The sequence below is a fragment of the Schistocerca americana genome, chromosome 3 (genome assembly GCF_021461395.2).
Source record: "Schistocerca americana isolate TAMUIC-IGC-003095 chromosome 3, iqSchAmer2.1, whole genome shotgun sequence".
NCBI lineage: Eukaryota > Metazoa > Arthropoda > Insecta > Orthoptera > Acrididae > Schistocerca > Schistocerca americana.
Window position 1 is genome coordinate 365,627,045 of NC_060121.1, and position 144,179 is coordinate 365,771,223.

The following is a 144,179-nucleotide window of genomic DNA, read 5'->3' on the forward strand; positions in this document are numbered from 1 at the left end:
TTCGATTCCCGGCGGGGTCGGGGATTTTCTCTGCCTCGTGATGACTGGGTGTTGTGTGATGTCCTTAGGTTAGTTAGGTTTAAGTATTTCTAAGTTCTAGGGGACTGATGACCATAGATGTAAAGTCCCATAGTGCTCAGAGCCATTTGAACCATTTTTGAACAGAACCTTTGACGTGGCATTGAGAACGAATGCGTTACAAATACTGGATACATATCTAGCGGTGGCTTGAGGAAGCTGCAGATACCAGCTTCATACCGTGTTCCCTAGCTGAATCACTTTCTAAATTTTATTATGAGCTTACACCATCGGCAACTGTTGGTCTGATACCTGTAATAGATACTCCGCCGATCACTGACTATATTCAGTGTTGCGGTATTTGTCTTGAAAAACCACTTCATTCAGAGATAATGCCACACATCGATTTATAAGGCTTTTGTAGGCTAGTGAGCACCTGTAGAACCAAGACCGCTTGTGACAGTAACATAGTCGTTGTGATCGCGTTTTTTAACATTTGGCGGCTTCTAAGACAGTTTTGTTTCTCTTTCTAAGACACTGAGATATCGCTCGCAAGAAAAACGTATGTGACATGTCTACCCATCGTTGATTTCACTCAGTATTGTTTCGTATGGCCGGCAATCAGTTATTGGCGATGTATTATACTTGGTAGTAGGGAATGCGTGATAGGTTCACCTTGAGCATCAGGCTTATGAAGTATGTGTGTGTGTGTGTGTGTGTGTGTGTGTGTGTGTGTGTGTGTGTGTGTTCTGACATGTGCAAAGAAAGTGACTATGTCCAGTTATAAGGAAGGTATGGATTTGACGTGGAATACTGCGATAGCCGCAAAGGGAATGAACGATTTCTTTTTAACTTGGAAAAGTATGTCAAGTCATAAGAATGGTAGAGATATTTCTATTTCCAGAGCCACTGCCATGAGCAAGGGGTATTTCAGATACTTTGCTCATTGTAGAATGTCGTCCAGTTGAGACCGCGATCGTAATATTTAATTGTATGTACAGTGATAAAATATATGTGGCCGATTTCCTAGTACGATTCCGTCTGGTGTGCAAGTTTCCAACACGTTGCACCTCCCTAAAGTTTCGGATTTGTAGATAAATAATTTCCGGTCTATATTTTCGGAATTATACTGTGCAAGCGACTAGTAGCGTACTTCTATGTGCTTGATACCGAGAAGTATCGCGTAAATGGTATAATATTCCGGCAAACCATGTGAAAATACATATGTTCTTGTAATCCCAGAGTCTGGAGATGGGTGTAGAAAGCAAGCAAGCAGGTCGAGACCAGAAACAGTAACGCCTTTGTGCGTAGGGGAACTGACTCAACCTTTGTACAACAGTTCGGAAAGTGACCTCAGTCCGCTGAGTGTGCTGTGGTCGCGCATTGGGCCAGTGTGTGTGCAGGGGCAGATGACTTGTGACCGTTGGCCGCGGTGGAAGACCTACCGACCTTGCGGGAAATATCTAGTGCTGCAAATGACTATATACAATCCATGTGCTTATCCTATCTGTATTTGCGGTACATGTATGAGTGTCTGGTGATTACTAGCTAGATGCAGGATGCAGAAGTGGCGATTTTGTAGGGCACAGGGCCGGCCGCGGTGGTCTCGCGGTTCTAGGCGCGCAGTCCGGAACCGTGCGACTGCTACGGTCGCAGGTTCGAATCCTGCCTCGGGCATGGCTGTGTGTGATGTCCTTAGGTTAGTTAGGTTTAAGTAGTTCTAAGTTCTAGGGGACTGATGACCACAGCAGTTGAGTCCCATAGTGCTCAGAGCCATTTGAACCATTTGTAGGGCACAGTATACGAATTGCATGTTTACTATATCGATACGATATGTGGTGATATATAGCCGGGTTGGAGGTCGGTTTGACGTTGAAACATTCAAGATTCCATCGTCAGAGGCAGAGCAGTGTAACTGAGGAAGTGTCTTCCCGTATTTGACGATCTGGAGACCACTGGTGATTACTAGCTAGATGCAGGATGCAGAAGTGGCGATTTTGTAGGGCACAGTATACGAATTGCATGTTTACTATATCGATACGATATGTGGTGATATATAGCCGGGTTGGAGGTCGGTTTGACGTTGAAACATTCAAGAATCCATCGTCAGAGGCAGAGCAGTGTAACTGAGGAAGTGTCTTCCCGTATTTGACGATCTGGAGACCACTGGTGATTACTAGCTAGATGCAGGATGCAGAAGTGGCGATTTTGTAGGGCACAGTATACGAATTGCATGTTTACTATATCGATACGATATGTGGTGATATATAGCCGGGTTGGAGGTCGGTTTGACGTTGAAACATTCAAGATTCCATCGTCAGAGGCAGAGCAGTGTAACTGAGGAAGTGTCTTCCCATATTTGACGATCTGGAGACCACTTATATAGGGTTTAAGTGTCAGTGCAATATGGAGATCTGTGCAAAGTAGTTCTGCTGCAAGTCTAGTCTGCAGGAAATAAAAAGTGGACAGTGCTTCCACACCGGCAGCATCAGTAATTTGGCGGGTTAATTCGGTAAGAGCCAATTAGAATGCTCCATTCATTAACTAGATATCACTTGTTTTGGGACATAGGAGTCTCTACAGACTGGTTCAAACAAGATGGGGACAAGGTATGTACGGTAAGTTCTGAGAGTAAGGTCGTGTCTTCTTTGTTTAAGTGTTCAAAGAAAAATTGAAGCAGACCATCCATCTTTGTGGCATGCTATCCCTCATCCGCCTTTGTGGCATTAGGACATCTTCATACCAGTAGCTGTAGGACACCGAAAATGCCAGCCATTTTTCTCTTCTGTAAGACAATGCTTCGAATTCTGTTTTTGTAACTGTTCTGATTTCTCCCATATGTGCTTAGACAGTGCTCTCTTTCCAAATACAAGAATGCTTTTATGATTAACAGTGTTATTGCAAGCATGCACAGGCATGATGAAGGTTTTTAGCAGTGAGAACGTTTACCGTTTCTGAGACATAAGTTGAAAGCAGGGCATCACGATTTCCAGGAAGGGAACACATGCCTCGTTTGGGCCATCAGGAATAATGCAGTCGGTGTTATTCTGGGCTATTTTCGTAAACAGGTCCTGTTAGGACAAGAGTTTCCATGCAGACAAGCTGAGACATCACGAAAGCTCCTACAATAACAAAAACGACCGTTAACTATTTCTGCGACACTTTACGATTTCCGGGAAAGGTTGATATGTAATGGATGGGCTGTCCCATTGAGATCGCTAGGAAGAATGCAACCTTTGTTATACTGGGAAGCATTGCAAAAGATTTCTATACACATATAGTGAGAGACTTGGCTGTTATTTACATAGGCATGAGACATCGATATATCACTGACATTTTAGCTGCGCCTGTAAGCGTGAGTCGCTATGTCAACATCTCGCTGGGTGTGCAGGTATGAAAGCTATGCATCATCGTGCCAGCAATGGTGCCTAGGTAAACACGTGTTTCGACAGGAATTTCTCAGGTGACAAGTATGAAAGGGAAGCTGCTGCTTCATGCTTGAGGAACCCAAATGGAGATCTGTACGTGACTCAGCAGCTGATGGTCGTCATTATTTTGCAGGGATTGCCGGTGCACCCCAACTCCTGGCAGCGTGTGCGTGTGCGTGTGCGTGTGCCGTTCTGTACAATCCAGTGGGCAGGGGACGGTGGGTGGTGTGCGCTTCGCGATCGAAAGATTTTTAACTGTGTAATCACATGGGATAGGTGTTTCATGATGGTATTCCTTGCGAGATCAGAGTAAAAAGAAGGGTGATCTTACAAGACCTGCATTTTTCCAAACAGCAGAGAATGATGAGCAAGAGAAATTCAGTCCCCGCAAACTGAATTGTTTATAAATAAACAATAATCCCTTGGATCTCGCTTCTTGAGATCCTTCTTGTCCAGCGCAGAGCCGCTAATTTCCAGGTAGAGGAGGGGAGGGGAGTGGGGAAGGGGTAAAAGGGGGGATGCAGGAGGGTAGATCGATTTCCTGAAAAATTCTTTAAATAAATAAATAAATTACATTCCATACACTGCCATAAATAATTAAACAATATTCCATACATTGTCTAAATCGTTGAAACAATATTCCATACACTGCAAACGAATTCCCTCCAAATGACTGATCAACTGAGTCTTTTTCCTGTCAATTTCTGGGAGGGGAGCGATTTACCAGAGGGGAGGAGTTAATTAATCAATTTAATTTAGTAGTCAATCAAACTGATAAGAGTGAGAGGTGCTATTCCAATAACTTAGATCTGAAAGCGTACCTGTAGCAGCGATGGGGAGGGGGTGGTGTGGTGGTTTCCTCAGGGTGGGGGGAGGGGGTGGCAGAACAATAGGTTAAGGACCTGTCAATCAAAAGGAAAGACCCTTTTAGCAGAACAATAGGTTAAGTACCTGTCAATCAAAGGAGAACAATAGGTTAATGATCTGTCAATCAAAGGAGGACAATCGGTTTGCCCCTGAGCATGTACCTGTCCCTGACATAGGCAACCCGCTCTGTGGGGCGATGCCCTGTTGTCCCACTACTCACACTCACTCTTTTTGCTTACAGAACATGCTCCCTACCACACCTATTGCTACAGAATACATCAGAGTGAAAACCCAAGTTTCCCTGTGGTAGCAAAAGATATTAAATTCAACAAAATAACAAAACTATAGAGATACAACATAATCTACCACAATGCTCACCATGGATTCTTTACACTGATAAGCCAAAACAGTATGACCACTGCCCACACACTGGATGCTGCCTGGTGGTATTGCGGGCATGTGATGCGGTAATAAAAATATGTAAGTGGAGAAGACACAGATGGGGGATCACACTACTGAAGATAAGGGCTGAAAATGGGGAAATACACTGAGATAAGCGACCCTGACATAGGCAAATTATTGTTATGCAGAGTCTGTAAAAACGAGTACGAATCTGGTTCATGTGCTAATGTGAACATCAATGGAAAGAGGTAGAAGGACAGTGAAACTACCACTAGCTGCTAAATGGACGTCCACAACTCTTTTTAGAACATGGGGTTTGGAGGCTCGTCTGCTTGATAAAGCAAGAAAGCTAGTGATCTGTGGCATCTCTGCCCAAAGAGCACAATGCTGGTGCATGCACAAGTGTTTTGGAGCACACCGTTCATAGTACATTGTTGAATATGGAGCTCCTCAGCAGACCACCCCTATGTGTTCACATGATGATGCAACAACATCGTCAGTTACTACTGCAGTGGGCACGGGACTGTCGGGATTCGACTGTCGATCAGTGGAAGCATGTTGGTTCTTCGGGTGAGTCACATTTTTGCTACACTAGGTCGATGATCGTCTCCACAAACGCCATCATTGAAGTGAACGGCGGCTCGAAACGTGAAGAGTGCCATGGACACAGACTGGTGGGAGCAATAATATGCTATGGGAGACTATGGGAGACATTGTCCTGCACTTGCGTGGGATCTATGGTAGTGATCGAAGACAAGCTGGTAACTCCGAACGACCTGCATCCCTTCATGCTTGATGCCTTCTTTCGCAGTATAATTGTCAATGTCTCGGAGCCAGAACCGTGATACAGTAGTTTGAGGAGCTTATAGTGAACTTATGTTGATGTCTGGGCGATCAAATTCACCTGATGTAAATTCTATGGGACCCATCTGGGTCGCTATCGAGTGCCATCGCTGCATACACAAAGCAATGACCTGTTATTTACGCGAATTACATGACCTGTGCGTAAACATCTAATGCCACATACCTCCACAAACCTGCCAACAAACTGTCAGATCACTAATATGCAGAATCAATGATGTATTTCGTTCCAAAGACGGACAAACGAGCTATTAAGCAAGTGGTCATAATGTTTTGGCTCATCAGTGTATTGTCTCATACGAAAACATCCTCAAATTATAGCTGTACTATAAGTGAAAGCAAAGTTGACACTCGGCGCATTGCCTAATGGGGGCGACCGTAACTCCCATCAGACGGAGTGTCAACTCTGTTTGTGCGAATATGTCAGTCTATCTACCTATTTGCGCAACCTCAGCGCGTGAGGTACCTTGTCTGCGGTCTGAATACGAGTTTCTGTATCCTTACTACCCTTTTGTCTCCTATGCTCCTCGAAGGTACTGGCACGTTTGCTTGTGGTAAGGTGTCAGCAGCGCATTTGAAAGGTCTAAAGTGCCCCATGTGGACAATGGTTGTCCACATTTGCAACTACAACTCAGCAAAGGCCTCCATATGATAGTTTGAAGGGGGGCGGGATGGGGACTAGGCCTGTATTTTCAACACTTTGGAAGACAAGTGGCGACTTGCAAGCAGTCACAAAAAGGTTCCAATTCCAACTCTGTTAAAAACATGTGTAAAACCGATTTCTTGAAAGAAAAACACCTGACTGCACTGTATCTTTTCCTTTCCCTGTGAACTATGGGCTGGGACGGCGGTGGAAGGGGGCGGCTTCCCCTTGCACCCAGTAATGGATGCCCTTGCAACTCAGTGTTTAGTGGTGATGTCCACGGCTGTTCCAAGGGCACAGGCATTGAAAATGACAGAATAAAAACAAGAAAGACAGACAGTTTAAGAATTAACCAGGAGGGGTGCTTGAGTTCTTCTAACCCTCGTGTTCCTACCTTCTTGGTCCACTACTGTAAATGCGCGCTGTTGTAACAACATAATTTCTACAGTGTAATTTTGTTCACATAGCGTAATAAAGAAATAACTATTGCCGAACTGACGCTTATTGCTGACACTGTATATGTGGCAACACTGTGCTTGGTACACATAGCTACAACCTATACAGCTCGACAATGTTGGACAATGAAGTTCTCCCTCCTACTTTGCTGCAGTTTAGTAGGGTCTGAAACGCCAGTGCTGAAACAAACATGATATTTGACCGAATTGATCTCATTATTATCGATTTCTGTCAACTGATGACAGGAGCTTGACACGATGGTGGAGGAAGTAAAAATTTGGGGGTTATGTAATTTACTTGCGTCTACAGCCAGTACTTCTGCTCATTCCATTTTGGTTGATACGATCTGCTGTGTAAATGAAAAGGAATTCAAGAATAAGATTTCTGTGGCTGATTAGTGCTATCACAGGAGTGCTTTGTTGTAGTGCGTATAGACAGCTAAAGCAAACTTTACAAGCCTGATTCTTTAAAGAAACGATCTCCCATGTATCAAACAGCACAAACATCTAATGGCGTCAAAAATGAGTTAATATGTTAAATATTTGACTTTAAGCAAGTAAGCGGGAAGTTTGTAAAGTGTTGGAAATCGTGTCTAAAGTTTGTTAGAAGTGGTTAAGTGCTTTCACTGTCAAACACTGAATGAGTATTGTAGGAGTATTTGTCCATTGTAAGCAAAAGCTAGTTTTTATGCATGTAAATGTTTATGAGCTCATACTTCCTTTACTATGTGTCGTACAATGATATAATTTTGGAGGTACATTCAGTAGTATGTACAAATGTCGTCAGAATTTGTTGCGAATACAGTTAGTAGTAAAAAGGTAATAAATTAAAACATCATGCCTGTTGCTGAAGTTTCACGGGATGAGTAATGAAAAATGTAGTATGTGATAAACTATTTTACTTTCATCATTTTGTATGGGGGGAAACATTTGGTAAGGTTTGGAATTATGTGTAAAGTTTGTTGGAAGTCGCTAAATGCTCTCATTCTCAAATACTGGATGAATATAGTCTCAGTGATTCGCTTGCTGTGAGTTAATGCTGCCTCAAGATACACTCCTGGAAATTGAAATAAGAACACCGTGAATTCATTGTCCCAGGAAGGGGAAACTTTATTGACACATTCCTGGGGTCAGATACATCACATGATCACACTGACAGAACCACAGGCACATAGACACAGGCAACAGAGCATGCACAATGTCGGCACTAGTACAGTGTATATCCACCTTTCGCAGCAATGCAGGCTGCTATTCTCCCATGGAGACGATCGTAGAGATGCTGGATGTAGTCCTGTGGAACGGCTTGCCATGCCATTTCCACCTGGCGCCTCAGTTGGACCAGCGTTCGTGCTGGACGTGCAGACCGCGTGAGACGACGCTTCATCCAGTCCCAAACATGCTCAATGAGGGACAGATCCGGAGATCTTGCTGGCCAGGGTAGTTGACTTACACCTTCTAGAGCACGTTGGGTGGCACGGGATACATGCGGACGTGCATTGTCCTGTTGGAACAGCAAGTTCCCTTGCCGGTCTAGGAATGGTAGAACGATGGGTTCGATGACGGTCTGGATGTACCGTGCACTATTCAGTGTCCCCTCGACGATCACCAGTGGTGTACGGCCAGTGTAGGAGATCGCTCCCCACACCATGATGCCGGGTGTTAGCCCTGTGTGCCTCGGTCGTATGCAGTCCTGATTGTGGCGCTCACCTGCACGACACCAAACACGCATACGACCATCATTGGCACCAAGGCAGAAGCGACTCTCATCGCTGAAGACGACACGTCTCCATTCGTCCCTCCATTCACGCCTGTCGCGACACCACTGGAGGCGGGCTGCACGATGTTGGGGCGTGAGCGGTAGACAGCCTAACGGTGTGCGGGACCGTAGCCCAGCTTCATGGAGACGGTTGCGAATGGTCCTCGCCGATACCCCAGGAGCAACAGTGTCCCTAATTTGCTGGGAAGTGGCGGTGCGGTCCCCTACAGCACTGCGTAGGATCCTACGGTCTTGGCATGCATCCGTGCGTCGCTGCGGTCCGGTCCCAGGTCGACGGGCACGTGCACCTTCCGCCGACCACTGGCGACAACATCGATGTACTGTGGAGACCTCACGCCCCACGTGTTGAGCAATTCGGCGGTACGTCCACCCGGCCTCCCGCATGCCCACTATACGCCCTCGCTCAAAGTCCGTCAACTGCACATACGGTTCACGTCCACGCTGTCGCGGCGTGCTACCAGTGTTAAAGCCTGCGATGGAGCAAACTGGCTGACACTGACGGCGGCGGTGCACAAATGCTGCGCAGCTAGCGCCTTTCGTTGCTTGTACAGCCCTCTCGCAGTGTCCGGAGCAAGTATGGTGGGTCTGACACACCGGTGTCAATGTGTTCTTTTTCCATTTCCAGGAGTGTATACATACAGTTTCTGACAGTAATGCTTGTCTTACTGTGTTAAATCTTCAGTATAAGATTGTACCTCTGAATGTGTGGATTATGAAAGAATTTTAATGTTTTAAATTTGGTTAATAATTTGGTGAAATGCCGCAAATAAATTTTTGTTGCCCCTAGAAACCATTAGATGGGTATCCCACAACTGAGATCATGCACCACACATTGGGTTAGCCATTTGGTAATAAGGATACTCTTTCCCTTAAGAGTAAGATGAGCCCCTTATAAACAAATGCAAGCACAACCATTGATCATTGACTGTACTACTAAAGCATCTGTTGTTATTTTACTGTGAATGAAACTTAGTTACACGCTAAAGCATCGAAATTCTTTAGTTTCCTTACTTATAACCACGATAAGGACTCAGTCCGTGTAGTTCTTGTATCAAATGTCACTGGACAGTCGTATCATTCGACCTAACAGTCATTCTCATTTGGATGTTTCATTTGTATGTGAGTGTCTGAGAGTAGAAAAATTGCAACAAGGTGATGGATGAGGGAGTGGGGGGTATGACAGGCAGCTTTGGCAGTTTTGCCAGGAGTGCAGGATCACCTCAGTATGGCTTGACGACTTCATTTCCAAAACTTGGTACAGTCCTTGACCTTGTGTAACAAATGTCTTCCTTTTACCCTTCTGTGCGTATGGGCTAGTTAACACCCACTGGCTAACTCTATACTATGGCAGCTTACCAGTACACCACCCCACATTCCACTGCTACTGAAGTGCCTCAATGTTTGCTTTCTGCGCTCTCTTCCATACAACTTTTACGTTTTTGCAAAATTCCATATGCATTCTCAATTTTTGCATACCTCAGGTTTGATAACCTCAAGAGGTCATTGCATCTTCCTCTCAGACACTACCTTTTAGCCGAACGGTGTGGCCATGCGGTTATAGGTGCTTTAGTCTGGAACCGCGTGACCGCTGTGGTCACGGGTTCGAATCCTGTCTCAGGTATGGATGTGTATTATGTCCTTAGGTTAGTTAGGTTTAAGTAGTTCTAAGTTCTAGGGGACTGATGACAACAGATGTTAAGTCCCATAGTGCTCAGAGCCATTTGAACTATCTTTTATGGCAAGCGACCACCACTGTCACATAGCATTGATCATCTGCAGCCACAACATAGCTTAGGTAAACATCAAAGTCATTATGGTGACTACTGATGTAACAGCTCAACGTCTCACTGAGAGTTTGATGAATGTATTCAGTCCTTAAATTAGTCTTCGGGTGCAGTGGACTAGTTCATTGGACATTTAACAGGTGACACTGTTGTTTCATTAGTTCTGACATGAAGTTGGTGCCCAATCGATAGTAATTGTCATGACAGGTATATCAAAATTAAACAACCAGTTACTCACTGTCATAGGAGCAACTGCACTCAGTTGCTGTTTTGGACAGTAGTCATCATGACATTAAGTAAAAAATGATCAATAACAGTCAAAATATAGCGGTTATGCATTTGCTTTTGGCTAAATGGCCCCAAGGTGTCCATCCCAGTCATCTCAAATGGATTGGATGCCTCTGGTAATCTCTGAAGCAGTACTTGCTGACAGTGAGCCGTGCTATGGCTTGCGTTAGTGCTGTTTGTGGGTTTCCGCCCTCTGTTGGAGGCCAGACCGTATCCTTTAGTTGGCATAGTTGTAGTTGTTTATCTTCTTCTTGTCTTGACTGGCGCCACTCATTCCGCAAGTGTTGCCTGTCTGCTAGTGGCAGCAGTGGCGGTTATCGATATGTAGTTACTGTTGCCCTATCTTTGGGGCGACGTCGTTGTTTTTCCGTGTCGTGTGAGAGTATCAGTTAGGTTGGGGAATCAGAAGGAGCCAGGCCTGCGCAGTGCATGAACACGGCAGGACTGATGGCAGTGTGCCGGAAGGAAGGGCTGTGGTCACAAGGGTTTATGACCTCGCCGTAAACCAGATCCTGCACGCTTTAAGATGAGTGCATTTCAATTCAAGTAGAGAAACCTCCACCAATTTGACATCTCACGATTCTCCAGTGACTTGGGTTCGTCTTGTTGCTGCTAGTAGTGTCGCCGAGGCGAAGAACAGTTACTGAAGTGCTTGGGGAAAGTGAATATGATTAGCTTTCCTCGATTTCTTCCTACTATTTACTGTGTTCAGCTTGTTATAATTTATAATTTGTTAAGTTCAACCAGCGGCATTTTTCCTGCCTGGTGGCCACTAATGCCCCAGTTACCTGCCCTGGGGGTTAGTGTATGTAATGGTAGTGTATGTTTCCTTACTGTCTGGTAAGGCATGTAGTTTTGACAGCTTTCTTGATTGTAGGCCGTTTGTGATTCTTCTACCCTGGTGATATTGATTCCTTTCTCATTCCAGGCGTTCTAAGCACAGTATTCTGGGGGCGTAGTGCAGTCCGCCGGTTCCAGCTTTGGCGTGTTGTTCCATTCTTGCATTTGGTTTATTGAACGTCAGGTAGCTTCAGCAAGATTATCATCAGTCATTCGTTAGACTGCAACTAGTCTGAGTTACCATCTTGTGAAGTGAATACAACTCATGTCTGCCTATCTCATCGCTGGCGAAAGTGTTTGTTGCTGGATCTTCTCAGAGGTTGATTCCTGGAGCACCACCTGTGACTGGTCCTTGTGTTTTATTATTGTATTATTTATTACCGTACCTTGTAATGCCGACATTAAAGGTTATGTATGCCTAGTTAATAGTTCCGGTCGCCTTCTGGAATAAATCTAGCAGTGTAAGGGTTGTGTTACAAGGTTACCATTATCTTATTTCACTTGTTTGGTGGTCAGTTGCTTGTTTATTTTAATTAACCTTTGCCTGTGTTTGCTGTTTTACAGCAGGTTTCTAAATTTTTTATATAATTGCCATTCCTGGCGTGTAAGGCCTTCAGCCATGATTGTGGTCATTTGCTTTGAAAAAAATAAATTGATATTTGCATTTTAGCAGTGAGCCTTAAAACCTTATTTATTGCCATTCTTGGCATCTGATACCTTCTGCTGCGTTTGTGGCCACTTATTTTTTACTATTTCAATACATGTAAGTTGTAATTGAAGCGAGTTATTAAACATTCTTAATTTATTGCCATTCTTGAGGTGTAAGGCCTTCAGCTGTGATCACAGTGGCTTGTTTTTTTTTAAACATTATCTATATCTATATTTTATGGTGATTTGCTAAATTGTAATGCACTGAAAACACTGTTTATTTACACAGTTGTTTATTCCTTCATCAATAACATGTGGTATTTTTTAATTTATTGTCGTGTCTGGAATTACTGTTTTAAAAATAAATGTGTGTAACTGTAAAAGGCAACCAATCGTAACTGATTATGGCCCCATCCACAATAATAACCGAATCCTGCCTTCCCTTGACTGTTAGGTTTCAACGGGTAGCAGAGCGTGGTTACAATTGTAATATCGTCATTTCAGTTACTGCTGGTTTGATTTGTTAAACTCTGTTAGTGTTGTATGAGTTCCGCCTTTGGTATTGTGTTCTGTTTTAGGTGATCAACACTGTAACGGCGGTCAGGCAGTGCCCTGGGATCAGCCTATTGAGGAAGGACCACCTCATTTATGAGCTGGCGATAAGACACAAGCCTATTGTCAGTAGTGTTCTGGACTTAAGCAGACTGCTTATATGCTACCGTTCTTCAGCCAGTTGATGTCACACCAGATGTTGTGGGTGAGACAAAGGCAGCCATTGAGTTTTTGCCTAAAGCTGTTAGGAGTCTTGAGGACAACATCAGCTTTTTAGAGGGTGCTCAACCTAGTGGCAGTCAGTTAAACAGGTTGCGGGCACAGTATATACATTTAACCAAATGGATATCTGATTTCAAGCCATTAAATTTAGAGGATCATGATAAGGAATCAACCGCTGAATTGGGTTCCTTGGTTAATAAATTGCAGTTTAAGGTTATATGTTTAGAGCTTGATGGGAAGAGGACAGGGAGCAGAATTTGTTACCTTCCAAGCAGTGCACTAGCGAGCCCAGGAATAATGCCCCTATGTCCTCCGAGGGGTTAGTCGGGGTGTTTGCTAAATTGCCTAATCTCTTGGTCCACCTGTTTCGAGACATCACAGAATTAGCTATAGGCTGACTTGAGCAAACTGAATAGGTGTCATGGTTGTTGGTTTGCTTTGAGCAACACGCTGATGCGTTTGGTGTTTAGCATCAGGTAATTTTGTCTCTATTCTATCCTTTAACTAGAGGCGAATTGAGGACTCTGGTATCCAGGGCTATGACAGAAGGGTTTTCATTGCAGCAGTTGAGGGAGCTTGTGATCAGCGAAAGATTGACCACGGGAGTTCATAAACAGCTCGAGTGTCGCTATATTTGGCAGATGCAGCAAGATAGGGAGGACTTGCATCAATTCGTGGAAAGGGTTAAGATGGCCTGTTTAGCCTTGTTAGTCGACTTGCCAGAACGGGAATTAGTTTCAATTGTCCTGAGGAGAATGCTAGTGGCAGATAAGTCACATTTTGTTTTTCGTGGTCATCCCTCCACTTGGGAAGAACTTCGTGCCACCATTGTAGCGATATCCACGTTGCCGCTCTCGGGCGATAGACACCGTCAAGTTAAGGTTCAGCCTGTAGGTGTCAACTGAGGGGAACTCCGGATTACCAACATCAGCTGAGTCTGCTAAAGGGGAATCGCGGCGTTGTTCAAGTGCTGTTGAACTGGGCATTTAGTTCATACTTGCATTCAGCCGTGGACAGCCGGAATCAATAAATGATGCCCAGCTGGGCAGTGAACCCGGGGTTGAACCCTTAAAACCAGGTGTGCCCGTGTCACTGCTCCATCATCACCCCCATTGCCTCATATTTGTTCTCGAGTAGGTGGCGAACCTATTTGTGCCCTTTTGGATTCTGGTAGCTGCTTTTCATTGTTGAGTTTGGAATGGTTTCCTGAATTTGGTCATCTTGCGCGAGTAGGTGGCGAACCTATTTGTGCCCTTTTGGATTCTGGTAGCTGCTTTTCATTGTTGAGTTTGGAATGGTTTCCTGAATTTGGTCATCTTGCGCGACTTAGGCTGGTCCCTTCTTCAGTGCAGAGATGTTGGGTTGGCAACGGGTAGGTGTTGCCTCTGCATGGTTGGGTCCGGGGGAGTATCTCGGTTGGGGATTTCTTGTGGCCTTTGTCTTTGGCCTTGGTTAAGCAGCTGCCGGTCGATTTGATTTTGGGATGTGATTTTATCGGTAAAACTCGCCTTGTCTTGGATTATTCGGGGTACACCTTTTTCTTTAAGTTCGCTTCTGTTCATAAATTTGGGTTCTGTGAGTGTACTAAACGTAAGGTGCATCGAGATGTGGGAATGCTGGCTGTTGATGCTAAGGTTAGTGAGTTTGATCTCTTCCATCTTTCTTCCCAGCAGGCCTCTGAACTAGGGGGTTTGCTGGAGAGGTTTTCAGAGCTTCTCTGTTATAGACTGGGGGTTACTAATGTTCTTGACTACCATATTCTTCTGTCTGACCATATTCCCGTCAGGCAGTCCCCCATATCGTATCTCACCGCCTAAGATGAAGATACTAAGGGGAAAGAGGTCCAAAATGCTTGGGCAGAGAGTTATTAGGCCTTCTACATCCACTTATGCCTCCCCTATATTCCTTGTCCCTAAGGATCAGGGGCAGGACTTTTGGCCTGTTGTTGACTACCGTCGCCTAAATAAGAAGGTTGTCCAAGAATAGGTTCCTTTACCTGATCTTCATAACTCTTTTACTTGGTTTGCCGGGGCTAGTTGGTTTACGGTGCTCGACCTGAATCAAGCCTATTATCAGATTCCCTTATCCGAGGAATGTAAACACGTTACAGCATTTTGTACTGACTGGAATCTGTTTGAGTTTAATAGGGTCTCCTTTGGTTTGGCTACTGGCGCAGCCGTCCTTACTCATTGCTGGATAATATACTTGGAGTGTTTACATCTACCTGGACGATTTGGTAATTTATAGTCGTTTGTTTAAAGAGCATTTGGAACATATCCAGCAAGTTTTTGCTAGGTTGCAGGGGACCTGTTTGACTGTTAAACCCAGTAAGGTGACATTAGCCAGGCAGCAGTTATCCTTCTTAGGTCATTTAGTATCGGGTGAGAGTATTCGCACTGGAGCGGACTAAGGCCTTGAGAGCCCTTCTGCTGCCCACTGATAAGCGAAGGATTGCCAAGTTCATAGGGATGGCGAATTATTTTAGGCGTTTTGTCCCTAATTTTGCTCAGTTGGTGGCTCCTTTAAATGAACTGCGCTGTAAAGGAGTGCATTTTGAATGTAGTCCTGCTAAAGAGGCCGCGTTTGAGCACATTAAGGCGGCTATAGCCAGTCCTCTGTTTCTCGGAGTGCCTGATTTTAATAAGAAATTTATTCTCCAAACCGACGCAACTAATGCGGGAATTTCGGCAGTCCTCCTCCAGGAGTTCGAGGGTCAAAGGCAGCCATTAGTATACACGTCTCGTCGGTTAATCAGGGCCGAGTTTAAATATTCTGTTTACAAATGTGATGCATTGGCCGTCTTGCTCGTGCTGGAAAAGTGGCGGTTTTATCTCGAACATAGAGTATTTCAGCTAGAGACCGAAAATCAAGCCATAAGCTGGGTGCTAGCCAGGCCGCGTAAAGCTGGCCATATCGCAAAGTGGGCGGTACGCATTTCGGTGTTTCTGTTCGAGTTTAAGCACATTAGAGGCACTGAGAAGGCGCTCACGGATGTCCTCAGCTGTATGTTTACTGAACAACCATCTAGTGAGGGCGCCCAAGAAGTTTCGGAAGACAATCTTAGTTGTGTCGTGTTAGGTGATATTCCTCATTTGTTTAGTGACATTGCCGACCATCAGGATCAGGACCCCACTTGGGGACCCGTTAAGAAACGGTTTTCGACGGGGGAGCGTTTGAATGAATACATTATCAGGAAAGGCATTTTGTGTAAAATGGTGGGACGTACCGAGGAGATTAAGCTCTGTCTACCAGTCACCCTAGTGCGACTCGTTTTCCATTATTTTCACAACTCGTTGATTGACGGGCATTTAGGAACCTATAAGACCTTGCAGAAGATTAAGGAGCATCTGACTTGGCCGTCTATTGACTGAGACGTTAGAGAAATGATTTCTCGGTGTCAGTTGAGTCGTGTGGCCAAACCGAATAACGCTCTTCAACAGGGGTTCCTTAGTTCTGAGCGTGAATCTTGCCCCATGGACAAACTCTGTATTGATTATGTGGGCCCCTTACCCCGCACCAAAAGAAGCCATCGGCATGTATTAGTTATTATTGACGCGTTTTCGAGGTTTACCTGTCTTCTTCCGAGTCGTAATGTGACTGCCGCCACCACTATTGCGCATTTAACTAACGTATTTAGTGTTTTTGGACCTCCTAAGCAAATGGCTAGTGATAATGCCTCGGCCTTTCTGTCGTCTCCCTTAAATGCCTTTTGTTTTCAAAGCAGTGTTAAGCATGTAGCTACCACTCCGTATTATCTGCAGGCGTCCTTTGCAGAAAGGGTCAATCGTAACCTTAAATCTGCACTGAGTATCTTTTATCAGAAGTCTCTCAGTAAGTGGGATTCTAGTCTGCCTTGGCTTAGATTTGACTTCAATACCGCCAGCCATGAGGCTTCGAAGGCCACTCCGGTTTCCTTGATGTTTGCTTATCCTGTTAATTCCCCCCTTTCGAACTTGTGGGGGATCCAGGATCTAATCCCTGCGGAGATAACCCCTCAGGTAGTAAAGAAAACTGGAACTGTGCGAGGCGCAGTATTCTCAGGGCTCACAATAGACAAGCTGGTTGTTATAACCCTGATTGGCGAGCCTTCAGGGGTAAGCAGGGGGATCAGGTGTATGTCCGTAATTTTCCCAGCAGGGAGGTGCATGTTGGCAACCTTGGTAAGTTTGAATGTATTGTATTGTATATTAACCGGGGACCTATAAACGATGGAGAGGCTCCGTCCCCGCCCAGCCGCAGTGGTCCAGAACCCCACGACGACTATCGCAGTCCACTTCACCCCTCCGCCGCCCCACACCGAACGCAGGGTTATTGTGCAGTTTGGCCCCCGGTGGACCCCCAGGGAACGTCTCACACCAGACGAGTGTAACCCCTATGTTTGCGTGGTACAGTAATGGTGGTGTATGCATACGTGAAGAGCTTGTTTGTGCAGCAATCGCCGACATAGTGTAACTGAGGCGGAATAAGGGGAACCAGCCCGGCATTTGCCGAGGCAGATGGAAAACCGTCTAAAAACCATCCACAGACTGGCCGGTTCACCAGACCTCGACACAAATCCGCTGGGCGGATTCGTGCCGGGGACCAGGCGCTCCTTCCCTCCCGGAAAACTGTGCATTAGACTGCACGGCCAACCGGGCGGGCTTTGGTTAGTTTAGTCCCCATTTTCTGGGTCCGTGCACGATTATCCGGATTTTAGGCCCAGTTAATCTTGTGGTTAAGACAACCGTACCGGTAAGCAACACTGGGTCCACCTTAATCAAATTAAGTTTGGTTAGGCCGCTAGTTTGGCCTCCTATCACCCCCCCCCTCCCCCCCGGGGTTTCTCCTTGAGAGGGGGAGGTTAATAAGCCGAGCTGCGTCTTGCGTTGGTGCTGTTTGTAGGTTTACGCCCTCTCTTGGAGATCAAACGGTATCGTTTAGTTGGCATGGTTGCGGTTGTTTGTCTTCTTCTCGTCTTGACTGGCGCCACTCGTTTCGTAAGCGTTTCCTGTCCGCTAGTGGCAGTAGCGGCGGTTATCGATGTATAGTAAATGTTGCCCTATCTTTGGTATCTTTGGGGCGACGCCATTGTTTTTCCGTGTCGTGTGAGTGTGGCAGTTTGGTTGGGAACTCAGGAGGAGCCAGGTCTACGCAGTGCGAGAACACGCCAGGTATTTTTTAATTTATTGTTGTGTCTGTAATTACTGTTTTAAAAGTAAATCTGTGTAACTGTAAAAGGCAATTAATAGTAACTCAATACCGCCCCGCCCACAATCGTAACGAATCCTGCCTTACCTTGACTATCAGATCTCAGACAGCGTAAGGCGGCATGTTGTGCACATTGCGCACAATTTCTCACATACTGGTCAACATGCTGTTTCCACATGCTCCACCTTCACCATTCGGCTATTATATGAGCCATTGTTCTGCTTCCTTCGTGTCCCAGTAACACATGGTCATGTGTTTCTTTTTACACTTTGTCCTGTAGTGCAGCAGGCACTAAAGTATGCAGCCCAAGTTTAATTGTCATACATAACAATCCAACATGAACAGTAAACTATGGCTGTGTTTTGAATAACGTGCAGATTGCATCAGTGGTTTGCGCCTTCTGCCATTCTACAAGCCTATGACCAAGCACTCATACAACAGCAGTCTTCCTGCTTAGTCCATCACCATTATAATGCTTCCTACCCCGTTTGTAAATTACCTCAACGTCGAATTTACTTAATTTTAACACCCTCTGAATCAACCTGCTTGTCTAATCCTTCAGCCCTAATAACCATTTCAGTGTTGTGTGGTCAGTTGCTGTTGTCAGGTGGCCTACAACCATATTTATGAGAAACACGAATTATGTAGTAAAACTATAACTTTGTAGCAAAGCATATATATAGAAGAATGTAAATTTTTATTTATTCTCGAATTGAAAATTGTAGCTGTTACATAAATCAATGAATTAATTTTTACAGATGAAAATACATGTCAGGAGTTGTAATTTGTGCGTTTGTATTACAGGTGCCCAAAATCGTCAGCACCAAGGCATTTGGAGTGGCTTGCATGAGGATTTCTCTATGGGAAACTTTGAGTTCAGAGAGCATTGAAGCATACCTTATGGTTTGGCCTCGCCCTCCTTCCAAATTGACGCCAAGTGATATAAATAAAGAAATGAGAAAGGCTTATTCTTGTGGACTGTAATCCGCTTGTCTGTTTGAACCAATGAAGCAATGGCAAGAATGATAAAAAAAACCTTCACATCGACATCATCTGCGACCTCTTCAGAACCATATGAGCACAAACATATCCATAGCAGCCATAGCCAGGAAAATAATCAACAGGCTTACAGTGGTTGACAGCCAACAGATTGACCCTTAATCTTAGGAAAACTCGTTTTATCCCATTTCAAACAAATAAAAATGACTCACTGTTACTAGAAGTAAATATCAGTGGATATACACTGGATGAGCCTCCATGTGTGAAACTAATGGGCATCAGTATAGTTAACAAACTGAGGTGACATCAACACATGGAAAAGTAAACATAAAAGCTTGGTTCTGCATGTTTTGCACTCAGTGGACAGGGTTGCAAGCTTACTTTGCTTACTTCCATCCATCTGGGGATTTTAGTAGAGGTGAGAAATGTATATGTTACACAGAAGCTTGCAATAAGAATATTGTGTAAAGTTGATAACCGAACATCGTGCAGAGGCCACTCACCGACCTGGGGATTTTCACACTTACATTCCAATACATATAATCCCTAACGGTGTTTATGGTTAATAACAAGACTGAATTTAGGATGAATTCACAGAAGAAGAAATAATAGTTTATGTACCTCTCTCTAGCATTCGCTTCTACATAGGACGAACACCCACAACAAAGAACATGTAGATGTCCTCCAACAAAAAAATTTAAACAAATCAAGTTTCACTGATCGTCAACCCTCCGTTCATGTTATTAGTGTCAATCCATCTCTACTACGCATTGCTGACATGGGTTTACAGATGGATCTCCTCGAACATTCACAAACTAAAATCACCTCAAAAAATCCTTAATGAGCAAACTGATTCAACAGAGAACTGGCACCAAACACGAAAAAGACAATAATAAGATATATTCATCCTTATGCATGAATCATTATTCTCTTATTCATGAAACAACAATTGCATTCTGTTTACTGATAACCGTTTTGGTCTTTATTATTTATGTTACCAGGTCTATCACATAAAGTGGTAACTCACTCATTTTTTAATTGGTAACAAATACTGTAGTCCACATCTTCATCATTTCTGTAACTTTTTAATCCATATTACATGTATATTGCCAATGTGAGATCATACTTGCAGCTGACAATATTCATATGCATCTGTTATCTATACCTGTAAATATTTATTGTGTAATACGAGTACAATCTATCTCAGTCCAAGGATCATGAAACGTGCAAGTGTGAGTTCTGTCATACTCACATTCTTTGTAGTTACGTTCAGCATGTACTTACTGCAAATTAGTGTAAAACCAGGGGCAGATAAATACTGTATATGTGGGTGTATAACTGGAAAATGGTGGGGGCGTCTCAGAGTTACGTCATCGCTGGCCATCGGGGCCTGGAATCTCAAAGAGTGATGTAGAATTGTCTTTAGTGATGGTTCCCACTTCGGACTGAGTCTCGATGACAAGCGGAAATGTGCCTGGAGACTCCCCAGACAACGGTGGATACCAAACTGACTGTCAGCCGCCATACAGCCCAACAGCTAGGAGTGAGATGGTCAGGACTGCCATTTTACTTCATAGCAGGACCCCTTTGGTTGTCATCCGCGGCACACTTATACCACAGCAGTACATCGACGATGTTCTACGCCCATTTTGTTGCCCTTCATGGCAAGCCATCCTGGGCTTACCTTTCAGCAATATAAAGCGGAAATGAAAAGTGCTATTGATGCGCGGTTTCCACAGAATGGATTATTATCACACACCAAAGTGCAACAAAAGCGCATACACTAGTTAGTTGATTCTGACCAGTAACGAGAGAATTGACCATCACATGTTGAACAACACAAGTGTATATGCTAGTTTGTGGGTTCTGACCAGTAACGAAACAATTGACCATCACAGATTGTGTTCAAGATAACCACTGGCAGCGGTAATATGTGCTTCCAGTCTAGTGTGGAACAACTGCTGCACAAGTGCTAGTATTCCAGAAGAGATGTCCGGGAAGGTTGCAGTAATACACCATTGCATATCAAGTCCCTGTAGACAGCGTTTTCAGCCTTCCCTGCAGAAGAAAAGTCTACGGGCGTCAAATCCAGAGAACAGGTCAGTCAGGTTACAGGTCCTCTGCCTCCAATGCGACGATTTGGAATCAATGCGTGAAGACATGCTGTAGTACTTCGTGGACTAGGAGCCGTATAGCCATCTTGTTGGTACCACAGGTCCCTTATAGTCTGCACAGGAATGTCTTTTAGCATCCGTGGAAGATGGTCTGTTAGGAGGGTGCAATACTTGTGCGCATTCACTGTTCCGTCTATGAAAAACGGACCTATGAGCTGATGGTTCAGTGTCTGACACCGCAATTTGCAGTTCATGGACGCTGACCTTCCACCTGATAAAGCCAACAGGGATTGTCAGCAGATCAATAGTGCATGTTTTGGGTGTTTACCTGGTCGTGATTAGTAAATTTGGCTTCATCACCAAACAAGATACATGATGCATCTCGAGTATCCTGTCTTAATGTCCATGTACAGAAGTCAAAAAGAGTCTCACAATGAGAGATTTGATAGGAACAATACCGACATCGATGGAGAATTCACTTAATTTTAACACCCTCTGAATCAACCTGCTTGACTGATCCTTCAGCCCTAATAGCCATTTCAATGTTGTGTGGTCAGTTGCTGTTGTCAAGAGGCCGACAACCATATTTTTGAGAAATACGAATTATGCGGTAAAACTATAGTATATGTATTGGAATGTAAGTGTAAAAATCCCCAGGTGGCTGAGAGGCGTCTGCACGATGTTCAATTATCAAACTTTACACAATATTCTTATTGTATGCTTTTGTATAGCATATACATTTCTCACCCCTGCTAAAATCCACAGATGGATGGAAGTAAGCAAAGTATGCTTGCAACCCTGTCCACAGGTCAGCATAGTGCGGGGAATTACCTGACTCATGCCAGTTCCTCGTGCGATTGCCGGGGCGATAATGTGCAGATCAAGTGCAACAGCAGCAGGAACATTAATATTCCCCTCTTCTATGATCACTTGTTACCTTCTATTACGTTGTCTATGTGTTACACTACCAGTTTCGCGTAACTGGTTGAAGAGGATGACAAATAACTGCCTATTGGGATCTCTTGTCACATACACCGTAGAAGAATGGACTGCATTCTTCCTATACTCTCCATACAGCATGAGAATGTCTTCTTTTTCTGCACTGGTAAATCTCATCGTCCACTCAGACCTGCTGCTTGGACTGTGACACACTTACTGACTAGCAAGTCGCAATGCGCTCAAGAAACACACAAACACACTGTAAGCATACACAGGGTGGTCCATTGATAGTGACCGGGTCAAATATCTGACGAAATAAGCGTCAAACGAAAAAACTACAAAGAACAAACCCGTCTAGCTTGAAGGGAGAAACCATATGGTGCTATGGTTGGCCCGCTAGACGGCGCTGCCATAGGTCAAACGAATATCAACTGCGTTTTTTAAATAGGAACCCCAATTTTTTATTACATATTCGTACAGTACGTAAAGAAATATGAATGTTTTAGTTGGACCACTTTTTTCACTTTGTGATAGATGGCGCTGTAATAGTCACAAACATATGGCTCACAATTTTAGACAAACAGTTGCTAACAGGTAGGTTTTTTAAATGAAAATACAGAACGTAGGTACGTTTGAACATTTTATTTCGTTTGTTCCAATGTGATACATGTACCTTTGTGAACTTATCATTTCTGACAACACATGATGTTACAGTGCGATTACCTGTAAATACCACATTAATGCAATAAAAGCTCAAAATGATGTCCGTCAACCTCAATGCATTTGGCAATACGTGTAACGACATTCCTCTCAACAGCGAGTAGTTCGCCTTCCGTAATGTTCCACATGCATTGACAATGCGCTGACGCATGTTATCAGGCGTTGTCGGTGGATGACGATAGCAAATATCCTTCAACTTCCCTCACAGAAAGAAATCCGGGGACGTCAGATCCGGTGAACGTGAGGGCCAATCCACCTGTCATGAAATATGCTATTCAATACCGCTTCAACCGCACGAGAGCTATGTGCCGGACATCCATCATGTTGGAAGTACATCGCCATTCCGTCATGCAGTGAAACATTTTGTAGTAACATAGGTAGAACATTACGTAGGAAATCAGCATACCTGTTACCGCTGTTGGTGAATGACGCTTCGTCGCTAAATAGAACGCGTGCAAAAAATCTGTCATCGTCCCGTAATTTCTCTTGTGCCCAGTGGAAGAAGTGTACACGACGTTCAAAGTCGTCGCCATGCAATTCCTGGCGCATAGAAATATGGTACGGGTGGAATCGATGTTGATGTAGCATTCGCAACACCGACGTTTTTGAGATTCCCGATTCTCGCGCAATTTGTCCGCTGCTGATGTGCGGATTAGCCGCGACAGCAGTTAAAACACCTACTTGGGCATTATCATTTGTTTCGGGTCGTGGTTGACGTTTCACATGTGGCTGAACACTTCCTGTTCCCTTAAATAACGTAACTATCCGGCGAAGGGTCCGGACACTTGGGTGATGTCGTCCAGGATACCGAGCAGCATACATAGCACATGCCCGTTGGGCATTTTGATCACAATAGCCATACATCAACACGATATCGACCTTTTCCGCAATTGGTAAACGGTCCATTTTAACAAGGGTAATGTGTCACGAAGCAAATACCGTCCGCACTGGCAGAATGTTACGTGATACCACGTACTTATACGTTTGTGACTATTACAGCGCCATCTATCACAAAGCGGAGAAAGTCGTCCAGCTAAAACATTCATATTTCTTTGCGTACTACACGAATATGTAATAAAAATGGGGGTTCATATTTTTAAAAAACGCAGTTGATATCCGTTTGATCTATGGCAACTCCATCTAGCGGGCCAGCCATAGCGCCATCTGGTTTCCCCCTTCAAGCTAGACGAGTTTCGTTCTTTGTAGTTTTTTCGTTTGACTCTTATTTCGTGAGATATTTGGCCCGGTCACTATCAATGGACCACCCTGTATAACAATATTGTACCTAGCAGCTACTCAGGTTGAGTGGCACAAAAAGTTATCAGTGTGGAAACTTTTCAAGAAACCCCCCACTACTCGCACTGGAGTACCATTGACATTCTAATTTTTTTACGTTATTTTTAATATTGTAATATGAACAGGCATTATTCCATTTAAAAGCCCGAGGATGGCGATGCAGGGCACCACGTTTTTGCACCATTACAGAGGGAGGGTGTATGCATCTTTGAGCCAAATTTCAAACTTGAACGTCGGAGTAGGTGTGAAGTACGGGGTTTCGAAAAATTGATTCTTTAAATCTTTTATGCAGTATATTTACCACGTATTTGTACACACAGTTCATCTGTATCTCTAGCGAATTTCGTCCAACAGTTTCGTTTTCATGCAGCTCAATGCTGATAACGTCGTATCTCTTGACTGTAAGTCATTCAACGATACAAGTTTGCAGTTACATTCAATGGCATATCTAGCGAAAAGTTAGTAGTAAAGAAGTAATAAATAAAAAAGTAACGAATGATTTGGCAGCTTTACTGCATGCACAGCAAAAATGTAGTAAGTGATAAACTTTTTCCTTTCATCATTTTGTGCTTTTCGCAGAAGGAAAATGTTTCATAAAGATTTGAAATTGTATGTAAGGTTGTGCAAATACTGAGCTACACTACTTTTTCAACCTCACCCATATCTCTTTGAGAGGTTCAGAGGTGGCACACCGACTCTCACTTTAACAACATTGTTCAGAGGTGGCATACCGACTCTCACTTTAACAACATTGTCAGTCGGATTAACATTCATATTTTAGGACACAATCTTCGTGTTCTATGTGTGGTTTATGACTTCTTACATGGGGAAATGTTGGGGAGAATGTTCTTATAACTGCATATGTAACATGTAGCGAACTTGTACCCGAGGGGCCGTATGGAGGCAATGGAGAACAGGGAGAGAGATGAATTTGAGACCATAAACGCTGAATACAGCGACCTGGCCGTGTGAGTGATTCTGGGAAGCAGCGCTCAGTGGATATTACCTGCAGAGAGGCTTTTGGTCGAAGCTCTCTCCTCTTTCCACTTGGGCTTGGACAGAAGGGTGCCATTTCGCAAAACATTTTACCTGGACCAGGCGAGAGTCCATCACAAAGGTGGGGAGGTGGAGAAAAGTGGGTTGAGAAAGTCATTTAAGAGAGACTTCTGTAAACTGAGCATTTGTGCAAACGGTGGGAAGGTCATAAAACTCCGTGCATTCTCATGTTAGAAACTGGAACGATATGGACAGAGTTGCTGGAGTACGTGTTTAGTGGAGGCAGGACTGTAACCCCCCCCCTCCCTGAAGCCAGGAAGTGGCCAGGTTATTTTGGTGAGCGGCAAAAACATAAATTTCATGGGCATGACTGTCTGGAAGTTTAACAGCCTTCTTTCAGAAATTGGAAATAGTCGATCGGGAAAGATTAGATCACTCCATAAATGAGTGAATGTGGTCCATCTAGGTAGATGTTTTTTGACAAAACATGGCCATTCTTGCTGTGAGAACGACGCCTCCCTAGTCTAAAATCTCTTTTTTTCAGACAAGGGAGATCTGGAGTTGCTGACTGGCTCCTCTCAGGTTACGCAAAGTAGAGCCTTGCTGCCCAGCGTAGGATCCCAGTGCTGTATGTGGGTTGGCTATAAGGCCAACAGAACAGTCAAGACGGGAGATTTAATGAGTAGAAAAAAATGGTTCAAATGGTTCTAAGCACTATGGGACTTAACATCTGAGTTCATCAGTCATCTAGACTTAGAAATACTTAAACCTAACTAATCTAAGGACATCACACACATCCATGCCCGAGGCAGGATTCGAACCTGAGACCGTAACAGCAGCGTGGTTCCGGACTGAAGCGCCTAGAACCGTTCGGTCACAACGGCCGGCTAGAGGATAGTTTGATTGGTTTGTGCAATGTGGGGACGGTTTCGTATTTACTAATTCTACTCCTGCACCAAGGCTTGATGGAAAGTAGTTGTGATTCTTTGGCTTCTTCGTCTTCTGGTCCTCTCCTGGTGTAAAACTTAAGGTCTCTCCCTAGTGGGTGAGACTCATGCTCTTATCTTGTGGTGGACTAAGAGCCAGTGGCAGTTTCCAACTGTGCCGATGGTGGAAATGCGTATCTTCTCGGACATATCGTCTGTGACGAGGGTGCACTTGCTCGTCCTGAGTCGGCTGACTGATGTTTGACAGTTCCAGCTTGCGCCGTCGTGCCTGTGAGTCCAATTTGTTGGCCAGGCCAGCGAATGTGTGCACCTCACACTGAAATCTGCCGGGATTTCAGGGCTCTGATAGGGAAGTTTCCTGCTTTCTGATAATCAGACACCAGGCCGCATAGTTTTTCATGATTGCGTCAGAACATACAGCTGCCACAACGCATCACTCCTCGCCCACAGCACGGCGTTTACTGCTACCATCTGAATCAAGGTGCTGCACCGACATAGGGTTGTTAATAATATTCACGCTTTCCCGTTCTCAGGATAACCATAGTTTGTGATACTTGGTTGTAGTTGATTCCATTTGAATAGAGTTGGGCCTCACAGTGGATTCATGTAAACACAATTAGATTGTGTTGTGAAAGGGATTAACTCTGGAGACAATTAACGTACCTTCCACAGCAAGGTATGCTTTGCCTATCAGACACTGTTCTTCAACTGATTTGTGTTTGCCACTTTTGTGTAAGAGTTATCAGCTGGTTGTCCAGAAAGTTGTCGTTACTAAAGATTAAATAAAACTTGTCATTATTTTGTAAACTTAAATACGCCACTGTTCTCATTCATGCTCCTTCTACTATCACTGTTTTCATATTTTTGTGGTACATGAATACATCAGCAACTTAAGGTTCAATCTTACCAAAATAATTAATTTGACTATTAGTTTGAGTTCTGAAAGTGATTGCAGGCATAGAGCAACAAAAGTGCCATGAGTAAATTCTCTAATTCATATATAAAAATTAAGGGTGTAGCACACGATTCCAAGGTTATTGCCAAGATAATATTTCTCTTTATGTAAACATAATAACATTTGGCTTCACTCGGACAAATATATCTACACGACTGGCCATTAAAATTGCTACACCACGAAGATGACGTGCTACAGACGCGAAATTTAACCGACAGGAAGAAGATGCTGTGATATGCAAATGATTAGCTTTTCAGAACATTCACAGAAGGCTGGCGCCGGTGGCGACACCTACAACGTGCTGACATGAAGAAAGTTTCCAACCGATTTCTCATACACAAACAGCAGTTGACCGGCGTTGCCTGGTGAAACGTTGTTGTGATGCCTCGTGTAAGGAGGAGAAATGCGTAACATCACGTTCCCGACTTTGGTAAAGGTAGGATTGTAGCTTATCGCGATTGCGGTTTAGCGTACCGCGACATTGCTGCTCGCGTTGGTCGAGATCCAATGACTGTTGGCAGAATATGGAATCGGTGGGTTCAGGAGGGTAATACGGAACGCCGTGCTGGATCCCAACGGCCTCGTATCACTAGGAGTCGAGATGACAGGCATATTATCCGCATGGCTGTAACGGATCGTGCAGCCACGTCTCGATCCCTGAGTCAACAGACAGCAACCATCTGCACAAACAGTTCGACGATGTTTGCAGCAGCATGGACTATCAGCTCGGAGACCGTGGCTGCAGTTACCCTTGATGCTGCATCACAGACAGGAGCGCCTGCAATAGTGTACTCAACGACGAACCTGAGTGCACGAATGGCAAAACGTCATTTTTTTCGGATGAATCCAGGTTCTGTTTACAGCATCATCTTGGTCGCATCTGTGTTTGGCGACATCGGGGTGAACGCACATTGGAAGCGTGTATTCGTCATCGCCATACTGGCATATAACCCGGCGTGATGGTATGGGGTGCCATTGGTTACACGTCTCTGTCACCTCTTGTTCGCATTGACGGCACTTTGAACAGTGGACGTTACGTTTCAGATATGTTACGACCCGTGGCTCTACCATTCATTCGATCCCTGCCAAACCTTACATTTCAGCAGGATAATGCACGACCGCAGGTTGCAGGTCCTGTACGGGCCTTTCTGGATACGGAAAATGTTCGACTGCAGCCCCGGCCAGCACATTCTCCAGATCTCTCACCAATTGAAAACGTCTGGTCAATGGTGGCCGAGCAACTGGCTCGTCACAATACGCCAGTCACTACTCTTGATGAACTGTGTTATTCGTGTTGAAGCTGCATGGGCAGCTGTACCTGTACATGCCATCCAAGCTCTGTTTGAATCAATGCCCAGGCGTATCAAGGCCGTTATTACGGCCAGAGGTGGTTGTTCTGCGTACTGATTTCTCATAATCTATGCACCCAAAGGGCATGAAAATGTAATCACATGTCAGTTCTAGTATAATATATTTCTCCAATGAATACCCGTTTATCATCTGCATTTCTTCTTGGTGTAGCAATTTTAATGGTCAGTAGTGTATGATTAAAGCAAGTAACGGCTTGCAATTAGCGTCCCTTGTCCAGAATATCGAATCATGGCACTTTTGTGAGGCAGTTCGTGCATTATCATGCGGAACAGGAGCGTGTTTTTATCTTTTTCAAAGTGACACTATGATGCACTGAGAACATTTAGACCCCAGTTTGGCGTTATGCATTGTATCTCAGCGATTTGTAGTATGTTGCACAAATGTCAAATGCGAAATGCTTCCGATAACGAGCGTTCAATTGACTCAGGAAATGAAGGTGAAAACGATGCCGAGATGTCTCATCTGACGTTTTCCTAGTGTCTTCAACCTCTGCTTTTACACCCTTAACTTCATTGCTGACCTGATTTACGTTTTCGACAAGCTCATCAGCCCTCCTTTGAATTTCCTTTATTTTTTTCATGACATCGTCCCGTCTCTTTTCCTGCTTCTCTTGTCGTTTCTAAATTCCGTTAATTTCATTAATGAGGATCTCCTGTCTTTAGTCTTCTCCCCGCCGTCCCTTTTCTTCCCCTTCCTTCCTCTGTTTTTCCTCCTGCTGTCGCCTCTTCTCTGCCTCTTTCATAAACTGAATGGTCGATTCTTATTGTGTAATTCCAGTAACGTACCCTTTTTAATTTCCGTGACTGTACCTCTATCCGTTTATACGAAAGATACCAATCGATTTACCCCTACATTTTAAGTGACTTCAATTCCCAGTTGAAGTTTCGTTTGGGATAATAATAAACAAGGCTCAAGATCAGATAGATGAGACGGGGAGACAGACAGAGAGGAGGGAGGGACAAAATGGACATAAAGAGAGGGGCAAAGAAATGGAGAGGGTGGGAAGGAGGAGATGGACAGGGAGAGGGGGAGAAGGTGATTTACAGTGATTGGGGGAAGAGGGGGGAGGACGAGATTACGACGTATATCCAATATGCACACATATTGAACAATTTCGAAGCATTCCTGGGTTCGCTTGTATTATACAGGGTGGGACAAATAAAAGTGGACCGGAGAACAGAGTTCCAGGGTAAAAAGCAACATAGCAACGGAAAGGAAATACGGTACTAGCCTGACTATAGAAGATGTTGAAAGTTATCACCATTCATCTCGAGGCACTTTTGGTCCCTGCTCAGCAAGATCCTGAAGGCGAATCGAAGCTGGACTGCTGGAAGTGCTGCAGTCTCATCCGAAATGTTCTGCTGCAGTTCTTGAAGACAATGAGGGTTGTTGCAATACACCTTAGGCGTGAGTGCTCCCGACATAAAGTAATCGCGCACTGACAGATTAGGTGACCTGGATGGCCAGCTAGGACCACGGCTAGACCTGACGTCTGCTAACAACTCTGTCAGGCGTGAAATTGTGCTCTAAGGTTCGGCTGGCTGTATGGGCAGTTGCTCCATCCTGTTGGAAGTAATTACACTCCTGGAAATTGAAATAAGAACACCGTGAATTCATTGTCCCAGGAAGGGGAAACTTTATTGACACATTCCTGGGGTCAGATACATCACATGATCACACTGACAGAACCACAGGCACATAGACACAGGCAACAGAGCATGCACAATGTCGGCACTAGTACAGTGTATATCCACCTTTCGCAGCAATGCAGGCTGCTATTCTCCCATGGAGACGATCGTAGAGATGCTGGATGTAGTCCTGTGGAACGGCTTGCCATGCCATTTCCACCTGGCGCCTCAGTTGGACCAGCGTTCGTGCTGGACGTGCAGACCGCGTGAGACGACGCTTCATCCAGTCCCAAACATGCTCAATGGGGGACAGATCCGGAGATCTTGCTGGCCAGGGTAGTTGACTTACACCTTCTAGAGCACGTTGGGTGGCACGGGATACATGCGGACGTGCATTGTCCTGTTGGAACAGCAAGTTCCCTTGCCGGTCTAGGAATGGTAGAACGATGGGTTCGATGACGGTTTGGATGTACCGTGCACTATTCAGTGTCCCCTCGACGATCACCAGTGGTGTACGGCCAGTGTAGGAGATCGCTCCCCACACCATGATGCCGGGTGTTGGCCCTGTGTGCCTCGGTCGTATGCAGTCCTGATTGTGGCGCTCACCTGCACGGCGCCAAACACGCATACGACCATCATTGGTACCAAGGCAGAAGCGACTCTCATCGCTGAAGACGACACGTCTCCATTCGTCCCTCCATTCACGCCTGTCACGACACCACTGGAGGCGGGCTGCACGATGTTGGGGCGTGAGCGGAAGACGGCCTAACGGTGTGCGGGACCGTAGCCCAGCTTCATGGAGACGGTTGCGAATGGTCCTCGCCGATACCCCAGGAGCAACAGTGTCCCTAATTTGCTGGGAAGTGGCGGTGCGGTCCCCTACGGCACTGCGTAGGATCCTACGGTCTTGGCGTGCATCCGTGCGTCGCTGCGGTCCGGTCCCAGGTCGACGGGCACGTGCACCTTCCGCCGACCACTGGCGACAACATCGATGTACTGTGGAGACCTCACGCCCCACGTGTTGAGCAATTCGGCGGTACGTCCACCCGGCCTCCCGCATGCCCACTATACGCCCTCGCTCAAAGTCCGTCAACTGCACATACGGTTCACGTCCACGCTGTCGCGGCATGCTACCAGTGTTAAAGACTGCGATGGAGCTCCGTATGCGACGGCAAACTGGCTGACACTGACGGCGGCGGTGCACAAATGCTGCGCAGCTAGCGCCATTCGACGGCCAACACCGCGGTTCCTGGTGTGTCCGCTGTGCCGTGCGTGCGATCGTTGCTTATACAGCCCTCTCGCAGTGTCCGGAGCAAGTATGGTGGGTCTGACACACCGGTGTCAATGTGTTCTTTTTTCCATTTCCAGGAGTGTATTTTCAGCCATAATGGCTATGTTTGTGCACCGTGACTGCGTGGGATAATTATTTATTTCAAGTTTTTGCTACCAGTCACTTTTTATTTTATGCTTAATCTAACATAATACAACGCGTTTCGAACATGTTCTGTTCGTCTTCAGGCGTACTGTAGGGATTTTTCTCATCTGTTAATGCTGCCGCAAATAGTTCCAAAATGTTGGCAATAAGGTGCTCCACTTGTCCGGGATACTTTTATTTGCCCATCTTGTATAAAGACAGTAACCAAAGTATACGAGGAGAAGCAGCGGCTTTTTTCAAAGTATTCGTTTTTCTCCGGCCATACATGTATGAAGTAATCTAGAAGTAATTATGATAATTATCAGTCTGAGCATATTAACGCCAGTCATAATAGTTAATATATTTTATAGAAGTAGACAACAGTGATGCTTCTGCCTGTTAAAGCATAACCTTTCTCGTTCCATATCTCTGAGGCCTCTGCTGCTTGTGGAGCACGATGTACATGTCAATGAATGAATGCAATGAATAAATGATAGTAAGATTGGTAGAGCATTGCTGAGATTGAAAACATCGACTTGCCCAAAGTTAAATGCATCACTTAACAATGGTAGATGAACAGCCATTGAAAATGTAAGCCTGTTTATGTGTCTATTGGCAGTGCGATAGACTGCATTAATAACTCTGACAGCGCTGTACGCACTCTGTAAGAAACTCTGTGGCTGGTCGTACTAGCAGTTGGAAGTTAACAATCAGCGGTGATGGCAATTTGAGGTGAACAGCAAGCAGTGATGGAAATTGGGAGAGAGTTGTCAGCAGTGATGGAGGTTAGAGGTTAATAATTAGCAGTGTTGGAGGTTTTCAGTATTAGCTCGAGCGGACGGTCTGAATGTATATCCGTGATTGAGATTTATTACTGATGATTATATAATTTTTGAACCGGTCGTCACATTCTTAATGAAAATACATTGTTTGCTCTGCAACAAAATCTTTCCTTTGCGAACCACATGCCTATTACAAGTTAGAGCCTTCAGTAGTTAGAATCTTTTATTTAGCTGGCTGTATTGGCGCTTGCTGTATTGCAGTAGTTCGTGTAATGAAGAGTTTTGTGAGGTAAATGACTTATGAAATGTGTAGGTTATTGTCAGTATTACTACTAATTCGGGGCCATTCTTTAGTATTAATTGTTTGAAGTTAGGTTAACAATTTTAAAGCAGTCAGAACGCGTTATCCTTGAATATTGTAAGTAATTAATGAAGAGGAAAAGTTTGAGTTGTATATTTATCAGGGCGAATTCCGTAGGTCAGTGTTAAAATAATAAGAATAAGTAAAGAGAAAGCAGGCTCAGTACGTTCAGTTTCACTCAGCAGTTTAAGAATATTGAGTAAGCATTCAGCAGTTTAAGCAAATTTTTTTAAGAAGTTTCAGAAAAAAAATTGCACTGTTCAACCAGAACATTATGACCACCTACCTAATAGCCGGTGCGTCCATCTATGACACGGGTAACAGCGGCGACGCGTCATGTGTATGTGTGAAATCTTCTGGGACTTAACTGCTAAGGTCATCAATCCCTAAGCTTACACACTACTTAACCTAAATTATCCCAAGGATAAACACACACACCCATGCCCGAGGGAGGACTCGAACCTCCGCCGGGATCAGCTGCACAATCCATGACTGCAGCGCCTAAGACCGCTCGGCTAATCCCGCGCGGCTGGCGACGCGTCATGGCATGGAAGCAATGAGGCCTTGGTAGGTCACTGGAGGGAGTTGGCACCACATCTGCACACACAAGTCACCTAAATCCCGTAAATTCCGGGGAAGGGGGCGATGAGCTCTGAAGCCAGGTTCAATTGCATCCCAGTTGTTCCATCGGGTTAAGATCTGGCGACTTCGGGGGGGGGGGGGGGGGGGGGGGGCAGCACATCAACTGGAACTCGCGACTATGGTCGTCGAACCATTTCATCATACTCCTGCCCTTGAGACATGGCGCATTATATTGCTTCGTTCCACAGTATAGGTGTCAGGAGTCGTTCCGCTGGAAAACGATGGATTCGCGCCCCCCCTCCCCCCCCCCCCCCACCCTCCCATCGGCATGGTGAAGAAGGCATCGGGATTCATCTGACCGTGCAACGCTCTGCGCTGCGTTAATGTCCAGTGCCGACGGCCACGTGCCATTTCAGTCGTAGCTTCCGTTGTTGTGCTGTTAACGTTGACAAATGCATGGGTCGTCAGTTGCGGAGGCCCATATTTAGGAGTGTTCAGTGCACCATGTGTTCGGACACACCCGTGTTCTGCCCGCGTTAAAGTCTGATGTTAGTTTCGCAGCAATTCACCGCCTGTCCTGTTTTACCAGTCTGCCCAGCCTAAGAGGTCCGACATTTGTAATGAGGAGTGGCCGCCCGACTCCACGACGTTTGGACGTGGTCTCACCTTGGGTTCCGCCACTTGTTGAAGACACTCATCGTAGCACTGTTCGAACACCCGACAAGAAATGCAGTTTCCCTAATGTTCATGCCGAGCGTCAGGGCCATCACAATCTTCCCTGAGTCAAACTCAGATTGTGCGCCTTCTCTAATCGACACACGGACAGCACGCTCACTGATAATAAAAAAAAGTGATTCAAATGGCTCTGAGCACTATGGGACTTAACATCTGAGGTCATCAGTCCCCTAGAACTTAGAACTACTTAAACCTAACTAACCTAAGGACATCACACACATCCATGCTCGAAACAGGATTCGAACCTGCGACCGTAGCGGTCGCGCGGTTTCGGACTGAAGCGCCTAGAACCGCTTGGCCACCACGGCCGGCCACTGATAACACATTCACCACGCATGTGTCTGACTAGCAATCATTCCTCGCCAGGTGACTCTGCTATCGCCTGAAAGGGTTTATATCGATAGCTGGTCGGTGGTTATAATGTTATGGCTGATCAGTGTATATCTGTCGCTGGCAGCAAGTCGAGACTCAAATGGTTCAAATGGCTCTGAGCACTATGGGACTTAACAGCTGTGGTCATCAGTCCCCTAGAACTTAGAACTACTTAAACCTAACTAACCTAAGGACATCACACACATCCATGCCCGAGGCAGGATTCGAACCTGCGACCGTAGCAGTCGCGCGGTTCCGGACTGCGCGCCTAGAACCGCGAGACCACCGCGGCCGGCGCAAGTCGAGACTCGTCTACATGAGGTAATGGACGTCTTGTCACCAGGAAAGGGTGTCATCAGGAGTGCCCGATGGAAATATGATACGACTGTTCTTATTTACGACATACATAAATGGTCTGGGAGACAGGGTGAGCAGCAAACTGTGGTTGTTCGCTGATGATACTGTGGTGGAGGATACATGACGACACAGAAAAAAATTGTAGCTAGTGTGATGAATGACAGCTGACTCTAAATGCCGAAAAATGTAAGTTAATGGAGATAAATAGGAGAAACAATCCCGAAGTATTCGAATGCAGCATTAGTAGTGTGCTGCTCGAAACAGCCACGTCGATTAAATAGCACATAAGATCGGGAGCATGGAGGTGAACAGTAGACTTTGATTTACTGAGAGACTTTAAGGGAAGTGTAGCTCAACTATAAAGGACACCAATGTAGAACATTAGTACGACACATTCCATAGTAGTGTTAGATTGTTTGGAATCCAAACCAGCACCAGGTCAGATTAAAGGAAAGCAGCTCAGGGGCGTGTTGCTAGATTTGTTGCCGCTAGGTTATATCAACGTGCAAGTATTACGGAGATGCTTCGCGAACTTAAGTGGGAATCTCTGTAGGGAGGACGTCGTTCTTTCCACGAAACACTATTGTGAATATTTAGAGAACCGGCATTTGGAACTGACTGCAGAACGATTCTACTGTCGCTAATATATCGCTAGTGTACATTTCGCGTAACGATCACGAAGATAAGAGAAATTATGGCTCGCATTGAGGCATATAGAAAATCGTTTTTCCTTTGCTTTATTTCCGAGTCGAACAGGAAAGGAAATGGCTAATAGTGGTACAAGGTACCCTCCGCCACGTACCATACGGTGGCTTGTGGTATATGTACATACAGGGGATAGAATTATGGAAACACCGCGACAAGTTCATGATGAGCATAAATGCAGATGCTAGCCAAACCTGAAGGTTGTGCTGTTGTATGACGAGTGTCCAGGAAGTACGTTGCGAAATGGAAACCAGAGTGAAAATCCGAGGAAGCTTTTCAGAGAGGAGTTGGACAGTGTCTCTAGTATGCCCGTCGATCGCGTCACGTTGCACTTTGCAGTTCTGAGTGCACAGTGAACACGTAAAGATACCTAAAAAATACTGTCTCCCGCTAAGTAAGGATGCCTGCCAAAAGATTTCACTTGATGTCATGCAACCCCACAGAACGTAACTGTCGTGTATTTCCTTCTTCATCACAATTCTCGTCCGCACACTGCAGGGACAGTGAAGACTCTCCTGCAACGTTGTCGATGGAACGTGTTTGATCATCCAACATACAGCCCGGAAGTGGCGCCCGCTTTCTTCGTCGCTCACACGAACCGGTGGCTATGGCGATAACATTTCGACACAGAAAGGAACTGCACACCAGCGCAGAGATTTGGCGGAATGCACTGGCGTCTGACGACGGTATTGGAAAGTTGGTGCAACGCTACGACGAATGTGTAATTCGGAGCGGCGACTATGTAGAGAAGTAGCTGGAAGTTGTAGCTCAGTGTTACAAATAAAACATTATGGGCCGCGCGGGGTTAGTCGAGCGGTCTTAGGCGCTGCAGTCATGGACTGTGCGGCTGCTCCCGGCGGAGGTTCGAGTCCTCCCTCGGGCATGGGGGGTGTGTGTTTGTTCTTAGGATAATTTAGGTTAAGTAGTGTGTAAGCTTAGGAACTGATGACCTTAGCAGGTAAGTCCCATAAGATTTCACACACGTTTGAACATTTTTGAAAACATTTCTGATTTTCACTGTGGTGTCCATTTCTTGACCAGTTGGAACTTGCTTTCTGGACAACCTTCGTATTTGAGCGCGAACGGCAACTACGCAGTGTCCTCAACACCTTACCATGTGTAAGACGTCTGCGTAGTTGTGCATTATGTCGGAGCTAAGTGAATTCGAATACGGTCAGATTTTTGGTGCTCATATGGTGGGTACTTCCGTAACGAAGTTAGCCGAAGTGTTTGGTGCATCAGGAGGTACCCTATCGAATATTTGCCCAGCATACACAAGTGGAAAAACATCATCCGCTAAGTCACAACACGGTCGGAAGTGTGTGTCCAGTGATGGTGACCGTCGGTTATTGAAGAGTAGTGTGACAAAAGATAAGAGAACGACAGCTGAAAAAGTCACTGCAGAGCTGAATGTCGCACTAGCCTACTCTGCCAGCCCAAAAGAATCTCGAACGGAGCTCCATTAGCAGGGGATTACAGGGCGAGCTAGAATTCCAAAACCACTCATTAGTGGTGCAAATGCCCGTAACCGGTAAACGTCGTCCCAAAGCCATGAAATCTGGTGTGTGGAACAATGAAAGGAAGTCGAATGATACTTGATTCACACTCTTGCCAACTTCTGGCCGAGTGTATGTATCAAGAGTGAAATATGGCGAGGGCTTGGTGATTATTTTGGCAGCCATATCGTGCTATTCCATGAGCCCCATGGTTACTCTGCCAGGTTACGTTATTACCATGGATTATGTGACCATTTCGGCTGATCAGATCCATCCCGTGACACCATGTTTGTTCCCCAACGGTGATGCTGTGTTCCAAGACGGCAGGACCCTTGTTCACACAATTTGCATCGTCCACGACTGGCTTCATAGCTCGAGGATGAATTGTCATGTCTCCCCTGGCCACCATAGTCACTAGATTTCAATTGCATTGAGCTTTTGTGGTCTGCTTTGTATCTGACCTCGCCACTATTTTGCATGAAGAATGGTGTAAGATTGCCTTGAAAACAGTGCAGACTTGTATTTATTCAATATGAGGCGCTTGGATATTGTTTGGAATGCCAATGTGTTTCCTACACCGTAATACGCATGGTAATGTGTTTTTTTGGTGTTTCCGTATTTTTGTCAACTCTTTGTAGACGTAGATGTAGAAACGTTGCATTTTGTACCCTGGAGGCGCCATGTCACGGATTGTGCGGCCCCTCCCACCGGCGTGTCGAGTCCCCACTCGGGCATGGGTGTTTGTGTTGTTCTTGGCATAATTTAGTTTAAATAGTGTGTAAGTCTAGGGACCGATGACTTCAGCAGTTTGGTCCCTTAGGAATTCACACACATTTAAACATTTCAACATTGTACCTTCAAGGAAAACGCAGGCTGTTTGATGTCTAAACGATTGCAGAGTCCAGTTATTTTCAGTCAAATAGTAGACGAGATTTTTTTGTTTTGCCAATACGCCCCAGGCAAAATAATGAAGGCCAAGTTCATGTTTGAGTATCTGTTTATGTGTATCTAAGAGAAAAGTCGAAGACTTGCCTGTTGTGTTTCTGAAAGGGAATAGTGTACAGAACTCCCAGACAGACCTTCAAATGAGAGTAAGATTTGAGCAATCCTATGCTGGTGTAGGTATCTAGTGCTACAGTTCGGTGGCACCGATACTGGCTGATTCTACCGAAGACCGACATTGGCCGAAGTCAGCTGACCCTTTCAAATAACTACGTGCGCGGTCACAATTCAGGCGATGCCATCACCCGAACGTACAGAGAGACTCTGGACGGCGGTCGTTAATATTCATATCAGCATGTTTTCTTCGATCGAAACGGTCGACGTTCTGACACTTGAAATAAGGACTGTGAAAAACTGTCGAGTCTATTAAAGAAGAAGTCTGTGGCATCTTGAGGATGAAAAATATTATAATCGTCATATAGCTCGGAATCTGTGGACTGAAATCACAGCTTAGTTGGAATTCTTTATCAAAAATTTTAGACGTCAGTTATAACCTCGAAAAACAATTGGTTCACGTCGGAAGGGTGGGGTGTCTTACACTTAAAGTTACTGTATTGGATCTTTTTCAGTTGCGATAGGTGGACATTAGCTGTCAAGAAATTACTGACTGTTTACTGGCGTTTTTATAACGGTACGGTAGTGATTCTGTTACAGGAAGTTATTTGCAGATGTGGTGCATGTGTTTCTACTTTTCATTGATTTGGATGTTGAGAGCAACATATTGTAAGATTTATGTTTGTCTTTCACGTGTGTGCTGAATGACAGCAATTCAAGGTTAGTCGACATGTTTCTGTGCTGAATTTATTTGATGTTGTGCAGAATATTTGTAATCTTGCTTTTCAATGTCACCATGAATCATCTCGTGTGTGTAATAAAACGTTTCTCTCTTCAGCTCATACGTTCATAATATTTGTCTGGTTATTCCTATAACTGGGGAGATTGTGTACGGCAGTCGCCACGTTCTGTTCGAGACAGATATCGCTCATTAACATGCATTCGGCGTCTTTTCATACTTAAAAGACGTAATCTACATCTACATGAGTACTTCGCAAGCCACAGTACTGTGCGTGACGGGGTATCCTGTACGACTAACAGTCGTTTCGTTTCCTCTTCCACTGGCAGATAGAGCGAGAGAAAAACGACTGTCTTTATACCTGCAGATGAGCCCTGATTTATCTTACCTTGGTTGTCCTTACGCGAACTGTGCTAGCAGAATCATTCTGTAACCAGCTTCAAAATCGGTTCTCTAGATTTTCGCTATAGCGTTCGTCGAAAGGAACACCGGCTTTCATACACGATTTCCCACTGAATTCCCGAAGCACCTATGGAATTCTTGTGTGTTGTTCGAACCTGCCGGTAACAAATCTAGCAGCCCGTCATTGAAGTGCTTTGATGTCTTCCTTTAATATGACCTAGTGCGAATCCCAAACACTCGAGTAGTATTCACGTCCTATATGCGGCCACCTTTACAGGTGAACCACAGTTCCACAAAATTCATCCCAATAAACCAAAGTCGACCATTCGCCTTCCTTACTACAATCCTCACATGCTCGTTCCATTTCGTATCGCTTTGCAGCGTTACGCCCAGATGTTTAAGCGACATATCTGAGTCAAGCAGGACGCTACTAATGCTGTATCCCAACATTACGGAACTGTTTCTCCTATTCATTAGCATTAATTTGCCATTTTCTACATTTAGAATCGGCTGCCATTCATGAAACCAACTAGAAATTTTTTTAAGTCGTCATGTATCTTCTCACAGTCACTCAACGATGACATCTTCCCATACATGACAGCACCACCAGAAAACAGCCGGGGGATTGCTGCCCACCCTGTCCACCAGATCATTTATGTGTACAGAAAACAACAACAGCGGTGGTGTCACACTTCCCTGGGGAACTGCAATGCAGCACACTTCTTCAAGCACAGAAGCGTCATGGCTCCCATGCTTCCCATGGAGATTGAGATATTAGGGTGATGCATAGGTTCATAGAAACACAACAGATACACATATCAGACTTTTTTTGAGTCATCAGTCTCCTGACTGGTTTGATGCGCCCCCCCCCCCCCCCCCCATGAACCCATCTCCTGTGCAAACCTCTTCATCTCAGAGTAGCACATGCAACCTACGTCCTCAATTATTTTCTGGATTTATTCCAATTTCTGTCTTCCTCTACAGTTCTTACCCTCTGCATTTCTCTCTAGTACCCGGCGGGGTCAGGGATTTTCTCTGCCTCGTGATGACTGGGTGTTGTGTGCTGTCCTTAGGTTAGTTAGGTTTAAGTAGTTCTAAGTTCTAGGGGACTGATGACCATAGATGTTAAATCCCATAGTGCTCAGAGCCATTTGAACCATTTTTTTCTCTCTAGTACCACGGAAGTTATTCCTTTGTTATCTTAACAGATGTCCTATTATCCTGACCCTTCTTTCTTGTCAGTTGTTTCCACGTATTCCTTTCCTCTCCGACTTTGCGCAAAATATCCTCATTCCGTATCTTATCAGTACACCTAATTTTAAACATTCGTCTGTAGCACCATATCTTAAATGCTTGGATCTTCTACTGTTCCGGTTTTCCTACCGTCTATGTTTCACTACCATACAATGCTGTTCTCCAAACGTACATTATTCCTCAAATTAAGGCCTATGTCTGATACTAGTTTCCTTGGTCAGGAATTCCCAATTTGCCAGTGCTTTTGGTGACCTACTTGCTCCATCCATCATGGATTATTTTGCTACCTAGACAGCACAATTCCTTAACCTCATCTACTTCGTGACCATCACTCCTAATGTTGAGTTTCTCGCTGTTCTCACTTCTGCTACTTCTCATTACTTTCGTCTTTATTCGATTTACTTTCAGTCCATATACTGTACTCACTAGACTTTTCATTCCACTCAGCAGGTCATTTAATTCTTCTTCACTTTCATCGAGGACTGCAGTGTCATCACCAAATCGTATCATTATATTGTTTAACCTTGAATTTAAATCCACTCCTGAACATTTATTTTATTTCCATCACTGTCTCTTCGATATATAGATTGAACAGCGATGAAAGTCTACATCCCTGTCTTACACCCTTTTTAATCCAAGCACTTCGTTCTTGATCTTCCACCCTTCTTATTCCCTCTTGACACTTGTACATGTTGTGTATTATCCGTATCTTCCTATAGCTTGCCCTATTTTCCTCACAATTTCGAACATTTTGCGCCATTTGACGTTGTCAACAAATCCTATGAAAGTGTCTTGATTTTGTTTTAGTGTTGCTTCCATTATCAACCGCAACGTCAGAGTTGCCTCTCTGGTGCCTTTACCTATCGTAAAGCCGAACTGATCGTCATCTGAAAGATCCTCAGTTTTCTTTTCCATTCTTCTGTATACTATTCTTGTCAGCAATTTGGATGCGTGACCTGTTAAGCTGACTGTGCAATAATTCTCTCAGTTGTCACCTCTTGCAGTCTTCGAAATTGTGTGGATGATACAAAATTGTTAAGCTTTCGTGGACACTTGTTGAGAAACTGTCTATTGGCTTCTGTCTCGGGTTCTGCGGCCGACGTTCATCTAATGATTTTTCTGACGTTTCGCCAGCACGAGTGGCTGGCATTGTCAAAGCTTCACCCTCCATTGCCGGTGGTGAACTGGAGCCGAGCTTTTTTTAAAGAAGAGATGGGGCCCCTCCACGCCCGCACCAACGTGGTGACCAAACCAAAAGTTCTACTGTCACCTCTGTAAACATGTTAGTTGTCTAGTAAGTGGATCACAGGATGCTGGGCTGTGATGTTGTCCGTGCGTCTGGGTAAGGCTACGCATTAACACGGTCCATCAGGTGATACATGGACGAAACGCGAGTGAGGGTAGCGATTTGAAGAGCAGAGGGAAAAAAGTGCCATGGCTCGTGCCGTGGGAAAAAAACCTCTGCGACAGTGGGATGGGTAGTAAGAGCAGTAGTGGCTTACTAGCTGCGATAGCTCATGCAAGGTTGGATTTGTTAGTATAGGTATCATGCATCATTACCATGACAAGCGATGGCGATGTGTCCCAGTTGCTGCAGCTGCTACATTCCTGGAACAATCAAGATCGTTATACAGTAGTGGGAGATCGGCCATAGATCATCTCACTGTGTGGGGAATGTGTGGAGCTTGTTTGCATGCAGTGTACGGTACGGCTTCCCTGCGTGGTGCCAGTTATTCGGCAGTGTATTTCAGCTGGATATCCAGTAATGGCGTCTGATTAACAGGTGCTCGCCTTTGCCGTTATGTTTGTGTATGCTTGGCCATAGATGTTATGTCCTTACAAATATGTCTTTTCGTCTTTTATGTTTCCATCTATGGTTGTGGTCGTAGTTCCCTAGATTCAGACTAAACAGGTTCTGCGAATGTCTGGAGTTTCTGTATAGTCTTGTGGTGAGTTTGTGGATTACCTCCGTGAGAGTCTCAAGTCGGTATTCCCGGTGAAGGTCCGCGATGCGTGTGTATCGTGGAGCATTGCTTATGATTTTGAGTACTTTGTTTTGTATGAACTGCAGACGGCGCAGGCGTGTAGGCGCAGCGTATCCCCAGACAGGAGCTGTGTACGTCATCAGGGGTCGGATAAGTGTCATGTACATGGACCTCGACACCCTTCTGTTCAGTGTGCTACGCCTGTTGAGCATAGGATAGAGCTGTTTGAGCCTCGCGCTAGCTCGGTTGGTCATGTGTTGTATGTGGTCCCCCCAGAGTAATTTCCGGTCCAGCCAGACACCGAGGTATTTGGCTTTCTCGCGGAAACGTATTGGACGTGCATGTAGAGTTATTGGTCTGCAGTAGCGGTGTTTGCGCAGTTGCTTCGGTCTTCTAGTGAACAGAACGGCTTCGCACTTGTCGACGTTTACTCTAACACGCCATTTCTCCAACCAAGGCTCGGCCACTCTGAGTGCAGTCTGTAGGCGTGACGTAATGTTTGATGGTTTCCAATCTTGCGCAAGGATGGCTGTGTCATCCCCGTAGATTGCCATCATTGTGTTGTGTGTGGTTGGGAGATCGTTTATGTAGAGGTTAAACAGTAGGGGCCCTAGGATGCTTCCCTGGGGGTACTCCCGCGTGTATACCGTGTCGTGTTGATTGTTTTTCCTGCACGTCAGTGTTGAAACTCTGTGAGGTATGAGTGTATTAGTCGCAGCAGCCCGTCGGGGAATCCCGCGTCTCTGAGTTTGCGGATGAGGCCGTTGTGCCATAGACGGTCGAAAGCCTTTTCGATGTCCAGGAACACTGCCCCTGTAGCTTTGTTTATGTTGAAGCCATGCGTTATATGTTCAACGATCCGTAGGAGTTGTTGTGTTGTGGAGTGGTGATTCCTGAAGCCGAATTGCTCCGGTCTCAGGATGTCATTTGTTATGCAGTGCCTAGTGATGCATTTGAGAATCACCTTCTCAACAATCTTACTGAGCGAGCTCAGAAGGCTGATGGGTCGGTAATTTTGTGGGAGGCTGTGGTCTTTCCCCGGCTTCCTGAACATCAGGACCTTGGCCGTCTTCCAAAAGGCGGGGAAGTGTTGGTGTTTTAGTGTGGCATTCGTTATGTGTGTTAGGTACTCAGTTGCTTTATCCGTGAACTCCTGGAGGACACGGTTTTGAATGCCATCATGACCAGGGGCTTTCCTAGCAGCGGAATGCATTATAGCCCAGGAGACTTCGGCTGTGCTAGCATGTCGAATGTCGTCGCGCGATGGTTGGGCTAGAATGCGTGTAACCTCTTGGTCAGTAGCAAGTGTGAACACTGGATCTGATGGTACCAGGTTCGGTTCAAAAAATGGTTCAAATGGCTCTGAGCACTATGGGACTCAACTGCTGAGGTCATTAGTCCCCTAGAACTTAGAACTAGTTAAACCTAACTAACCTAAGGACATCACAAACATCCATGCCCGAGGCTGGATTCGAACCTGCGACCGTAGCGGTCTTGTGGTTCCAGACTGCAGCGCCTTTAACCGCACGGCCACTTCGGCCGGCTCTCCAGGTTCGGTGTGAATGACGCTGCGAGTGTTCGAGCCATTAGTTCTGCTTTCTCTTCCGCTGAGTATGCAGGTCCGTCAGGCCCTTGAAGCGTTGGGGTGTATATTTTCTCCCTGGTGAAGTGTCGGGCTAGCTGCCACACGCCAGGTCGTGCGGTGTCCAGCCCTTCGAGTTTTTGATTCCACTGTTGTGTTCTATGTGTTTGTATTTTATCGTGTATGATGCCCTGTAGTCTGTTAATGTGCCATTTGAAGTACGGACGCCTGGTGCGCTGCCATTGTCTCCTGAGGCGATTCCTCATTGGAGATTAGGCCCAGGATTTCCCGGGGCAGGGCCGCACTGCGTTGTTGTGAGGCGCGATCAGGTATGGTGCCTGCCATTGCGTCCCGGACGGCGTTAGTGAGGGTTTCTACTGCCTCGTCAATTTGTCCTGTTTCGTTAATTTCTTGTATAGGTGGGATGTGGCTATCAAGCGTTTGCTTGAACAATGTCCAATTCGCACGCCCGTAGTCCAACATCTTGCGTTGTTCCGTGTGCTGCAGTGTTTCCTCAATGTATAGTATTATAGGTTGGTGGTTTGAGGGCAGATCGTTTTCAACGGCAACGTTGAGTGTCGCTGTAATGCCCTTGATGAGGGCCATGTCTATCACGTCTGGCCTGTGTCCCCTCTGATAGGGAATGTGCGTCGTTTCAGTCGGCGCTAGTATAATGTAGTTTCTGCCTAGCGAATGTTCGTACAGTTTTTTGCCGTTGGGATTTCGTATGCATGAATTCCATTCTGGGTGTTTTGCGTTCAGATCTCCAGCGACTATTACTCGCGGTGAAATGTTGAGTAGTGTGATGATATCGCGTGTTGACACGCTGTGTCCCAGGTTTTCGCCGTCCCTTGTGACCAGCACATCTAGAAATGGCAGTTTCTTGTCCTTTTCTACTTCCATGGTAAATGTTATGTTGGCATGGCATGCGTGTATCGAAAACCGACACACACGGACCGATACCTGCACAAACTGTCAAACCACCACCCGAGCCAGAAAAGAGGCATGATCAGTACGCTCGTAACGAGAGCAGGACGAATATGTGAGCTGCAACACCTCAAACGAGAAATGCAACACCTGGAAACTGTCCTGAGGAGCAATGGGTACTCCAAAAATTATATTAGAAGTGTAACAGAGCCAAACACTCGGCAAAGTAAGGAACCAGAAAGAGAAATGTCGGGTACGGCCTTTCTGCCATACATTCCCAGAGTGACGGACAGAATCGGCCGTATATTGCGCAAACATGGCGTAAAGACGATTTTCAGACCGACAAGGAAGATCAAAGAGTTCTTAGGTCGGCGAAGGAGAAAAGAGACCCACTTGCAATGACGGGAATATACCGTATACCATGCACATGCGGAAAAGTTTATGTCGGAATGACTGGACGATCCATCAACACCAGGATCAAAGAGCATAAGCGACATTGCAGGTTGGGGCAGGTGGAGAAATCGGCCGTGGCAGAGCACGCACTGAATGAGACCGACCACGTAATAAAATTCTCCGACACGGAAGTTCTGGCTGTAGAGAAGCACTATCACACGCGCTTGTTTAGAGAAGCTGTAGAAATACAAAAACACGCGAACAGTTTGAACAAGAAAGAGGAAAGCCTTAAGGTAAACGGATCCTGGCTTCCCGTACTGCAGCGAACGACCGTCGCAGGTAGCAAGAGGAGAACCGCACCGGAAATGACCGCGGAGAAGCCCTCGGACGTTGGCGCGCCAGGTACATATAGTCTGCGCCCGCGAGCTCGGCTCCAGTTCACCACCGGCAATGGACGGTGAAGCTTTGACAATGCCAGCCACTCATCCTGGCAAAACGTCAGAAAAATCATTAGATGAACGTCGGCCGAAGAACCCGAGACAGAAGCCAATAGGCTGTGTGGATGATATTTTTTCGGAAGTCAGATGGTATAGCCAGACTCACACATTCTACACACCAACGTAAATAATCGTTTTGTTTCCACTTCCCCCAAACATTTTAGAAATGCCGATGGAATGTTATCTATCCCTTCTGCCTTATTTAATCTAAGTCTTTCAAAGCTCTTTTTGAATTCTGGTTGTTATACTGGATCCCATGATCTTCTAAATCGGCTCATGTTTCTTCCTCTGTCACATCAGACAACTCTTCCCCCTCACAGAGGCCTTCAGTGTACTCCTTCCACCTATCAGCTCTCTCCTCTGCATTCAGCACTGGAATTCTCATTGCACCCTTAATGTTACCACCCTTCTTTTAATTTCACCGACGGTTGTTTTGACTTTCCTACATGCTGAGTCAGTCCTTCGGACAATTGTTTCTTTTTCGGTTTCTTCACATTTTTCATGCAGCCATTTCGTCTTAGCTTTCGTGCACTTCTTGTTTATTTAATTACTCAATGACTTGTATTTATTTATGCCTGAATTTCCTTAACATTTTTGTCTTCGTTCTTTCATCGATCACTTGAAGTATGTCTTCTGTTACCCATAGTTTCTTCGGAGTTACCTTCTTTGTACCTATGTTTTTCTTTCAAACTTCTGTGATTGTTCTTTTTAAAGATGTCCATTCCTCTTCAACTGTATTTTCGTTTTGATTCTTCGTGACTAATCTTAAACTTCAGCCTTCTCTTCATCACTGTCACATTTTGATCTGAGTCCATATCTGCTCCGAAATACGCCTTACAATTCGGAATCTCTGACTGACGATGATGTAATTTAACTGAAATCTTCCCGTATCACCGGCCTTTTTCAAGGGTACCACCTCCTCTTGTGATTCTTGAACGGAGTACTCGCTATTACTATCTAAAATGTATTACAGAACTCAATTAGTGTTTCACTTCTCTCATTCCTGGAACCAAACCCATATTCTCCCGTAACTCTATCTTCTACACCGTCCTGCTCAGACGCAATCCAGCCACCACGACTATTAGATTTTCATCTCTCTTTACGTACTACATTACCCGTTCAATATCCTGATATACTTCCTCTATCTTTTCGTCCCCAGTTTGCGACATCGGCAGGTATACCTAAACTATCGTTACCGTGTTGGTTTGCTGTCGATTCTGATGAGAACAAAGCTATACTGAACTGTTCACAGTACTACACTCTCTGTCCTATCTTCCTATCCGTAAAGAATCCTACTTCTGTTATACCATTTTCTGCTGCCGTTGATATTACCCTATACTCATCCTACCAGAAATCCTTGTCTTCTTCCCATTTCACTTCACCGACCCTCACTATATCTAAGCTGAGACTTAACATTTCCCTTTTCAGATTTTCTAGCTTTCCTACCACCTTCAAGCTTCTGACGTTCCACATCCCAACTCGTACAACGTTATCCTTTCGTTGGTTATTCAGTCTTTCTCTCGTGGTCAACCCCCCCCCCCCCCCCCTCTGACAGTCCCCTCCCGGAGATCAGAATGGGGACTGTTCTGGAATCTTCTGCCAATGGAGAGATAATCATGACACTTTTTCAACTACGGGCCACTTGTCCTGTGGGCGTTTTTAATGCAGTGGTTTCCATTGCTTTCTGCATCCTCATGCCGTTGATCATGCCGGAAGTCTTCGGCTGCCTATGCTGATTATTATTCAAAATTTAATCGGTGGTGGGGTTCGGACTCGGAGCAGAGGACGTATTACTAATCAAAGACGGTACTCCTTGAACACGGGTGCGAAATTCCGTTAGTCATCAATAATATATTCTTCTTCGCTATTTACAAGTGTCTGCCAAGACTGGGGTAACTTTTCGATTCCGCGGCTGTAGAAATAACGTGATTTTGAGGCGAAGAGCTCGTCGGGCCACTTTCGGAGGCAATTTCCATTCAGAAAGGAAGTTCCTTGAAGACTGTTCGGTAGAGAGCGGAAAAGATGAAAATCTGAGTACAGAAGATCAGGTGAATAAGGTGGGTGTGGAATGACTTCCCAAACCATTTGCTGTATAGTGTCTTCTGTCAGTGTAGCAGGATGCGAGCGGGCGTTATCATGCAGTAGTACCATTTCACGCAGTCTTCCTGGTGGTTGACCGTCCCCGTTAGCTGAGTGGGCAGCGCAGCGGCATCCCACGCCAAAGGTCTCGGGTTCGATTCCCGGCTGGGGCAGGAGATTTTCTCCGCTCAGGGACTGGGTGTTGAGTTGTCCTCATCATCATTTCATCCCCATCGCCGACGCGCAACTCGCCCAATGTGGCGTCGAATGCAATAAGTACTTGCCCTCGGCGGCCGAACTTCCCCGAATGGGACACTCCCGGCCCACAATGATCCGCCCCTGGTAGCTGCGTGGTCAGCGCAACAGAATGTCAATTCTAAGGACCCGGCTGGGTCGTAGGTTTTCTCCGCTCAGGGACTAGGTGTTGTGTTATCCTGATCATCATCATTTCGTCCCGATCGACGCGCAAGTCGCCGAAGTGGCGTGAAATCGAAAGACTTGCACCCGGCGAACGGTCTACTCGACGGGAAGCCCTAGTCACACGATATTTACATTTACCTGGTGGTTGTTCTTGGATTGCGTCTGCAAGGCGTCTCAGTTGTTGACAATACATGTCAGCAGTGATGGTTACACTTCGGGGAAGCAATTCATGGTAAAGCACATCGTCGCTGTTCCACCAGATGCGTAAGATTGTCATTTGTGGATGTGCACTGCTTTGTTTGGGCTCAGCCATTCCTTTCTTTCCCTTACCTAAGCGTAAGGACACCATTTATCGTTACCAGTAATGATACAGGACAGGAATGGTTGGTGTTGTTCACAAGCCAATTGGCAACGGGCAAGCAGAGCTGTACGTACGGCCATCCGCTGATTTTTGTGATGTTGACTTAGAGGATGCGATCCCATACACCCGGTTTTGAACCTTCCCCATTGAATGCAAATGTCGCACATGGTAGAATGATCACAGTTCATCGCATTTGCTATTTTCTAGTACTATGACAGGGATAATTGTGGATTAATGCGTTTAAACGATCTTCATCAAACACTGAAGTTCTTCGCGAACGTAGAGAGTCACTAGCGTCACGACGATCCTTTTTAAAACGAGAAAACCATTTTGTGGCCGTGCTCTGTCCAATGGAATTATCCTCATAAACGGCGAAAATATTTCTGGCTGCCTCCGCTACTGTATCCCTCTATTGAACTCAGAAGAATATGTCGCAAACGTTCCGATTTCTTAGCTTGGCACTCCATTTTCAAACGCCCGCAGCTCCACTCATCACCTCCAAATGACAAAATGACAATATGGAAACTCAGATAGCAACAGTGAACTACAAGTAAAAAAATGACATCCGGTAAACAAACCAGCAGCCACCGGAATACCAACATGTCTCGAAACCTGGCAGAAAATCCAAAGAGATTGCAGTCGTATGTGAACCATGTTAGCGGCAAGAAACAATCAATGCCTTCTCTGCGCGATAGCAATGGAAATACTATCGAAGACTGTGCTGCCAGAGTAGAGTTACTAAACACAGCCTTCCGAAGTGCCTTCACAAAAGACGAAGTAAATATTCCAGAATTCGATTCGAGAACAGCTGCCAACATGAGTAACGTAGATGTAAATATCCTCGGAGAAGTGAACCAACTTAAATCACTTAATGAAAGCAAGTCATCTGGTCCAGACTGTATCCCAATTAGGTTCCTTTTGGAGTATGTTGATGCATTAGCTTCATACTTAACAATCATATACAACCGTTCGCTCGACGAAAGATCCGTATCCAAAGACTGGAAAGTTGCACAGGTCACACCAATGCTCAAGAAAGGTAGTAGAAGTAATCCACTAAATTACAGGCCCATATCGTTAACGTCGATATGCAGCAGGATTTTGGAACATATCTTATGATCAAACATCATGAATTACCTTGAAGAAAACTGTGTATTGACACACAGTTAATATCGGTTTAGAAAAAATCGCTCCTGTGAAACACAACTAGCTCTTTATTCACATGAAGTGTTGTGTGCTATTGACAAGGGATTTCAGATCGATTCCGTATTTCGGGATTTCCGGAAGGCTTTTGACACTGTACCACACAAGCGGTTTGTAGTGAAATTGCGTGCTTATGGAATATCGCCTGAGTTATGTGACTGGATTTTTGATTTCCTGTCAGAGAGGTCATAGTTCGTAGTAATTGACGGAAAGTCATCGAGTAAAACAGAAGTGACTTCTGGCGTTCCCGAAGATAGTGTTATAGGCCTTTTGCTGTTCATTATCTATATAAACGATGTAGGAGAAAATCTGAGCAGCCGTCTTAGGTAGTTTGCAGATGACGCTGTCGTTTATCGACTAATGCAGTTATCAGAAGATCAAAACAAATTGCAAAACGATTTAGAAAAGATATCTGAATGGTGTGAAAATTGGCAGTTGACGCTAAATAAAGGAAAGTGTGACGTCATCCACATGAGTGCTAAAAGGAATTCGTTAAACTTCGGTTACACGATGAATCAGTCTAATCTAAAAGCCGTAAAGTGAACTAAATATCTAGGTACTACAATTACGAACAACTTAAATCGGAAGGAACACTTAGAAAATGTTGTGGGGAAGGCTAACCAAAGACTGCGTTTTATTGGCAGGACACTTAGAAACTGCAACGGATCTACTAAGGAGACTGCCTTCACTACGCTTTTAGAATACTGCTGCGCGGTGTGGGATCCTTACCAGATAGGACTGACGGAGTACATCGAAAAAGGTCAAAGAAGGGCAGCACGTTTTGTATTATCGCGAAATATGGGAGAGAGTGTCACAGAAATTATACCGGATTTGGGCTGGACATCATTAAAAGAAAGGCGTTTGTCGTTGCGACGGAATCTTCTCACGAAATCCCAATCACCAACTTTCTCCTCAGAATGTGAAAATATTTTGTTGACACCGACCTACATAGGGAGAAACGATCACCATGGTAAAATAAGGGAAATAAGAGCTCGTACGGAAAGATATACGTGTTCATTCTTTTCGCGCGCTATACGAGATTGGAATAATAGAGAATTGTGAAGGTGGTTCGATGAACCATCTGCCAGGCACTTAAACGTCATTTGCACAGTTTCCATGTAGATATAGATGCAAAAACGCAACGAACTTACGTAACAGCCTAATACATTCTAACCTCCTTGACAGAATATATTCTAACCTAACATAACGTAACCTCCTTGGCCTCACCAAAAGCTGCCGAAACAGAATCGGATGCGCTGTGATCAAGCTGTCGGTCGATGTTGTCAGCCTCGGCCGATGTTAGCGACCCCAGGGAAGTGCGCCCGGTGGCTCTTGTCGGTGCCACTGTGAAAGGAGCCTAACGGGGATGTTCCTGTAGGCTTTGGATTAGCCACAGACCGCCGCTGGGCCACCGCCGTGGTAAGAGAGAGAGAGAGAGAGAGAGAGAGAGAGAGAGAGAGGCTCAGGAAGCTGAGGTGGGGAGGTAGCGAGGTGTGGCGGCCGCCGCGGACTGACCTGTATTAAACAGGTTAATTTGGCCGGTGATGTCATGGAATTGGCAGCGGCCGATGTTATACGCCAGGTCGGGCAGAGCGGCACTGCACGTCCGGCGCCATCGCCTCTGTGGTCAGAGCAACCAGAGGCGCCCCACCTGTGCACTGTCCTCTCACACTACACCTAGCCCCCTCTTCCATTGTCTTTCAACCGACCAGCAAGGATTGTGCACGTTCTATGGTACGCATTTCTCTTGTTTACGCTGCCACTCGGTGTCAATAGATAGCGGCACATGTAACGCTTGAGGAGAACACGGCAAGGGTCAAAACTCAAATTCCCGGAAACTTCGTTCAGTGGCAGATGGACCAAAAGAAGCGAAAGCGTGTCTCAGCTTGTCCGTGGATATTCGACCGCTCCTGATGAAACGACATTAAAAGTTTTCGGGTTATTTATATGCTTATTTCATCATCACCATAAACTAAAGGTTATGCCATGTCGCTTTAGCCACGTCCCTCTCTCCACTGTCATCCTCTTCAATTCGTCCCACGATTTTATCCCCATATCTTCTTTAATGTCATTAAAATACGTTACTCTTGGCCTGCCTCTTGGTTTTTTCCCTGAAACTTTATTTACCGAGTAAATTTGTTAACCGAAGCGGAGGCACTGTGGCTAGCGTCGCTCCATCACACGTTTGCGCCCCGAGTTCGAAACCCCATTACTATTTTTATTTTTGTTTCCATATACCTACCCATGTCCACAGAAGAAATCTACACTAATGTTTTCCAGTGTATATTGAAATAATGTTGTCCTTATTCGTCTACCAGTTGCAAGTCTGGCGAATGAATTAAAAAAAATTCAATAAATGAATCGAAAATTATCTGAAACTGTTTTCGGTGAAATTCCTGGAGTGTATCTGAGGCATCAATGGATCACAAATTTAGCATTGGAGGGCAGCGTGGAGGGTAAAAATCGTAGAGGGAGACCAAGAGATGAATACACTAAGCAGATTCAGAAGGATGTAGGTTGCGGTAGGTACTGGGAGATGAAGAGGCTTGTACAGGATAGTGTAGCATGGGGAGCTGCATCAAACCAGTCTCAGGACTGAAGACCACAACAACAACAACATCTTAATTCATAATCAATTTTATGAGCCAGTTTTGGGAAAAGTGATCGGTTATCCGTGGATTGCAGCGGAATTATCGCCAACGTGTGAAATCTTCAGCACTGCTAACGACGTTTCTTTCCCTATTGAGATTCATACGAAGAAATATCGCTGTGGCAAACCTGCCTTCGCGCGATGCTCGTGGTGTTCGGCATTTCTGTTCAAAAAATGGCTCTGAGCACAATGGGACTTAACATCTGAGGTCATCAGTCCCCTAGAACTTAGAACTACTTAAACCTAATTAACCTAAGGACATTACACACATCCATGCCCGAGGCAGAATTCGAACCTGCGACCGTAGCGGTCACGCGGTTCCAGACTGAAGCGCCTAGAACCGCTCGGCCACACCGGCCGGTGGAATTTCTGTGTTTCAAATCTTTCTACGGTCGGTGTCATCCAAGCAAGTGCACCAAATCTTCCTGAAGTATAAACATAAGAATAAAATACAAGAATTAAGAAATGATATACGGATGAAATATAAAAATATGGGAATTTGGAAAGATTGTAACCAGTGAAATTACCACACACGCTTATAATATACTGAAGCGCCAAAGAAAGTGGTATAGAAATGAGTTGTCAGATCGGTTCCCGCTGCTACAATGGCAGTTTATCAAGATTTAAGTGAGTCTGAACGTGGTGTTATAGTGGGCGCACGAGCGATGGGACACAACATCTCCGAGGTAGCGAAGAAGTGGAGATTTTCCCGTATGACCATTTCGCGAGTATACCTTCAATATCACGCATCCGGTAAAACATCAAATCTCCGACATCGCTGCGCCGGAAAAAGATCCTGCAAGAACAGGACCAACGACGATAGAAGAGAATCGTTCAATGTGACAGATGTGCAACCTTTCCGCAAATTGCTGCAGTTTTCAGTGGTGGGCCATCAATAAATTTCAGCGTGCGAATCATTCAGCGAAACGTCATCGATATGGGCTTTCGGAGCCGAAGGCCCACTCGTGTACCCTTATTGACTGTACGACACAAAGCTTTACGCCTTGCCTGGTCCCATCAACGCTGACATTGGGCTGTTGATGACTGGAAATATGTTTCTTGGTCGGTCGAGTCTCGTTTCAAATTGTATCGAGTGGATGGACGTGTACGGGTATGGAGACAACCTCATGAATCCATGGACCCTGTATGTCACCGGGGGTCTGTTCAAGCTGATGGGGGCTCTGTAATGGCGTGGGGTATGTGCAGTTGAAGTGATATGGGACCACTGATACGTCTAGATACGACGATGACGGGTGACACGTACGTAAGCATCCTGTCTGATCACCTGGATCCGTTCGCGTCCATTGTGCATTGCGACGGACTAGGGCAATTCCAGCAGGAAAGTGCAACACTCCACATGTTTAGAATTGCTAGAAGTGGTTCCAGGAACACTCTACTGAGTTTAAACACTTCCGCTGCTCACCAAATACCCCAGACATGATCATCATTAAGCATGTCTGGGATGCCTGCCAACGTCCTGTTCGGAAGAGATATCCACCCCTTCGTTCTCTTACGGATTTATGGACAGCCCTGCAGGATTCGTGGTGTCAGTCCCCTCCAGCACTACTTCAGATATTAGTCGAGTTTATGCCACGTCGTGTTCTGGCACTCCTGCGTGCTCGCGGGGGCCCTACACCGTATTAGGTACGTACACAAGTTTTTTTAGCTCTTTAGTGTATGTGATAAATGTATGAAACTTATTGTGATAGCCAGTAGTAATTTTGCAGTTATATATAGCGTCCTTGTATGACCTGACTTGATAAGGAACATTAATGTAGTAACCTTCTATGGACATTGGTATATAAATGAAAAAAAATGAAAAAAAAATTCGGTTTCGAAAACCGAAAAGTGAGAGATTGTGGCGCTAGTCACTATGCCACCAGTTTATGTCGGCCTATTACGCGCTAAAAGCCATGCAAAATACACTGTAACCTTTGACGGTCGTTTTGTCGGAAACGGTCGAGTATCCATCGATAAGCCGAGACTGGCGTTTGCCTATTTTGGCTCCTCATTCACTGAGCCAAGTTTCTGGGAAATCGAGATATGTTATTTGCTGTGTACTCCTCGTGAGAAAAATCGGGACGAAAGGATCATGCCTTCGCTAGGTCAGTAGCTCATAATTATGACTATGTTAAACTGAGTAGTTTCGGCGACCTGCCGGGTATGGTTGTATGTACAGGGTGAAGCAGAACTCCACGACAAACTTTCAGATATTGTTCAGGGATACCTTGTGAGCATTCTGGCATTCTGACAGCTCGTTACAGGGTAACTGCGCTTTCTTGGATTTTGGTCCTTCTAGATTCGTATCTGCATTGCACTTAAAATAGTGCAGAACAGTGATAATGTCGACAGTATGCGCTGCATGCCTCGTTTCTATTCGCTCACAGTAACTGGTGTTGACAAAAGTAATGCCCTCTTTAGATCGTTGCCGTCAAGTTAGCATTCAGTACTGCTCGGTTCTGTCTAGGGTTTTGTTGCCGGCTGTGTTCGTGGAGAGTTAACATTGGAACACTGCAGTACTGTGAAGAAGATTACTGATGAATAGTTGGCCGCTATGCAACTCTACATCAACATCTACATCTATACTCCGCAATCCACCTGACGGTGGGTGGCGTAGGGTACCTTGAGTACCTCTTTAGACACTGGACTCGCATTCGGGAGGACGACGGTTCAATCCCGCGTCCGGCCATCCTGATTTAGGTTCTCCGTGATTTCCCTAAATCGATCCAGGCAAATGCTGGGATGGCTCCTTTCAAAGGGAACGGCCGACTTCCTTCCCCGTCCTTCCCTAATCCGATGAGACCGATGACCTCGCTGTCTGGTCTCCTTCCCCAAAACAACCAACCAACAATGAGTACCTCTATCGGTTCTCCCTTCTATTCCAGTCTCGTATTGTTCGTGGAAAGAAAGATTGTCGGTATGCCTCTGCGTGGGCTATAATCTCTCTGATTTTATCCTCATGGTCTCTTCGCGAGATATACGTGGAAAGGAGCAATATACTGCTTGACTCTTCGGTGAAGGTATGTTCTCGAAACTTAAACAAAAGCCCGTACCGAGCTACTGAGCGTCTCTCTTGCAGAGTCTTCCACTGGAGTCTATCTATCATCTCCGTAACGCTTTCGCGATTACTAAATGATCCTGTGACGAAGCGCGCTGCTCTCTGTTGGATCTTCTCTATCTCTTCTATCAACCCTATCTGGTACGGATCCCACACCGGTGAGCAGTACTCAAGCAATGGGCGAACAGGTGTACTGTGTACTTCCTTTGTTTTCGGACTGCATTTCCTTAGGATTCTTCTAATGAATCTCAGTCTGGCATCTGCCTTACCGACTATAATTTTATATGGTCATTCCATTTTAGATCACTCCTAATGCCTACTCCCAGATAATTTATGAAATTAACTGCTTCCAGTTGCTGACCTGCTATATTGTAGCTATATGATAAAGGATCTTTCCTTTTGTGTATTTTCGGCACATTACACTTGTCTACATTGAGATTCAGTAGCCATTCCCTGCACCATGCGTCAATTCGTTGCAGATCCTCTTGCATTTCAGTACAATTTTCCATTGTTGCAACCTCTCGAGATTCTACAGCATCATCCACAAAAAGCCTCAGTGAAGTTCCGATGTCATCCATAAGGTCATTTATGTATATTGTGAATAGCAACAGTCCTGTAACACTCCCCTGCGGCACACCTGAAATCAATCTTACTTCGGAAGACTTCTCTCCATTGAGAATGACATGCTGCGTTCTGTTATCTAGGAACTCTTCAATCCAATCACACAATTGGTCTGATAGGCCATATGCTCTTACCTTGTTCATTAAATGACTGTGGGGAACTCTATCAAACGCCTTGCGGAAGTCAAGAAACACGTTGTCTACCTGGGAACCCGTGTCTATGGCCCTCTGAGTCTCGTGGACGAATAGCGCAAGCTGGGTTTCACATGATTGTCTTTTTCGAAACCCATGCTGATTCCTACAGAGTAGATTTCTCATGTCCAGAAAAGTCATTATACTCGAACATAATACGTGTTCCAAAATTCTACAATTGATGGACGTTAGAGATATAGGTCTATAGTTCTGCACATCTGTTCTACGTCCCTTCTTGAAAACGGGGATGACACGTACCCTTTTCCAATCTTTTGGGGTGCTACGCTCTTCTAGAGACCTACGGTACACCGCTGCTAGAAGGGGGGCAAGTTCCTTCGCGTACTCTGTGTAAAATCGAACTGGTATCCCATCAGGTCCAGCGGCTTCTCGCGTGTGTGTTCACTGTATGCAATGGAAGAGCGGCACAAGAATGCAAAGTTGAGCTCTTCCCGCAGCGACGTGCTATCCACGTCAGCTGTACATAGTCGCCTACGAGATACTATATCCTGTGTTGTGTTCTGTTGCATATTTTGGTGATAATAAATTACAGAGTTTTTCAATGTTGTGGGTCGGTGGATGGGTAATGACAGGAACGGCATCCTGCGCCTCCCCCCCCCCCCTCCTTGCCCTCTCCCTCTGCCACTAACATAGCCTAATCCGAAAATTAACGGGATGTAGACCGGGGAAAAGAATAAAAAGATGAAGAAGATGATAATGATGATGAAGATTCAGAGCGTTCAACTTAATTCGCGATTTTCTTAGAAAAAGTGTGCAGACTAGAAAGGCTACAGCACTGCTCTTCAAACTACCCTCTGTTTTTTGATAGAGAGTGATTGATGGAGAGTTTTACAAGTTTTCCACCATTTTTTGTTCCGTTTGTGGGTGGGGTCTTGGAAGGGAGACTGTCCGAACATCTCGGTATAAAAATCTTTTAGGTCCACAGTCACAACTGTTATTCGAAAGTTACATGTACCGGGCGAATTACCTCAAGCTTGCACGCTGTTTCTTTTACGAACCGTTCAAAAAACCGTCCTGCTGGAATTTCCCAAGTCTATCGGAATGCACAATGGACATGAATGGATGCAGGTGTTCAGACAGGATGCTTACGCATGTATCACCTGTCAGAGTCGTATATAGACGTATCAGTGGTCCCATATCACTCCAACTGCACACGACCCACACCGTTACACAGCCTCACCAGCTTGAATAGTCCTTTGCTACTACGCAAAGAGGTGCGTTATTATGTTGCTTATTTACTACAAGTAGTTCCAGTATCAACCGATATGTTGAAGCAAGTGCGTATTGTTATTAAATAAAACGGTATACGTTTTTAACGGCACTCCAGAGCTGTTGAAGAGCTAGGTACAGTGATATAACGGTTATTAATGTTGGCATTGAAACTTTTCGCAAAGAAATCGGAAAACTGAAAGGCAAGGCTGCCATATTCGGCTATTGCAGTGTGACCAAAGGCAGCTGGAGCCCACATGTCAGGCACCGTCGTTTATGCAGCAAAAAGGTAGGACTGCGCTTCTGTGATTGGTCTTGTCTACGATACGAGGTCAACTGAAATTGTTATACACGGAACTAGGGAGGGTGATTTTACTAAATGGAGACAAACTGCAGAAACGATTCCACATAGGATAAGGAGCAAAAAGGATCATATGGACATATGTCCAGAAATTAGGGATGGGAAAAGCCGACCGGTGAAAACCGATATTGGTACTTATTTTAAGTCTGAATAACCGGTATTGTTCAGTATTTGTTTGTTCTGGGTTATAGTAGGTGTTTTTTTAAATTTTTTTTAATAAGAGCGTAATAAACGAAATATCAACTAGCCATAGCAACGGTGCTAAAGGTTTTAAATTTTGAATAACCATTCTTAAAAAAGCGAGTAATTTTTATTCTTAAAATTTCGATTGCTTTGAAATATTGCGTTGTTGTGAAATGGGATTGGCGATCAGTGCTATTTTACTAACAATGGCGTCAGAAACGAGCAACAAACACATGGCATAAGACATGGTACAGCACTGACGAAACTGTAGTGTACGGGTTAATACACTGAAGAACCAAAGAAACAGGCACACCTGCCTAATATCGTGTAGGACCCCCGCCAGGACGCAGAAGTGCCGCAACACGACGTGGCGTGGACTCTACTAATGTCTGAAGCAGTGGTGGAGGGAATTTCCACCATGAATCCTGAGGGGGCTCTCCATAAATTCGTAAGAGAACGAGGGAGTGGAGATCTCTTCTGCACAGTACGTTTCAATGCTTCCCAATTATGCTCAATTATGTGCATGTCTGGGGAGTTTGTTGGCCAGCGGAAGCGTTTAAAATCAGAAGAGTGTTCCTGTAGCAATTCTGAAAGAGTGGGGCGTTGCATTTCCTGCTGGAATTGCTCAAGTCCGTCGGAATGCACAATGGACATGAAGGGATCGAGGTGACCAGACAGGACGCTTACGTATGTGTCACCTCTCAGAGTCGTATCTAGACGCATCAGTGGTCCCATATCACTCCAATTGCACACGACCCTCACCATTACAGAGCCTCCACCAACTTTAACAGTCCCTTGCTGACATGCAGGTCCATGGTTTCATGAAGTTGTCTCCGTACCCGTACACGTCCATCCGCTCGACACAATTTGAAACGAGACTAGACCGACCATGCAAGATGTTTCCACTCATCAACAGTTCAGTGTTGACGGGACCAGGCGAGACGTAAAGCTTTGTGTCGTGCAGTCATCATGGGTACACGAGTTGGCCTTCTTCGCCGAAAGCCCAAATCGATGATGTTTCATTGAATGGTTCGTACGCTGACACTTGTTGATGGCCTAGCATTGAAAACTCCAGCAATTTGCGGAAGGGTTGCAGTTCTGTCACGTTGAACGATTCTCTTCATTCGTCGTTGGTCCTGTTCTTACAGGGTCTTTTTCCGGCCGCAGCGAGGTCGGAGATTTGATGCCTTACCGGTTTCCTGACATTCTTGGTACAGTCGTGAAATAGTCGTATGGGAAAAATCCCCACATCATTGCTACCTCGAAGACGCTGTGGCCCATAGCTAGTGCACCGACTGTAATATCACGTTCAAAATCAGTTATATCTCGATAACTTGCCATTGTAGAGGCAGTAATTGACCTAACAACTGCGACAGACACATATTGTGTTATATGAGCCTTGCCGACCACAGCACCATATTCTGCCAGTTTACATATCTCTGTATTTAAATACGCTTGCCTATACCAGATTATTTGGCGCTTCACTGCATAAGGCATACGCTGGTAACCTTGAAAGGGTACAGTACCGCCCGACATTGAAAATAGGTACAACATACTTCATTATTTTTGTCAGAACAACACATTTTTTTTGTAAAATAACTCAATTTCAATTAATACAGCGAAGCCGGATACCAGTGTGGGAAAGAATGACAATTTATTTATTTGATTGATCACATGTGCACTCCCACAAAATAAATCCCTACATCCAGTTTGGTGAGATCTGTGAAATGAATGAATGTATGGTCGTCTGCTAACCGCAGATAGTGAATGTGAATATATGATCATCTTTGAGACGATCCTTTGGCCACCTTTGGTGGAACCAAAGAGATGAAACTTACCGGAGCTTTCAGCGCCTGAAGTGTGGCTGACCAATACGGTAGCATGGCCTTCCCCCACCTCGACAGAGGTGCGAGATGACCTGAAGAACGGCCATGTTTCAGCACTCTGCCGCTGGATCTTGTGCTGTTAAGACCTGTCTTAGTTGTGCTCCGTAAAGACAAAAGAGTGGAGACATGGTACGCATGTGGAATATTTAAGAGTAGTTTGAAATAATAATTTCTCTATTTCAGGAACTTTTGTGGGGAGAATTAAACGTCAGGCAGATAATATTAATGGGATCGTAGTAATCTTCGGAAGTGACCAACGGTCACAATGAAACCACGTGTAGCAATAAGTTGAAATACTTCCGTGTGCTTAAGTTAAGCTGAATTACTAGTGTGTGTATTATAAGTTGAAATATTTAAGAAATAGCGTGTGCAGGACTTGAAATTAGAGGCGAGTACTTCCATGTGGTGAGTACTGTGTGAGTCTCAATCTGTGTATGAGACAAAGGATAAAGAGAAGTACTCATCCATGGTATCAGTTGAGGACTCGTGTGTGTGATGAATATGTTCTTAATATTACTTTGCGAGATATGTTTCCGTGTGACGCTTGATTCAAACTATAATACTCTGAGAGAGAAGCAAGGTGAGTCAGCCGTCTATCCAGCAACGCCACTTGGCTTGCATTGCACAGGAAGACGTGCATATATCTCCAGAGTTCATAGTAGGAAAGTAGAATTACGAAGTGGGGCAGTGTCGTGTGAAACTGGGATAAATATTAATTGAAGTGGGAAAGCTGAAAGTGATAGTGTTGTGACTATTTATTGTGTTGCATTTCATGTTGTAGTGTGGTGTATGTCATGTAATTTGGGTATGTGTGGTTTGCATGGGAGAGCAGCTAGGTAGTTGCAGAGGTAGTGGGTTATGCGTGTTCCTTTTGTACTGCTCGGTCTGGAGGAAAGTTTCGTGATGATGATTGTGAGAGTCGAAGTGTGAGAAATAATAAATGATCCGCCATCCTATCCAGAAAGTGCACTGTAGCGTTAAATAATAACGAGACCATAAGATAGAGATTCACCAATGTAAAGCCATGTCCACTGGGCGGAATTTCTCATGTGTCATTGTTGTAGGTTATAGAATTTGTGTGTGTAGGTTATTGAATTTATCGGAATAAATAAGATAGTGAAAAGAAAAAGATTGGTGGCCTTTTCCTTCGAATTGTATGTTGTAATGATATCCAGAATTTATAATGTGTGCGCCACTCATATTCAGTGCGATGGCCACGTGTTGATAAAAGCCGTTAAATAAGAAAAAGAAAGAAAATGTGGTATTGCCAGTGCGTAGTGAACAGTCAGAGTTCTGTAAATTACTGATAGTCAGAGATGCGTTTCCGTTGCATATTATTCATATAGGGGGATAATTGATAACTTAATTGTGAGAACGAAAGTTCATGTTACTCGATAAATAAGAATGAATCCACTCGCTTGGCAGACCACTCATCTTGCAGGCCTGACTGCTTAATGGCACAGTATGAGCAAGGCATGTGGGTGCCTCTCATAATTTTGACCCTGCTGGGATATTCTGCTGTCAGGATTATTGCTGTTAAGATTTTTTTTTGATGGAATATATTGTGATAGCGCTAAGAAGTAAAATTTTTTTGTTTGCAATTTCTTTCTGGATTGGTGAGGATCTTTTATTTTTTTTATGTAATTAATTGCTATATCGTCCAAGGCTGGAAGATTTTTGCATAATTTTTTTTTTGCGTAATGTCCGTAGTAACTAGGTCACAGTCGAAAAGTGTAGTCACCATGGAGAATAGTGATTCTGGCGTGAACGTATCAGTGCAGCAGGAAGTAGGTGTCGTCCTTGGGTTAATGAGCGAGAACGGCAAACACGCAGAAGGGGCTGAATTGTTTAGCGGACCGCGGCTAGGTGATCCTTTATGCCGCATAAAGGATCACCTAGCCGCGGTCCGCTAAACAATTCAGCCCCTTCTGCGTGTTTGCCGTTCTCGCTCATTAACCCCAGTAATGGCATCTGTTAGGCTGGTCTCTCAGAGATATAGTGATAGCAGGCAGAGGCTTAGACGATTCCGTGTCATTTCAGCACTTCTTACAGGGACTGGGTAATGAGAGCAACATTGTGAACGGCGACACGGCTCATAGGTCAGACAGAGTCGAGGATAGGACCGGCAGAAACTATCAGAATGACAGGAGAGCATGGAATCCTGGCATTTCATTCTTGTCATAATGGATTGAAGGATAGGAGAAACTAATCCAACATATCAGCCCTTAACATTTTGCTTTAAAACACATGCTGCTGGCACTGAAAATTGTCTATGTAGCAAACATACTCCACTGACATGTAGGAATGCAAATACCATACTTCTGATCAGAGAATAAAACACCAGTAATGGCATCTGTTAGGCTGGTCTCTCAGAGCAAAATTTGCAAATTTTTTTTCGAACACTAAAGTAAAAGGACTGTTTCCTCAAAACAAACCAGTTGCCAAAAAAAATGTTATGTAATAGTGCCAATGAGTCCAGTTTAATTAGTGTGATTTGGCTATGGCAGGTACTTAACACGTAATGTAAAAAGTCAACATTGTGATCGAAGTTTTTAAATTAGATGCCATCTGATCTATAGTATGCCATTGTCATAGTGACAGTTATAATGAGGTGCTGCGTATGGTTGTTCGGAATCTGGTGTTAGGGAAAGAGACCACTAGCACCAAAGTTTCTAACACTTGGGCTGCCCATTTCTCCCAGCTTGTATATTCTCTGCACACATTTAATTTTCATGTAAGCACAGATTCCTAACTAGCAAATTCTTTGCCGCATATAGTGGACCATTCAGAGTGAGGCGAATTGTCCAGGAAAATGTTATACTGATTGAGACGATCAAGGGAAAACAATCGCGTAGGCTTCATCATATTTCTAACATCAAATTATGGAAAAGTTAAGGATAGATCGAAAGTAGGCAATTTATGGTAAATAGTCAGTGTATTTATTTGTGGTGTGTAACGTTGTGCAGGGTCAAATCGAACATAAGAATTTTCAGGTGGGATGTCAGGAAGTATGACGGAATAGACAGGTCGAATGAGTCATGAACAGGAGTCGACAGAGTGGTGTATGTACGTATTTTTTGTCATATGAATAAGGATCAAGTAGAAACGACGTGATGATTAATGAGTGGATAAAGATGGTAGATAGTGAGAGAAGCGATGTGATAAATAGTAGTTGATAAAGGTGATATTTAAGGAGAGAAGCGACGTGAAGCAGTGTGATTAATAAAGAGAGATTCGACGTGACGAAACAGTGGTAAATAAAGGCGAGTAGAATTAATAATGTGGAGATGTCTTAGATGTATGTTACAGAGAGGCCTGTGTATGCTGCAATCGAGATTGATGCGAATGGCGAAGGAAGACCAGGAAATGATGGAGTAATGGACGGACGGAGAGCCGAAATACGAATGAAGAGATGAGGACAACTGCACAACGTGAAGGGACATAAAGGGAGTATGAGATCCAGAGGGTGAACGTTGTGGAATACTGACATAAGATGTAATATAAGTGTAAATCTAATTCTTACCATAACATTTGCAATTTGGCAAAAATAATATTTTTTGTTGTTGTTGAAGCCTGGTACCAGTATAACTAATCAAAACGGTACCAAGAATGTGTACAGTTATTTTGCAGGATGAATAATTTGTGTATTTTTTGTTCTTAGATGAAATGTCGCAATTCTAAAGTGATATTTAGCAGGATGAATAATCGGTAAAGTGAATGCAGAGGTAAGCCGATGGAGGGAGGTGCCAGAGTGAAAGGACGAATTCGGAGACTGTAATGCTATCTCCGAAACAGCTTCATGTGTTATGTGGTTGAGTATAAGGGAGCAAAGGTATGGTATGTTGTCGTGAGTGTGGTGGTGTTATGAGTATGAGGGAGCAAAGGTATGGTATGTTGTCGTGAGTGTGGTGGTGTTATGAGTATGAGGGAGCAAAGGTATGGTATGTTGTCGTGAGTGTGGTGGTGTTAAGGTTAGCTGACTTCTAGACCTATTCTGTTAGTGTATTAATGGATTGAATGAGAAGGAAAATGTGATGTCTGGTGAGTGAGAGTCGTAGAGTAGTGTGATCAATGCGCACACTCCTGTAAAGGGGATGCTACCGATCCATAACTAAAACATTATTGTGCTTTATTGTTTGATTTGGATGAATCTCGATGGCAGGTCAGGATCTGACATAATGTGGATGGCACATACATGTCCTAGAAATGTTGTTATATATTAAAAAAAGGTAAAATATATAAGCGGAATGGCTGAAAGAAGTCCAGAGGGATCTACAGCAGATCAACATAAAAAATCTCGAAGATCGCACCGAGTGCCGGCATAAAATCACAAGTGTGAAGTTTGGGGAAAGAACATCTCGTCAGCCTGGTAAAAAATGGACAGAGGAACGGAAGAAGGAGCATTCTGAGAGGATGAGGAGGTTTTGGGAAGCAAAGAAGAAAAACATCCGAAGATGAAATTATGAATTCAAGTTCAATCGCTCTCCTAAAGGGGAACAATCGTTATAATAATAATAATAAAGAGATACTAATTTCAGTCTGTCACAAGCACAAAGGTGCATTGTATGTTGTAGATTTAGAGTCACCAGTTTCTAAAATGTTTATTGTGTTAGGATGTTAAAGTTGTTTACTATTTAATAACATGTGGTAGGTAATTGTGAGCTGTGTAGATTATTTCTTATTTTTTTTGTTAGAACACTTTCAAGGGGCATTAATTTCACTCTGTCACAAGCACAAAGGTTCACTGTATATTGTAGTTTTAGAATCAACAGTTCCTAATATTTTCAGTGTGCTAGGATGTTAGAGTAGTCTACTATTTGATATTGTAAATATGAGCTGTATAGATTGTTTCTTATTCCTTTTGGTTTTTTTTTTTTACTCTTTCATGTTTTGTATGAGGGACGACAGGTACAATCGATAGCACAAGTGTGGGCTGTATGTAGAAAAGGCATAAATGTTGATGTTGTATGTGTAGAAAACTAGGGTGTATGATTTTATGTTTTTTAGAACAAAGATTCTTTTATTACCAATGTATCTAATAGATCATACATGTAATCAATGAGTATTTAAATACTGCAAGAATATCCTTCTTTCTGTAATGTTGCGAGATGCACGGAAGGGTCTGACTGATTGGGTGTCATAGCGCTGAGGTGCTACACAGAACACGCCCGTACCACATAAGCCAAGGAGACGTCGGCATGGGAGAGGTAACAGAGCTGGTGCGCTCCCCACTCCACTGCCAGTTGAGGTACACTCCATGCACCCGCTACAGCAGGTCAACGGCCTGGGCCGACACGCACGTACCACTGGCCATTCATAAGTTCCGCCACCCTTACGACTGGGGAAAGTATCCCGCGGAGGCAACAGCGGGTGGTTTCTTCTGCGCAATGGCTGACGCGGCAGCGCCACGGTAGAATGAACGACGCGGGGCAGAGTCCGGCGGGCATTTGTTACCAGCAACTATTAACTAGTACTGGACTGTGGAGCCGTGAAGCAAGATGACTGCTCGTATGTCTCCATAAGGTGGAAAGTGAAGGACTGGTGTTTCCACGTTGTGAGTGGTGGAAAAGATTTTGTCTTTAGCAGACAGGACGATCGTTTTGTTTTGTCTTGACCACTGAACGGTGGGATCCATAAACTTTTGGCAGTGATTTGTTAAGTGTGCTTTGTGAATTGCATGTGGGACGCTTGGTATACTTAAAGAGGACAGTTGTCGTTTGGTGACTAATTATTGTATGAACGCAAGAAACTAAAGTGGGACATTGACATTTGCATTTGTAGTAGGAGACATTTCTTTAATTGGTGCGGGAATAAGTGCTGTTTGTTGGAACTTACGACTTTTAATTACACCATGAACTGAAAGGACAGAACCGTGGGTAATAGTAGTTGTAGGGCCATTTTTGGACGACCAGATTCGTGTGGATGGTACTCTGAGAGTGACTATGACATTTGTGTTTAATGTGAGATACAGTTTACTGTTCAGTGCATGTTCAAAATGCCGATTTGAGTGACTTAAAGACTTTTGTACGGGTAACAATGGGAGAGCTTTGACACCGAGACAGTGTTTCTGGGGAACTTGTCAGCAACTTTTTTGACCCCAAGAAAATCACAGAATGGAATGATTCCGTGTGACTCGCAAGATAGGGAATAATGTATTTGTACTTGTAATTGTGTAAATTTTTTTTATGTTTCATTCCTGAAGGGACAGCAAGTGTAATTGTATTTCATAAACATTTGTGTTTAGAATAGTTAGTGTTTTTTTCGTTTGTTCTGGACTACCAGTTCACGTAGCATGTTTATTAGAAAATTTGGTACAATGATGCTTTAATTATTAGCCAGTGGCGTAATACTAACGTAGCGGCTCTTGTTGCATAGGTCAGTAAGGTTGTCACAGGGGACAAGAGTTTGCATTGCACAACAAATATCGGAATTAATTGATGCATTTTGATGTCGTGGACAGTAATGATCTTGTTGGTGTGTTGACTGAAGCCACTTATTTTCATTATCACAGTGGTGATATTTCACATTAAAGTGTAACGAAGGCTAGTCGAAATACGAGTTCTTATCGTCCAAATGTGTAACAACAGAGAAATGAGCAGTAGAGTAAGATACGAGAGCTACTGGTGGATTCAAGCACTTATTGCTAACTATTTACTGCGTGTATTGATCAAAGTTGATGGACTGACTAGCTCAGCAGCAGGTATTTGTACTGGTGGACAAGGATAAGGTTAAACTAACAGTCGAGTAGTGGTGGCAATTGCTTAAGGGATGATAGTTAATGAGGTATGACATGATGTCTTAGACTGACTATATTACATAACCAGTATGTAACTTGTGGTATATTTCGTTGTTTTTTTTCTCTGTTTAATTTCTCTGTAGGTTTGATGTACATTTTAGAGTAATGGTATGGAGCCTAATAATCTACATGTAACTAGTGTACACAATTTTTTCTTTTGTTGATTTTGTTTTGTATTTAGACATTGCCGTGTAAAAGATTATTACAACGCAATTTATGAATGTCGGATTACTTGTTCTTTGTTTGGACGGTGAGCTATTTAAAATTTCATGAGTACAATTAGTATTTTTTTATTTGTCATAGAATTAGTGAAGTTTGGATTACTCATAAAAATAACAAAGATCCCAGTAACTAAGAAAATTTTTATCTCAACATTATTTTTTATTTGTATGATGTAATGTTTTATTTGTCATGTGGATTGTTGTAAATTTATATGTGTACATTACTCCGGATTGTGGAGAGTACAATAATGCAACAACTGTGTCAATAATTGGGTAAAGAAACAGCATTTGGTCGTCTATTTGAGGTCACCAGGGGCTAAGGTCTCCTCCTGGTTATTTTGATGACTTGCTACGTTTGTTCTAATACAGCTTTCTTAAAAAAAAATGTTCGGAACTACCCTCGCATTGCAAGGATAGTACCGTGCCATTTTTTTCTGCATGGGTAGCCGGTGGTGAAAGAGTACAGTACCGCCCGACATTGAAAATAGCTACAACATACTTCATTATTTTTGTCAGAACAACACATTATTTTTGTAAAATAACTCAATTTCAATTAATACAGCGAAGCCGGATACCAGTGTGGGAAAGAATGACAATTTATTTATTTGATTGATCACATGTGCACTCCCACAAAATAAATCCCTACATCCAGTTTGGTGAGATCTGTGAAATGAATGAATGTATGGTCGTCTGCTAACTGCAGATAGTGAATGTGAATATATGATCATCTTTGAGACGATCCTTTGGCCACCTTTGGTGGAACCAAAGAGATGAAACTTACCGGAGCTTTCAGCGCCTGAAATATGGCTGACCAATACGGTAGCATGGTCATCCCCCACCTCGACAGAGGTTCGAGATGACCTCAAGAACGGCCATGTTTCAGCACTCTGCCGCTGGATCTTGTGCTGTTAAGACCTGTCTTAGTTGTGCTCCGTAAAGACAAAAGAGTGGAGACATGGTGTGCATGTGGAATATTTAAGAGTAGTTTGAAATAATAATTTCTCTATTTCAGGAACTTTTGTGGGGAGAATTAAACGTCAGGCAGATAATATTAATGGGATCGTAGTAATCTTCGGAAGTGACCAACGGTCACAATGAAACCACGTGTAGCAATAAGTTGAAATACTTCCGTGTGCTTAAGTTAAGCTGAATTACTAGTGTGTGTATTATAAGTTGAAGTATTTAAGAAATAGCGTGTGCAGGACTTGAAATTAGAGGCGAGTACTTCCATGTGGTGAGTACTGTGTGAGTCTCAATCTGTGTATGAGACATAGGATAAAGAGAAGTACTCGTCCATGATATCAGTTGAGGACTCGTGTGTGTGATGAATATGTTCTTAATATTACTTTGCGAGATATGTTTCCGTGTGACGCTTGATTCAAACTATAATACTCTGAGAGAGAAGCAAGGTGAGTCAGCCGTCTATCCAGCAACGCCACTTGGCTTGCATTGCACAGGAAGACGTGCATATATCTCCAGAGTTCATAGCAGGAAAGTAGAATTACGAAGTGGGGCAGTGTCGTGTGAAACTGGGATAAATATTAATTGAAGTGCGAAAGCTGAAAGTGATAGTGTTGTGACTATTTATTGTGTTGCATTTCATGTTGTAGTGTGGTGTATGTCATGTAATTTGGGTATGTGTGGTTTGCATGGGAGAGTAGCTAGGTAGTTGCAGAGGTAGTGGGTTATGCGTGTTCCTTTTGTACTGCTCGGTCTGGAGGAAAGTTTCGTGATGATGATTGTGAGAGTCGAAGTGTGAGAAATAATAAATGATCCGCCATCCTATCCAGAAAGTGCACTGTAGCGTTAAATAATAACGAGACCATAAGATAGAGATTCACCAATGTAAAGCCATGCCCACTGGGCGGAATTTCTCATGTGTTATTGTTGTAGGTTATAGAATTTGTGTGTGTAGGTTATTGAATTTATCGGAATAAATAAGATAGTGAAAAGAAAAAGATTGGTGGCCTTTTCCTTCGAATTGTATGTTGTAATGATATCCAGAATTTATAATGTGTGCGCCACTCATATTCAGTGCGATGGCCACGTGTTGATAAAAGCCGTTAAATAAGAAAAAGAAAGAAAATGTGGTATTGCCAGTGCGTAGTGAACAGTCAGAGTTCTGTAAATTACTGATAGTCAGAGATGCGTTTCCGTTGCGTATTATTCATATAGGGGGATAATTGATAACTTAATTGTGAGTACGAGAGTTCATGTTACTCGATAAATAAGAATGAATCCACTCGCTTGGCAGACCACTCATCTTGCAGGCCTGACTTCTTGATGCCACAGTATGAGCAAGGCATGTGGGTGCCTCTCAACCTGAGCACTTTTAATCACTAAGTTACATATTCGTAAAATTGTGACTGAACTGTATGAAAACGCCAACAAAATAAACACTACCAGAAGAAAATTTTTTAAAAGCACCAAAGAACAAAACATGCAACTAGACAATCATCTTTTTGCTGGTGATACTAGTATAGTAATTACACCCAACAAGCAATAATCAGTTGAGGAAATATCAAATAATGTCTTTCAGAAAATTATTAAGTCATGCTCTGCAAATGGACTCTCACTAAATTTTGAGACAACACAGTGCATACAATTCTGTACAGTAAATGAAATAACACAATGGATAAATATAGACCATGAACAAAAGTTCAGCTACTTATGCTAGTAGCGTTGTTGCAAATTTTGCTGATAAAAATATCAGTAAATTAGCCTACTATGCCTATTTTCATTCGCTGCTTTCATATGGCATTATATTTTGGGGCAATTCATCATTAAGAGAGAAAGTATTCATTGCGCAAAAGCGTATAATCAGAGTAATAGCTAGAGCCCACCCAAGATCACCTTGCAGGTATTTATTTAAGGAACTCGGGATATTCGCAGTACCTTCGCAATACATACATTCACTTATGAAATTTGTCATTAATAACCCATCCCAATTCAAAAATAGCTACAACACTAGAAGAAAGGATGATCTTCACTACACTGGTTTAAATCTCATTTTGGCAAAGAAAGGGGTGAATTATGCTGCCACCAAATTTTTTTGTCATTTGCCAAATAGTATTAAAAGTCTGATAGATAGCCAACCCATATTTAAAAGCAAATTAAAAGAATTTCTGCATGACAACTCCTTCTACTCAATAGATGATTTCTTAGATATGAAGTAGTAACTGTAAAAAAATTAATTAATGAATTAATTATTTTGTGTAAAGGAAACTTATGTTAAAGTGTCACGTTCCACATCATTACGAAATGTCGTATTCATGATCTATGGAACAAAGATTTATGTTTGTATGTACGTAGCATTGAAAATTACGTAAAAGTGTCAATAATAAAGAAACAGCAAAGATCAAAATAGTTCAAAGGCACCATAACATCAAAATTTATTTAAAAGTGCAATTAAAAAAACAGTAAATTAGTTTAAGGGCACAGATGAGCAAACCAGTGAACTTAACAACGGATCAAGCTCGAATAACAAGATGTAGATCATAACCTACCGTTTACTTACAGCATCAAAAGGCAAGCCAGTAACAGACGAAGAGCGCCAAGATCTCATCCAAGAAAACCTCGTTCAGAAGCTGGTATAAACGTGTTTACACTTGCCACAGGTCCCAACAAGCCTACCCACTGGATATAGGTACAATACAACAATTAGGTCTTAGAGCTGTAAAACAGAAAAAAACCACAATATTGCGACACATATCATAACATCTTAAAACAAGAACATAATAATTTAAGAGAAGGCAACTGTTTTGCACCTTTCCCACAATTTAAGAGCGAAGAAGAATTTATGTTCCAGTAATCAGTTAAATTACTCCTTTGGCTGAGTTTCACACACTGAAAGCAAGTGTCAGCGTGGCCAGTTCAACACATAGTAGCTTACGGCGAGATACCACCCAGGAGGTGCAATATTTACAGATAAATTTAAATCACAGGAATACATACAAGTTACCACTGGCACTCAGGTTAAAACTACATAAATCCATCGCCTTGTACCACAGCGGTACACAGATAATTTCTCGACGACTAATATAGCAACAGAAATTAAATGATAGGGCTGCTGAGCTCCCATGATGATTATCAAGATTGATTCACACGACTAGTACAACACCTGCCTCTGGCAACATAGAGCCCCAATAAAGATGTAATACGGTAGATGGGAGCTGACCAATAACTTCCATTGTATGATTATAATGATTGCCACAACTGTCTCAGAGCTGATACATCTTGTTGAAGTACCTTCATGGCAGAGTTGAAACCTGGATTCACTGCATCGAGATCCTCCAAACCAGCAATGAAAATACCACGAAGGAACTCATGACTTTATATGTAATTCTCTGTTGCTTAGCACACTGTTGGTGCTAATGACTTTTTATTTACTCTGTTTTTGATATTTGATAAGCCAATGTGGCGCCTTTGTTTTTTAAGTCAATTGGGCTCACGTTATGTTTGTGCGATTCATGCACAGCAAAATATTCAGAAGATCCAAATATGACAGTTAGAGTCTGTCGAAACTGGTCATTGCGGAAGTAAAATAAATTAATAATCTTAGCTGCCAAATATTTTCATTTATCTAAAAAATTGTAAACACTCTTCACTTTAAATCACCCGAAACAGAATTTAAAAGCCAGAGCAACACTGTGGCTCCTGAGGCCAATCCACAAGGGACTCAGTTGTACTCAAATAAATTCCATTCCATACAGAAAGTCGTCAAGGGACGTACTCTTCTGGTACTGGTATCTAAGATAAGCCTGGTTCTGATGAAACAATGAAAAATACTGTTCGCCTGAGAACTAGGTGAAGCAGTCGTGCAAATCTGGAAGAGAGCCTGACCTTAAGATCATTTTCTGATTCAGCTGACGGTAGTTGATCACTGGACAGTATCCATGACTAACTGTCTTGGGCAACAAAGTTATTGAAAGTGCATAATGCGACACATATGGATGGATTATGCTATCGGCCAGTTGCTGATCGATTAGCTTTCTAAGTTATTTCATTTTTGGGATTGATAATCGGTAAGGCGGATGATACAGTGGCATCCTATCTGTCAACTAACGTTATATCCAGTTTTGTTCATGCCACCCAGCCTATCCATCGAAACCTTGGAGAACTGTTCTCAAACGTGTAATAAGACCGCAGCCTGCTCTAGATTCAAACGAAACAAACGAAAATAAGAGTCCTTGCTGGTGCTTATGGTGACACAAAGGATATTTCTTCCCAGGACAAAATTAAAACATAATCTCCTGATCATTATAATTTAAAAGACATTCGGTATGTTTAAAAAAATCACACCCTTTCAAAACTTCGGCACTCAAACCCCGTATCATAGTGAACTCAATTAGCCATGAGCACTGCTGAATTTTTATATTTTTACTTAAAGTATCACCTTTCTGACAACGAAAATCAATCTCCTGTTGACACTCTGACAACTAACTTTAGATGTTTGCTCCAGTATTTCGGTGGTGTAGCCACGCTGAATTAAATTTAACAGTCACTTGTATTGTCAGTGTCATACTGAATTTCAGTTACATCAATCGTTTTTGTGTTCCTTTGTTTGCAGTTTCTGCTTAAGTTTGTGCTCATTTGACCATTCTATTAAGTTCTGCCAGCAGTTGTTTTTCTTAAGCTTCTGGAGTTAATTATATTGGCAGTGGTTGCTCAAAGTTTTTGTGTGACCAGTTGCTTTTCTTATGCTGCAAATGTAAATCTTGTTAGCAGTGTAGCTTAATACTGAAGGCAAGAACTTGTTTCTATTAAAACTGCCCAGTGTTGCTTTCATAAAATCGTAAGAGTAAGTTCTGTTGTGTTTTACTTTTTAATAAGTTCTGCCACCAGCTGCTGTTTGGTAAAGACTCATTTGTAAAATCTGGTGGTAGGTGCTATTTTTATCTGATTGTCTTAAACTTGTCTCAGAGTTCGTCTTGTGTGAAATTTTGTTTGTTTGTATAAATAAAGTGATTTGCTTAAATTTTAATAAACTTATTTTGTCCCAGTGCCTTACTCCTGCACACGAACTCCCTACCACTGTCAGTTGTAGCAGTACATGGTTTTAATCAAATGGCAGGGTTCTGATCCTGTCTAGTGGAAGGTTTAAAAATTTAAAGCTTTTTGTACAGTTCATTGTATTAGATATTTTGGTTACAGGTGTTCTAAGGAAAATAAGGTGGATCATGGATTGAGGCCAGTTCTGGAGATATTCCGTCTCGCTAAAGATCAACCGAAATCCGAGCTCTCCATCCATGGGGAAAACGCAGAAGGCAGTACGGTCAAGTTGGCACAGCAGATGCACGGTTTGCTAAGGCGTGGGCTTGTGTCGCGTCTAACACCATAGGCGAGGTATGTGGCACTTACTCTGTTTGAGGCAACCTCATGTATAGTATACAAGCCCATTTCCTGTAGTGTGGGGTAGTGCCTCCACATGCGTGTGCAAATACTTCAAGTTCAGTTACATCATCTTGTTAACTGTACTCGAGACTTCACCATCATTAACTCTGATCCTAAACAGAAATCAGTTATTGTGGCTGCAACTGCAAGGAAGTTTGTTGAACTGGCAAGTTAATGTGGTAGGGTTCTGATCTCACGGAAAGTGCAGTTCAAAAGTACTCTGCACAGGAGAGGAGGATAGGTTGTATGCTTGGAACCTGTTTCATAAACCGCCCAGTTCTCTCCTGTCTGTAATTCAAGGGATTTCTAGTATGGCTATGGACTAATAATCAAATGGTCCAATTGCAGGATTAGGCTGCGGTGTTTGCAACTTACAGATACCGTACTGTGATATTCCAGGTCATGTAAGTGCTGAAGCTATCAGGGAAGGAATGTTACTGAATAAGTTCTGCCAAAGACTACTAAACAGTAACTTGTCCAGGCATCTTCAATATGAGCATGTTAATCGTTCTATTGCATGTCCAGGGACATGGACAGAGTTTGGTCCAATAGATTGAGAAGGTTAGAATGGCTGATACTGATTTATCTCTTAATATGTCTGAGATTGTAAACAGTATTATAGAGCAGATGCATCTTGAGAATTGGCCGCAAATGCTATATGCGTGTAGACTGCAAAGCTGTTTTGATTTAGATGCATTAGTAGCAAATATCGTGAGCTTGTTATAGTGCTAGGAAGCCTGGTCCCATTGGTGACAATCTGTTTTAGTGGGCGGGAAAACTCTAGGTAAGCAAAGCCCACTGTGATATAGATCGACCAGGGGAGGGGCATGTTTTCGATGCGATAAGGAGGGACATTTGGTGAATGATTGTCTAATGTTGCGGGAGAAAGGAATTCAAAGCTGATACCAGAGATGTGCAGACTGCAGTGCAGATGGGGGGAGGGGAGGTTCACCGATTGAACAAAAGAACTCGGAAAAGTCTCCCAATCGGATCTCCCCTTTATGCGCACTACTATAGCCCATGAATCTATTTGCACCACATTAGATTCTGGGAGTGGTGTACTGAAAAACGCACCAAGTGAAAAACGCGCCCAGTGAGATTCGAGCCCAGAAAGGGTCGAGGACGGGTCCGCTAATCCCCTTGCCCGGCAGACAAAAGAGTTGAGGGACGCTACCTGGAGGTTTCCGAGCTGGAGTTTTCAGCCATCAGACAGACAGACAGACAGATAGACAGAGAGAAAATTAAGTTTCTACCACACACCACTTCAAACTGCAGTAAATACAAGAGATTACATGCTTTTGCTTCACTTGCAGTACCATTCAGCAGTCATTAGCAATATCATTTTCATTATAACAACTACACTTCTTGAATACTCAGAAATATCAGGTGACTCTATACTTGGCGATTAGTAATGTCACTTAATTTTAACTCTTAATTTATAAAAACTAGCGAGGAATTGGGGTGGTGACTCTTGAATGAGAAGTATAATTGTAAAGGGTTGACTCTGAAAAGGGTTCGCTTTTGTTTTGGTGTATTGTAAAACACATATACTGTATTTTAAATATTATCTTATTTCCACCACACTTAATCCAGGCTTTGGACTGGCAAAAGAGCAAAAGTCATTTAGGCGTGTTTAAAATCAGCTTATAAGCATCGTCAATATTTTTTAAAATTTTTATTATTTTTATATAAGTTGCTATCTACATTTGAACACTATTGTATCTATATACATCTTCTGATAAATTCAGGCACGTTTCTGTAGGTAGGATATGGCTTTCAAGCAATCCTTGATCTCACCATCCTCTTCATATTTTTTTACTATTTTTCCCAACCTTTCTTCACGTTTCATGTAGACGGTTTTTTTCCTTTCACCTTCCATACTCAGTTCTGCCTCATTAAGGCGCACGCTGAATTTTCTGCTTCGCTTTTCAAACACCTAATAACGTCATTAATTTTCGGATTTGGTTTAGCAAGCATGTTATCAATTTTGTGGTGACAACCTTCTACAGCGTTGGTTGTTCGGAGCTCCGTTTGTAGCAACTCCAAAGGCTGATAGGGGTTTCTTCATTTTCCAGCCAACTATCTACGAAGTAGTCAAAAAATTCAGCAAGTTTGGGGATATCCGGTGCATGTGAATGTATCTCCAGCCAACCATCACATATGTCTTCAGGCCATAGAAACGCCAGCGCAGCACACATGCGAACATGTTGTCTCACTTCGCCGTTTTCTTTGTGTTCACGAGTAAGTCCTCGCTCTTGAACTTTTCTCCAGAGACACTTTTTCATATGGAAATAACATTCATGCACTTCAGCTGTCGGAAATACAACTTTAATTGCTGAAATCGCAGCTGATTCGAAGTCTACGGTCACGTTTGCAGGTTTCCATTCTGGAATTTTTTCCATCAAATTTCGGAAAAGACGGACATACGTCTCTTTTCTTTTGTTTGGCATTAGTGGATATATGTTTGTCTCATTATTTGTACTCCCAAAGTCGGCGTGAATGGTGTATATTTGCGAAAACTGTTTACTGCAGCACTTGAACTTACCATCCATAAAAAAGTCTTGTTTACTCCTTAGAGCCTCTCTTCCTGCCCTTCCGCTAAAAACTATTGTCCTCTCTCCTAGTTTGTCGTCACTTAACAGAAAACTGCTGCCATCGTTCATAGCTAGTAAATCTGCCTCTAGGTCAATTTCTTCTATTGTCGGTAGATCTCTCTCATTTCCCTGTGATTTTGCCCGCTGGTAGTACAAAGCTTTCTTCGTTGTTTGCTGCTCTGGCATTTCAGTGACAAAATCATAGCCTCGATTATCCAGACAACCCAGCTCCAGTGAATTTATTTTTGAAATAGACGTCTCTTCGTCTCTTGCCCTCTTCTTTGCACGATTCAAAGCCTTCCTTACTTCCAACCGAGCGACATCCGGTGGTCCACATTGATGCTCGAATGAAAAAAGCACTGTCGAATCCTTCGTTTTCAGCATTCCTCGGCAGTGGTTTGCTCTCTGTCTTGAACAGCGCCACGTTACTGTTCTATCTTCTTTAGTTCTCTTCACTTTGTAAGAATAACCTTCGTAGTGGCAACATCGCTTACCGTGATTAGTGGTTGAAAATTCCATACCTGAACAACTGTGTGAAAAATACACGAATCGCGCGATGTGAACTCTTCGAGAGCCAGAGCGGCACTAAGGCTGTGTTTGTGATCAGACAGTCGGTGGCTGTGACTAGTACCGGGGGAGGGGGCAGGTCCCTGTGTCCGAGGAGCAGGTAGTTTAGGGTGATTAGGACGGCCCGGGCGCGGGTATGCCCGACACAAAGGGAGCAGGTATTGGGCGCGTATCTCACACAATTCTGGTTGGGCGCGAATCTCACTGGGCGCGATTTTCGTAGATTCTCTGGGAGTAGCCTCTCGCTGAGTGATGTACCCTGGTATTATAGGTTTGGTCGAATCCGTAAACTCCCCGTACTTCAGAAACCTCATATTAGGTGGAGCGATAACGGTGGCTTCATTCTCATTACTGGAAAGGTGATACTTTACCTAAAAATTTAGCAGTGATCGTGGCCGATTGAGTTCACTGTGGTAGCGCATTTGAGTATGCAACAGTCAGTTGACATTCAGTTGGTGTGTCAGTCACCTTATCGATTACCAATCCCAAAAATGAGACAACTTAGAAAGGTAATCGATCAGCATTGGCTAATGGAGTAATCCGCCCCTCTGTGACTCCTTATCCATCTCCAATGATTTTGCTTCCCAAGGTAGTTGGTGAGTGATATAATCCAGTGATCAAGTACCGTCAGATAAATCAGAAAGTGATCTTAGAGTAAGTCCCACATCCAGAGTTGCATTATTGCTTCACTTGGTTCTCAGGTGCACAGTATTTTTCAGTTTCCGATCTCAACCAGGCTTGTCATCAGGTACCACTAGCAAAAGAGTCCATGCCCTTGACCGCTTTCTGTGGATTGGCCCTGGGAGCCACAGTGTTTCCTGACATTTGGATTCTATTTTAGGTGATTTAAATTTGATGAGTGTATGCAATTATTTGGATGATGTTATTTATAGCAAATTATTTGAAGACTATCTGAACCGTGTGGGGAATGTATTGTGTCGTCTGTGCGATATCAAAGGTTAATCCAGTGAAGAAGGAAATCTCGTTCGTAGGTTATATAGCCTCTGCCAAAGGCGTAAGGACAGACCAAGGGCGCGCCAAAGCCATCCCTACGTTTCTGACGGCAAAGAATAAGAGATAAATAGCTAGATTCGTTGTCATGACCAACTTTATTCCAAAATTCGTCCAGAACTTTACCCAGCTGGCAGCTCCCCTCAACCAACCAAAGCGAAAGGGAAATATTTTTAAGTGGCGTGAATTTCAGCAGGCATCTTTTGAAGCTCTTAAGGCAACACTGACAATTTAAGTGAACGTTAAATTTAGTTCCGAGTGGCTAGAACTCCAAAAAACTGGAAGAAATACATTTAAAAGACCAATACGGTCCTGTTACATAATTCAATTCAAACCAAACGGCACACACTTTCAATTAGAAAACTTATATCACAATACACACTCAAAATGTAGTGGGATCAAAACTAGACACAGCCATTCATCTTCAACTTTTGTAGTCCTGTCTTCCTCAGTTGGGTGTAATATTACAGCATATTGATAATTTTTACTTTTTGGACCGTCTGACTACAACTGAATGAAACACAATTTTCGTGCCACACGCGTTTCGCCTTTATTCTGTGCAAGGCGTCTTCAGCGACCTGGAAAGTTTTCTCGTCCATGAAACCTCTAAGTACAATTCAAAATACTACTACATAGTAGCAAAAATCAACCACCAGAACACCTATAGGTACTTTGCACAAAATGTAAACTAAATAGTAAAAATATGTACATATTCCAAGACACTGAAGATGCCTTGCAGAGAATAAAGCCGAAACACGTATGGCACGAAAATTGTTTTTCATTCAGTTGTAGTCAGAGGGTCCAAAAAGTAAAAATTATCAAATTACCGTAACAGCTAATCATATTGTGGAACTGTACAAAGGTACCACGTGGAGTGGCCGGGCGCTTTAAGGCGCCATGTCACGGATTGCGCGACCGCTCCCGCCGGAGGTTCGAGTCCTCCCTCGGGCATGTGTGTGTGTTGTTCTTAGCGTAAGTTAGTTTAAGTAGTGTGTAAGTCTAGAGATCGATGACCTCAGCAGTTTGGTCCCTTAGGAAGTCACACACACACACACACACACACACACATACATACACACACACACACACACACACACACACACACACACACACACACCCATACATTTGTACAAAGATACAAAAAATTCTCTGTTTAGCTTTGAGCCTTTAGATGTCAACGTAAGCAGAATCACCGCACCCCCCTGTCAATAAAAAAAAAGCCTATATCCTATTACATCCAGAAAAATAGTGGGCTTTTGTAGCCTCAGTTTTTGTATGTTGTTGCTTACTGGGATACAGAGAAAAAGTCAAAATGAATAAAAATTTACTGACCACAAACAATGACCTTTAGTTTCTCCATACCTCGCAGGCTAGATTCTGAGTGAAAATTCCTTCCACCAACAGGACTGGGACCGCCTATGTACTGTAACTCCAAGTCCGGTGCCAATGCGTCATCGCAATCTAGTGCTCTTGGTTACGCTAAGTCGAACGTATGATACGATAGAATGGTCCGCGAATTCTTATTTTATCCTACTGCGAGAACACAAATAACCGTTAAATGACAAGTGCAGTATTCCTATTTCCAATTCCAATTGTTGGCTGCAGGGAAACCTGCCGACATGACCGCACTGGGCACACAAAGAGACCCGTGGCGGACCCTCCCTTCCTCCAGAAGAATGTGTGACTGGCTTGGGTTGACGTTGCGCAACCTGTTGATCAACGGCGGCTTGTTTCGTGCAATTTCCTGGCATGTAATTAGCCGCGACCTCACCTAAAGCTTTGTTTTTCCATCCGCCAGCGGATGCTTCGCGGGTGAGCTCACCGCGACGGGAGATGCCGGCGCGGCGCCGGAATCCGCTTTCATGTAAATGATATTTCTAAAACCCGTAGAGTTCTAGTAGCACTCTGGAACGAGCGGTTATGAAAGATGAAGGGAGGAAGCTTTGTATACACTACTGGCCATTAAAATTGCTACACCACGAAGATGACGTGCTACAGATGCGAAATTTAACCGACAGGAAGAAGATGCTGTGATATGCAAATGATTAGCCTTACAGAGCATTCACACACAAGGTTGGCGCCGGTGGCGACACCTAAAACCCGTTGACATTACGAAAGTTTCCAATCGATTTCTCATACACAAACAGCAGCTGAGCGGCGTCGCCTGGTGAAACGTTGTTGTGATGCCTCGTTTAAGGAGGAGAAATGCGCACCATCACGTTTACGACTTTGGTAAAGGTCGGATTGTAGCCTATCGCGATTGCAGTTTATCGTATAGCAACATAACTGGTCGCATTGGTCTAGATCCAATGACAGTTAGCAGAATATGGAATCGGTGGGTTCAGGAGGGTAATACGGAACGCCGTGCTGGATGCCAACGGCCTCGTATCACTAGCAATCGAGATGACAGGCATCTTATCCGCATGGCTGTAACGGGTCGTACAGCCAAGTCTCGATCCCTGAATCAACAAATGGTGACGTTAGCAAGACAACAACCATCTGCACGAACAGTTCGACGACGTTTGCGGCAGCATGGACTATCAGCTCGGAGACCATGGCTGCGGTTACGCTTGACGCTGCATTACAGACAGGAGCGCCTGCGATGGTGTACTCAACGACGAACCTGGGTGCACGAATGGCAAAATGTCATTTCTTCAGATGAATCCAGTTTCTGTTTACAGCATCATGATGGTCGCATCCGTGTTTGGCGACATCGCGGTGAACGCACATTGAAAGCGTGTACCCGTCATCACCATACTGGCGTATCACCCGGGGTGATGGTATGGGGTGCCACTGGTTACACGTCTCGGTCACCATTTGTTCGCACTGACGGCACTTTGAACAGTGGACGTTACATTTCAGATGTGTTGCGACCCGTGACTCTACACTTCATTCGATCCCTGCAAAACCCTACATTTCAGCAGGATAGTGCACGACCACATGTTGCAGGTCCTGTACGGGTCTTTCTGGATACAGAAAATGTTCGACTGCTGCCCTGGCCAGTACATTCTCCAGATCTCTCGCCAATTGAAAACGTCTGGTCAATGGTGGCCGAGCAACTGGCTCGTCATAATACGCCAGTCACTACTCTTGATGAGCTGTGGTATCGTGTTGAAGCTTCATGGGCAGCTGTACCTGTACACGCCATCCAAGCTCCGTTTGACTCTATGCCTAAGCATATTAAGACCGTTATTACGGCCAGAGGTGGTTGTTCTGGGTACTGATTTCTCAGGATCTATGCACCCAAATTGCGTGAAAATGTAATCACATGTCAGTTCTAGTATAATATATTTGTCCAATGAATACCCGTTTATCATCTGCTTTTCTTCTTGGTGTAGCAATTTTAATGGGCAGTAGTGTAATTACAGACCATTTTCCCGGACTCTTCAGTCGGGTTCATAAACGGACCTATGTGGCAAACAAGGCGAAATTTGACTACAATTAGCTTCAACGTTTTAGAATATCTTGAATAGTAACCGCTTGGTTGCTCTAGTAAATAATTTATTTAAGAACTGGTTCCGTAGTCTAGAAGCCACATTATCAGGTTAGATATGGTGAATCATGCCATTAAAGTTGAAACGTGGAAGGTACCGAACAGTCCTTGTCTATGAATAAATGACGCAATTAGCGGATTGTCAGGTTAGAGAAAAGTATGTATTTGCGGGTCCTCAAGCTTGCTATGAAACCGGATTGAATGGAAGTAGACCGAACAAAACCAGTGACCCATTGGATTTTGGGGTGGAATACATCCAGAGTATCATAAATAGCCCTACAGCAGACGTTCCCACGTGTATCTCCGTGCACTGCGTTCTGCTGTAGGCCTATTTATTGTACTCTGAATGTATTTTGCCCCCATATTTAATGGTTTACTGTTTTTTTGCGGCCTTCTGCTGTCCAATCCGGTTGCATGGCGCGCTTGAGGACCTGTTGGTCCATACTTCCCGCTTTCCTGACGATCCACTAATTGCATCATTTATTCATAGACAAGGACTGTTCAGCCCTGTCCGTGTTGCAACTTCAATGTCAGGATTAAGCTTATCTAACGCGATGATCTGGCTTCTAGACTACGAAACCGGTCGTTAAATAAATTATTTACAAGAGCAGTCAAGCGATTATTATTCGAGATGTCTTCTTATGCTGCGGTTGCCCCTCATAAAAGGTAGTGTGTTTTAAAATAGATTCTGAAAATCTGCTAGCCTTGTTCTTTGATGAGGCATACAAAATGTGGACGAAACCCTAAATCCGTGGATTTTGACCTTGCAATTTATAATCTGGCTTGCGATACACTCGCCAGATTACAGATCTCTGACAAGCCTTTCGTTATCTGTAACACAGGTGCTGCGTCTATACGAAGATGGTATCTGTTCTTTCGGACGTATCCGAAAGAACAGATACCATTTTCATATAGTTATGGCTAACCGGACATTGACCTTCTTCGTCTGTGCGGATGCACACGTATTGCCCGAACTCTTACGGGACTCGGAAAGATTGTCTGCCGCCAGTAAAGAGTATAATGGGCAGGAGCACTACGAATGTAATGTGTGGACATTAAGTTGGGAATGTGGGTCTCACGGGGAGCGTGCAACGGATAAGTCACTGCAGTCGCACTATCCTCTGTGCCCTCGGTGGCTCAGATGGATAGACCGTCTGCCATGTAAGCAGGAGATCCTGGATTCGAGAACCGGTCGGGGTACACATTTTCAACTGTCCCCGTTGATGTATATCAACGCCTGTCGACAGCATAAGGTCTTGATTTAATTACCATGTCAGGTGGTGCGTGCGTCAATACTTACAGAAAACCAATGTTAACTGTACTGTGTGCCGACTCTGCTCTAAAATTGCTCTGCTGGCGTTGGCAGGTATCAGCGTTAGATCGTAGCGGCACCTGCGTCTCCTAATACTCAAAGCTAGTGAAAGGAGAGTGTCCAAGCAGGGCAGATGTGCTAGATAATTTTATGTACCATACGAATATTAATTTATTTAATATCTTTAACTACATCTTCCAGAAACACAAGTTATTACAAGATTATGCGGTTTTTTCAGTTGTGGTACCCTAGCGGAGACCAGCACAATGAAACGTGTGCTGTCAAGTACCGGTGCAAACAACACCATGATTAGAAAAGAAAGAATTGCTCACATTTAGTTCATACCATTCCTATTTAGTCAGTTTCATCAGAAAAAGGGAATTGCACCAGAAAAGCAAGGTTGGCTAGAGAGCATTGCACCCACATACATATCCAATTCTGGACTGTTCCCGGCTGTCAAGAAATTGCGGAAAGCATGATCGTTAAGGGAAACAAGCCCAAAAACAATTTACAACCCTTTTGTAGTGATGTCCGTAGCTGCGACAGACGTCCAGCAGTTTGTTGTGCTCGTCCTATTTGTACATGAAGGGTTGGTGATATCTGAGACGATCCTGAGCTTCGTTCCATCCTCTGTGAGTCGCCGTGATCCTTTGTTGCGTTCATTATTTTCTTTGTTTCGTAATTTTGAACAGTTTGTAACGTAAAGTCTTCTAGCCTTGTAGGCCATCTTTTGCAGCCGAAGCAATGCGTCGTTTCCCATGACGATCATAATGTGATAAGAAGAAATATATGGAAAGAAAAAGGTGACTTCATCCTTCCCATGGGTCGACCTGGCAGAGGAATTATGCATTATCTTCCTTTTCAAATGTACCAGTTCTAACTGTCAGCCGTACATGAGGAATTCTCCCCCCCCCCCCCCCCCCCCCCACGCTTTAAAATAGTAGTGCTACGTCGATGTAATGAATATGATTGTTCGGTGTGGAATTAGGGCCTCAAACCGGGGATAATTCTTTTTATTAATTGTTTCGAAAATTTGTTTCGCGTTGAATAATGAGCCTCCAATCAGTAGTTCAATTCGCTAGGGGACAGAGCAGTTGGACGCAGGAGAAGTGAGCAGTGACGGAAATTTAACAATAAACCGGGCAGCATAAGATGTTTCCGATTAAAAAGAAGATTTGAATTATATTGGAAAGTTATTATTCACGTTGGTGCCTATAACGTATGTGACTGGCAATATACCACCAGACTTTCAGAGAAACATCATCCACACAGTTCCGAAGACTGCAACAGCTGACAAGTGTGGGAATTATCACAGATTCATGTATCCAAATTCTTAGCCCGCCCGGTTAGCCGTGCGGTCTAACGCACTGCTTACCGGGTGTCAAGGTCCGGTGTGCCGGCGAGTCTGTGGATGGTTTTTGAGGCGGTTTTCCATCTGCCTCAGTGAATGCAAGCTGGTTCCCCTTATTCCGCCTCAGTTACACTATCTCGGCGATTGCTGCGCAAACTCTTTCTCCACGAACGCATACACCATAATTACTCTACCACGCAAACATTGGGGTTACGCTCGTCTGGTGTGAGACGTTCCCAGGGGGTGTCCACTGGAGGCCGAACCGGACAATGACTCTGGGTTCGGTGTGGGGCGGCTGAGGGGTGAGTGGTCTGCTGTAGCCTGTTGTGGGGTTGTGAACCGCTGAGGGCTACGGCGGGGACGAAGCCCCTCCGTCGTTTCTAGGTCCCCAGTTCAATACAATAGAATCCAAATTGTTGACAAGAATAATATACAGAAGAAGAGAAAAGAAAATTGATGACGTCCAAGACGGCGATCACTTTGGCTTTAGGAAAGGCAAAGGCGCCAGACAGACAGTTCTGACAGTGCAGTTGATAGTGCGAGCAAGATTTGAAGAAAAATCAAGACACGTTCGTAGGATTTGTCGACCTATAAAAAGCGCTCGACAATGTAAAATGGTATAAGATGCTCGAAATCCTGAGAAAAATGGAGGTAAGCTGTAGGAAAAGACAGGTAATTTACGATATATACAAGAACCAAGAGGAAGCGATAATAGTGGAAGACCAGGAGCAGAGCGCACAGATTAAAAAGGGTATGAGACTCGGATGTAGTCTTTCTCTCCAGCTGTTCAGTCTATACGCCGAGGAAGCAACGACAGAAATAAAAGAAAGGTTCAAGAGTGGAATTAAAATTCAAGGCGAAAAGATATAAATGATAAGATTCGCTGACAACATTTGTATTCTCAGCGAAAGTGGAGAGCTGCAATATCTCTTGAATGGAATGAACAATCTAACAAGTGCAGAATATGGATTGAGAGTAAATCGAAGAGAGACGAAAGTAATGAGAAAAAGCACAAATGAAGACTGTGAGAAACTTAGCATTAGAATGGGTGTTCAGAAATTAAGATAAGTTAAGGAAATCTGCTGTCTAGGCAGAAAAATAACTCATGACAAACATAGCAAGGAGGACAAGAGAAGCAGATAAGCACTCGCTAAAAGAGACTCCTGGCCAAGAGAAGTCTACTAGTATCAAACATGGGTCTTATTGCCCACCCGGTTTGCTGCATGGTCTAACGCACTGCTTCCGGGTGGGAAAGTGTGCCGGTCCCCAGCACGAATCCACATGGTGGATTAATGTCGAGGTCCGGTGTGCCGGTCAGGCTGTGGATGGTATTTAAGGCGGTTTTCTGTCTACCTCAGTGAATACGGGTTGATTCCTCATTCTGCCTCAGTCACACTTGTCAGCGATTGCTGTGCAAACACTGTTTCCACGTACAGGTACACCGTAATGATTCTACCACTCAAACATTTGCGGTTACACTCGTCTGATATGAGATGTTTCCAGGGGCTCCTCTGGGGGATGAACTGCACAATAACCCTGGTTTGGGGTGGTGGTGGGGTGGGTGGACTGTTGTGGCTTGTTGTGAGGCTGTGAACCACTGAGGGCTGCTGCGGGACAAAGCCTTTTCATGGTTTCTAGGTCCCCAGTTTAATACATACAAACATGGGTCTTATTTTGAGGAAGAAATGTCTGAGAATTGTCGCCACCACTGCCAAATGTAGATGTTGGCTAGCGGTGGAGGAATGCTGGACATCGCTGGAAACTATCAGGATGCGCCATATTGAAACTCAGCCATGATCTTCAAGTGTTTTATTATTCCAAGCTACAGTGCTGCATTCCTCTTTGTCTATGTCATAGGGTCCCGCGAACCTGAGGATGCCACTTCGCAGTCTGCAAAACAGCTTGTAGTGGAAGGGCTCCCTCAGCAACCCGTGCCAGTCGTGTACAGCCTTGGAGTTTTGTGATGCGCCGGCAGTCAACTCAGTGGCCTTCGTCCCTGTTGCCTCAGTGCCGCTTGCTGAGAGCCAACAAGACTGCCCACGGTAGAGAACTATTGAGTGGCCCGCCACTGGCTGGCTACGGACCCCACATAGGCCTCAGATGTTCGAACCAGCAACCCACCGTGGACTGGAACGCTGGCGCCCTGTCTGTTGCTGCTTGTAGCCGGTGGTATGATATGCCCTTGCTGTCCAGGAGAGCTGCCACACTTCAATCCCCCTCGTTAGAAAACCGGCACCTATTTATATGCGGCAGTGCGCGTCTGTTTTGCTAATGCGCCGCTCTGAGTCATATACCCATAACACCTAGGTTCCGCCAGTGGGCCCCTTCTGCCTCTTACTTGCCCCATGCAAAACCGCTGCGTTTACTCTTTTCAGCGGTTCTACAGCCCTGTGGGCTGCATTTTACTTCGCAACCGCTGGTAAGCTTAACTTACTGTCAACAGGCCCGTACCTGGCTGTAACCTGTGTGCTCGGAAATATTGCACTGAATCTAGCTTTTTCCAATCTTAAATGGTGGTGCTGCTACAGAATGTACGTTTGGAGGACATTACTGTAAGGCAGTGAGACATGGGCTGTTGGAAAACCGGAAGTGAGGCAAACAGAAGCATTTGAGATGTGGTGCCACAGAAGAATATTGAAAATTAGGTGGACTGATAAGGTAAGGAGCGAGGAGGTTCTCTGCAGAATCAGTGAGGAAAGGAATATATGGGAAACACTGACAAAAAGAAGGGACAGTATGACAAGACATCTGTTGAAACATCATAGGTTAACTTCCATGGTACTAGAGAAAGCTGAAGAGGGAAAAACTGAAGAGGAAGACAGAGACTAGAATACATCCAGCAAAGTCGTACTCTGATATGAAAAGTTTGGCACAGGACAGGAATTCGTGGCAGACTCCATCAAAACCAGTCAGAAGACCGATGACCCCCCCCCCCCAAAAAAAAAGTGAAGCATTGTTGTGAGACCGATTTCAATCTCTTATGGCGCTAGGCCAGACTAATTACCGTTTATATTGAACTTGAGTTACATGAAAGATAGTTAGGGATTACACCGCTGTAACTGTATATTATGTGTTTTCAGAATGCGTTTGAAAGATTAGGGTTCCATACTTCCGTTATGTAGTACCTATATGATGAAGTTATGCTAATTTATTACAATACAATGCAACTTATTTTTCGCTTAAAGCTTGAGATGTGTTATAGGCAGAGAGTTTTTGTTTGCTTATGGTGTTTTACTTGTTAAAATTATTATTCACCTGCAATGGTGGAGTGTTTGCTGTTGTACGAATTATGTGTGTTTAGGTAGACAGATGCGAATTTAGGGCCTCAGTAAGACTTTAAGTACTTATCCGTAGTCCATATTCGGGGATTTTTGTGTTAGGCCCGATTTTGTGGACTGTTCACCCGAAACAGTGTAGCAGAACTGATATTTAGGATTGAAGTGAGCGCTTGGGATCTTGAGGTTGGACTATTCTCAGCAAAATCCAATCATTTAGGTCATTAAATACGGGAACCGCCACACAGCACATAAGACTTTCTTAAAAAGGTTCCAGGACGCATCTTCCTGCGAAACACGGCTGTATTGTGCATTGCTACATCTAGAGGCCAAATTGATGTTGTGCAAATGGTTGTGTACTGTCCCAGTCGACAACGCCCTCCAGAACAACAGTGCGCAGTTCTATTGCATTTTCCTCAAAGTACGAGACAGTACGAATTATAATTTCTAAATAACGTTTATAGCCTGGTCTTTTTTTGTTCGAGGGTTATTTTCAGTGTTCTACTCGTATATCTGATTGTGGATGAACGAGTAACGTCGCTCTGGGATTGCCAATCCAGTGGCCAACTATGCGTGCTGGCAATCTCTCTTACCATAAAGTGACGAAGTGCACACGGTCTGAGTTTGACATAACCGTTAGAGACCTGAGGACAGAGTGAACAGTGCATACAATCCTCAGAGTCCGGATCGCGATGACACACTCAGCGCGCTGTATTAAACTGCAATGACAATGCAAGTTTGTTTACTTTCACCTCCGTTACCCAGGAAGTTGTACGAAATGATTTTATATGGTCAGAAGAGTACAGAAGAAGATGTTTCAGATTTAAAAAATTATTGAAAAATTGTGCAAGTCAAAAGGTTTTGCAAAACCTTTTTCGAAGAGGTTGTAGGAAAGCTTGAGATAGCTATAGAAACTCTGCTAAAATCTGTAGGAAACGTAAGGGCGCTAAAGCAAAATAAAAGTTTCAAACACATGAGGTGATGCCTTAGCTGTAAACAACGTGAGACATATACAGCAGCGAGGATACATTCTTGTTTGTGAAGGGTGATATGTATTAATGAACGTATGACAGGTTTCTGATCTACTGCAGAAGTATTGGGTGCACTGATTCAAGTACGAACTTATTTAAGGTGCTTCTGATAACACAATGTGTAATCTCTGGAGTTACAACTTTTTAGGCCAGGAGACCTTTTATGCATTGTGGAGATTCCCACAGAGAGAACAGGAGTGATTTTGAAACGGTTCCCACGGTTGACCTAGATTGTGTCGAGAAAATGTTTTCATCATCATCGTGTACACTTTCGGGTTAGATCTCTTTGTTTGTTCCGAAACCAAGCAGTTTAAAGCTGATCACGCCGCCTCCTTCGTTGTCATCCTATCCTTCTCTTGCTCTTGGGTGTACAATCATGGGTTTTCTTGGAATCCGGTTATCATCCTCACGTAATAGATGGTCATGGCATTCCTTTCTATACTGTTGGTCTTTTCTACCTTTCCTACAAAGGAGCTCCTATCTTACCTCATTGTTCCTCCTATGCTTCCATTATTCGCCAAGTGGACAGCAACTCTATCCCTTCTCTAGCCTTTTTCAACCTTCCTTAAATTATTTGGATATTCCAACAGCAGTGGACTTGTGACGGTGACATTCATGGACTTTACGTTCAAGGAATTTTCTCGTATTACAGTAAACGAGGATTGGTGGAATCAAGTAGTGTGGATTCCTGGTTACTGACGAAACGAGAAGAACGAATGACGACTGAACAGACGAACTTCCAAGAGTTTCTCTTTATAGATAGTGTACCAATACGTAACTACGTCGATGTATTGTAGACTATCGACAAATTCTCACGAACGCAATACACTCGTTCCGAAGGGATGGTGCATTGGCCAAACATCCTTTTATTTGTTGACAGAAAAACTGAAGCAATTAACAGAATTTGATAATATTATCAAGGCAGCAGCTACGAAGAGCGAGACGCATGAATCTAAAGTGGAACAGCTGAATGACAGAATTCAGCAACGAGAGCTAGATTTCGCGGGGAATACTGAAGCAGCCAACGGAAGTCTCAATACCCGATTAGCAGAACTAGATGGGTTTATCAAGGGAATAACTGTGGAAGTCGAGTTGTATAAATCTCTGATGGGGGCCATGAGTGAACGACTTCATCGATGTGAAGCTGAGATATAGAAATGCCGAGTGACCCGTATTTAAATGGCTCTGAGCACTATGCGACTTAACTTATGAGGTCATCAGTCGCCTAGAACTTAGAACTAATTAAACCTAACTAACCTAAGGACATCACACACATCCATGCCCGAGGCAGGATTCGAACCTGCAACCGTAGCGGTCGCCCGGCTCCAGACTGTAGCGCCTAGAACCGCACGGCCAATCCGGCCGGCCGACCAGTATTTAGCAAAAGTGTTAGGCAAGCGATGCAGTGGCCACTGAAAATAGATTTCATCAGAGGTTTTACAGCACTGGATTCGTAAATAATATTTTTCAGTGTGGTCCATCTTCGTGGTTTAAAAATTTGAGCTGGCAGATGGCGACGATCACCATCTGCAGTTTGTTGACTGCAGCAGCTGAACATGACATTTGCTGTTTACCCAGTTCGAAATTCTCGCATTAGATCTGTATCATGATAGTCTATGCGTAGTATGCTAGAAGTAGGAGATGAAATGCACTAATCGACCGACGCTGATGTAGCTGCCACATTTTTCTGTCTTGCGACGCTCAAACGTTCATCGAGATTCCATTCAGAAGCTTTTGTTATCTGTTGAACATTGTAATCTCGACAGATAACTTTCCGAGTTTGGGAGAAGTACGAGGTGCATTCAAGTTCTAAGGCCTCCGGTTTTTTTTCTCCAGACTGCAAAGAGGTAGAAACATGCGCATTGTTTTAAAATGAGGCCGCGTTCATTGTCAATACGTCCCAGAGATGGCAGCACCGTATGGCAGATGGAATTTTATCGCCAGCAGCGAGAATGAGAACTGTTTTAAATACTTAAAATGGCGACATTTTCCTTACTTGAACAGCGTGCAATCATTCGTTTTCTGAATTTGTGAGGTGTGAAACCAATTGAAATTCATCGACAGTTGAAGGAGACATGTGGTGATGGAGTTATGGATGTGTCGAAAGTGCGTTCGTGGGTGCGACAGTTTAATGAAGGCAGAACATCGTGTGACAACAAACCGAAACAACCTCGGGCTTGCACAAGCCGGTCTGACGACATGATCGAGAAAGTGGAGAGAATTGTTTTGGGGGATCGCCGAATGACTGTTGAACAGATCGCCTCCAGAGTGGGTTCTGTGCACACAATCCTGCATGACGACCTGAAAATGCGAAAAGTGTCATCCAGGTGGGTGCCACGAATGCTGATGGACGACCACATGGCTGCCCGTGTGGCATGTTGCCAAGCAATGTTGACACGCAACGACAGCATGAATGGGACTTTCTTTTTGTCGGTTGTGACAATGGATGAGACGTGGATGCCATTTTTCAATCCAGAAACAAAGCGCCAGTCAGCTCAATGGAAGCACACAGATTCACTGCCACCAAAAAAATTTCGGGTAACCGCCAGTGCTGAAAAAATGATGGTGTCCATGTTCTGGGACAGCGAGGGCGTAATCCTTACCCATTGCGTTCCAAAGGGCACTACGGTAACAGGTGCATCCTACGAAAATGTTTTGAAGAACAAATTCTTTCCTGCACTGCAACAAAAACGTCCAGGAAGGGCTGCGCGTGTGCTGTTTCACCAAGACAACACACCCGTACATCGAGCTAACGTTACGCAACAGTTTCTTCGTGATAACAACTTTGAAGTGTTCCAACAATGAAAGACACTCTCCGTCGCCGCACATTCACCAGCTGTGCTGTTATTGCCTCAGCGATTTTCAGTGGTCAAAACAGACTCCTAAAGAAGCCTTCGCCGCTGCCATGGAATCATGGCGTCAGCGTTGTGAAAAATGTGTACGTCTGCAGGGCGATTACGTTGAGAAGTAACGCCAGTTTCATCGATTTCGGGTGAGTAGTTAATTAGAAAAAAAAATCGGAGGCCTTAGAACTTGAATGCACCTCGTACAATCGAGCCCACGCCGCACGTAAGATTTTCAACGATAATCAGGGGATCACTTCGCACTCCTTGGAAAAGCAAAGTACGTCGTATAATATGCATGGCAATGCATCTTTCCTTGACAATTCTGTTAGTGGAACATCATTAGGACCAGTCACGATCCAATCGCACAATTACGAAATACGGAGATTACATGTTGCGCAGAGAGGAGGCAAGTAGTAATTGCGGTTTGTCTGGATACTGAAGACCCGTAATGTATATTTGAAACAATCGAAGTCTACATTGCTTCTGCCTTTTCGCTTACGTAATTGTCGGTATACCAATTATCACTTCATATTAGCTATTACATATAATATTGTGGGGGAACGTCTGGAGTTTTCCTCTGGAACATCGCTGTTGGTTACGGTGAGGCTACCATATCTACGTTTGTGCATTAACTTATGAACTGTGTCGACGGAAGAATTTCTCGACTCATAGCAAGGGATATGGCCAGTCAATCGCTTAACAATGCTCTCTGATGCTGCTTTTCTGTTGATGCGTCTGCAGCTCTTGTCTAAGGTACTGCATCTGACATTGAGCAGTGGGTACTGGCCCGTTTGTCAGGAAAGGTCTGACTAGAACCAGAATTAATCGTATCATTTATCTCTTACTTATCACTCACTGCAGATAGATTCAGTACTGAACGGATCTGATGCGTTCGCCTCGCATAGGAGACCAGCATCATCTGACGTTGAACGATAACTGGGTGACGACTGACCCCATCTCACCACGAGGGCGTCCTACGAGTACGAGTATTTTTTTATTTATTTATTTTATTTATTGATTTATTTAACCTGGCAAGATTAGGGCCATCAGGCCCTCTCTTACATCTAACCAGGCATTCTACTTATTTTACATTAATATGTACAAAAAGTGAAATAAACAATTGCAAAGGCACACTTGGAAAAATACATACATATAGAGTTTATATTCGTAGATGATAAGTACTGTTATAATTAGACATTATGAAAGAGACAGATTGTAGATAGGAGTGCCAGCAGCAGGGGGTGTGAGGGAGACTAATGGTGAGGGGAGGAGAAGAATAGAGACATGGTGAAACATAGCTAAGGAAATATAAAGGAAAAGAAGATTGCGTGGCTAATAGAGATAGATGAAGAGGAAGAAGAGAAAGGAGCAAGATAGGAGACACTAGCTTTGCTGTTTGACAGAGGAGAGGATTGACCTTGTACATTAACTTTGTGGAAAACGTTATGAGGATGATAGTAGGAAATGCTTCAGCTTCTTCTTAAAGGCAGCAGGTGATTGAATTTTACGCAAGGTAAGAGGCAGTTTGTTCCAGAGGTGGACAGCGGTAACTGAGAAGGAGTTTTCAAAAGTTCTTGTTTTGTGAGTGGGCACAGTTAGGATACCAAACAAGAGTGACCTCGTATTTCGATTGTGATGGCATGAAAGGTGTTCAATCTCGCACCACATCGTCGCAAAAGATGCTCTTTTTTCTGCCATCAGTCTTCTAGTCTTCTCACTGATTTGATGGGTCCCATCAAGATTTCTCCTCCTGAGTGAATCTCTTCATCTCAAAGCAGCACTTAATGCAAACGTCATCGATTATCTTCCTGCGCAGTTTTTGACGTCTATGGCTCCCTCTAGTACCATGAGAACTATTCCTTGATATCTTATCACATATCCTACATGCTGTCCCTCTTAACCCTTTCAGTCCCTCTGGCTATGATTGTGTACATCGACTTTTACTGCGTCCTAGTTGCAACAGAAGTATTTTTTCCCCAATGGAAACCTGAGTTGCACATTTGTGAATGTTCAGCCTTTTCACCATGGTCAGTTGCTGCCAACTGTTGGGCATCACTACGAAAGTATTAGCAAGTCAACGTAGCAGTGCGCAACAGTGTGCTGCGATCGTGACCTCCAGAATACACGGATGTGATTGGTTCGCTATATTCCACAGTATAACTGAATATTTTTATAGCTGTTCTGCATGATAATTATTGAATGATCATTTTAGTATTTATTACAACAGAGAATATTTCGTAATTAGCTATTTTAATCCATAAAATGAAGCCAAGTGCACAAAGTATGTTTTAAAAGCCGATATATTCATATACAGGGTGGTCCATTGATCGTGACCGGGCCAAATATCTCACGAAATAAGCGTCAAACGAAAAACCTACAAAGAAAGAAACTTGTCTAGCTTGAAGGGGGAAACCATATGGCGCTATGGTTAGCCCGCTAGATGGCGCTGCCATAGGTCAAACGGATATCAACTGCGTTTTTTTAAAATAGGAACCCCCATTTTTTATTACATATTCGTGTAGTACGTAAAGAAATATGAATGTTTTAGTTGGACCACTTTTTTCGCTTTGTGATAGATGGCGCTGTGATAGTCACAAACGTATGGCTCACAATTTTAGACGAACAGTTGGTAACAGTTAGGTTTTTGAAATTAAAATACAGAATGTAGGTACGTTTGAACATTTTATTTCGGTTGTTCCAATGTGATACATGTACCTTTGTGAACTTATCATTTCTGAGAACGTATGCTGTTACAACGTGATTACCTGTAAATACCACATTAATGCAATAAATGCTCATAATGATGTCTGTCAACTTCAATACATTTGGCAATACGTGTAACGACATTCCTCTCAACAGCGAGTAGTTCGCCTTCCGTAATTTTCGCACATGCATTGACAATACGCTGACGCATGTTGTCAGGCGATGTCGGTGGATCACGATAGCAAATATCCTTCAACTTTCCCCACATAAAGAAATCCGGGGACGTCAGATCCGGTGAACGTGCTGGTCCTAGTATGGTGCTTCGACGACCAATCCACCTGTCATGAAATATGCTATTCAATACCGCTTCAACCGCACCCGAGCTATGTGTCGGACATTCATCATGTTGGAAGTACATCACCATTCTGTCATGCAGTGAAACATCTTGTATTAACATCGGTAGAACATTAGGTAGGAAATCAGCATACATTGCACCATTTAGAATGCCGTCGATATAATGGGGGCCAATTATCCTTCTTCCCATAATACCGCACCATACATTAACCCTCCAAGGTCGCTGATGTTCCACTTGTCGCAGCCGTCGTGGATTTTCCGTTGCGCAATAGTGCATATTATACGGGTTTACGTTACCGCTGTTTGTGAATGACACTTCGTCGCTAAATAGAACGCGTGCAAAAAGTCTGTCATCGTCCCGTAATTTCTCCTGTGCCCAGTGGCAGAACTGTAGACGACGTTCAAAGTCGTCGACATGCAATTCATGGTGCATAGAAATATGGTATGCGTGCGATAGATGTTGATGTAGCATTCTCAACACCGACGTTTTTGAGATTCCCGATTCTCGCGCAATTTTTCTGCTACTGATTTGCGGATTAGCCGCGAAAGCAACTAAAATACCTACTTGGGCATCATCATTTGTTGCAGGTTGTGGTTGACGTTTCACATGTGGCTGAACACTTCCTGTTTCCTTAAATGGCGTGACTATCCGGCGAACGGTCCGTACACTTGAATGATGTCCAGGACACCGAGCAGCATACATAGCATACGCCCGTTGGGCATTTTGATCACAATAGTCATACATCAACACGATATCGACCTTTCCCGCACTTGGTAAACGGTCCATTTTAACGCTGGTAATGTATCAAATGGCTCTAAGCACTATGCGACTTAACTTCTGAGGTCATCAGTCGCCTAGAACTTACAACTAATTAAACCTAACTAACCTAAGGACATCACACACATCCATGCCCGAGGCAGGATTCGAACCTGCGACCGTAGCGGTCGCTCGGTTCCAGACTGTAGCGCCTAGAACCGCACGGCCACTCCGGCCGGCCGTAATGTATCACGAAGCAAATACCGTCCGCACGGGCGGAATGTGACGTGATACCACGTACTTATACGTTTGTGACTATCACAGCGCCATCTATCACAAAGCAAAAAAGTGGTCCAACTAAAACATTCACATCTCTTTACGTACTACACGAATATGTAATAAAAGTGGGGGTTCCTATTTAAAAAAAAACGCGCTGCTATAAAAAAATCATTAAGCGGGTCAAAGGCTTCAGTCCAGTCACTCTTCGACCAGTCTTGGGGGGGGGGGGGGGGGGGGAGGGGCAATAGAAGACAGGAAATGGAAAGCAGAAATTTTCAATTTCACATTCAAGAAATTATTCACGCAAGAGGGTCGTACATACGTACCGTCGTTAGAGTGCTGTACAGACTCTGGCATGGAGGACATAGAAATCGTCATCCGCGGCTTTGAGAACCAACTGAAAGAGTTGAGAACAAATAAGTCATCCGGTTCTGATGGAATCTCAATTTGTTTTTACAGAGAGTAGTCTGCTGCATTGGCCCCTTACTCAGCCCGCCTTTACGCGAATCTCTCGCCCAGTGAAAAGTCCCAAGCGACTGGAAAAAAGCGTAAGTGTCTCCTGTATATAGGAAAGGTAAAAGAACGGATCCATAAAATTACAGACCAGAATTCTTGAAAACATTATGAATATAATAAATTTCCTTGAAACAGAAAAGCTTCTGTCTACACACCAGCATTGATTTAGAAAGCATTACTCATGCGAAACTCGGCTTGCCCTTTTCTCACTTGATAAACAGCGAACTGTAGATGAAGGACAACAGACAGATCCCATACTCCTAGATTTCCGTACACGGATCGACATCGTGCCACACAGCACATTGTTTGCGAAGGTCCGAGCATACGGTTTAGGTTCCCAGAGATGTGAGTGGTTCGAAGGCTTTTTAAGTAATAGAACCCAGTACGTGGTTCTCGAAGGCGAGTGTTCTTCAGAGACAAGGATATCGTCAGGAGTGCCTAGGGAAATGTGATAGAGCTGCTTTATCCTCTGTATACATAAATCACCTGACTGGCAGAGTGAGCAGCGATTTACGGCTCTTTGCTGATGTCCGGGAAGGTTTCATCGTTGAGTGACTGTAGGAATATACATGACGGCTTAGAAAATTTTCTAGTTGGTGTGATGAATGGCAGCTTGCCTTAAATGTAAATTAATGCGGATGAGTTGGGAAAACAGTCCTGTAACGTTTGATTACAGCATTAGTAGGTTGCAGCTTGACACATTCACTACGATTAAGTATCTAGGCGTAGCACTGCAAGGCAATACGGGATGGAATGAGCACATTAAGCTGGTAGTGGGGAAAGGGAATGCTCGGAGTGCGACTCATTCTTGAGTACTGTTTTAGTGCTTGGAAGCCTCACCAGGTCAGATTGAAGGAAGACATCGAAGCGTTTCAGAGACAGGCCGCTAGATTTGTTACCGGAAGGTTCGATCAGCATTCGTCTTCAAGTCTGAGACTATTTCGCCTGTCTCATGCATCTTGTCCCCAGATGGGAGAGTTGTTATGGCTCTCTCAAGGCCATCAGTAGTTCTGACAGAATGTTGTATACTCCCGGGGCCTTGTTTCGACTTAAGTCTTTCATTACTCTGTCAAATACTTCACGCAGTATCATATCTTCCATATCATCTTCATCTACGTCCTCTTCCATTTCCATAATGTTATCTTCAAGTACATCTCCCTTGTATGGACCCCCTATATATGCCTTCCAACCTTCTGTTTACACTTCTTTGTTTAGGGCTGGTTTTCCATTTGAGCTTTTGATATGCGTACAGGTGGTTCTTTTTTCTACAAAGGTCTCTTTAATGTTCATGTAGGCGGCATATACCACAGTGATATATGCTTCTAAACCCTTGTATTTATCCTCCAGCCATTCCTGTTTAGCCGTTTTACACTTCCTGACAATTCCATATTTTATACGTTTGTATTCCGTTTCGCCTGCTTCATTTTCTCCCTTCATCAATTAAATTCAATATCTCTTGTGTTACTCAATGATTTCTACTAGTCCTCGTCTTTTTACCAACTTGATCCTCAGCTGCCTTCACAATTTCATCTCTCAATGCTACCCATTCTTCTTCTACTGTTCTCCTTTCCCCTGTTCTTTCTCTAAGATAACTCTGAAACTCTCTGCAACCTCTGGGTCTTTCAGTTTATCCAGGTCCCATCTCCTTAAATTCCTACCTTTTTGCAGTTTCTTTAGTTTTAATATACAGTTCATAACCAATAAATTGTGGCCAGAGTCCACATCTGCCCTTGGAAATGTCTTACAGTTTAAAATCTGGCTCCAAAATCTCTGTTTTTACCATTATAGAATCAATCTGGAACCTTCTGGTGTGCCGAACGGTTCTAGTCGCTTCAGTCTGGAACCACGCTACCGCTATGGTCACAGGTTCGAATCCTGCCTCCGATATTGATGTGTGTGATGTCCTTAGGTTAGTTAGGTTTAATTAGTTCTAAGTCCTAGGCGACTGATGACCTCAGAAGTTAAGTCGCATAGTGCTCTGAGCCATTTGAACCATTTGAACCTCTCCATTTCCTACTAGCAAATCAATGGAAAAACTGGTAGAAGCCGACCTCGGAGAACATCAATCGGACTCCGGAGAAAAGTAGGAACACTCGAGGCAATACTGCCTCTACGACTTCTCATAGAAGATAGTTTAAGGAAAAGCAAACTACGTTTATAGCATTTGTAGACTTAGAGAAAGCTTTTGACAATGTTGATTGGAATACTATCTCTCAAATTCTGAAAGTACCAGGGGTAAAATACAGGGAGCTAAAGGCTATTTACAATTTGTATAGAAACCAAAAGGCAGTTACAAGAGTCGAGGGGTATGAAAAGGAAGCAGTGTTCGAGAAGGGAGTGAGGCAGGTTTGTAACCTACACCGTTCAGTCTGTATATTGAGCAAGCAGTTAACGAGGCAAAATAAAAATTGGAGTAGGAATTAAACTCCAGGAATAAGAAACAAAAACTTTGAGGTTTGCCGATGACATTGTAGTTCTCTCAAAGACAGAAAAGGATTTGGAAGAGCAGTCGAACGGAATGGACAATGTCTTGAAAGAAGGATATAAGGTCCAAACGAGGATAATGGAATGTAGTCGAATTAAATCAGGTAATGCTGAAGGAATTAGGTAAGGAAATGAGACACTTAAAGTAGTAGATGCGTTTTGCCATTTGGGCAGCAAAATAACTGATGATGGTCGAAGTAGTGGAGATATAAAATGTAGACTGGCAATAGCAAGTAAAGCGTTTCTGAAGAAGAGATATTTTCTTAACGTCGACTATAGATTTAAGTGTCAGGAAGTCTGTCCTGAAAGTATTAGTATGGAGTGCAGCCATGTTTGGAAGTGAATTATGGACGATAAACAGTTTAGACAAGGAGAGAATAGAAGCTTTCGAAATGTGCTGTAGCAGATGATGGTTGAAGATTACAGGTGTCGATCATGTAACTAATGAGGAGGTATTGAACAGAACTGGGGAGAAAAGAAATCTGTAGCACAAATTGACCGAAAAAAGGGACCGGTTGACAGGACACATTCTGAGACATCAAACCAAACTAAACTACACCCGAACAGGCCATGAAGGCCCAACGGTACCGACTGGCCGTCGTGTCATCCTCAGCCCTCAGGTGTCACTGGATGCGTATATGGAGGAGCTTGGGGTCAGTATATCGCTCTCCCGGCCGTATGCCAGTTTACGAGATCGGAGACGCTACTTCTCAATCAAGCAGCTCCTTAGTTTGCCTCACAAGGGCTGAGTGCAGCCCGCTTGCCAACAGTTCTCGGTAGACCTGATGGTGAAGATAGTAACTGTTCTGAAAGAACAGATACCAATGATGACCATGCAGCTTCTTTAGAAAGAAATAATAGTTAATCGAAACCCTCAGCTGCCAACAGGTGTTATTGATATACCTCAGTGGGGACAGCTGAAAATGTGTGCCCCGACCGGGACTCGAACCTGGGTTCTCCTGCTTACATGGCAGACGCTCTATCCATCTGAGCCACCGGGGCACAGAGGACTTTTAATAAAGATATTTGAGTCTCACACAATCTTTTCTTGTGATATTTCATCGTGGGATGCATATTTTTCGTTTCACTCACTTTGATTTACAGTTTTCCTTCGTTTATCGGGTATTAAAACTTAGAAATAAATGTAATTTTTTTCACTCTATTCAATACATCTTTACACCACGCAATCTACAAAAATTTTAAGTAAACAGATTCGTGTATCACTGTTCATATATAACGCATTGTAATGGAAAAATTGAGAAGTAACCTCATTCACTGCCGCCAATAATCTCGCACCGTCCTGATCAGCTGAGTTTCGTGACAGCGAGTTATGAAGACGCTATGTTGCACATTTGCAGCGCTGATTATCAAATGAATTAAATGAAGGCTGTTGTACAACAGTTACTCAGAGAGTTGCACTCACTGTCAGCTCTCATAGGTTGGCAGTAGCTCCAATGACGACGGCTTCGTACTTCTACTGACATAGACCGATCATCAACCACACAGAGCAAATGATCACACCCTCAGCAAACGAAATGTAACACAATATGCTACTTTAAATTAGCGCCTGACTGTTGTTAGCCATTATTTGAATTTTGAAGAAGTAAGCAATTGTAAAGAGTGTTCCGTCGTACAACTGTCTTCTCATACCGATAGCCATTTGACGTGGGAACGGGGAGGGTTACTTTTTCGTTCCCTTGGAAGACAATATTTTCGAGACGGAACTCTCAGCATGGATATCCTTCTCAACGGAAACATGTATAGATGAGTATTTTCGTCACTGTCAATGGGCAGCATCACTTCATTATTAGCAATTTCCCGAGTTTGCTGATATGTGATCTTCCTTTCTTTTATTAATTACGCATTATTCAGAAGTACTAACATACGAAATATTCTGGCTAAAGAAATATAAATTTGATTTTGTGTTTCTCTTTATGTAGATACCGTTCAGTATTTAATTTTTCAGGATGACGTTATTTTTAAGATTGTATTTCATTTCAAACATGTTTATGTTTAACGTTAATGTTGGTAATAAGTGCTAATTCTTTTAATTTTGGCAAGAAGGAACAATTCACGTTTCTGAGGGGGAACAACATTAATTTTTCTCAAGAACGTATTCGTAAATGTTGAGAGTAAATTGACAATCATTTAAAGTTGTAAACTTGTACGAGGTATGGGAATGGAAATAAAACGGTCGATATTTTGAATCTATATTGCGCCAAATGTAAGTTCCATATGTGAAAAAGCGAGAAATTTGTTTCGATTATGTAGACTCGTTTTTGAAACTGAAGGAAAATATCAAACTACAAACTGCATTAGCTACGAGAACGTTTTGTCCGACAACAGATGTTCCGTCACTTTCGATAGCCTCTGCATACTGACAGTCATACACTGCAGTAGCTATGAGATGATTACCAATTTTGGTACATCTTCAAAGAATGATATTCTTAAAGAAAAGCTCATTGATTTTAAATTTAGTCTTTTTGTAATTTCAGTTCCAACCTCCTGTAAAACGTTCGTTACTCTAGTTAATTTTGGAACTCTCTTTACATACGTTTTACTTCATTTTAAGTAATTCTTTCGAGTTTTATGCTCATTTTGGTTGTCACTTTCCAGGTATTTTAGATCACAGAAGCCCGGGTCCTTCAGTTAGAGGTACTTTTTCGTATTCGTAAACTAAATGAATTCTCATTACCACCCCCCCCCCCCCCCTGCGGGTGACTAGAAATGAATTGAAACTGAAAGGCTTTATACACTGCAAAATAGTCTCAGGGGAAAATATTTCGCTGAAGATTCATTGCTGCGTTTCACTACAGGGCGAATTACCATTGGAATAAAAGCATTTAGTCTCGGTTTCGTAATGAGCTTCGGGCAGTTGTTTCTATGACGAACACCGGTCCGGCCTAGCACGCAACACCTCGGAAGCTATAGAATCTATGAATGCACTAACTAACTACATCAATACACTGTACAAAAGGACGCAGTTCAACTTATGAAAGTAGAGCTTAGACTCAAAAGAGCATATTACACACTGGATCTCTTCCATTTTCTTCAGACTTATAGAATTTGAAACTCCTTTTCTAGAAACAGTTTCCCAGAACAGTACAACGCAACTGAAGAAGAAACCTCAAAAAAACTGCCTTTGAAAATCAGAAGATTTTTGACCGCTGTTATGTAAATTCCCCCCCCCCCCCCCCCCCCGCTTCTCCTGCCCCCGCCCCCCACCACCAATGGACCATGAACCTTGACTTGACGTGGGTTGGGAAGCTTGCATGCCTCAGCGATACAGATAGCCATACCGTAGGTGCAACCACAACGGAGAGGTATCTGTTGAGCGGCCAGACAAACGTGTGGTTCCTGAAGAGGAACAGCAGCCCTTTCAGTAGTTGCAGGGGCAACAGTCTGGATGATTGACTGATCTGGCCTTGTACCACTAACCAAAACAGCCTTGCTGTGCTGGTACTACGAACGGCTGAAAGCAAGGAGAAACTACAGCCGTAATTTTTCCCGAGGGCATGCAGCTTTACTGTATGGTTAAATGATGATGGCGTCCTCTTAGGTAAAATATTCCGGAGGTAAAATAGCCCCCCATTCGGGTCTTCGGGCGGAGACTTCTAAGGAGAACTTCGTTATCAGGAGATACGAATGTGCCATTCTATGGATCGGAGAGTGGAATGTCAGATCCCTTAATCGGGCAGGTAGGTTAGAAAATTTAAAAAGGGAAATGGATAGGTTAAAGTTATATGTTGTGGGAGTTAGTGAAGTTCGGTGGCAGGAGGAACAAGACTTCTGGTCAGGTGAATACAGGGTTATAAATACAAAATCAAATAGGGGTCATGCAGGAGTAGGTTTAATAATGAATAAACAAATAGGAGCGCGGGTAAGCTACTACGAACGCATTATTGTAACCAAGATAGACAGGAAGCCCACGCCTACCACAGTTGTACAAGTTTATGTGCCAACTAGCTCCTCCGATGACGGAGAGACTGAAGAAATGTATATGTGATAAAAAGAAATTATTCAGATAGTGAATGGAGAAGAAAATTTAATAGTCATGGGGGACTGGAATTCGATAGTAGGAAAAGGAAGAGAAGGAAGAAAAGTAGTTAGTGTATATGGAATGAGGGTAAGAGGAGGCCGCCTGATAGAAATTTGTACAGAGCACACCTGAATCATAGCTAACACTTAGTTTAATAATCATGAAAGAAGGTTATATACGTGGAAGAGGACTGGAGACACTGGAAGGTTTCAGATAGATTATATAATGGTAAGAAAGAGATTTAGGAAACAGGTTTCAAATTGTAAGATGTTTCCAGGTGCAGACGTAGACTTTGACCACTATCTATTAGTAATGAACTGCAGATTAAAACTGAAGAAACTGCAAAAAGGTGGGAATTTAAGGAGATGGGACCTGGATAAACTGACAGAACCAGAGGTTGTAGAGACTTTCAGGGAGAGCATAAGGGAACGATTGACAAGAATGGGGGAAAGAAATACAGTAGAAGAAGAAAGGGTAGCTTTGAGAGATGAAATAGTGAAGGCAGCAAACAGCAGAAGATCAAGTAGGTAAAAAGACGAGGGCTAGTAGAAATTCTTGGGTAAGAGAAGAAATATTGAATTTTATTCATGAACGGAGAAAATATAAAACTGCGGTAAATGAAGCAGGCAAAAAGGAATACAAACGTAAATCAGATTAAGAACAGCCGACCAGTTGCAAAGGATAAAGTAATCTTTACCTAGGTTTCAATAGATATAAATCTATCTTCTTCAGAAGACGCAGTATTATAACAACATGAAGTGATATGTCCTTATTGTTTAGGCAAACATCTGCATAGTTACATTAATCATATAAAATATAGCCCTGACAACAGGGTTTGTCAAACAAATAAAATAGGTACATAGAAGTTGCAGAGCGCCTATTTTATTTGTTTGACAAACCCTGTTGTCAGGGCTATATTTTATATGATTAATGTAACTATGCAGATGTTTGCCTAAACAATAAGGACATATCACTTCATGTTGTTATAATACTGCGTCTTCTGAAGAAGATAGATTTATATCTATTGAAACCTAGGTAAAGATTACTTTATCCTTTGCAACTGGTCGGCTGTTCTTAATCTGATTTACGTGGAACCATTGCTGTAGCGCAGCTATGTTTAAAGTACTGAATACAAACGTCTCAAAAATGAGATCAACAGGAAGTGCAAATTGGCTAAGCAGGGATGTCTATAGGACAAATGTAAGGATGTAGAGGCATATATTTCTATGGATGAGATAGCTACTGCCTACAAGAAAATTGGAGAGGCCTTTGGAGGAAATAGAACAACTTGTATGAATATGAAGAGCTCAGATTGAAAACCAGTTCTAAGCAAAGAAGGGAACGCAGAAAGAGGGAAGGAGTATGTAGAAGGTCTATACAAGGGTGATGTACTTGAGGGCAATATTATGGAAATGGAAGAGGACGTAAGTGAAGATGAAATGGGAGATATGATACTGCGTGAAGAATTTGACAGAGCACTGAAAGACCTAAGTTGAAACAAGACCTCGGGAGTAGACAACATTCCATTAGAACTACTGACAGCCTTGGGAGAGCCAATCCTGACAAAACTCTACCATCTGCTGAGCAAGATGTATGAGACAGGCGAAATTCCCTCAGACTTCAAGAAGAATATAATTCCAATCTCAAAGAAAGCAGGTGTTGACACATGGGAAAATTACCGAACTATCACTTTAATAAGTCACAGCTGCAAAATACTAACATGAATTCTTTACAGACGAATGGAAAAACTAGTAGAAGCCAACCTCAGGGAAGATCAACTTCGATTCCGTAAAAGTGTTGGAACACGTGAGGCTATACTGACCCTACGATTTATCTTAGAAGATAGATTAAGGAAAGGCAAGCCTACGTTTCTAGCATTTGTAGACTTAGAGACCGCTTTTGACAACGTTCCCTGGAATACTCTCTTTCAAATTCTGAAGGTGGCAGGGAGTGAAAGGCTATTTACAGTTTGTACAGAAACCAGATGGCAGTTACAAGAGTTGGGGGGGGGGAGGCATGAAAGGGAAGTAGTAGTTGGGAAGGGAGTGAGACAGGGTTATTCAATCTGTATACTGAGCACGCAGTAAAGGAAATAAAAGGAAATTTTGGAGTAGGAATTAAAATCCATGTAGAAGAAATAGAAAATTTGAGGTTTGCAGATGACATTGTGATTCTGTCAAAGACAGCGAAGGACCTGGAAGAGCAGTTGAAATAATTGGACAGTATCTTGAAAGGAAGATGTAAGATGAACCGCAACAAAAAGCAAAAGGGGATAACGGAATGTAGTTGAATTAAATCAAGTGACGCTGAGGGAATTACATTAGGAAATGAGACACTTAAAGTAGCAGAGGAGTTTTGCTACTGGGGAAGCAAAATAACAGATTATGGTCGAAGTAGAGGGGATATAAAAAGTAGACCGGCAATCGCATGGAAAATGTTTCTGAAGAAGAGAAATTTAACATCGAGTATAGATTTAAGTATCAGGAAGTCTTTTCTGAAAGTATTTGTATGGAGAGTAGCCATGTATGGAAGAGAAACATGGACGATAAATAGTTCAGACAAGAAGAGAATAGAAGCTTTCGAAATGTGGTGCTACAGGAGAATGCTGAAGATTGGATGGGTAGATCACGTAACTAATAAGGAGGTACTGAACAGAATTGGGGAGAAGAGGAATTTGTGGCACAACTTGACTAGAAGAAGGGATCGGTTTACAGGACATGTTACGAGGCATGAAGGGATCACCAATTTAGTATTGGAGGGCAGCGTGGAAGGTAAAACTCGTAGATCGAAAACAAGAGATGAATACATTAAGCAGATTCAGTAGTTACTAGGAGATGAAGAAGCTTGCAGAGGATAGAGTAGCATGGAGAGCTGCATCAAACCAGTCACTGGACTGAAGACCACCACCACAACAACAACAACAACAACATTCACGTTTCCTACTAATCGACTGATTAACATACTTGATGGTAACTGAGTGCGTAGCTTACATATCTAGCAATTGCGTAGTAACTGATTCGAATCTCGGTATTAGCAGCTTTTTATTTTACTTTCATTTAAACTCCGTTTTTAGTAACAAATGAAAATGTTCACTATGGGATATTATTACTGGTGCATGTAACTTTTTCATTTCACAATAAGGCATTTCGCATGCCTATCAGATTTTTATTTATTTTCATGGAACTTGTTATTAAAAATAGAGGTTAGTAAATATGGAATTTAAATATAAGTTGCATTTGTTAGTAAATCTTCTATTCCCTGACCTTATCCTAAGCCTTCATGGAGTCGGCATGTTAATCTGGATCTGGCGGTGTTAGTAGCAGAGGATTCCCGAATGCCCTCCCGTCCCCAACCCCCTTGTCTCCCCCCCCCCCTTTCCAACCCCGCCGCCCCACACATACACACCCACACCGGGACGGAATTTGTGCACCTCATCTGTTTGCGGCTCATCTTATCCCAAGGCAGCTGTACGTTTCAGAGGAGCCACATCAGAAACATTCGAGATTGAGACAGGCCTCAGACAAGGGGATGCTCTCTCATGTGTTCTGTTCAATGTCGTCTTAGAGAAAGTAATAAAAGAGTGTAGGCAACAGAGGTGGGCTGGAGTAGAGATGGACGGTAACTTCAATTGTTTCGCATATACAGATGATATAGTACTATTAAGCGAATCAAAGCACGAGTTGAAAGAAATGTACCAGAAAATGGACAATTATGCGCAGAAGGTAAGGCTCAAAGTGAATCGAGACAAAACAGAGTTCATGTAATTAGGAAGAAGACAAGAGCAGATAGAATTTCTTGAGATAGATGGCAAGAGGTCCAAGGGAGTAGACCAGTTCAAATACTTGGGATCGTGGTTTACCACGGACAACTACATAAAAATTGTCATCAAGGAAAGAATAGCAGTGGGAACGAAATACATGCATACCCTCAGAGAGACGCTTGGCTCTAAATCGATCTCAGTGAACACTAAGATGAAAATCTACAACACAGTGTGAAACGTCCCCTTAGAAAAATTATTGAATTACTGTGCTGATAAATCTCTTACATTATTTGATTTTCGAACAGCTGAGCAAAACTGAACGTACTCAGACATTTCGCTCTTTACCTATTCTGATCAACACTAAACTGACGCACAATATTTTTTAGCGCATCGCAGTCTGACTTTCAATAATCCCTACAAAAGAATGGCCCTGACTACCATTAACCTATACCTTTCACAAATTACTTACCTCACAAAAATCTTCATTACTCGAACTACTGCAATACAGCGAGCGCCTCTACTGACAGCTAAATAAAAGATTCAGACTACTGAACGCACTAACTACTGATAGGCATAGTTAGCAAATGAAAGATTTTGATAGAGAACAAACAATGTATTTACCTGAATAGTGTTCAAAAGTCATAATATATATAGCAGTTCATGACATCCATTCTTACAAATGTACTGTTTCTGATGGACACACGTCCAGATCATCCGCTCTCAAAAATCCTCCATCTCACTTCCCCACATCCACCACTGCTGGCGGCTCACCTCCAACTGCGCAACGCTACGCGCTGTTAACAGCCAACAGCCCAACACTACAATAGCGAATATTACAACAATGCCACCCAGCCTCAGACTGCACACAGCACAGTCAGTGATTTTCATATAGAGCGCTACGTGGCGTTACCAATAAAAAAACCTAAACAGCCTACTTACAAGTGATATGCCCAGCAGTTAAGTATGGTTCAGAAACATGGAGCATGACTAAGCGAGAAAGGGAAAAACTGTTAGTATTTGAAAGAAGAGTAATGAGGAAGCTGCGGGGACCAGTTTTAGAAAATAGAGAATGGAGGAGGAGGAAAAACGAGGAAATGTACCTTCTGATGCGACAACCAACTACGCTACTGGCCATGTAGCCAGTATGCTAGATGGAAGACAGGCGAAGATGGCTCTAGCGGGGAAACCAAAAACCAAACACTCCATTGGACGACCAAGGCAGCGCTGGATGGACGACCTGGTGAAGGACCTAGCAGCCCTGGGAACTGAAGACATCTGGTGGAACCGGGCACAAAACAGGGAGGGATGGAGGCAGTTTGTAGTTGCGACTACGTTTCCTGTACATGCAGCCCTCGTCGTTAATCAGTGAGGCGGATTCGATTCGGGGCCTTGTGCCTACCTGGATCTCGGAAGCAGAGTGCTAAATCACGCGGCTCTTGGGGCGAGTCACCATTCGTTGATAAATCCAGAATTTAAATAAGAATCCCATTTCTCAGTAAATAGGCAAATCGTCCAAGCGTGCAGAAGAACAAACAGGTCCTCCATATAAGGCCCTTTTGTCAGACAGTATACGCGGTGTAGTAGCTGCACCAAAACGAGGGTCTCGGCGCCTGTAGGTGTGACTGGACGGCTGAACGGGAAGGCGGCAGCAGCGGCAGCGGCAGCCGAGCGGCTACGAAGCGACTGACTGTGTGAGTCGTGACCGCGAATAATGGGCGACGGCGCCGCACACGAACACAGCCAGACTGACAGCCAATTACGTTTCTACAGCTGCGTGACGCAGCACGCCGCGCCGCAGCACGCTGACAGCGCTCATTTCTCTCCAATTATTCCTCACTCTAATCTATTTTCCATTTGATCCCAGCTACCAGCTGAACGTGTTGCTGTCTGCACGGCGTCACCACTTCTTATTGAGTGTGTTTGGTCTCAGCTGTTAATCACCAATAAGGGGGCCCGCTACTGACACGATGAATCATTAAGCTCCGATTCTTCTGCCTCTATTTCTGTATCACCAAAACAGGGAACCTAATATGGTTGCCATCCTGTGTGCAGTAATGACGACCACGCAGGTAATTCGTACCATAACATTATAAATGCGAAAGTATTCCTGTTTGTTACGTTTTCGCAACAAAATCGCTTAACCGACTTCGATGAAACGTAATACGGAGATAGCCTGAATCCTGAGGAAGAACGTACGCTACGTTAGAAAGTGCAGTGCAAGCTATTTATTGTGTTGAAGAATATTACCCCAATTAGAGAAAATATTTTCTCTTACAAAATGCTGTTTACTCTTTCACTTCTGAACTTTATGTTTATGAAAGTGCTTCTACTGGTTGGTATGTTCTACATAATCCGATTCAACGTACCGAACATAATACTTACAAAACGCTCAACGTTTTTCATCCATACTTCCAAATTGATATTGTTAAATGCAAAAGTAACTCTGTTACGTTTCCACGACTCATCCGCTGAACCGTTTTCAAACGAAATGCAATACGGAGATAACGTGAACCCTGAAAAAGAACGTAGGTTCCTTCAGGGGGAAAAATCGATGCCTAAGAGGGTCAAGCAGGGAATGAAACATCTTTTTCTGCATCTGTCAACATAAACAATATTTAAAAAACTCAGATAAGTGCGAATAGGACTAGTACATTGACGGTTTTGTACAGAGGTAATTATGTATGTAGATAGTTCGTCCGTCCAGGGAATCAAAAATCTTCAAGATTTTTGCCTGTATATTGATACTGGTGAGATATCGTTCCCAAGGAAATCCCATATCTTTCGAGAATGGCAAAAAATAGTTTTTTCGTGTGATGTAATTCTAAATTAACAACTTTCGGATTTTTTCCGTTGCTTGTACTGTGAAATCTTGGTTCTTGCCAAATTTCATGATTCTTTGTCAACTGGAAGTATCCTTATGGTTTCGATTAGTGAGTTTGGGAGTGTCAAAATATGTGATCTAAATAGCCGTAACTTTGGATTTCATTGACATAGAAGCTTACTTTATTGCACTGTCAAGGGACTATAGACCCTACTAGGCGACATAAATTTTAACTGGATAGCCTACTCGCTCCTGAGAAAAAGTGGCCTTAGCACACGGATGGACAGACAGACAGTCGGATAACAAATAATAAAAAAATTTTCTTGTGATGTAATTACAAATTCACAGTTTTCTGGTTCTTTTCCTTTACTTCCACTGTGAAATCTTGCCTCTTACAAATTTTCGTGATTCCATGTCAATTGGAAATATCCTATAGCCTTTATGAATGAGGTTGCGAGCAACAAAATATGTGACATAAACAGCCGTTTGTTTGGATTCCACTGACCTAGAAGCTTACATTTATTATTCTGCAAGGAACTGTAGACCTTAGTATGCGACATAAATTACAACTCGATACGTCAAACTCTTCCTGAGAACATGGGCTTTTAACAGTTGGACAGACAGGCAGACGGATAACAGAGTAGTGATCCTATCAGCGTTCCATTTTTGCCGACTGACGTATGGAACCTTAAAAAATTATTAATTGTTTTCCCATAATGTACACGTCGAATAATGTATAGGTACTTCAGCAGCATGATGCTCAGATGCGCGCTCCTGCCCACGCCCCTCCAAACAGACAGACACGTGAGGGCAGCTAACGGCATTGCACGTGCAGTAGCTTACTCGCACATCATAATAAAACTACCGATATGCGGGCGCAGCGACGGGTAATAGCTAGTATAGAAATAAAACTGAAAAATAAGAAAAATCTATTCTTTTATTGAACTGATTCTTATTTTTTAGAACGTTCCAGACTCTATCAAAATAGCACCATAGCCAATACGGACACGCTGTTGAAGGGTCTCCACTTCAGCAACTGGTACAACATACAAACAGTTTTCAGATGTCTCCACAAGTAAAAATCAAAGGAGTTTAACTCCCATAATCGCGCTGTAAACGCACATGGTACTCCCGGTCCTATACATCTCTTGGGGAAAATATTTTTAACATTTTGACGTACAAAAAGATACGGAAAAACGTTAGTACTAAAGATACATTCTTTGTCATCAGCCTCCTGACTGGCTCGATGCAGCCCGCCACGACTTTCTATCTTATGCCAATCTCATATCTCAGAGCAGAACTCATATCCAACGTCCTGTTGGACTAACTGTACCCCATAGTGTCAGCCACAGTTATACGATTATTTATAAACAAATGCTTTGCTATGTACTTATTTTAGCCTTCTGTTAGTCCATCTCTATCTTCCACCTCTCTCTGTCCATCGCCTCCACCCACTCTCTTTGTCCACCTCCACCTTGTCCAACCTCTTTCTCTATGAACCTCCTGCACCCCCCACTCTCTGTCAATCTTCTCGTGCCCCTCTCGGTCCATCTCCTCCTCCCCCCTCTTTCTATCCAACTCTTCCTCCCTCCTATCCATCTCCTCCTCCCCCTCTCTCTGTCCATCTTCTCCTCCTCCACCCTCTCTATCAACCTCCTCCATTCCCCACTCTCTGTCAATCCTCTCGTCCCCCCTATCTACTCATCTCCAACTCTCCCTGTCCATCTACTCTTCCCCCCTCTTGCTGTTCCTCCCCTCCTTCCTCCTCTCTCTATCCATCTCCTCCTCCCCCTTTCCCTTTCCATCTCCTCCTACCCCTTTTGCTGCTCCTCCCCTCCTCCCTCCTCTCTCTCTGTCAGTCTGCTCTTACTTTCTTTCTCTGCACATTTCCTCCTCACCCTCTCTCTGTTCATCTCTTCCTCCTCTCTCTGTCTCCTCCTCCACCTATTTGTGTCCATCTCTCTTTCCCCATTCTCCCTGCACGTCATTACCGCCAACGCAGTAGGAAGCTCGCTGTTTTTACCCCCACAGTATTTCTCCCAGATCGTAATTAATATGTGCACCAAATTTGGTTGAAATCGTTCTAGGGGCTTAGGATGAGATTTTTACCCATGGCTTTCCCCGCGTAGGCACATTTAAAGTACACTACATAAGTATTTGACACATTTTACATATATTTGTATTTCTAGCGAATTTTGCTCTGCAGTTTAATTTTCACGTACCTCAAAGTTTATGATATCGTATCGCCTGAACTATGTGTCGTACAATGACATAATTTTGCAGGTACATTTAGCAACATATATGGATCCTGTCTGCGAAATGAGTTGCGAGTAGAGTTCGTGGCAAAGAAGTAATAAATTTAAAGGTTATTCATGATGCTGCAATTTTTCACCCATCTTGGTTATTATGACTTATATCTCCTGAATTATGTGTCATGTAATGATATAATTTTGCTGGTACGTTCAATAGTACATCTGAATACTGTCCGCAACATGTATCGTGAATACAGTTAGTAGTAAATAAGTAATAAATAAAATCGTCATGCTTCATGCGGCAGTTTTACTGCATGAAGAGCAAAAATGTAGTAAGCGATAAACTATTTCCCTTTCTTCCTCTTGTAGGTGTTGTCAGAGAGAAAAAGATTGGTAAATGTTTGATTTTATGTGTAAAGTTTGCTGCTCTCGTTCTCAAATGCTGGATGGATAAATTTAGGATATTCGCGCATCGTGGGCTACACTTCATTTGCAGCCTCACCCCCATCCCTTTGATCGGTAGATATATATTAGAAGCCCGTGTGTTAATTCATGATATATTCATATCCATTTCAAATTTCACCCAGGTCCGTCCAGTCATTTCAGGAGTAACAAATAAACCGACACACTCACGCATGCACGCACGCACTCACACACACACACACACGCACACACACACAAATTATGCATTTATAATACATTTAAGATGTATTTCGCTCTCGGTCCTTCCCTAGTGTTTTACTCTCTAAAGCTCCCTCTAGGGCCAAGGAAATTATTCCTTGATGCCTTAATACGTGTCCTATCATGCTTTCCTTTCTTCTTTCCAATATTTTCCATATGTTTCTACCCTCTCCGAATTTGCGGAAAACCTTTTTATACTGTATCTCATCAGTCCATCCAATTTTCAACATTCTTCTGTGGAACCACATCTCCGACACTTCGATACTCTTCCTCTCAGCTTTCCCCACAGTCGAATATTAAATGCCGTACAATGATGTGCTCCAAACGGACATTCTCAGAAATGTCTTCCTCAAATTAAGGCCATTTGATACTAGTGGACTTATGTTGGCCAGGTGCACCCTTTTTTCCTGTGCTTGTCTGCTTTTTATGTTCTCCTTGGTCCATCCATAATTGATTATTTTGCTGCCTAGGTAGTAGAATTTCTTAACTTCATCTACTTCGTGACCATCAATCCTGGTATTAAGTTTCTCGCAGAGCCGTGCTGGCCCTGGCTTATGCGTTGGTTTATACCTTGACTGTCACTCTGCGTTTGATTTCCCGCGGTTATTGCGATTATGTCGTGGTTCTTACTCTTTCTACGTGTGGCAGCAGCGGTGTGTATCGATATTCGCACCTTGTTCTATCTTTGGTCTGGTGCTTATAGCTTCTGGCTAGCCATGTAGGAATCAACATGGATTCCGGAAACAGCGATCGTGTGAGACCCAACTCGCTTTATTTGTTGATGAGACCCAGAAAATATTAGATACAGGCTCCCAGGTAGATGCTATTTTTCTTGACTTCTAGAAGGCGTTCGATACAGTTCCGCACTGTCGCCTGATAAACAAAGTAAGAGCCTATGGAATATCAGACCAGCTGTGTGGCTGGATTGAAGAGTTTTTAGCAAACAGAACACAGCATGTTGTTATCAATGGAGAGACGTCTACAGACGTTAAAGTAACCTCTGGCGTGCCACAGGGGAGTGTTATGGGACCATTGCTTTTCACAATATATATAAATGACCTAGTAGATAGTGTCGGAAGTCCCATGCGGCTTTTTGCGGATGATGCTGTAGTATACAGAGAAGTTGCAGCATTAGAAAATTGTAGCAAAATGCAGGAAGATCTGCAGCGGATAGGCACTTGGTGCAGGGAGTGGCAACTGACCCTTAACATAGACAAATGTAGTGTATTGAGAATACATAGAAAGAAGGATCCTTTATTGTATGATTATATGATAGCGGAACAAACACTGGTAGCAGTTACTTCTGTAAAATATCTGGGAGTATGCGTGCGGAACGATTTGAAGTGGAACGATCATATAAAATTAATTGTTGGTAAGGCAGGTACCAGGTTGAGATTCATTGGGAGAGTCCTTAGAAAATGCAGTCCATCAACAAAGGAGGTGGCTTACAGAACACTCGTTCGACCTATACTTGAGTATTGCTCATCAGTGTGGGATCCGTACCAGATCGGGTTGACGGAGGAGATAGAGAAGATCCAAAGAGGAGCGGCGCGTTTCGTCACAGGGTTATTTGGTAACCGTGATAGCGTTACAGAGATGTTTAACAAACTCAAGTGGCAGACTCTGCAAGAGAGGCGCTCTGCATCGCGGTGTAGCTTGCTCGCCAGGTTTCGAGAGGGTGCGTTTCTGGATGAGGTATCGAATATATTACTTCCCCCTACTTATACCTCCCGAGGAGATCACGAATGTAAAATTAGAGAGATTAGAGCGCGCATGGAGGCTTTCAGACAGTCGTTCTTCCCGCGAACCATACGCGACTGGAACAGGAAAGGGAGGTAATGACAGTGGCACCTAAAGTGCCCTCCGCCACACACCGTTGGGTGGCTTGCGGAGTATAAATGTAGATAGATGTAGATGTAGATCAGTCAGGAAATCTCCGCGCGGCGTGGTGGGCTGGGCCCGCTGGCGGTCTCTTCACAGTGTTGGAGTGTGTGGGAGCAGTTCCGATTGCTACGGAGTTTGTGGCTCACTGACCAAGGACAGCAAAGTTGAGTGGTGATTTAGTCACCGAAGCCAGTCTGTTCACATTGTGCCGTTGGTTTTCATGGTTGGCTGTTGGGGTATTCCCGTGAGTAACAGCGAGTGTTCGAGTTGGCGAAGGTTTGGCCACCATCCGATGAAGTTTAACGGTATTTTGATTATTTGAAGTCCAAGTGCACCAGCGGAAGTTTCTGCCTTGTGGCCGTTAGCGTTCCGGTTACCTGCCCTGGCCGCTGACGTAAAATTCAGGCAGTGTCCTTTCCTCACCGTGTTGCTGTCCAACACGTGTGTGTAGTTTTGACAGCTTATGCATACTTGGTAATGGGGGGGGGGGGGGGGGGACGCCTTTTAAGTTTCGGCATTGGAGTTCGTTGTGTACTGGTAGGGTGGAAAGCAAGCCGTCTTGTCGGTGGGTCCGTTGACTGTCTCTTAGTTGCGTTGCCGGCGGATCGGATACAGTTGGGCCAACTACCTGTCTCCCCTAAGCGAACGTTAATATTTCAAGTGCAGACCGACCCCCGAAAACTTCTGAGCACCACTGCCTGTACTGCCTCTTCTTATTGGTGTCTCATTGTGTATTTTAATGGGTTATAGCTGATGGTTTGAATTTGTATGCTTTTAATTGGGTTTTAAATAATTGGCCTTCAGCCGCTTTAAACTTGAAAGTTCCTTACTTGTTAAGTCTTTCGTTGCTTGGGTCTTCAGCCTCTTTTAAAATAATTTTTTGGATAAAGCTTTGGGCCTTCTGCCTACTAAAAATTATTTTAGTTGTTTTAAGTAATCAGCCTTTAGCCGTTTTTAAATTGTTTGCTTTCCAAGTGTTAGATTTGCTGGGCCTTCAGCCAAGTTATAGAACTTACGTACGTGAGGCCTTCTGCCTTCTAAATATTCTGTTTAGAGTCTGAATTTTAAGATAATGGCTTTCAGCCGTTTTTAAATTTAAGTGGTTGTGCCCTTAAGGCATAAAATAGTGGCCTATTCAGCCAGTAACTAAGTTCAAAAATTTTTGCTGTATTGGGCAACTAAATAAAGTTATGTGTTTGAGTGTAACTGGCAGCCCCTTTTGGCCCCTTTCCACAATTCCAACCACCTGTTCTGTTCTGCGGACTTAAGCAGGGCGTTTCACTGGTAGCAAAGCGTGGTTGCGCTTGTGCTTGCCATTCTAGTTGCTGTCAGTTTCACCCTGGTTTCTGTTTGTTTTAGGTGGTACTGTATTGCTTTGGCTGTGACTTGTTTCACGTGGTTGTCAAAATGGCAGTCAGTGTCCGGGGATTGGCCTGCTCTGGAAAAACCACTTTGTCTACGAGATGGCAATAAGACGCCAACCTATAGAAGGAAGTGTTCCGGAATTGGTAGCCCGTTTGCGCGGTGCCGTGCTGCAGCCGGTTGACGTCATGCTGGCGGTGGTTGGTGAGACGAGAGTGGCAATTCAGTTTTTGTTTGAGGCTATTCTCATTTCTGCAACTTCATTACTTTAGAGTTTCTTTGATTTCTTCCCAAACCATATTTTGTACTCATTAGACTATTCATTCCATTAAAATCATGTAATTCTTAATCACTTTCACTCAGAACAGCAATGTTAACAGCAAATTGTATCACTGATATACTTTCACCTTGAATTTTAATTTAACTCCTAAAACTTCCTTTTATTTCCATCATTGCTTTTTTGATGTACAGATTGAACAGTAGGGGCGAAAGACTACATCCCTGTCTTACACCCTCTGTAATCCGAGCACTTCGTCCAGACTTCATATGCATACGATTCTGGGCTCCAAATATGTTTCTTCTCCATCTTAAGGCCAGTCTTTGATACTAGTAGATTTACTTTGGCCAGGAACACTCATTTTTCCTGTGATAGTCTGCTTTCTATGCCCTTGCTTCGTCCGTCATTCGTTATTTTGGTTTCAAGGTAGCAGAATTCCTTAACTTCGTTGTCCCCAGTTTTGATGCCAGATTTGTCAGTAATCTCATTTACGCTACTCCTCTTCGCTTTCGCCTTTCTTCGAATTAAACAGCAACAAACCACAAATTGGTTTTAAGTTACGTTACTCAAAAAATACTTTTACCGGTTTCGAATTTGTACAATTCGTCACCAGACGGCTTTCATGCTTTCATCAAAACATATGAGGCATTGGTTTTCTTCATTTCATTGGTTTTCTGGTGAGTTTTCCTAGTGTAAACAATTCACGATTAGAAACTTGTAATAAAGATGGTTGCGCTACAGTCTTGTGGTAGGAAGCAACTCACGTGAAATTTCCGTCTGGAACATTCGTTTTCACAGTTTTCTTCCAACGAGTCATATTCGTAATATTCTTCGTATTTTCACTATCACATATGTCAGTTTACATTATTAAACACTTCCGTTTGGTCATGAAACTAATTTACAATGCGCAACAAGTTTTAACTCACAACATGTGAGAATAAATACAGAGTTTACAAAGTATGCGAGTTTCAAAGATTTGCGATACAATGATATGTGACTAAAATTTGAAATTTTGGGAAACGAAACGTAAATTACAGTTATCTTAAACTGAGGAAGTGTTTTGCATTAGACATAAGGCGTTACTTACAAACGGATGATGTGGTTTTGTGAATTAGTCTTCAAACTTATTTTACCAATTGATAGAGGAATGAAAGTAGATAGAGTATGTGTAATCCTTGTGTACTAACTGAACAGCGATGACAACAGTAATTACAATTTATTTACATTTAATGCCGTCAAAATTATTAACTGTCGTAGATATATACTACACTGAGGTGGGATAGCCATATGCACACATACAGATTTCGGTAGTATCGCATACACAAGGTGTAACTGGCAGTGCACTGGCGGAGCCGTGATTTGGACCCAGCTGATGCATGCGAAAAGTTTCCGACATGGTTATGATCACACGACAGAAATTAACAGACTTTGAACGCGGAATGCTAGTTGAAGCTAGACGCAAGGGACATTCCATTTCGGTCATCGTTACGGAGTTCAGTATTTCAGTGTAAAGAATGTGCCGAGAATACCACATTTCAGGCATTGCCTCTAACCGCGGGCAATGCTGTGGCAGACAGAGAGCAGCGGAGTTGGTGTAGAATTGTCAGTACTAGCAGGCAAGCAACACTGCGTGAAATACCAGCGGAAATCAATGTGGCAATGAGCGTATCCGAGAGGACAGTGCGGCGAAATTTGGCATTAATGGGCTTTGGCAGCAGACGACCGACGCGAGTGCCTTTGCTGACAGAACGACATCATCTGCAACGCGTCTCCTGGGCTCGTGACCATAAAGACTAGACGACTGGAAAACCGTGGCCTGGTCAGATGACTCCCGATTTCAGTTGGTAAGAACTGATGGTAGGGTTCGAATGTGGCGCAGACCTTACGAATCATGGGCCCTAAGTTGTCAATAAGGCACTGTGCAAGTTGGGTGTGGCTCCATAATGATGTGGAGTATATTTACAGTACGTGGAAAGGACTAGGTCTTCTGGTCGAACTTGCAACGTTCCAAAAGAGAAGTTGGTATGTTGCAAGGTTGTTCGTCGCCTCTAATTGTACCAAAATGTCGGTATAATTGTACCAAAATGTCGGTATTAATGTAATATGTTATTTACATGTTTAGAAACCAGGGGAATTTAGTGTTATTTGTACTTCGAGTTAGTAAATCATGTCGTTGAATAAGTTACAGAATAGTTCCAACTGGAGGCAGAGATGTTTGGGCAGCCCCTGCTACATTTTTCGTCGCGGAGCAGAGCAATTTTTCCGGGAGGAAAGCAAATTTTATATTGTTTTGCGAGTGAAGCGCTTTACTTTTAGTCGAATAATTGGTTCTACGTCACATTACATTGTAATAAGGGCAGTTTTCCAATCTGAGATCTCGTGGGCGACAGCGGTGGTAAGATTGCAGCTTAAGAAAAGGTAAAAGTCTATGCTGGGTACATACACTCCTGGAAATTGAAATAAGAACACCGTGAATTCATTGTCCCAGGAAGGGGAAACTTTATTGACACATTCCTGGGGTCAGATACATCACATGATCACACTGACAGAACCACAGGCACATAGACACAGGCAACAGAGCATGCACAATGTCGGCACTAGTACAGTGTATATCCACCTTTCGCAGCAATGCAGGCTGCTATTCTCCCATGGAGACGATCGTAGAGATGCTGGATGTAGTCCTGTGGAACGGCTTGCCATGCCATTTCCACCTGGCGCCTCAGTTGGACCAGCGTTCGTGCTGGACGTGCAGACCGCGTGAGACGACGCTTCATCCAGTCCCAAACATGCTCAATGGGGGACAGATCCGGAGATCTTGCTGGCCAGGGTAGTTGACTTACACCTTCTAGAGCACGTTGGGTGGCACGGGATACATGCGGACGTGCATTGTCCTGTTGGAACAGCAAGTTCCCTTGCCGGTCTAGGAATGGTAGAACGATGGGTTCGATGACGGTTTGGATGTACCGTGCACTATTCAGTGTCCCGTCGACGATCACCAGTGGTGTACGGCCAGTGTAGGAGATCGCTCCCCACACCATGATGCCGGGTGTTGGCCCTGTGTGCCTCGGTCGTATGCAGTCCTGATTGTGGCGCTCACCTGCACGGCGCCAAACACGCATACGACCATCATTGGCACCAAGGCAGAAGCGACTCTCATCGCTGAAGACGACACGTCTCCATTCGTCCCTCCATTCACGCCTGTCGCGACACCACTGGAGGCGGGCTGCACGATGTTGGGGCGTGAGCGGAAGACGGCCTAACGGTGTGCGGGACCGTAGCCCAGCTTCATGGAGACGGTTGCGAATGGTCCTCGCCGATACCCCAGGAGCAACAGTGTCCCTAATTTGCTGGGAAGTGGCGGTGCGGTCCCCTACGGCACTGCGTAGGATCCTACGGTCTTGGCGTGCATCCGTGCGTCGCTGCGGTCCGGTCGAATGGCGCTAGCTGCGCAGCATTTGTGCACCGCCGCCGTCAGTGTCAGCCAGTTTGCCGTGGCATACGCAGCTCCATCGCAGTCTTTAACACTGGTAGCATGCCGCGACAGCATGGACGTAAACCGTATGTGCAGTTGACGGACTTTGAGCGAGGGCGTATAGTGGGCATGCGGGAGGCCGGGTGGACGTACCGCCGAATTGCTCAACACGTGGGGCGTGAGGTCTCCACAGTACATCGATGTTGTCGCCAGTGGTCGGCGGAAGGTGCACGTGCCCGTCGACCTGGGACCGGACCGCAGCGACGCACGGATGCACGCCAAGACCGTAGGATCCTACGCAGTGCCGTAGGGGACCGCACCGCCACTTCCCAGCAAATTAGGGACACTGTTGCTCCTGGGGTATCGGCGAGGACCATTCGCAACCGTCTCCATGATGCTGGGCTATGGTCCCGCACACCGTTAGGCCGTCTTCCGCTCACGCCCCAACATCGTGCAGCCCGCCTCCAGTGGTGTCGCGACAGGCGTGAATGGAGGGACGAATGGAGACGTGTCGTCTTCAGCGATGAGAGTCGCTTCTGCCTTGGTGCCAATGATGGTCGTATGCGTGTTTGGCGCCGTGCAGGTGAGCGCCACAATCAGGACTGCATACGACCGAGGCACACAGGGCCAACACCCAGCATCATGGTGTGGGGAGCGATCTCCTACACTGGCCGTACACCACTGGTGATCGTCGACGGGACACTGAATAGTGCACGGTACATCCAAACCGTCATCGAACCCATCGTTCTACCATTCCTAGACCGGCAAGGGAACTTGCTGTTCCAACAGGACAATGCACGTCCGCATGTATCCCGTGCCACCCAACGTGCTCTAGAAGGTGTAAGTCAACTACCCTGGCCAGCAAGATCTCCGGATCTGTCCCCCATTGAGCATGTTTGGGACTGGATGAAGCGTCGTCTCACGCGGTCTGCACGTCCAGCACGAACGCTGGTCCAACTGAGGCGCCAGGTGGAAATGGCATGGCAAGCCGTTCCACAGGACCACATCCAGCATCTCTACGATCGTCTCCATGGGAGAATAGCAGCCTGCATTGCTGCGAAAGGTGGATATACACTGTACTAGTGCCGACATTGTGCATGCTCTGTTGCCTGTGTCTATGTGCCTGTGGTTCTGTCAGTGTGATCATGTGATGTATCTGACCCCAGGAATGTGTCAATAAGGTTTCCCCTTCCTGGGACAATGAATTCACGGTGTTCTTATTTCAATTTCCAGGAGTGTGTGTGTGTGTCTATATATATATAAAACATATATGTATGAGAATAACGAATGTAACAATAATGACTGAGTTACTAGCATATATAGTTGTTGACTGTGATGGATACAACGAACATCTGTTTAATTCAAAGAATTAAATTGGATTTAAACGTAGGAGAGGGGGAGTAACCTGCGACTACAAGGTAATAATTTCTACGTTCCACCAATAAAGCAGAGAACGTTATCATTCTGGTTAATTACTAAAAAAATTCAACCTGTAGAAGATACTACAGCGGTATGTTTACGAGTGCTCTGATTATGTAACTTTTACGTTACGTCAGTAAATAAGAGGAAACATACGTTAACACCTTGTTGGAAGAAAATATATTTATTTTGTTGTAATATACACCTACTGGACAGGAAGATCATATGAACCTCTCTTGAGCGTATAAAACATACATATTTTTGCTTTCACTAGCTGATGACACTGCAACGCTATAAGCATAAAATCCAAGCATCTGAAATAATTTTTGACTATTGGAGTGGTTGCTGATTATTAGCTGAGATACAGTAATTTTTATTTCTTTACTTCGGAGTGGAACCAACAGTACAAATGAAGTGATGTGTATATTGGTATTTTCTGGTTCATAAAAGAAAGATGGTAATGTTTGCTAATAATTATATTAAATGAGTAATAATCTTAAAGTTTAGAGATATAATAAGTAAACTAATATTTGGATCTTTTTCACCGTTAATAGACAGCGGCCACTCGCTCCTATGGGTATACTACCATACTCTGGCTAAAACGTACATTTAAGAAAGTTTTGTAAAAACATTAAGAACCTGGATTCTGAACATGACATACATAGTCTGTTGCGCAAATAATCTAATTGTTACTCCATCTAATTTTTGTTTCTTGGTCTTCTTAGATGTGTGTCTGGCTGAGTGTGATTGACTACGGACAAACAATTCAGCCGTGGCTAAAAGAATTGCTAGAGGTAACCCACATGTCCTCCACTAAATAAACAAGCTTTGAGTGATTCTTGGAAGTAAATACTCGCTAGTCACAGGCCCACTGTTGTTAGGAAACGCATTTTACGTTAGTGGTCAGTCCATCTGAACCAGGACGATGGGTATATAATATACACTGAGACTAAGTAGCCACCTAACAAAACAATGTTCAAACTGATCGATCAATACTTGTAGTATGAGCATAGTAACGCTGTCCACTATCACCACATGTCACCCCGATAACGCGCAGTGCAAACTGAACCCATCATTGACTGGAAATGGTTATGTTCGGCTACTTGGAGCACATTTGCAGTCATTCATCGCTTCATGTTCCCAAACAACGAAGTTCTTATTTTTATTTTCTCTATTTAATGAGCGTTTTTCTAATGTGACTGCGTATTATTATTGATTTTTATTTATGGTTTGGTTTAGCGATTCCTTTTTACTGTTTGCTCATTTTGAGTCCTTTGAATTATGTTTGTGGTATTTAAGAATTCTATATTGCTTACCGTTTACGTAAGTTAAGGAATACGGTAACACCATATGCGTTTAGCAGCAGCAGATCTTGTTGAGTCTCCTTGCTGGAGCTTCTCCACCTGAAATTGCTAAAGATAATTTATCGTTCTACGGAAATTGATCGGTACAGCCAAGTGCTATGCTGTGTCATTTGTATGGTATATGGCGTCTAACTTTTTCGTAAAATTATTTAGGTCTTCGGAGAAATATTCTCGACGAATGCCAAAACCTTGTAAAACTGCAGGTTCGCACCATCAAACCACACAACCCGTCCGAACTACTTGCGTCTTTACAATCACTGAATATTTCTTCTTGAATGATTAAGGGTTATGAACTCTACATACCTGATACTCCTTTTGTGCTTTTATATGTATTTATATTCTTCAATACCATAAAACATAGATTAGTACCTTAATGGCGGCTTCCAACAATCTCCTCTCAATCCGACATAGAACATCTCTCTTCCAATGTCCAACATGGAATAATTATCTCTTTGCCGTAGCTTAATACAGCCTGTATCTCTTTATCAAGTTCGCACGGAGATCCTTAAATTCCAGGGAGTACGTATCTCTCGCGCAGGTAAATTTTACATTTATCGTGATATTAATACTTCGTTGCACTGTGTTGGTGGTTTTTGCATCGAAACCGTTTGAGTGTAACATTTTCGTGTTGTTCTCAATGATTCTCATTGAATTGTTTTCTTCAGGAATGTGAAATGCAATTGTAGGTTTGTCGAAGTTGCCATGTCTTAATATGTCAACATGTTCTTAGGAACTTATCTAAAAACTTCTGCATTTACAAAGAACGTTCGAGTCTGGGCTGAAATCATATTGCAACTTGAATACTCCTGATTTATTGTAGACGTCTTGGAAGGATTTACGTCATGAATTACTTTTTGTTGTGATTTACTGTTAGTAGAGAAGCCGATTTTAATATTCTTGGTTTGAAATAACTTCACTGCTTGGATGGATAATGGGCCTATGTATGTGATGGCAGTATTAGTTGTCGCTTCTAATGGGGTCTAGTTTGTTTTAAAGTAGACCTGTAGTTTTTGTTTTTATTTTGTTGTTGAATTTGTCTCTTACTATAGGATCACAGCAATTATTATGATCAACTATTTTAATTACATTGATTTCATTTTGTTGATCTGTGTGACTCATAGATACTTTTTACATTAGATGTACCATAGCTCTGAAATATACCATGTTGTGTTGACTGAAGTGACACGATGAGTTGTCAATGCTGACATCTCTGGTGGTAGGTTTTCTATTGATGTTAAATTGTTTATGATTAGTGTTACAGATTGTTTTATACCCAATTACGAATTGAATATTTATATGCTTTTGGTTGAGGTCTGCTGCCATTGCATCAATTTCACTGCTTGCTACATCAAACAGCAAGATTGTATCATCAACATAACTTTTGTAGAATATTATTGTTTTTGATATACTGATTAGTTGGGAAGAATCTTTGTTCTGCATGGTTTATGAAAATGTCACAACGTCAAAAATCTCATAGCCTGTATAAAACTTGCATGTGACACAGTTAAACTAGACAAAAAAAGGCACACGATTTTAAGTCAAACTGTTAGCATAACAGCGAAAGCAAATAATATCCACAACAACACTAAAGTGAAAGGTTGAAAAAATATCAACAAATTATCTGGAAGGAATGCACTGATCGTAAAGTCTAATAAAGAAAGTTCTATTTTCGTGTTACAAGAAAAAGAACACACAGAAAAAGCTTTTCAGTTTTTCCAAACAGCTACTGAACTAAAATCTCATCCCAAAATGAAATTTGAAAGTAAACTCCATAATTTATTACATAACTATGACTTTGTATTGAACAAATGTGAAGTATGCAACTGTTTGACAATGAATTCCTCAGCGCCAAAGCTGCCTGCACAGCCAAAGATTCATGATGAAAAATGTTCCATTCAACCAATAGCCGACTCGGGAAACAGCTCTGCATACTTTATGAACCAAAAAAAAAGACATTATTACCAAATACTATACGTTTAAAAATAGATACATCATAAATGGTTCAAATGGCTCTGAGCACTATGGGACTTGACTTCTTAAGGTCATCAGTCCCCTAGATCTTAGAACCAATTAAACCTGACTAACCTAAGGACATCACACACATCCATGCCTGAGCCAGGATTCGAACCTGCGACCGTAGCGGTAGCGCGGTTCCAGACTGTAGCACCTAGAAGCGCTCGGCCACCCCGGCCGGCAGATACATCATACATAACACACATGATCTCACGGACTTCACTGAAGACATCAAAATCACACACTCAGCCCACACAGCTGAAGAAAACCATTCAGTGTGAAACACTGTAGACGACATGAAAATAATACACTTGGTAAAAAAGGGAGCCTCTATGAATTTGTTAGAAGAAATGGAAATAACACACACACAAAAAAACTCCCCTGATGACATCGTTAATCAGCAGACTTTCAGAAAGTGCTTTCCACACTCCAGTATCAATAATGTTTCTACATCTATCTGCGGATCAAATAATAAATCATATATCGTAATATTGTATATATCCACAGTAGTCAATAATTTTCATGGCACTAAATATGAATAAATTTTAATGAACTCATCATCATAGCACATAAGGATTACACTTACCTTCTTACATGCTTTTGACAAAACGGTATTTATCTGGACTACTCAGTCCACATTCTATGCTCAATAGACTAAACTCTTGCTCGCTTACCCTGACGACATTCCAGAAAAGAGGCAGAGTGGTCTGCAGAAGTGTCACACACCTGCGTCCATTAACACATTGTGATCTGTAGCGCAATGTCTTACGTTTGTGTTTTTGTTGACGAATATTATGTGTAAAGAAAATAAAGATGAAGGTATAGAAGGCCATTTAAATGGAATGAATAACATATAAGGACTACTGAAGACACAGTGGTATAAGGAGTGCCTAGGAAGCAAGACTCCACACTAAGAAAGTATGAAGCTATCAGAAGTACAATGGCATAATAGAAGAAATGCTTCAGTGAGAGAGCAGTGCCAGTATCTATTATTGATTTGAAATGGAAGCTCCCGGAAAGATGTGAAGCGTATACTATGGAAAATCCTTAAAAAAAGAGTTTGTAACATTTTAATTTTGTTGCTACAGAAGAATTAAGAAAAAACCGCAGAGATAAAGCACGAATGAAGCGATGCCAGAAAGATTAGGAGAGAAATTTAAGGGAATCTTTACAAGAAGAAGAGAGTGAGTGATGAAGCATCTTCAAAGACATACAGGAATATTTAACATTCCCTTGAAGGGGCACTGAAAGCGCGTAGGGTAGGATCAGCCGAGATTAAAATAGGTAAAGAGATTGTGAAGTATCCATATGGAAAGACTAGCTTGTAAGATGAGACGAAGAACAGATGAAACACAGATGATAATTTTTTCCTTGTGTTAGAATAACGTATTTTGCAAACTTTGTTACCCTCCCTTGTGATAATTTCTGTAAAACATTAACTAATTTTTATAAGTATTGTATGCGTTTCTTAACATCATAATTAATAATTATGACTATGTAAACTGTGTGAGGTTACTGGTTCGGCAAAAAAAAAGTCAGGGGCCTTAGAAACAAATGAATTGCATTCAAGTGGTTTAAAAACATGTAGATGAAACAGAGAAAATGTATGTTAAGTAGATTAAGAAAAACCTTGGTCAGCAATCTGAAATTTTTCTGCACTTGGTACTAAGTAAGACTAGGAGAATGTGGTATCTTGAGTCTATAAAAACGGATTTGCTTTAAATAAAAATATTGGCCACTGAAGAACCGCGGCTGGCTGAACAGACATACGATAACTAGCAGAAGCACTTTCTTTTCATTGCTGCTAAATTAGATTCCGAGTGAATGCCTTAGTACAAGAACGAAAGGGTTAAGTAATTAACTGAAAACAATAAACTGTTTATCGGAGTAGAAAGTTTTGATAAATCTGAGGAGAGGAAAACAGACAGTGTAATTTTCCTGTAGTAAACTCCCAAGCGATCAACGGCTCATGAAGTATAACCCAGACCATTGCAAGACGATTTCGTTTATGATATTCAGGCACAACATCGAAATAGCTAGAATAATTCATTTCATCACACCTTTGTCGCACTTACGCATACCCTGTTCGGCGTGAATAAGTCTTTATGATTGGAGCCGGGCTTGAGGAGCCAGTCAGCGAGATAGAAGTGAAACATTTACAGAAAACGACTGTCGACATGCCAAAATCTTTTGCTTTCTGTTGTTTGTTTTTATAAAGTGACCGTAAGATCTTGTTGGTGATGTTGGTTACCACGACGACATTGCGAGACTGTTGGTGGTAACTGAATTTATAAACAGGTTTAAGGTACTAGCATGTTCGCGAACTGAGCTGTGTTTATCAGTAATTTCAGCTTTACTAGGAAGTTACTACAGTACTTATTTGTTCTTGACGTCTGTGCGGCACTTACATTTAATGTATACACGCAAACAGCACTAAACATTTACTCCTTACTACTCCTTGTATGCAGCCAAATAGCATTGTAGAGGTAGATTAATACGCACCATTAACTATTTTCATAGCACGAAGAAACTGTAAACGGATTAGATCAGTATATCCTGTGCTTATGTACAGTTAAATGATTTATGAACAGTGGGCTAATCAGAAGAAAATAATTTAAGTAACTTACCAGTAAGACTTCTTGATTTGCTCGTATGGTTAACCAGTTTTCAGTTATGAATGTCTGGTATCTACTGAACTGATTGATATTTGCTTCAAGTTCTCAGAGGCAGAGCGATTTTGATAAGCCTGTTACTTGGATACAAATGTTTAACATTGGTTCCTATTCTGCAATATTATCCCAAAAACGTATTCATGACTGCTTATACTGTAGTCTCACTTTTAAAACTCTTTTGAACTAGGTGATCTGTCGCCAAGGAGTACTGGTGAGATTAATATTAAATGGAGATCTTAGCTTAAGAAAAAATATCAAACTACGAGATCAAATACCTGAGGAGAGGAAAACGGGCATCATAATGTTTCCGTAGAAACTCCCAAGCGATCAACGGATAACATGAAATATAAGCCAGACCATCGCTACACAGTTTCGTTCATGATATTCATGCCCACATCGAAATACTAGCGAGAACAATTCCTTTCATCACTCGGATGTGAATCGGTTGTTTGTGAAGTGGAGCATGACAACACTTCACCGTTTACATATTTTGACCACGAATGTGTGTTCAGTGTGTGTAGAACTGCTGACAATAAATTTTAGAAAATTTCTTCCTCTAATTTTAAATGCGAATGCGATAGTACTGGTACACAGTGTCTTTCAATTTGTCCTACGAAAAGTAGTCGCAAGGAGTCAGATTAGACTAATATAGAGGCCAGTCCATCCCTGCGCCAGTAAATTTGCAATAATTATCCAACGCTATGACTCTATTCTCGAAGAATTCATCAAGAAAGCGAAATACATGTCTGGTGCCAAGTTGTCTGATCCCATCTTGCATGTACCACTCGATACCAGTTCGATCGTTCAACGCTGTGTGGCGACAAATTGTTCCAAAACTGCAACGTAACATTCTCTAGTGATCGTTTCTCCCAGGAAAAAAGGGCAATAATACCTCTGCGGCAGATCGCAGCCCAAACAATAACGTTGGGAGAATACAGTGGTTTCGCTTCACACAAATGGGGATTTTCGGAAACGCAAAATCACTAGTTTGGTTTAGTCACGGCTCCAATCAGCTGGAGGTGTGCTTCCTCTCTGAACCAGATACAGCCAACATAAAGTCCTTCATTATCACTCATTGCGCGAATTTGGTTCACCTAGGCTGCCCTCTATCACACAGACCGTACAGATATGATCTGGTGGCTTTGGATTTTGAATGGAAACCTGTGAAGGCTTTGTCTCAGTATCTTCTGCATGCTGGAACGCTTCAAACCAGTCTCTGCTGCAGTACTTCGGACCGAATTCTTTGGATTATTCTGAATAATACCAAAAACTGTGGCAACATTTTCAGGAGTGACTAAATTATGCCTGGCGCCAACATTCCTCTCCAGCAACGCAGCCCGTCCGTTGGACTGTGTTCTGAACTGTGGTATTCCAGTGTTCAGCAGAATACGTTATTTCGACCTTTTCCTTCGGTACGCTTACCTACTTTCACTCTTCAACGAAGGAACTGATCACTCTGAACTGCAGCGCACTATTTACAGGCACTAAGTATTGAGAGTACTGTTCGAAATATTTCGAAACTTCTGTATAAAATACTTAGTTTTCATAATAGACATACCGTTTGTTGTACTCGTTTATCGATCTTAATTTCTGAGATATTTAATTTTGAAGTCAGGTACCCTTTCGCTGGACACTCTGTAAAGTGCATTTTTTTTCCTGCGGGTAGGTCATGAAGGAACATGATCCAATATCAGTTCTTGGCGCTTTCTCCTTTCTGCCTTCAGACTATTTTGAACCAATCTTTTTAGCTACCCTGCCTTGGCATCCTTCCAATTTCGATACTTTTTTCACGAAAAGCTTCTCTGTTGCTTACATATTCTATTTTTCAATGTTTCTGTCCAAACCCTTTTTTACTTCGTTGAGCTAGCTTGTTGTGGGCTTCTTTATCCCACAGATGTTAATCTACTGCCTTGCATTCGAAATAAACGTCCAAAAAACATTAGTCTTTTTCTCATTTCGTTTGAAATATTTTCTATATTTTGGCATATTTCAGCATTACTTCGAAATTTCCAACCTTCTGCTGCGTATTGTGGTCCTAATATTTTCCTTATAATTCGCCTTTCTGGTACTTCCAATTTATTTACACTATAGTTTAACGTCAGGCATTCGCTTACATGTAGGCGTTCTGGCTTCGCTACTGTGTTGTAATGCCTTACTTTTGCAATTTTTTGATAGGTACTTTTTATTGTGGAGGTCCCTTGGTGATACCATATGCTATCCCCGTTTTAGGCAACTTTTCCTCTATTGCAGATTTTTCCAAAGTATTTTTTTCGATTATCGCCATTAGATATTTGAATTATTTACCCTCAGGAATTTGGAGCATCCTTCAAGTTTGTTACAAATTTTGTTTTTCTGCATAAATTCTTAAGCCAAATCTGCTGGCTATTTCTTCCAGGAAATTTATTTGTGTTATAACTGATGCCACATTTTCGGAAAGTATAGAAAAATCATATGCAAATGTGAGACAGTCGATTGCGATCTTTTTTCTTCCTCTTCTCAACCTAACTGGCGAAATTTTGAGGTCGATAAGTTTATCGTTCCAGATTCTCCCTGTTTTCTCTAACACACTGTTACAAGGATTGTGGGTGGGCTTCACCTTGTTGCACACCTACTTTATTTTGAAAGAGTGTGAAATTTCTCCCATAAATTTTGCTTTACAGACTGTATCTGCAAGTGTTTCAGGGATAGGTTCGCCAGTTTAGACTTTATGCCAAATTCACGAATTATTTCATCTGTAGTTTCTCTGTCAACAGAATCAAAAGCCTTTTTGAAATCCACAAACATAGCCGGCCGGAGTAGCCGAGCGGTTCTAGGCGCTTCAGTCTGGAACCGCGCGACCGCTACGGTCGCAGGTTGGAATCCTGCCTCGGGCGTGGATGTGTGTGATGTCCTTAGGTTAGTTAGGTTTAAGTAGTTCTAAGTTCAAGGGGACTGATGACCTCAGATGTTAAGTCCCATAGTGCTCAGAGCCATTTGAACCATCCACAAACATAACTACAATGTCCTTAGAATTAAGTAATCTGCGGCGAATTCCTTACTTTCCTAAAATCACCTTGATATTCACCTACATTTTTGTCTAGTGTTGTTTCTATTCTGCTCACTAAAATCTTAGAAAACACTTTATACGCTACTGGCAGAAAAGAGATTCCTCTATAGTTTTTTCCATCATGTTTATCATCTTTTTTGTGGACTGGATTTATCAAGGCAACTTTCCATTCCTCTGGGATCTTTTCTGTTCTCCAGATTTCTTTAAAGAGTAAATTTGGCTCTGTTGCTATATTTTGAAAGGACCACTTCAAGAATTCAATTATAATAGAATCTTTGTTGTTTTTCAAGGTCTTAATTACTTCTTTAATTTCTTTTATAATTGGTGATAAATCTTCTTCCAAATTCTCATTGATATCTTAGAATTACAATTTATGACTTGGTTCAGGACAGTTTAGAATAATGTGAACAGTATTAATACCAGATCCAAAGGAGAGGGAGCTTTGGAGAAAGGGTGTCATACATCTTTCCAAGTGTAAGCTCACAACTTTTTATTTATTACAAAGTGTTTCTCTCTGCGATACGCCTACGGGTATTTAAGGGATCATTAGGCCAGTATACGCTGACATTTCTTTGTTTCTTTATTGTAAAGTTTATCACTTCCGTACAGGCTTTGAATCTGACGTAGGTAGATTTCAAGTGTAGGCGCATGGTAGAGAAAGAGTTGACAGCACTGCCAGTAGAAATCTTTGTTATTTTGAAAGACGCAACAAAGATGGCCACTGTGTCCCTTGTCATCTGTTTCACAATATTTTAGACAGTTATTTCCAGTAAGACACTAGATTTTATGTATGATTAGTATTTCCAACTTATTTTCACACTTCTTCATTTGTACAGAACTTTCATGGTCTTCTTTAATTCTTCCTTTTGGAACCATATTTAAAATTTAAGATTTTGCCGCCGCCCCCAAAAACTTATCACCCTGGGCGGTGGCGGGGGGCAGTAATTTGTGAGAACAATGGTGAGCAAATGATTGTTCTTAAATTTATTAAGAGCTTGTATACTGAGATGGGACGAATGGTTGTCCAGCAGTAGTAGGACAGGAGCTTCTTTTGTTGGTCTGGTTTGCCTAATAAAATGATCGATAAACGTTACAAAGGATTGCTGCACCTGTGTCAGCACTGATGTATCCGATGGGCTCGTCACGAATAAAATGATCTTTAAAGTTATTTCTTGGAAAAATAATCATGGGTGGAATCTGTCTTGTGCACATTTAGCAGCTGCTACTGTTACCTATACTCTCCGTTCACCAGAGCTCAAAATTGCAACTTGTTTCACACCTTTGTGATGAGCTATCCTGTTTGATTGAGCACTGTAGTTATATCTATTTCATTCATGTTCTGTGCACATTATGGAAGGGGGAAGAGGCTGCTTAGAACAAATATCTCCTAGCTTTTGGAAAAACTCCCCAACATTTTTTCTATTAAATCCTGTCAGTCTTCCCAGACTTCTGCTTTCAGGTTGTCTGATGGAAAGATCATTGTTTGTCTCAAAAAATCCTGAAAGCCAATCGGCCTTCCTTTTGTGCCCAATATGATGGCATTTTCAAGTTAAACTATTTTGTACAAAGATACCCCAAATTTTGCACTTCTTCTTTGGTCAACCCGAACATAATGTCTGGATCTCGCGATATAATCCCTCATTATCTTTTCCTAACTATCTGAAACCACTTTCATACTTTTAGAGTACCAACAAATAACGTTTCCGTCTGTTTCCTTTTTCTTTTTGATGAATCGAGAAAGGGCATACAAGCAAATATTAAATTCTTTTGCAGATTGTCTAATCAAATAGTGGCCCTTTCTCCATTTTTCAGAGCTAAAGTGGCTGCTCTCTTCATTACATCTAAAGATTTCAAATCTTTTTCTGTTTTGCGTTTGTAATGACGCATTTTCTTTACCTGAAAGTAAAAATTTAGAGTGAGTATACGTAAAATACAAGAACAAGTAAAAGAAAAGCATTACATTGTCTAACATAAAAATTCGACCTAACTAAGAGCGAGGTTATTTGCAGCTCCGTGTTGCAACATGCCCCGCTTCGCACCACTATATAAATCGCAAGTAACATCCCGACAATGACTTTAAACTAAAATCAGCTACTACATTGTTAAACTACAAAAAGTAAGTATCACTTCTGAAGTCTAATGTTTGTCACCGAACCTGTTATTATACAGGGCGAGTCACAAACTATTGCCACCTAGAATAACTGCGAAAGTATGATAGTAGCTGAAAAGTTTGTGAGACGAAAGTTACATGGGACAACGGGGGCCATAACATGACGTTGGTCTTTTATTGCGAGGTGGAGTAGCGTCAGAGATACGAAGGTCAATTTTGATTTTTTAAATGGGATGCTATAGTTTGGTACTTATTTTCTGATAGCGGCTATCGAGACTAATCCAATGATGTATAACAGTAAGGTCTTTGAAGGTCAACGAAGGTCACAAATATGGCATGAACGTCCATTAACAGAAGGTGTTCGAAGTAATGATCATTGGTATCAATACAGTGCTACAATCTTCTTGTCATGGACTGAGTGGTATCCCTTATCACATAGGCACTTATCGAAGCACATACTCTGTCAAGTCTCTCTCTTATATCTTCAGGAATAGTTGGAACGTCTTTGTAAACAATGTCTTTTACGAAACCCCACAAGAAAAAATCCAGAGACGTCAAGTCGAGCGAACGAGCCGGCGGCGACACATCTCCTCCGCGTCCAACGATTTGGGAACAGTCTCCGCAGCTCATTTATAGCCATCAGCGAAAAGTGTGCCGTACATCCATCGTGTTGGTACCACTTTCTGTTCCTTGTTCCTAAAGGTCTTTCTTCCAATAACAGAAGTAATGTTTCTTGCAGAAATGTGGTGTACTTCCGATCATTAAGATTTCCTTCGATGAAATAGGGGCCTATAATTCTGTCCTCCAGAATCCCACACTATGCAGCCACCGACCACGGTTGTTGAGGTGCATCTTGCCGCAGCCAACATGCCGCGCGGGATTAGCCGAGCGGTCTGGGCGCTGCAGTCACGGACTGTGCGGCTGGTCCTGGCGGAGATTCGAGTCCTCCCTCGGGCATGGGGGTGTGTGTTTGTCCTTAGGATAATTTAGGTTAAGTAGTGTGTAAGCTTAGTGACTGATGACCTTAGCAGTTAAGTCCCATAAGATTTCACACACACATCTTCTTCACGCAGCAAACATGGATTTTCAATTGTCCAATAATGCTTGCTATCCAAATTAACATTTCCCTGGTTCGTGAATGTAGTCTCGTCAGTAAGTAAAATCAAATTAGTAAATGTGTCATCCCTCTGAATCTGAAGTTGAGCCCATCGTCAGAATTCAATGCGACGCATACAATCCGTATCAGAGGAGACTGATATGGTAGGGATGATATTTATGGATACACAGAAGACGAATAACACTACTCTGGCTCATACCAGATTCCCTTGCGATTTGACGCGAACTAACACAAGGATCTCGAACCACAGAGGCAAGAGCACCAGTTTCAGTTTCCTCGTTAGTAACTATCCTTTGCCGGATATGTTTCGGATGCGTTAAAGATCCATTTGTTCTCAGTTTATCATACACACATTTAAATGTGCGACATGTAGGGTGAGTACGTTGAGGATATCTTTCAACGTATAAGTCTCTAGGTCTCAATGAATTTCGTTGGCATTCTCCGTAAATGAGAAAGCATATCGACTTGTTCTTCGCAGGAATACATCATTCACATTCGCTTGATTCGACGATACTAGTCTTACCGTTCCTATTAGTGTTGTATTGCGAAACCGTCGAATGGTGTTTAGATGTCAATGGTACGTTAGATGGATACACTGTATTCGACTAATATTTACTATTTGCGAGAGAGAATTGTCAGAGTATGTGCTTCGATAAGTGCCGATGTGATAAGGAATGCCGCTCAGTCTATGACAGGAAGGTTGTAGCACTGTATTGATAGCAATGGTCATCACTTCGAACACCTTATGTAAATGGACGTTCATGCCACCTTTGTGACCTTCGTTGACCTTCAAAGACCTTACTGTTATACATCATTGGATTCGTCTCGATAGCCGCTATCAAAAAATAGCTACCAAAATATAGCATCCCATTTAAAAAAACAAAGCTGACCTTCATATCTCTGAAGTGACTCAACCTAGAAACAAAAAACCAACGTCATATTATGATCCCCGTTATCCCATGCAACTTTTGTCCGACAAACTTTTCAGCTACTATCATACTTTCGTAGTTATTCTAGGTGGAAATAGTTACTGACTCACCCTGTACAACTTTTTTGAAACTATAAACAGTTACCCACCAATGACGATTTCGATCAAAGAAAGAGAACAAGAAGGAAAACGTCTTCCCGCGCCGACTCTGACCATCACAGTGAGGATATTACGCAATTGAAAATGTCTCCACACGATGGCAGCACCGGATGAGATACTTCATGAAAAAATGCAGATGTTGCAGTTTACCCCTGTAGCAACATGCCCCTCTCTCCCCTGTTTCACAATACGGCTCATACATTTGTCGGGGTCTTTGACTAAATTAACAACGAAAATATAAATGTGAAGGTAAAATAAACAAAATAAAATATTTCCAGTGCCCATAGACTCTATTCCTTGTCGTGATATGTCACATACACGATTACTCTTTGTGAATATTGAGAAAACAAAGATGGCTTCTAGATAGAAATACGCGTAAAGAACATATAGCTAATTGTGTTTTTGTTTTGCTGTTTTAGTCTTTGAGCAGGTAAGTGATGATGCTACCAAAAGCACTGTCCGCCACATATTATGTGATAACTTTCAGAACGTAGATGTAGGTGACACTAGAGATCCGTACATCGATTTCTGATAATATAGTATTATTAAAGCAGTCCCACTGTGCAAGCAACTCATTGTGATTTTACTGTTTCCTGCTTTCCCAATTTTTTTTCTCACGTGACAGGTGTGGAGAACTGTCAAAGCTTCAGTTGCTGAAACTTACTGGTAGATTAAAATTGTGTGCCAGACTAGGCATCGAAACTGGGACCTTTGCCTTTTGTGATGTTTGGAAGGTGGATAGGAGGCACTGCTAGAAGTAAGGCTGTGAGGGCGAGTTGTGAGTCGTAAAGGTAGCTCAGTCGGTAGAGCACTTTCCCGGCAGGGGAAAGGATCACAGGATGGATATCGGGTCCGACACACGTTTTGGTCAGCCAGCAGGTTCCAAATCAGAGCACACTCCGCTGCAGAGTGATAATTTATTCTGGCATCAGCTGCTTGAAAGAGCCAAAAGGCTTTGGTCCGTGGAGGAAATGAACACAAAATGCTAAACACGGCTTCTTTTGAAGAGCAATGTGGCAGTGGGAGGAAAGCAGTTGACCCGACGTCTGTTGAAGATTTCGGTCACAGCATTGTGGGAAGGGTCGAGCAGGGGTGTGTTAACAAGCAGTGCACATATAATTGCCCGAACGCTCGACATGCCTGCGAGCACGGAGCATAAAATCCTGCGAAACTTCTTGCATTGCTGTCCATAAAAAATCACCTTCATTCAGGAGCTGCTTCCTGCTGACCTGCAAGAAAGACAAACGTTCGCTTTGGACTTCCTCGCTCGCATGGAAGTGGACAATAAATGGCTTGGAACTTTCCGTGGACAGATGAAGTCCATTGCATCTCCAAAGATATGTCAATATGCAGAAATGCAGAATATGGCCAACGGAAAAATCGCACGCACGTCAACCAGGACCACTTATTCTGCAGAGGCGACTGTGTGGTGCGGGTTGACGGCATCGTTTATATTAGGCCAGCATCTTTTCGAAGAGATGAGTCCTGCTTGTTCTCTTACATCTACATTTACATCTATACTTCGCAAGCCACCTGACGGTGTGTGGTGGAGGGTACCTTGAGTACCTCTATCGGTTCTCCCTTCTATTCCAGTCTCGTATTGTTCGTAGAAAGAAAGATTGTCGGTATACCTCTGTGTGGGCTCTAATCTCTCTGATTTTATCCTCATGCTCTCTTCGCGAGATATACGTGGAAAGGAGCAATATACTGCTTGACTCTTCGGTGAAGGTATGTTCTCGAAACTTAAACAAAAGCCCGTACCGAGCTACTGAGCGTCTCTCTTGCAGAGTCTTCCACTGGAGTCTATCTATCATCTCCGTAACGCTTTCGCGATTACTAAATGATCCTGTGACGAAGCGCGCTGCTCTCCGTTGGATCTTCTCTATCTCTTCTATCAACCCTATCTGGTACGGATCCCACACCGGTGAGCAGTACTCAAGCAATGGGCGAACAAGTGTACTGTGTACTTCCTTTGTTTCCGGACTGCATTTCCTTAGGATTCTTCCAATGAATCTGTCTGGCATCTGCCTTACCGACTATAATTTTATATGGTCATTCCATTTTAGATCACTCCTAATGCCTACTCCCAGATAATTTATGAAATTAACTGCTTCCAGTTGTTGACCTGCTATATTGTAGCTATATGATAGAGGATCTTTCTTTTTGTGTATTTTCGGCACATTACACTTGTCTACATTGAGATTCAGTTGCCATTCCCTGCACCATGCGTCAATTCGTTGCAGATCCTCTTGCATTTCAGTACAATTTTCCATTGTTGCAACCTCTCGAGATTCTACAGCATCATCCGCAAAAAGGCTCAGTGAACTTCTGATGTTATCCACAAGGTCATTCATATATATTGTGAATGGCAACATTCCTAGGACCCTCTCCTGCGGCACACCTGAAATAAGTCTTACTTTGTAAGACTTTTCTCTATTGAGAATGACATGCCGCGTTCTGTTATCTAGGAACTCTTCAATCCAATCACACAATTGGTCTGATAGCCATATGCTCTTACTTTGTTCATTAAAAGACTGTGGGGAACTAAATCGAGGGCCTTGTGGAAGTCAAGAAACGCGGCATCTACCTGGGAACCCGTGTCTATGGCCCTCTGAGTCTCGTGAACGAATAGCGCAAGCTGGGTCTCACACGATCGTCTTTTTCGAAACCCACGCTGATTCCTACAGAGTACATTTCTAGTCTCCAGAAAAGTCATTATACTCTAACATAACACGTGTTCCAAAATTCTACAACTGATCTACGTTAGAGATATAGGTCTATAGTTCTGCACATCAGTTCAACGTCCCTTCTTGAAAACGGAGATGACCTGTGCCCTTTCCAATCTTTTGAAATGCTACGCTCTTCTAGAGACCTACGATACACCGCTGCAAGAAGGGGGCCAAGTTCCTTCGCGTACTCTGTGTAAAACCGAACTGATATCCCATCAGGTCCAGCGGCCTTTCCTCTTTTGAGCGATTTTAATTGTTTTTCTATCCCTCTATTTCGATTGTACCATTTTGTCATCTGTGCGACAATCTAGAGAACGAACTACAGTGCAGTCTTCCTCTGTGAAACAGCTCTGGAAAAAGACATTTAGTATATCGGCCTTTAATCTGTCATCCTCTGTTTCAGTACCATTTTGGTCACAGAGTGTCCGGACATTCTCTTTTGATCCACCTACCGCTTTGACATAAGACCAAAATTTCTTAGGATTTTCTGCCAAGTCAGTACATAGAACTTTACTTTCGAATGCGTTGAACGCTTCTCGCATAGCCCTCCTCACACTACATTTCGGTTCGTGTAATTTTTGTTTGTCTGTAAGGCTTTGGCTGTGTTTGTTTGATGTGAAGTTCCCTTTGCTTCCGTAGCAGTTTTATAACTCGATTGTTGTAATACGGTGGCTCTTTTCCATCTCTTACGATATTGCTTGGCACATACTCATCTAATGCATATTGTACGACGGTACCGTCACAGGTAAACGCCATGAGTTTTTTTGCACACGAACGGCATTCAATCCTTCAGCAACGTGGATGGCTGGATAGGATTATTACTATGAAAGATGGCGCCCCTCCGCAAATTGGATAGCCAGTAAAGCAGCTGCTGCAGAGGCATTTCGGAAACGCTAGAATTATCAGCCTTTATTTCCCTACAGCCTGATCGTCCATATCTCCTGATTTTAATCCATGTAACTTATGGCTGTGTGGTTATATGAAAGATGTTGTGTTCAGTGCTGAAATTACGAACGTAGCTGACCTGAAAGCACGCAATCCGGAGCAGATTCCGAATCTCAAGAAACACCGACCTGTTATGGAACATGCTGTTTTTCGATTTCAATTTTCAGCGATGGACAGCATACTGAACAAGTCTTGCACCAATCTCACGACAGTTATAAACAGATGTCATTTTGCTTTTCACGAGGTTTTTGACCTAAAGACAATTGAAAACCGATTTTTGCCATCCGATGTGGTACGACTTTGCCGTAGTGGATGGGCTAACCTAACGAACAGTGTTCCAACTACTGACTGCCCTACTTGTGCAGTCATGCCCATTGAACAGTACGGATGGTGCAATATGTAACTAAAACCAAAGCCGTCGTATTGCGAATCGTCGGTCATTTGTAGCCGATACTACACTCCTGGAAATGGAAAAAAGAACACATTGACACCGGTGTGTCAGACACACCATACTTGCTCCGGACACTGCGAGAGGGCTGTACAAGCAATGATCACACGCACGGCACAGTGGACACACCAGGAACCGCGGTGTTGGCCGTCGAATGGCGCTAGCTGCGCAGCATTTGTGCACCACCGCCGTCAGTGTCAGCCAGTTTGCCGTGGCATACGGAGCTCCATCGCAGTCTTTAACACTGGTAGCATGCCGCGACAGCGTGGACTTGAACCGTATGTGCAGTTGACGGACTTTGAGCGAGGGCGTATAGTGGGCATGCGGGAGGCCGGGTGGACGTACCGCCGAATTGCTCAACACGTGGGGCGTGAGGTCTCCACAGTACATCGATGTTGTCGCCAGTGGTCGGCGGAAGGTGCACGTGCCCGTCGACCTGGGACCGGACCGCAGCGACGCACGGATGCACGCCAAGACCGTAGGATCCTACGCAGTGCCGTAGGGGACCGCACCACCGATTTTTGCCATCCGATGTGGTACGACTTTGCCGTAGTGGATGGGCTAACCTAACGAACAGTGTCCCAACACTGGGACAGGGACACTGTTGCTCCTGGGGTATCGACGAGGACCATTCGCAACCGTCTCCATGAAGCTGGGCTACGGTCCCGCACACCGTTAGGCCGTCTTCCGCTCACGCCCCAACATCGTGCAGCCCGCCTCCAGTGGTGTCGCGACAGGCGTGAATGGAGGGACGAATGGAGACGTGTCGTCTTCAGCGATGAGAGTCGCTTCTGCCTTGGTGCCAATGATGGTCGTATGCGTGTTTGGCACCGTGCAGGTGAGCGCCACAATCAGGACTGCATACGACCGAGGCACACAGGGCCAACACCCGGCATCATGGTGTGGGGAGCGATCTCCTACACTGGCCGTACACCACTGGTGATCGTCGAGGGGACACTGAATAGTGCACCGTCATCGAACCCATCGTTCTACCATTCCTAGACCGGCAAGGGAACTTGCTGTTCCAACAGGACAATGCACGTCCGCATGTATCCCGTGCCACCCAACGTGCTCTAGAAGGTGTAAGTCAACTACCCTGGCCAGCAAGATCTCCGGATCTGTCCCCCATTGAGCATGTTTGGGACTGGATGAAGCGTCGTCTCACGCGGTCTGCACGTCCAGCACGAACGCTGGTCCAACTGAGGCGCCAGGTGGAAATGGCATGGCAAGCCGTTCCACAGGACTACATCCAGCATCTCTACGATCGTCTCCATGGGAGAATAGCAGCCTGCATTGCTGCGAAAGGTGGATATACACTGTACTAGTGCCGACATTGTGCATGCTCTGTTGCCTGTGTCTATGTGCCTGTGGTTCTGTCAGTGTGATCATGTGATGTATCTGACCCCAGGAATGTGTCAATAAAGTTTCCCCTTCCTGGGACAATGAATTCACGGTGTTCTTATTTCCATTTCCAGGAGTGTATTTGCGTTAAGACGCTTATACCGTCCCTTTTTTTGTTCCACGACGTTTCCTCCTTCGTCAATAACATACTGTTCAAATTTGACATCATTCTGGGCAGTGGTTGTCTTTCTACAGTGTTTTGAAATTGGAACTTTAATTATGGACATCCTGTAGCTACTTTCGTCCGTTCTAGTTCATTTAAAATAACTTTCTGAATTCCAGTATGCCTGGAAACAGTATTGTGCAGAAGCTATTAAAACTGCGGTCGTATGCCCATGTCTCTAATTATGAGAGTAACCGCAAGCCTTCAGTTCGGAAGCGATTGGAAACATTTCGCAGAAAATTGCTGCTAGCTTGAAAGTAACCTGTTAGGCGACTTTAGCAACAGAAAGGTATTCTGAACTTAAGCCTTACAGCATTTCGTGTTTCCAGGCATTGCTGCCAGTTGATAGAAAAAAAGAGGTTTAAGCCATGGGAGTCGTCAGTTAAAAAATTGTGGATGGCGATCTTGACTCGAAGTGTAATTGAAGGTTGGTTTCAATCTTTCTGGGCACTTGAATAACCAGGCTAAATGCTAACGGTCCACTGAACACCCTCAGATTGTGCCTGTACATAAAGTTCTGCCTCAAGTACTTCTTAAAAAAAATGGCGCGAAGTTTCTAGCTGTTGTACTGTCGGATCGATTTTCTTTGAAGTCAGTGTAATCACAGACGTTAATCTTCAAATTTTCAAGTACTTCTATTCTTAGTTAAAGGAACTTAAAAGCATCAATGCTTTTTTTCAGCAAAATAGAGCAACATGCCATACGTATAGTGAATTGGTGTGTCACATTCATGAAACATTCACAGAAAACCGCACAAAAGGCGAAGGTATGTGGCCACCTAGTTCACCAGACTTGTCAGCTTGCAATTTTTGGAGAGGTTTAAAACGAAGGGTGTATGAAGATAATCCTACAACTATAGGCTTGTCATTGTACACCCGGGTGACGAAAGTCATGGGATTCCGCCTAATAGCGTGTCAGGCTTACTTACGTCCTGCGTAGTGCAGCAACTCGTTGTGGCATGGACTCAGCAAGCCGTGGGAAGTCCCTTGCAGAAATATTGAACTACGATGCTTCCGTACCCGTTTATAATGGCGAAAGTGTTGCCGTTGCAGGACTTTGTGCTTGAGCTGACATCTCGGTTGCGTCCCATTAACGTTCGACGGGATTCAGGTTGGGCAATCTGGGTGGCCAGACCATTCCTCGAATTGTCCAGAACGTTCTTCAAACCAATCGCGCATTGTCAGCCATAAATGTTCCATTGTTGTTTGGGACCATGAAGTCCATGAATATTTCCAGTGGTCTCCAAGTAGCCGAGCATAACAATTTCCAAACATAGACCGGTTCAGTTGGACAAGAGGACCTAGTCCATTCTATGTAAACGTAGTCCACTTTGTTATGGAGCCACTACCAGTTTTCACATTGCGTTATTGTCAACTTGGGTCCATGGGTTCGTGGTCTCTGCGCCACACTCGAACCCTGCCATCAGCTCTTACAAAGTGAAATCGGAACTTATATGACCAGTACACGGTTTTTCAGACGTCTAGGTTCCAACCTATATGGTCACGAGCCAAGGAGAGGCGCTGCAGGCGATGCCATGCTGTTAGCAAAGGGACTGCGTCAGTCGTCTCCTGCCATAGCACATTAACGCCAAATTTCGCCACACTGCCCAAACGGATACGTTATTCGTACGTCCCACATTGATTTCTGCTGTTAGTTCACGCAGTGTTGCTTGTCTGTTAGCACTGACAACTCTACCCAAACGCCGCTGCTCTCGATCGTTAAGTGAAGGTCGTCGGCCACTGCGTTGTCCGTGGTGGGAGGTAGTGCTTGAAATTTGGTGTTTCCGGCACACTCTTGACACAGTGGTTTGTAGAATATGGAATTCCCTAACGATGTCCGAAATGAAATGCTCCATCAGTCTAACTCCAACTACCATTCCGCGTTCAAAGGCTGTTAATTCCCGTCGTGCGGCCATTATCACGTCGGAAACCTTTTCGCATGAATCAGTTAAGTACAAATGACAGCTACGCCAATGTACGAGGTGCATTCAAGTTCTATAGGGCTCCGATTTTTTTTCTCCAGACTGGAAAGAGATAGAAACATGCGCATTGTTTTAAAATAAGGCCGCGTTCATTGTCAATGCGTCCCAGAGATGGCAGCACCGTACGGCAGATGGAATTTTACCACCAGTGGTGAGAATGAGAACTGTTTTAAATATTTAAAATGGCGACGCTTTCCTTACTTGAACAGCGTGCAATCATTCGTTTTCTGAATGTGCGTGCTGTGAAACCAACTGAAATTCATCGACAGTTGAAGGAGACATGTGGTGATGGAGTTATGGATGTGTCGAAAGTGCGTTCGTGGGTGCAACAGTTTAATGAAGGCAGAACATCGTGTGACAACAAACCGAAACAACCTCGGGCTTGCACAAGCCGGTCTGACGACACGATCGAGAAAGTGGAGAGAATTGTTTTGGGGGATCGCCGAATGACTGTTAAACAGATCGCCTCCAGAGTTGGCATTTCTGTGGGTTCTGTGCACACAATCCTGCATGACGACCTAAAAATGCGAAAAGTGTCATCCAGGTGGGTGCCACGAATGCTGACGGACGTCCACACGGCTGCCCGTGTGGCACGTTGCCAAGCAATGTTGACGCGCAATGACAGCACGAATGGGAATTTCTTTACGTCGGTTGTGACAATGGATGAGACGTGGATGCAATTTTTCAATCCAGAAACAAAGCGCCAGTCAGCTCAATGGAAGCACACAGATTCACCGCCACCAAAAAAATTTCGGGTAACCGCCAGTGCTGAAAAAATGGTGTCCATGTTCTGGGACAGCGAGGGCGTAATCCTTACCCATTGCGTTCCAAAGGGCACTACGGTAACAGGTGCATCCTACGAAAATGTTTTGAAGAACAAATTCCGCCCTGCACTGCAACAAAAACGTCCGGGAAGGGCTGCGCGTATGCTGTTTCACCAAGACAACGCACCCGCACATCGAGCTAACGTTACGCAACAGTTTCTTCGTGATAACAACTTTGAAGTGATTCCTCATGCTCCCTGCTCACTTGACCTGGCTCCTAGTGACTTTTGGCTTTTTCCAACAATGAAAGACACTCTCCGTGGCCGCACATTCACCAGCCGTGCTGCTATTGCCTCAGCGATTTTCCAGTGGTCAAAACAGACTCCTAAAGAAGCCTTCGCCGCTGCCATGGAATCATGGCGTCAGCGTTGTGAAAAATGTGTACGCCTGCAGGGCGATTACGTCGAGAAGTAACGCCAGTTTCATCGATTTCGGGTGAGTAGTTAATTAGAAAAAAAAAATCGGAGGCCTTAGAACTTGAATGCACCTCGTACTGTCCTTGTAAACTTTGTGTATGCGATACTACCGCCATCTGTATATGTGCATATCGCTATCCCATGACTTTTGTCATCTCGGTGTATATCAGCAAAGTTTCAGTGTCAGCGTTTGGGTTCACATTTGGGTACTCTCAGCGTAATGTGAGACACTGCCTTCGTACTGAGTAGCGATAAATAATATCCGTGATGCACCGGAGGTATATACATAAGCAGGTCTACGACGTCAGACAGTTTCTTGTGCTGTATGGAAATACTCCTGCTATACTTTGATGTTAAGTTTGTAACTCGTGATTTCTGTGTAGGACGATCTTACTTCTTGACATTAATTTCACGGAAGTGTCAGTAAACATTGAACAATACAGCAATTTAGCATCTATATAATGGCAGCCCATAGTAATCCCTATAGCAGGCATTTAGTGATGCCCTCAAAATTATAACAATCGGTTACGGTTAATCGGCTCCAGATAAATATTTTACAGATCGCCCCATAGTTCATGGTTCCACTAAATATTGTAGTATTTAAGACTGTTACATGTACGGTACTGTCATAATGAACCACATAGCCACATGCTACAGGGTGCTCTAAAATTACTCTTACAAACTTCTAGAACCTGTAGAGGGGACTGAGTAGACAATATTTTGTATTGGAACCCATGTCGGAAAACGTAGCGTTTCCGTGCTACTGCCCTTTGAAAACGTGTTTGTTAGGTACATAAACAGCAGGGCAGTCACGATACGGGCGGGGGACGGGGGTAGGGGGGAGGGCGGGGAGCGGTATTTACCTTGGATCGGGGGTCGGCTAATGTCATCTGACTTCAGTCCTACTTCTCTGACCTGGTTAGAGCACCTTCAGTACGTGTTAGACCAACATGGTTGAGAGACATTTGCAGAATACACCGATATGGTCCTTCTGTATGGCGAAGTTCACGGTTATGGAAGAGCTGCTCGCCGCCTTTGTCAAGATCGTTATCCACTCCATTCCATACCGTTTCCGCCAGAGTCACGCAACGGCTTCGAGAAACAGGTGCCTTCAACGTTGGCAGGCGTGACTGTGGTGCTCCAAGGAGACGCCGCACGCCCGAAGTGCAAGAGCCCGTACTGCATCACGCTGAAGAGAACCCTTCAACTACTACGCGAGCAACTGAGCGTGCAGTAGATGTTGCTCCCAGCAACGTCCAGTATGGTTCTGCATGACCAACAGCTACACCCATACCACCTCTTGAGGATACAGTCACAACTGCCAACCGATTTTGCACCACACGTTGAGCTTTCTACGCAGTTTCAACGAGCCCCTAGCATTTCCACGGGGCATTCTCTTCACAGATGAATATTAATTTGCCAGGTGTGTTCTCAATTCTCGGAACAGCTATGTCTAGGCAGACGAAAACCAACATGCCACGAATGTTCAGGGACACCAACACATGTTTGGTATCAATGTGTGGGCAGGTATTTTGGATGTACGCTCCGTACATACTTCCACCCCGATTCACGGATCTCACCTACTTGACCTTCCTGCGACAAGTATTGGGCTTGTTGTTGGATGCTGTGCCATTAAATGTTCGCCTAGATATTTGGTTTCAGCATGACAGCTCATCCGCTTATTTTTCACCACATGGTTCAAATGGCTCAAAGCAATATGGGACTTAATATCCGAGGTCATCAGTCCCCTAGACTTAGAACTACTTAAACCCAACTAACTTAGGGACATCACATACATTCATGCCCGAGGCAGGATTAGAACCTGCGACCGCAGCAGTAGCGCGGTTCCGCACTGAAGCGCCTAGAACCGCTCTTCCATAGCGGCCGGCTTTTCACCATATGTTCGTGAACATCTGGACCAACGGTTCGGACGCAAATGGATAGACCGAGGTGGTCCATCCGCATGGACTCAACGAACACCAGATTTGACTCCATTGGACTTTTTCATCTGGTGTAGAACGAAGTGTTTGGTTTATGAGACTTCTGTAGAGACAGAAGAACAACTGGTGGCACGAGTTGTGGTCACTGCAGGAGAGATTA

General features: G+C 43.5%; 1 non-coding gene across 1 annotated transcript; it reads right to left on the reverse strand.

The window, feature by feature from the left end:
- Positions 1-98,724: 98,724 nt before the first annotated feature.
- On the reverse strand, positions 98,725-98,798 carry Trnat-ugu. The gene has a single exon. It is a non-coding gene; the product is annotated as a tRNA-Thr (tRNA).
- Positions 98,799-144,179: the final 45,381 nt, after the last annotated feature.